The following is a 121,896-nucleotide window of genomic DNA, read 5'->3' on the forward strand; positions in this document are numbered from 1 at the left end:
GGCAGGAACCCAGGCTGCCGTGTAAGGACAGCTGTGTGTCTTCTCTCACAGACACACATTTGTGGGAGCAAACGAGGGCCTGCAGCTCCGAAGGACCCAGAGCTGCCACCTCAGCCTCACATCTTAATCACAAGATCATTCTATTTCCATGGAAACGGCAGAATTAGAGACTTCAACGGAACGACAATTACCAACATCGGGAATTTAAGTATTAAACCTGCCACACTCCCATCCCCAGTGCCAGGAGAGGAGACAGCACTTGCTCACACACTGCCTGCACCTGGGCCCAGCACCACGGCCAGCCACACTCAGGTGTTTGCTTCTGCTTCCTTCAGGAGCCAGCTGGGTTTCCAGAGAGCCTCCCGTGTCAGCACACCAGGGCATGGAGGCTCACGACTCACGGGAGCTCAGCCCAGTACCAACCTGTCCGTCAGCAGCTGATCCTGGAGCACGCACAGCAATCCTGCTGACCAAGGCTTCCCCAGTGCCTCAGCAGCAGGAAAGGCTTTACGTGCTCTGAGTCACTCGGGAATTGGGGGATGGCTGCAGGCACTACAGGCAGCGCTGCCCAGTGCCTTACCCCAGGCTGGGTGAGCCCTTTCCCTGACACAGCGATGAGCCACAGCGGCTCTGGTCAGCCGAGGACAGTGTGGAGCCGAGGTGCTAATCCCATCCCTGTCCCACCCCACTCCCATCGCTCCACCGTGCAGCCCAATCCTCCCCTGAAAGCAACGCTGGGAAGACCTGGCAGCACCATGGAACTCTCCGGACCCGTATCTTGGGTGTGCACACAATGGGTTTTACCAGACTGTAAACTGCGACCCTGGGAGCAGCAGCAAAGCTGTTGAGGAAGATCAGGGGAGCTCCCTGTGCCCAGGAAGCCCTCAGCTAACATGGACACATCTCCCAGAAGGGGAGAGAAGAGCTGCCGCTCTGCCTTCTGTCCAGAAACGAGTCCACTTTGACAGGTCACTGCCCAAAATCCCCTCCACGTGCTCCATGCCTTGGCCCTGCTGTGGTCAGCAGGACCATCAGCTGAAGGGTCCAGGCCTCCCCTGGCTGTTACACCCAATCCAAGGACTGAAATTGCTCAGCCCAGCTCTGGTCATGTACCACCACACAGACCAACAGTCAGACAGTGGGCAACGTGCTGAAGGAGAGGAGTTTTCCGTGGCACGTGCATTCCACTGCCCTGTCTGTGCAACAATGGACACTGAGTCATGAGCCACACTCCTGCTATCATTGCAGACACTCTCCTAAAGCCCTTCCTGCAGGTCTGGATACTGATGTCCAACCTCAAGGAAAGCAACTTCCGACCCACAGAAAATTCCAACCTGGCTCCCAGAGCCCAGACCTAGGGCAGCTGGAAGGATGTCATCTTCCACACTGGAGTCTGGGGACACAGCAAGTGCCTGCTCCAGCAAGAGCTCACAGGGAACCATCCCCACCCTCGGACTGGAAAGGCTCCAGGGCTGAAACTGCTTCTACAGCTGATCTCCCATGAAAGCAGGGTGTGCTGCAGGCCAGACTCTCCTCCAGCCTCTGGAGAGAACTCCCTGGGGCACAGCTGCACACAGTTGCACACAGCTGCCTGTACAGACAGCAGGGGAGAGCCACTGTCACCTCTGATCCATCCTGAGCCCGTGAGCACCCCGAACCCTGCAGTCACTCACTCGAGCTCCCCGTGCCACACAGGTGGCCTGGCTGCTGCTCCATGTCACACAGGGCATGGGGAGCTGCTGTGGAGGGGACACTGCAGGACACCCAGCAAGATCACAGCGACCTGGGCTCGCGCTGGGACCCCCACGGCACAGCTGCACTGCCCAGTCTGTCCTTGCCCAGGCAGGGCTGGGGCTGCCATGCCAGCACAGTGACTCAGGTGCGGGGCCAGCAGCACAGCGAGGCTGTGGCTGAGTCACAGTGTGGCCGTGACTCACCCTGGACACGGCTGCGGCCAGCACACGCAGCCACAGCAGCTCCAGCTGCAGCTCTGCTCACACTGCTGCTGCCAGCAGCTCCCCAGGTCCCTGGCACCGGCTGAGCACAGACCTGGCCTGGCACGGGCAGGGGTGCCCAGTGCTGCAGTGTGCTCCAAGGACACTGAGCAGGTGTGCCTGTCCCCAGACACACGGTGGCCCTGTCCCCAGACACACGGTGGCCCTGTCCCCAGACACGGTGGCCCTGCTGCAAACCAGGTGAGCCCCAGCCTGCCCACAGTGCCACTGCCCTCTGCTCTGACGCCTGTGCCCCACACACCCACCCACTCATCAGCCCCAGCATCCCCAGCCCAAAGGCCAGGCTGTGCCAAGCACAGCTTCTTTGGAATCACACCATCATTAAGGCTGGAAAACCCCAGAGACCATCAAGGCCAAGCGTCCCCCAGCACTGCCAGGCCACCCCCATGTTCCCAAGAGCCACATCCCCATGGCCAGGGCACAGGGACACTCATTCAGTCAGGGGGACTGAGGGGACCAGAGCTGCCCCATCCCTCTGAACACTGACCCTTCCCACCTGGAGAAAGCCGCTTAGCACCTACTTCAGTAACAACATAACCCAAATTCTCAGTAACTGCACTTATTTTACTGTGCCACCTAAATCTGGCAGCTGCCACACTCTGGGACCAGCAGAACTAGCTCAAGGAGAGGAAGGGACACTGCACTAGGGCAGTGCTGTGAGGATCCCACAGACACAGCCATGGCACACTGGGAGCCAGGGACAAGGGGGGAGCAGCAGCAGGACCCACCACCTGGAGGGGAAAGCAGGGCAACCTGGGTTTTTCCAGAGCAGCTGTGGCTGAACCATCCCTGGAAGGGTCCAAGACCAGGCTGGACACAGCTTGGAGCACCTGGTGTAGTGGAAAGTGTCCCTGACCATGGCAAGGGGGTAGAATGGAAGGGGATGTAAGCTCCTTCCAACCCAAACCATTCCAGGATTCTAAGCCCCAGTTCAGGGTTTTTGCTGTGGTTTGGTTTTTACACTTCCATAATAATTGATCACACAGCCCAAACACCAACACTTATAAAAACACCAGGACAACAATTTGGCTAAAACTCCTGAACCTGGCCGGAGGCAAGTGACATCCAAACTGCCCAAAAAAGGGTAAGAAGTAGGAAGAAAGAGGAGGAAACAGATGTCAATAAGATCTCGAACACAGGAAGCATCAAAAATGGTGTAGGAAGCTGAAGCCTTCAGGAAAAGGAGTCAGTAACAATGCTGAGAGCAGCAGGAAGCGGCTGTGAGGAGCACAGACCTGCACAGGAGGCACAGCTCGCCCCGAGCAGGTCCAGGGCAGGCTCTGCTGAGCCTCACAACAGCACCAGGCACTGACACAAACACTCAGGAAAGCAAACACAGGAAAATGCAGAATGGCAAAACATTAGCAGAAATAATTTTCAAAATGTCATTAAAAAAACCTAACTTTCATTTAAAGGCACAAACAACCTGAATACAATGGTGTGAGGAAGAGTGAGCTCACACTCCTGCTGATGTAATTTTTAATAAATATGAAATAACAGAGACATTCAGGAATGGCAGGAACAGAGCAAAGTGACCTCACACCCCATCAGCTCTTGCTGACACCAGTCCTGTGAAGAACCCCCCAACACAGTCTCAGGGAAGGGATGGAGCCAATGGAACTGGATGTTTCCAAACAACAATCCATGTTACAACTGACTGCACTCCTCCAGTGGTTCTGCTGCTGACACAGGGTTTGACTGGACAACCTTGAAGATCCTTGCAGCCCAAAGCGATCCATGGTTCCATGACACCAACAACTCTTGCCATGTTTCCATGATCGTAACCCATTTCCATACACCATCCCTCTATAAACCATCACTTTGCCAAGACATTTACAGCAAACACAGCAGGACAGGCTCAGAAGAGCCAGAGATCCCACCAACACGTAAGAGGGTTCCAGTGACACCTGGAGCCTTGTCATGCTGTTGGGAAAACCTTTAACCATGCCAGCTCTAAGAGAGGTGAAATGGCAAATGCCAGGAATGCCAGGACAGTCGGATCCCCCAGCCCCAAAGCACAGCAGGTCCTTTGGGGCTGTTTCCAACACAGAGAAATGACTGGTGACAGAACCATCAGTGTGGATTCACATCACCCACCGGATGGATACGCTGAACACCAGAGCTCCCATGCACACAGACCACAGATGACCTTAAGGCTCCTCCCAACCCAAACCACTCTGGGACTTCATAAAAAAGAGCAGCCAGCAGAGAAAGGAACTGGATTTACAGTTCATGGAACTGTGGCTGGGCCAAGTGGGAGCACACTGCCTATAATCCAATGATTTTCATTTTAAGAACACTGGATAAGGAAGAGCCATAAAAATTATTTGAAGACCACAAAAAATGACCTCATGAAGAGACATTTAAATGAGCATTATGCTATTTACTTCCCAAAGAGAACATCAAGAGATAATTGATGATAAAGTAACAGTAAACTTCTCAGGGAATAACATTCAGGTAACAAAGTTTTATTTAGTCCAATCTAAAGAAACAAGTGAGAAAATGAGCTTTAAAACAGATGAAGTAAATTGGGAATTAAATGAGAACTATCAGCAGCTAGAGGAATTAATGACTGGAACAACCAACTCAGGAAGAAGCAGTTGGGCTCCTTCAACTGCTGCCCCAGGAGGGTGGAAAACCTCCAGGAACGGGGGATCCAAGACTTTCCAGCTGGACAAAGCAATCCCAGCCTGCCTGGATGGCAGTGCTGTTACACTGAACAGGGGATCACAGAACTGTTGGTAAGTTCATAGATAGGATAGATGCCAGTATCAAAGTTGTGCTTGAAACCAAACCCCACAAACCCCACAGAGCCTGCACACCAGCTGACTAAGCACAAGACACATTTGTGATCAGGCATTTTCTCCTCCAGAAAATGTCTTGGTCTCCCCCCACCACCAAAGCTCCCCAAGCACCCTGTGCAACCCCTCCCCAAAATTCCACTCCCAGCCCTGCGAAGGGGCTGGGCACCTCCTCCTGTGCCCATTTCTCACTTGGGCCAGGCCACACGTCATTTGTGCTTGATTTTCTCTTAGAGTCTCTCCAGCTCAGTTTGCAGGTCTTGCACTCCTCTGAGGGAAGAGATGGGAGGAAGCAGAGCAGCACAGACTGTCCACAAGCTCTCAGCCTGTGGGGAAGGAAGAGGCTGCAGCAGCAGGCACTGCCCAGAGGGCTGGGGCTCCCCACCTCTGCAAGTGCTCCAGGCCAGGCTGAACAGGACTGGAGCAACCTGGTCTAGGGCACGCTGCCCTTGCCCAGGGAACTGGATAAGCTTTAAGGTCCCCTTAAACCCAAACCATTCTGGAATTCCATGATTACCAGAATCCATAGGCAAGATCTTATTGGAAGCAAATCCATAAGGAAAATACAAAAAGAGAAAACAAAAAAGATTACAAAAAGCTGTTGTGCCCCTGAAGCAGCAGTGATGGTGCAGACAGAAATCATCCCAGAGGAAACCAGCGTGGTAGGAGACCAGTGGGCCACCCAAGCTCCATACCGGGCTTGGCACGAGAAGGCATGCACAGGGAAACTGAAATGAGGTCAGATTAATAAGGATAAACATGAAGGAGTGGCAGCAGCACCCCAGTCTGAGCCCAGAGTAGCTGCACACTGAGCGAGAGGTGACCAGCGACAAACAGCAAACATCAGAGACAAACCCCAAGCACATCAGGGACCAACACAAGGACACAGGAAAGCCTGGCTGTTCCACTGGAGACAGAGAAAACACAGGAATGATGCTGAGGACAGGGGAGTTTTAACCCTTTGTGTAAGTTTCCACAACTAAGAGCAAAGTGGAGGCCAGCACAGGCAGAATCCAAAGAACTCACCACTTCCAGTAAAAAATACAATTTCAGATGTTTTACATGGGCAGACGGTGACAGACCAAGGGGTGATAGTTTTAAACTGAAAGAGGAGATTTGGATTAGATATTGGGGTTAAATTCTCCCCTGTGAGGGTGGCGAGGCCCTGGCAGGGGTGCCTGTGGCTGCTGCTCCATCCCTGGCAGTGCCCACGGCCAGGCTGGATGGGGCTGGGAGCAGCTGGGACAGTGCAGGTGCCCCAGCCTGTACTGGTACAGCTGACTGGCCAGAGCCAGGTGCACAGCCCTGCACTTGGCCTTGCTGCACTTGATGAGGATCCCGTGGGCACTCTCTGTCAGGGTCCCTCTCGATGCCATCCCTGTCCCCAGCCTCTCACCTGCACCCCTCGGCTTGGTGTCACCTGCAAACACACCAAGGGCACTCGGTGCCACTGTCTGTGTCATTAATAAAGATATCAACCAGTACTGGTCTCAGTAGGGGACAGCACTCATTACTGGTTTCCATTTGGCCACTGACCATGACCCTTTGGATGTGGCCATCTGTGCAATTCCTCACCCATCCAACAGTCCAAGCCCAGCTCTCTGGACTCTCTCGTGTCTCCTGGGGAGGTGTCTGATGCCACTGACATGCCTTAGTTTCCCAGGAGGACAGACATGCCCACCTCAGGATCTCCCACTGCTCTTTTCTGTCTCACCAGGGGACTGCACAAGGTCTTTCCTGCCTCACCTGCACATTCTGGGCTCTCTGGACCCTGCAGCTCCTCTCTCAGGAACCAAACTGGCACAACACCTTGTCCTCATTGATCCCAGCAACTCTTTTATCCTCTTTGTTCCCCTCTGGTTCTCTACAGCTTCTTTCAGCAGCCTCAGACAGACTGTCCTCACTCTCCACCTCCAGTGTTGCTGTTTTTCGGGTGTCTCACATGGCTCTGCCCATAGCACCTTCTCCTCTCCTTCCACGCTTCCTCCAGCCAGCCTTTAATTTAACGCCATCCCTCAGCTCTGTGTGATGATTCATAGTTCTGCTTTTCTATTCCTGGACTGTCTCCTGTCCAAAATGAAGTCTCAGCTTCTTTTCCCCTCCAGCATTTCAAGTGTGCACCCACAAGCCCGAGGTCCACATGATTAAAGAGAGCTGCTGCTAATCCCAGCTTTGTGCCATCTCCCCCAAGCCCTTGCTGCACAGGGACGTCACTCAGACCCTGTCTGGGACTCGAGGACATGACTCAGACTGTAAGAGTTCATGGATTCTCCTTTCCCTCTCCTCACTTCCTATCCTGCCTGTCCCTAAAGCCCTGCACAGCTGCACAAGCTCCAGTCCCTGAGACCTCCTTGTCCTCTGGCCATGCAGCAAAGGCCCACGGTGTCCACTCTGCACTGACCACTATGCTCCTTTTCCCCAAAAGTGCCTATAACCCATAAACCTGCCTCATCCCTATTCAGCTACAACACTGCTGCTGCTGGAATTATTTCCCCAACCCTCTCTTCAGCAGAACGCTCCCTCTGAATCCCCCTCCGGGCCCTCCTCTTCTGTCACATCAACTGCGAGCTGCGTGCCTTCCCCCTCCCCAATGCCTCATTCCATAACAACCATCCTTCCTGCACTGCCTCCCTCCCAAACCCTGGCACAAGCTCCACTTCCCAGATGCTGAATTACAGCAAACACCTCCCTGCTTCCTTCTGTTTGTGCTTCATGTTGGAAAAGCTCTAGTAACCACCTGAAATCACTTTATTCTCCTTTCCAAAGAGCCCTCAAAGCTCCCCCAAGCCCACCAGCAACACCCAAATTACCCCAGGTGAGGTGGCTGACCCTAAATACCCAAAGCAGGAGCAGGAGCAGCAAGCCCCACTGCGAGCCAGGGCCAGCAGCCCCTGGCCACCACAGCCCCCGGAGTTCCAATACCAGCAGGATCCCGCCGGGATTCCAGATGCAGCAGCTGGGAGCGTGGCACAGAGCCCCGAGGCTGGAGTGGATTTCATCACACAGATCACATGGCCAGAACCAGATCTCACACATGACCCCGGGCAGGAATTCCCCAGTGAGTCACAGCCAGGGCTTACAGAGTGGAGATGCAGCCCCACTGCAGCCAGACACCCTGGACAGATGCAAGCTTCCCTTTCCCTCTGCATGCCACCAGCTGGGTGCTCTGCTCTCTCTGGAAATCTATTTCCTTAAGATTTGTGTGAATTCAGAAGCAGCAGGGTTTGGTTGTAATTGGACAGCAGGTCTGAAAGTCACTGAGGCAGGAGAGGTGAGCAGGCATGCAACAGGTCTTAATCACACAAACCTCTTCCAGTAGGGAAGCAGCTAAAATTATCTTAATTTTTACCTTTCCTGCCCCAGAAGATTTCTGCACTCACTACATCACTTCAGGAAATCCACCTGAATAGGCACCCAGGGGATCCGTGCTCCCAGTGCTGCCCAGAGCTCAGGAGGCAGCAGGAACGAGATGCCAGGCGTCTCTTCCATGAAGGGCAGGAACACAATGGACATGGATTCCCAATCCCTGTAGTGCTTCATGGTGAGAATGACTTGCAGGAAGTCTTAGAGAACCATTTTAAAAAAGAATCCGATGCCAAAGCAGGAAGGTGGGATCACATGGAGAAAAGGCCTCCTCCTGACAGGGAAGGATGTGATAAGAGCATCACGGCACTGCTGAGGTGCCCACCAAGTTGCAGAGCTCTGATCACAGGCTGGGGCAGCTCTTGCATCCCTCAACTCCCAGCAGCCAGGTTCTGTTCCAGCCCTTCAGCCCACAGCTGCTCCTCCAGATCATGTGGCCGCTGCCTGCTCCCTCCACATCCATGCCAGCTACAGGGGATTTTAGCCCCAAGGCTGTACCCAGTGCCCCAGGCACCAGAGCACCCAGTATTCCCCAGTGTAGGACCCTCCCATGTCAGCCAGCCCAGCTGCAAACACAGTTTGGGATCAGATCAGACACATTTAGATCTAAACTGGCCACCCAAATTAAGCAAAGGTCCCATCACTAGCTTAGAACAAGCAGCCTGGATGCACCCAGGCCTTACATTCCCATTTCAGTGGACTCCAGAGGAGGCGAGAGCCCAGCAGTGCCCAGCACTGGAAGGTGTCTATGCAGAAAGTGGACCTGCTGTGTCAGGAGCTTTGGGAAAGCTCCTGGAAGCGAAGAGCAGATGAATGATTCACAGTGACCTGTGCAGAGCTGGCCCCACTCGCTCTGCTCCCACCGGGTGCTCCCCGGCACAGCCCCAGCCCAGCAGGAACGCACCAGGGCTCAGCCAGAGCCAAGGCACAGGGCTGGGGACAGGGCCACTGCTGTCCCCGTCCTGACAGAGATCTGGGTCAGCAGGACATCGCTGCTCGGAGCAACCGTCAGTGCAGAGCACCCCTAAGCTGGGGAAGGCTCTGTGAAACTCCTGAGGAATCTGGAGTTTATTATAGGTTTCTGTCTTTTTCGGTCCCTGGTGGATTTCAACGGGACTGGAGAGTGCTAACATGTAGCTATCTCTCAGAAACCCACATTTCATCAGCCGAGAAAGACTGGAGGCCACGCTTGACAAGTTTATTTCATGCGAAAGGGGGTCAGGCAGGATTCTCTTAGAACAAAGGGCAGACACCTATATTTATAGGTTCAGGAAGGATCCAACTACAACCAATAAAAGTTTATACAAAGAACAGAAACTGACCAATTGAACATCCTAATTTCTAACCAATTATCTTCCTAAGTGTTAGGAGAGTGACCAAATTCCTAAGGCATCTGGCTCAGCCTTGGTATCTAGGATATCTTGTCTATTACAGCAAATTCCAAGGGCCAGGGGAAGATGGCTTTGGAGAAATTGTATCATCCACAGTTTATGTTGGGACAACGAGTTACATTGGGACTTCCCACAGCAGTTGTGTTGGGAAGGCAGAGAGCCCCAAGGACTGACATCACAGACCCAGAGCGAGCACAGGGAGCCCAGCCAGCGTCTGGCCAAACACCCAGAGCGTGTCCCTGGCACGGGCACCAGCCAGCCCCTCCCAGGCACTGCTGGTGCTGCTGTCATGGTCAGGAGACGGGCACAGGGAGCTCTGCCATCAGCTGTCACACAGCTCACATCAGCACACCCAGGTCTTCTCTGCTTCCCCCAGACCTGGCCACGCTGCCCCCTCCTCACCACCCACACGTGGTCACACCACAGCAGCTGAGAACTGACTGAACCAAGCCCAGCACATGCCTGGCTCCTGCCAGAGTAGCTCCTGCTCACAGGGAGGGGTAGGTGCAGCTGCCAAGTGGGAAGAGCTGCACTGTCCCTGCCCGCAGCAACCATGCTTGGATTGGATCAAGGGAACTGAAACTACAGCCACAGAGACTCACAATTCTCTCCCAAGCCCAATTCCAAATCCTGTTCTTCCCCCTTGTACATTCACATCCCCAGATTTTCCTCTTTAGCCACAGCACTGAGTTCCTGCCCCCAGAGCACCAGAAACCTTCACATCCCCCAGCACAGCACCTACAACTCCATCCTGCTCAGCTCCATCAGGACCACCTCCACCCTTCCTTTCACCATCTCTCCCAACTCTATCCATCAGGCTATCACGTAATGGCCTTTTCTAATTCTTCCCCAAGACTGGATTCTGTCTGTAAGCTTGGCAAAGTGAGAACTGCACCTCCAGATCACTTGGAGTCCAGATGACTTGGGCCACAACATCAAACAAGGTAAAAGCATGTGTATTTGCTCACACCTGCTAAAGGTTCCCTCAGCTGTGCTTTGGCTCTTGCCATCACCCCTGGGGGTTCAGTGTCTCCTGTCACACCAGAATCTGCCCCAGGACTCTTCCCAGGCAGATCCTTTTGCTTGTGCTGCTCGTGCCAGGCAGGGGTGGAGGACCCAGGGCTCCTTTGCCAGAGGCAAGGCAGCCCAGGAACCACTTCCCAGGCCCTTGGGAGCCTCTCCTGGGAGTCAGCCCTGAGACCACAGCATCCCCACCCAAACACAGAGAGCATGACCAGCAGGAGCTGCCCCAGAGCAGGAGCCCCTCTGCTCTGCAGCCAGGCTGGGGTGCTCACCTGGAGAAGAGAAGGCTCCACAGAGACCTCAGAGCTCCTTCCAGGGCTACAGAGGCTCCAGGAGAGCCAGAGACGACTTAGGATGAGGGACTGGAGTGACAGGACAAGGGGGAATGGCTTCCCACAGACAAGAAGGTAGGGTTAGATATTGGTTAGATGGGATATTGGGAGGACATTTTTCTTTGTGAGGGTGGTGAGCCCTGGCTCAAGCTGCCCAGAGAAGCAGTGGCTGCCCCATTCCTGGAAGGCTCAAGGCCATATTGATGGAGCTTAGGGCAACCTGGTCTAGTGGAAGGTGTCCCTGCCCATGGCAGGATGGAAAAGATGGTCTGTAACCCAAACCATTGTCTGGTTCTGTGATTTGCCCAACTTCTCATTTTGTGCTCTTTTAACCACCTTTGCACTTAATTCCAGCAAATGGGAGACCACAATGCCAGAGGAACCTTGCCCTGAATGCAGGGTAACACAGCAGGAGCCACTCAGCTGCCCAGGACGGCAGCTCCGGCCCTGGAGCAGGGATGTGCCGAGGCTCTGGAGTTTGCAGCTCCCCCTACGGCACCCCAGCACCACGGCCTGTGGTTTCCCAGCTCTGGGGATCTCACAGGCACATACAAACAGGGCAGTTTTCTGCAGAGGTCATGGAATTAGCAGGAAAAAGCTGGCTAAGCAGAACGCTCTCCTTCCCAAAGGGTGTAATTTACTCGGGGCTGATTCAGCAGAGCCCTGCGTGCAGCCTGGCAGTGCGGGACTCCCCCAGCCTGGCAGCCCTGCAAGGCTCCAGCCAGGAGGGTCCTCACCTTCCTCCACAAGATCCTGCAGCAGTGGCAGCTCCTGCCTCAGTTTGCTTTGTGAATCAGCACAGGAAGCAGGAGTCAGCTTCAGAAGACATTGGGAAAGGATGGAGCATGGAGCTGGAAGACTTGTGCTGGAACTGAACAGAATGATGAAGTTCAGCCAATTTAGCTCATCAGAAAGAAAGACAGCAAAGTGGCCTCAGTGACTGGTACAAGCAGCTTTAAACATGAAAATGCCCAGTATCAAAGCAGTCCTTCCTAAGAGAGAAATGCAGAAAATACACAGGATGTTGGAGATGCGGCTGGAAAAGTCACAGCAATTACAGACAGTTTATGATGGAGTAAGCTCCTGAGGCCGAGGCCCAGGTCTGCACCTCCAGCAGGGCTTAACTAGGGGCTTATTTTTTAAGGCTGAAATCCTGGGACGGGCTATTTACACGAAGTAACCCAATGGTCCGTGCTGGCCTCACACCCAGCCAACAGCCAGGCCCTGGAGTGATGCAGAGCCCGCAGCGGGGCAGCCCCTGCCCAGAAGAGCAGATGTGGAGGTCACGGACATCCAGGCTGCTCCCAGCCACCACAGACATTCTGCAGGGCTTCCCTCATCCCAAGCCTCTGCCAGAGCAGCAACAGCTGGAAATTGTAGAGGAAAGCTTTCCCAAACTAACCCTGCTTCTCAAACTGCAGAGAGGAACCCACATGGGTTGAGGCAGGTGGGAGAGGTGAGGAAGGACAATGAAGGGAAAACACATGTGCTCCAGGTAAAGCTGAGTACAGAGAGATTCCTGGTCCTGCTCCCTGGACACCAAGCCCTCACCATGGCTCAGATCCTCTCCAAGCTCTCCCAGAGAGCTGAGCTTTAGGTGGGCTGCAAGGCATGTGCACAACCAGAAACGTTAGAAGAAAATTCTCTAGCTCTGTTGAGGGAATCTCACCTACTTCTTATCTCCCTTCTACCTCTCCCTCCCTCACTTTACACAGACAGAAAACCTCTGTGTAATCATCTCTTCAGTCCCACATCATGACCCACCATTCCATCTTGCTGTGCTGTCTCTCCCACCTGCCAATGGATCCATGCTGGTTCCTGCAGCCCCATGCTGCTCACAGCCCATCCCACATGTCCCTCAGGTAACCCCCTGCACCAGAGACACCTCCTCAAACCCACATTCTGGTCACTGCTCAAAGCTCATTTCTAGGAAAGAAAGCACTGTGCAATTACTGCTCTAATTATAAACTCCATTAATATGGCTCTGCTGTAGCCCGTCCCAGAGTCACGACGATGGAGGTCACATTCACTGTGAGCAGGGCTGCACCAGCCCCAGGTTGGTATCATTTTGCTTTATGCAGATATGAAATCTTTTATAGAACTCAGCAGCTTGCAGCAGTCTCCTCAACTTGGCAAGGAAAGCAGCCTGGGATGAGGGAATCGCTTTTTGCAAGCCCCCTGAAAATCTGTCCAAATTTGGTGGTTACAAACTACCAAAAAACTCCAGGTCCTGCCTGTGATGCAGCTGATGCTGGCAACCAGCCCAAGCTATCATATCCCCCAGCCCCAGCGCCCCTCTGCCCCCATCACCTCCAAATAAAGCTCCAGCTCAAGGAGGAGGCCAAACCAGAGCAGATTTCCCTTTCCCACAGTGGCACCACCACGCCGACCATGAGCTGGCTCTCACCCCACTGGGCTCCAAACTTCCCAGGAAAGGTTTGCTTCCCCAAGCCTGGGGGCTGGCAGGGCTCTGGCTGCAGCAGCCCCCCAGCATCCCCTCCCCTCCCTGGCAGAGCCACACTCTCACAGACACTCCCACCCCCGGTTCTGCACAGCTCTGCCAACGCCCCCGACTCCACCGCTGGCACAGCTGCAGCAGTGACACCCTTGTGGTGACACCCCTGCAGGGACACTGGCAGCCCTGGCCCTGGCAGGGTGGGCACTGGACCCCCTGCCTGCTGCAGCACAGTACTGCCTTCGACTTCTTCCTTCAGAAATGAAGGAATTGCCTACAGGAAAGGAATCTGGCAGGAGGATGTGAGCAAGTCTTGCAAGACCCAGTGCTTTTTGGGGTTTCACTGGCAATTCCATCATGGATTTTCACACCATGAACCATCATTCCAGTCACCAACTCTGACCTTCAGATCAGCAACATCAATAAACAAAACCCTCTTCCAGACATTTCTGTATCAAGCCAGACCTGCAGTTTAAAAGGAAATTCCCTTCCAGACCAAGGCACTCCATGGAATGATAACATCTCCAGCAAGGCTCTCCAGCCGTTAATTAGCCCCTGTTAATTCACTCACACACACCTGGTAACGGATCACAGGTAACTGTGTAATCACAGCGCACGTTTCCTCAGGATTGGGATCCATCCCAGGGCCTCGTATAAGGGAATGCAGCCCAGACAAGGAAATCTGTGGGATTCCTGCTACAAATCCACAGGGAAGCTCAGAGGAGACAGGATGGGGCTATGGCTTGAACGGGCAAAGCCCCAAGGACCTGCAGCCCCGTGGCCACAGGTGAGCCACGCCACGGCCAGGGCAGCCCTGAGCCCTCACTGGGGTGACACAGGGTGGGTGCCATGGGGAGCCCCAGCAGCAGCTGAGGCCGGTGTGTGTGTTCACACCTTCGCCAGCACCAGGAGGAACCACGCAGCAGAGGAGTTGCTAAGAGACGCGCGCCTCCCACCACCGTGCCCAGCTCCCGCTCCCAGCGCTGGGGGGGCACAGCCAGCGCCCCGAGCACCCAGGGCCCTGCACAGGGACAGGGACAGGTGCCCGGCATGGCTCTGCCCACAGGGCTGACCCTGCAGCACCTCAGGCACGGCCCCGCCGTGTCTCGGCTGGCAGCTCCTCTGTCCCACAGCGCAGGAACCACACACCAGATCAGATCGTGGCACCAGTGACCTCGGGGCTCCCACCACTGCTGTCATCAGGGGCACAAACGAGGAGAAGGAGAACTGCAGGAGCCCTGTGGCAATGGGCACAGCATAGTCCTCAGCCACCAGCCCACTGTGGTCCCCAGCTGGGCGGGACCCAACTGAGCCACTGCCATGGCCTGTGCCAGCCTTGCGCTCTCACCCATCTCCATCCAGCCTGAGTCCCTTCCCTCTTCTTCTTGAATTCCATCACCCAAGAGCTTTCTGTGGCTGAGACCTCCACAGATGCACAAAGGCCCCTCCAGCACCAGCCCAGTTTTACATCCTCCCCGTCTTAACCCCACTGAGTGTCCTTTATCCTTGCACCATGAGGCCAATAAAACAAATTCCATGATTTACATTCCCCCAGCCCAGGCAACCTTTTAGTCCACCCTCCTTTCCTTCTTTTCACAGAAACCAGAAGGACCAAAGTGGGATCCAGGCCTCCGGAAAAGCACCCCAGCTGGAGCAGCATCACCATGGTGGCCAGCACCCCTACAGCAGGGCCACCACTCCCGAAACCATCCCGTGTGCCCCTGTGGTGACATTCCTGGCCATGAGGCAGCAGGAACAGAGCTGAGCACACTGCCACCAAGCTGGGACAACAAAACCCAGGGCAGGTAAACGCAGTGCCTGGCAGGCACCGCACTGCACCGGGGCTCCCGACATCGACCAAAGGCACCCGCGACCCTGCCGCCTTCCCTGCTGTGGCCAGCTGCAGGAACTGGAGCTTTGGGCTCACCGAGGGCAGAGGGGTCCTAGCTGGGGGACTGCCAGCCCCCAGTGAGCCTCAGCACCGCACCACCGACCTTCCCTGCGCTCAGCCGCACCGCAGCCTGCCGGCTCCCCGCAGCCCCCCGCCCGTGCTGGCCTCCAGCTCCATCCCAGGGCCCCGCTCCATCCCAGCCCCGAGGCTGCCCGCGCCCACCCACGGCCGTGCCCAGCTCCATTGCAGCCCCCGCTCCATCCCAGTCCCCTATTCCACTCCGCCCCGCTCCACCGCAGCCCCTCGGCTCCATTGCATTTCCTCAGCTCCACTGCAGTTCCTCGCTCCATCCCTCCCCTCGCTGCCGGCTCCCGGGACGCGGGCTGCAGTTTCCTGCATTTCTAATGTTAACGGGCTCCGGCGGATCCCGTTCCCCGTCGAGGCCGAGTACAAACCCCCCCGCCCCGCTGCCGGACCAGCGCCCGCCCCCGCCCGCCGCTCCCGGCAGAGGCCGCGGGCGGAGTCCCCGGCCCTGCGCAGGCCCGGCCGCGACCACCATCGCTGCGGGCCGGGCCGGGCCGGGCCGGGCCGGGGGCGGCTGGCGAGCGAGCGGGTCCCCTTCGCTCCCTGCTGCCGGCCCGCCCGGCCCCCGCAGCCCCGCCGTGCCGGGCCCCGCTGCCGGCGGCGGGGGCGCAGTGCCCGCAGCCCCGGCCCCGCGCAGGCCGCGCCCGCTCCCCCGCGCCCCCGGCCCCGCCGCCGCAGGGCCCGGCGCGATCCCGGTGCCGTGGGCAGGGCCGGGCCGGGCCGGGCCCCGCGGGCGGCAGCGGGCGCAGGTGCAGCGGCGGCGGGGACAAAGGCGGCGGCGCGGGCGGGCCGGCTCGGTGCCCCGCTGCCGGCGGCCCGCTCGGTGCCCGGTTGCCGGTGCTCACCCTCGATGGAGATGACGTGCTCGCGGATCTGGCTCTGCAGCGCCAGGTCCTCCACGCGCTCGATGAGGTCGTAGATCGCGTAGATATTGGGGTGCACGGACTCGAAGCGCCCGATTTCGGCGCGGATCGCGGCCGAGTTGGAGAGCCCGAACTGAGGCGGGGGCGGCCCCCCGGGCTGCGGCCCCGAGGGCCCGGGCACGGGCACCGGCACCGGCCCGCCCGGCGCCGCCAGGCTCTGCTGCTGCCCGGGGCTCTGCCCGGCGCCGCCCGGGAAGTTCATCGCGGCGGCGGCAGGGCCGGTCAGCGGCGCGGGGCTCCGGGCAGCCGCTGCATGGCCGCAGCCGCGTCCGTCCGCGGGTCCCCCGGGCTCCGCCGCCGCCCCCGACCGCCTCCGAGCGCTCCGCCCCGCCCCGCCCGCGTCAGCGGGACCGGCCCCGCGGCGGGCGGGGAGCGCGGGCAGCGGGCCGGGCAGAGCGGGGAGCGGAGCCGCGGCTGGGGAGGGGGACCGGGGGGCCTGGCATCCGCAGGGGGAGCGGCACCGAGAGCGGGGGAGCCGGGACCGGGAGGGGCAGCGCAGGACTGTCGGTGCCCGGTCCTGCCCCGCTCCGCCGCGGCCACTGCCCGCCCGGCACCGCGGTGATGGGCACTCGGCCCCTTCCCGGGCTGGAGACCCCTGTGCCAGCCTGGATATCCCCTGTGCCAGCCTGGAAACCCCCCGTGCCAGCCCTGCCTCCGGGTGCGCTTCGGAGGTAATTTCGTCGTTAATCACCCCAAGGTCATTAATGAAGCTGTGGAACATGACCGGTCCCAACAAGTTCCTGGGTGATGGAACTGCCCTGGGAGCACCATGGTGACAGTCCAGCCATCTCGGGGGGTGCCTGTCGGACAGGGACTGATCACATGCCTCCAGTTGTGCCCATCCCTAACACAGCTGGCATGGGGTCACCTGGGGCTCAGGAAGGCTCTAGCTGGACACAGGGCTGGCAGCACCGTAGGAGCCAGTGGAGCTCGCTGGGGCATCACTGGGAATTAGCTGTGATCTTCCAAATGGCTGGAAAACAAAAAAAAAACAGGATCATGGGCCCTGGCACATTAAATGAGAAAGTGGAATTTGGGAGAGGAGAAGGAACAGAAAGGTGAGCAGCTGAGAGAACCAAGGTTGCAATGGATTTCTCCCCTCAGTGCCACTGGGACCAGAGTCATAGTGGGCAGCAGTGCCCCAGTGCCGGGGGGCTCAGGGGGCAGCTGGGGGCTGGTTCCCACCCCCTGCCCTTCTCTGGGTGATGGTGGGAAGGGTTGGAGGAGGAGGAAGAGGACAGCAAGGAGGGGAAGGAGAGATCTCTGGAAAGTTTCTAAATGCCTCCCGGCTCCGGAATCCTCTGTGACTCGGCAGTGGGTGCTGGGTGTGTGGGTGGGAGAAGCACCTCCCTGCCCTCTCCCCTCCCTCTTGTGCCATTCTGGGATTCCTTGAGTGCATCCCAGCCGCCTCTGCCACGAGAAAGGGTTTATGAGAAAACAACTTTTATGAGGGTTTTTTGAAAGCTTTAGAAAATCCGTATCTGTTACAGCACCAGGCTCCCCTCGCCCTGCATGCTCCCCTCACCTACTCACCCACCTGCATGTGCCCCAGGGCTTCCGGAGGTCTTTGAAAGATCTGTGAGTGGCATTTCTGCTCAGCAGGAGCTTGGAGCTTCCCTGAGTGTCCGAGGGGATTATGTACATCCACATGGGCTGTGCAGGGCCACCCGAACACAACAGTGCCTGGCTGTGCAATGGCCTTTCTCCAGCCTTCTTTGTTTGGGTCTCCTGGTCCTCGCTCATGGCCTTTTTCTCCAGCTTCTGACACCATCATCATCATCATCATCATCATCATAATCATCCCAGGATGGTTTGGGTGGGAAGGGACATTAAAGCCCATCCAGTTCCACCCCCTGCTGCAGACAGGGACACCTTCTACCAGACCAGGTTGCCCCACAGCCCCTCCAAGCCAACCCTGAGCTCTTCCAGGAAAAGAGCAGCCACAGCTTCTCTGGGCAACCTGTGCCAAGGCCTCACCACCCTCACAGGGAAGAATTTCTCCCCAGTATCCCACTAACCCCTGCCCTCAGTCAGTTATCACATAAACCTTTATAAAGTGTCTCCATTTCAGCACCTTTGAATATCCAAAAAGCCCACGTTCAGCTACCTCAACCACGTCACCCTCTCAGTCAGGACACTGGGATGGAGTGTCACCCAGCACAGATGGGAGCCTGGCCCTGCCAGCCCAGTCAGCACTGCAGAACTGGAACCTGGAGTGCTGCAGAGGTGCAGAGGGACCAGAGCAAACAGATGGAGCTGGGGCTTGGCAAAGGGGTGGGAAAACCCAGGAGAGAAGTTCAATATGTTGAAAAGGCAGGAGCGGGTGGGGACAAGCCGAGGCTTTCAGGAGCAAACATTCCCTCAGGGATGGCCAACCAGCTGCCCTCTGCAGACACAGGCCTCTTGAAGATGGAAACTGCTTTTCAGGATGGATTTCACTCTCATCGTGAACGTTCTCTGCTCCATCTGCAGCACTTCCATCTGATGCTGCAGTTCATGAGTGCCTCAAACCAGTGCTGCTGCCACCTCCTCCAGTACTTCCTCTTCCTCCTCCTCTTCCTCCCCTTTTCCTGCCACTGCTCCTACCCCAGACCAGCCACCCCGGCAGCTGTGGTGCCCATGGCAGTGGGGTGGAGCCGGATGGGTGTCAGGTCCCTTCCCACCCAAACCATTCCATGACACCGGGCAGTGCCAGAGCCTGTCTGGGGCAGCAGGAGGGTCCCCACAGCAGACTGCCCATGTCCACCCAGGATACAGGGCTGGGGAGCAGCACCCCAGAACAGAGCTGAGCTGCAGTCAGTGTCCGAGCAAAATGGGCAGAGAGGGGGTCCCGGGGGCTCTCCAGGGCTTTATGGCTTCTATGGGACACTCTGAGGGGTTTGGTTGCTCTTGCAATAAAAACTGGGGCTTGCTTTCTGTGGGGAGAGCTGGGGACAGTGCTGGGGACAGTGCTGGGGACACTGCTGGGCACACTGCTAGAGACACTGCTGGGGACACTGCTGGGGACACTGCTCTCTTTCCCAGACTCGGACGAACAGGGAACTCTATCTGTCTTTGGGAGGCTCGGGCTGCCCGTCCTCCTGTGCACCATACATGGTTGTGGTTCCTGCTCCCAAATGCATGGGGGGCTCCTTGCTGCATGGCAGCATGGGTTCAGGGGAGGGAGGTGTTCAGTGTCACCCTCCAGTGACAGGGACTGTTCTCTCTGGGCTGGGGATCAGCCAGCAGCTTTCCCCGGAATAGCTGCAGCTCTTTAATCTCGCTCTGGAGCATGGAGGTACCGGCATTAATCCCTCCAGATCCGCACCATGCGGCTGTCAAGTGGCAAATCCAAAATCCACTGCTCAGCAGCTGAAGCACCCCTCTGTGTCCCTGCCACGAGGCTCTGGGCAGCTCTGGGTGAGGAGCAGAGTGTCCCACCCTGAGGCCATGTCCCCTCGCTGCACCAAGGACACAACAGGGCTGCTGGCCTCATAGAGTGACACAGCTCACAGGACACGGCTGTCTGTGCCTTGTTGTGACCCACCAAATGCCATGGGCCACCTCACAGGACACAGCTGTCTGTGCCTTGTTGTGACCCACCAAATACCATGGTCACCTCACAGGACACGGCTGTCTGTGCCTTGTTGTGACCCACCAAACGCCATCAGTCACCTCACAGGACACGGCTGTCTGTGCCTTGTTGTGACCCACCAAATGCCATCGGTCACCTCACAGGACACGGCTGTCTGTGCCTTGCTGTGACCCACCAAACGCCATCGGTCACCTCACAGGACACGGCTGTCTGTGCCTTGTTGTGACCCACCAAATGCCATCAGTCACCTCACAGGACCACGGCTGTCTGTGCCTTGTTGTGACCCACCAAATGCCATCAGTCACCTCACAGGACATGGCTGTCTGTGCCTTGTTGTGACCCACCAAATGCCACTGGTCACCTCACACCACCTCATGCATTTTGGTGACATGTTCCACTCCAGGTGTCCACCTGCACGTTGAGAGGTCTCAGGATCCTCTTCTGGGCTGGGGGAGTCCCGTCAGTGCTGCCTCTGCATGAACCAGGGACACCACAGGGTGCACATCCATGTCTGGGGTGGTGTCCCAGTGTCCCCAGTGGGGCAGAAAACCTCTGCGACCCCTCTCTCGTCACAGCCCGGAGGAGCTGGATTCTCTGGCTATGCGGGCTTTGGGAAAAGAGGCTGAAAATGGAACAAGGTGGATTAAACCCCACTGGGCACTGTGCAGGTCCTGACCAGAGCTCAGGGTCAACAATTCCAGCAAGGCCTGTGGGACAGGAGGGGGCTCAGCCCAGTCATGGGGAGAGACCAGGGACAATCACTGAGGAAAGGTGGAATGGTGAGTAAAGAGGAAACAGAAGGAGTGGACCATGAACCCTGGCAGAAACACAATGGGGCAGCCCTTCCCATGAAAATGTTTTCCTCAATATCCAACCTAAGCCTCCTCTGGCACAGTTTGAGGCTGTTTCCACTTGTCCTGTCCCTTGTTCCCGAGAGCAGAGCTCAGCTCCCACCTATCCTGTCAGGGAGTTGTGCAGAGACACAAGTTCCCCCTGAGCCTCCTTTTCTCCAGGCTGAGCCCCTTCCCAGCTCCCTCAGCCCCTCCTGGGGCTCCAGCCCCTTCCCAGCTCTGTTCCCTTCCCTGGACACCCCAGCCCCAGCCCCAGCCGGACTGGGACACCCTTGGGTGTCACTATCAGGGGCCCCCACCCTGCTGACCCCGGATCCCCTCACTGCTGCTTGCAGACCCCGGCAGGGCAGGGGGCTCCCTCCTCCAGAACTGGCCATCACTCAGAGATCACCAGCCTTTCAGGAGAACATGGAAAAATCCAAGGGATTCAGAGCAGCCCTGGGCAGGGCAACACGGATGCAGCAGATTTAAGGAGCACAATCTGCTCAGCTTTCCTGGGAAACTGAAGGTGACTGGATGACACTGGGGAATATTAAACAGCTTCTTAATCGAGGCAGGGAGGATGGAAAAGTCTCACTCTCTGCAAGCTGAAGCCAGACAAATCCACAGTGACAACCAGACACCGGAATTATCAGGGAGGGGATGAACCGCTGGATAAACCCTCAAATCTGAGCAGACACAACCCCTCCAGCCGTGGATTCGGGCTCATCCCAACATCGGGAAGGGATAAATCCCGGTTCTCTGCCTGCACGGATCAGTCATGGTTTAAATCTGCTGCTGCTGTCACATCCCTCGCTCTGACAGCCCCGGGAGCTGCTGGGCACCTCGGCAGCTCCAGGCTGGAGGCAGGTTCTGCCTTACTTGGAGTGGGGATCCCTCACCTGCAGCCCTTCCTTCCCACCCAGAGGCAGATCCCACACAGAATCCCAGAACAGAAATCATTAATTCCTTCCTGGGAGGCCCCAACCCCAACCCCTGAGATACCTCAGCAGGAAGGGGCTGCCTCACATGCTGATGCCTCCTGGTTTCATCCTGATTTTTTTCCCAGGAAAAATAACATGGAGAATAAAATCCTCCTGATCTTATCCCAGGAAATGTCAGTGCCACACCAGAGAGGGACCCACGGAGGGAACGCCTTGGGGACAGGGGACATTGTTGCCCAGAATTTCCCTTCCACCCAAAATTGTCCTTTATGGGAGTCAGTTTGTTGCCATCTCCCCATGCATGTTGCTGTGGTTGGACCTCTTCACCCAAAAGTAAGAATTTTTTACACAAAACTAAGACTTTTCACTTAAAATTAAGATTTTTTTTTTTTGCAAAAATGAACCATTTCTAGCCTAAAATTAAGATCTTTTCACCTAAAATTAAGAAATTTTCACCTAATATAAAAGATTTTAATCAGAGCCTGCAGGTGGCTTTGGGCATTCCTGGGAATTCACAGCTCCAGAATCACTCAGGGTAGAAAACTCTGAGAGACGCCCAAGCCCACCCGCCCTCAGTGTGGCCGTGGCCACCACTGCCCATGTCCCCAGTGACACATCCACAGGAATTAAAACCCGGGAGTATCTAGAGAATCTGGGAGTGACTGGAGCCATACTGGGGGTGACTGGTAGCAACTGGAACTACACTGGGGACAAATGGCATCATACTGGGGTTAACTGGGTTCGTACTGGGGATTACACTAGGAGCAACTGAAACCATACCGGCAGCAGCTGGGATCGTACTGGGAGCAGCTGGGCCCGTGCTGGGGTGACACTGTGAGCACACTGGAACATACTGCCAGTTACTGGAGTAGTGTCGGGAGTGTCCAGGGCGGGCTGGGATCACAGGAGCAGCGACTGGAAGGAACCGGGATCACACCGGGAGCGCCTGGCGCCGGGCCGGGACTACAACTCCCGGCGTGCTCCGCGCGGAGACCACACCCCCGCCATGGCTCTTTCGGCCAGGACTACATGTCCCATCGCCCCCCGCGCCCGGCCGGAAGCGGCGCGATGGCGGCCCGAGCCCGGTCCGGTGCGGCCGTGGCCCCGGCCCCGGTTCCCCGCGGCCCCGCGGGCTGAGGCCGCGCCCGCCCCGTACCCTCTCCCGGTGCGCCCTCCGGTCCTGCCGCCGCCATGGCGCTTATCGAGGGCGTCGGCGATGAGGTGACGGTGCTGTTCGCGCTGCTGCTGGCGGCCGCCGTGCTGGGGCTCGCCTGGGCCTCCACGCGCGCCCCCGAGCCCGCGGCGCCGCCGACTGAGGCGGCCCCGAGCACGGCCCCTGCCGAGCGCAAAGCTCCGAGCCCAGCCCCGGCCCCGGCCGAGGAAGCGGCGGCCTCCGATGAGGCGGTGGGGCTGCGGCACCGGAACCCTCCCGCGGCCACGGCCGAGGGCCCCGCCGAGCCCACGCTGGTGCTGCGGCTCAAGTTCCTGAACGACACGGAGCGCCTGGCGCGGGTGCGCCCCGGGGACACCGTCGGTGCGCTCAAGAGGTGAGGGGGTGCGGGCAGGGGCGACTTGTCCCGGCTGTGCGGTCCCCAGACCCCGCCGGGCGTCCCTCCCCTCCCCGCAGCACCTGGCAGGGGACAGCGGTGTCCTGGGCGGGTGGCTCTGCCCGGGGAGCCGTGCCTGTCCCTGCTGAGGCCGAGCGACAGCCCAGGCTGGCAGGTGACACCGAGGTCACTGATGGGATGGGCACAGCACGCTGGGGTGTGTGGGCAGGGCAGGGCGGGAGGGTGATGATGGGTGAGCAAGGAGGGGGTGAACAGAGGGGACTGTGCTGGCAGGTGACAGCTGGGTCAGGCACAAGAATGTGGGGTCCAGTGTGCAGGGCAGGGTGCGGGGGGCAGGGTGGGCACACTGATGGGATGTGGATGAAGGAGCTGACCTGGCAAGTGGCGCTGGGGGTGGCTGATGGGGACACGCAGGCTCAGCTGCACGGGTGGGCACAGTCACGGGAGGTGGGACAGAGGGGCCTGTCCTGTCCTGTCAGCGTGTGACCCTGTCCCTGTCTCCTCCAGGACCTACTTCCCCGGGCAGGAGCAGCAGGTGCGGTTGATCTACCAGGGGCAGCTGCTGCGTGACGATTCGCAGAGCCTGGCAGGGCTGCACCTGGGCCACCTGAGCGTCCTGCACTGCCACCTGTCCCCGCCCAGCGCGGCCCCCGCAGCCCCCAGCACCCCCGGTCCCCGCAGCCCCGCACCCGCCGCGCTGGGCGTGGGCAGCCTGGCACTGCCTCTCTTCGTGCTGTTGCTGGCCCTGCTCTGGTACCTGCAGCTGCAGCACCGTCACGTCTTCACCGCCACCGCCACCACCTGCCTGGCTGGCCTCACCTTGCTCGTCACCTTCGTGGCCTTCGCCATGTACCGCAGATAGCGCGGCCTAGACCAGCGCCTGGCACACGGGGACCTAGAGCCACGCCTGGGACACTCAGAGCCTGCCCAACCCACCTGGGACACAGGGCTCTGCGTTCAGCCCAATCGACATATCGGGGACATGTGGGGGCTGCCCACTGCACCTCAAGTGGGGGGCTGGGCCCTGGGCTGTGTCCCCCACAGGCCCAGGAGCCTCCAGCAGGCGCCCACCCACACCCTGTCTGCACACAGGGGCTGTTGCGGGAGTGGTGGCTCAGCTACCTCGGGGGGGTCCCAGTGCCCCCGTCCCTGCACGGAGCATCCCCCAGGCACTCTGCCTGCGGAGCTCCTCAGGTGCGGTCCTGCTCGGGGGGATGTCCGTGCCCGCGGAGCTGCTCCTCCTGGGAATGCAGTTTGGCTGCTCCTGGTGCACGGGGAAGGACACGAGCCCAGGGATGCCGAGGGTCCTGGTGCCGGCGGGATGTGCTCCTGAGGTCCCGGTGCTGGGGGTGGCCGCACTCCCCACTGTCCCGGGGGTTCCGAAGCTGTGTTGGGGGTCGCACCCCCCAGCGCCGTTCCGATTAAAGCGGAAGGACTGTGACTGGCCGTGGCGTCCCGGCTGTGCTGCGCCGTGGGTCGGGGAGGGTGACCGGGACACCGGGGGGCGGGGCTCCGGAGGGGGGGGCTCCTGGGGGCGGGGCCTGGCGCCTCCCGCCACGCGCTCCGCAGGGCCGCAGTGCGCCTGCGCCGCCGGCACCGCCCCGCTCCGCACGGAGCTCTCGCTCATTGGCGGAGGCGCCGCGCTCACTCGCGCGCCGGCACCGCCCCGGAAGTGCCGCGCGTGGGGCGGGGCCGCGGAAGATGGCGGCGGGGCTGCGTTCCCGGGCCGTGTCCGTGTCCCGGCGGCGCTGAGTGGCGGCGGTGGCGGCGGGACCGAGCGGCCGCCAGCGCCATGTACGGCTGGGCCGGGCCGGATGGGGAGGAGGGAATTCCGCGGGGGGGGCCTGGTGCCGGTGGATGTCGGAGTATACCCGGGAGAGGGGCGGGCGCTGTGGGGCGGGGGACACCGGGCGGGCCGGAGGGTCCCGGCACCATGGAGCTGGCCGGGACGTGGGCGGGGCAGGGCGGCGGGCCCGGTGCCGGCGAGTTGTGCGGGCGGGGGCGCGGATCCCGGTGGGTGGGGGCAGTGCCTGCCCGGTCGGGGAGTGTCCGCGGCCGCCCGTGCCCCCGCCGGCTCCGTGGGTCCCGCCGGTCACGCCCCCACCGGTCCGTCCCGCAGGGTCCTCCAGGAGCCGCGGAGGCCCCCGCGCCGTGCCGCCCCCGCCATGCTGTGCCCGCTGCTGTGCCCATGGCTCCGCGCTCTGACCCGGGCGGGCCCGCGGGGCCCGGCTGCCCGTGAGCGCCGCGGTGCCGCGATGTTCCCCGCCTGCTGCTGCGCCGGCAAGGCCAGGCCGCGGGCTGCTGCTGCCCCTGGACCCCTACGGCCATTGGCTGCTGCCCACCGTGCACCCGGACGGCGGCCGGGGCCGGGCCCATGGCAAGAGGAAGAGCTGGAACTTCATCCACGAGAAGATGAGCTACGACACCTTCTTCACCATGAAGCGGCTGATCGAGCGCTCACGCAGCGTGGGCGAGGTGCTCCGCTGGGTCACGCAGAACCGGGCAAGGTGTCGGCTAGTCACTACCCCATAGCGCTTCACAAGCTGGGCCAGCTCCTGCAGCAGCAGCCAGGGCCACCCATGGGGGCTGGGGACAGCCGTGGGCCCGCAGGGCAGGTGCTGGAGCAGCCCGAGTTCCACGTGCTCTGCCAGGCCATCGTCAGCGGCTGCGCCAAGTTCGACAACTTCAGCATCGTCAACTGCCTGTATGCAGCGGCTGCGCTGGGTGAGCCACCCCGGGGTCCTGAGGCAGGGCGGGGAGCACAGCGCTGCAAGCAGCGGCCAGGGCCTGGTTCTGGGGAGTTATGTAGTGCTGGATTTGTGGCGGACGGGGCTGTGACCATGGTGGGCAGGAGGGCTTGGGGGGCTCAGCTCAGCAGGGATGCTCTGCTCCTCCAGGGCAGGAGCACTTAGTGTCTCCAGCTGAGCAGGAGGTCGATGCTGGGCAGCCCTGCTTGGCAGGATGTGTATCAGCCACTCCTGGGCCGTGTCTAGGTCCAGCTTGAGTTCCAAGCCCTGAGAACCCAGCAACACCTGAGCATCGATGGGGGAGACCATGGGTTTGGCTGAACTCTTGGAGGGGACAAGCCCCATGTCAGCAGGTGTTTGTCTCCCACTGTGTGGGAGAGAGGGTTTGAGGTTTTTGGGTTCCTGTGCAGCTTCCTTGGGGTGCTGAGCTGGGCAGGCTGCATCCTGAGGGGCTGTGTCCCAGGGAAGGCTCCATCCCTGAGCCTTCTGTGGGCTTGGATGACCTTGCAGGTTCTGCTGCGAGGAAGGGGATGGGGTCTACATCCAAGGAGGAGTGGATAACGGGGCAGTAGGGGGAATCTTCCCCTCTGCCCCACTCAGTGAGGCCTTACCTGCAGTGCTGCTTCCAGCTCTGAAGCCCAACAGCAGAAAGACTTGGAGCTAGCCCAGAGGAGATGCTCCAAGAGCTGGAGAGGGACTTTGAACAAGGGCCTGGAGGGACACAGGACAAGGGAGAATGGTTTTGCCACTGACAGAGGGCAGGGTTATATGGGATATTGGGAAGGAATTCTTCCTGAGTGGGTGGAGAGGCCCTGGCACAGGGTGCCCAGGCGAGATGTGGCTTCCCTATCCCTAGAAGTGTTCATGGCCAGGCTGGACGGGGCTTGGAGTAACCTGGCCTAGTGGAAGGTGTCCCTGGCCATGGCAGGGGATGGGACTGGATGATCTTTAAGGTTCATTCCAACCCAAACAATTCCAGGATTCCACGATCTGGTGGGTGCCTGCCCTCCAGCGCACGGCTCCCCTCCCGATCCTGCTCTCCTTCCCGTTCCCCGCAGCCTCCCGGGCCAGGGCTCGGTGGAGCCGCCCGGCCGTGGTTGACGCAGTAACTCGAGCCCCTGCCGGGGTGGGGGGGCCGGCTCTGCCCGGCGCCGGGTGTTTGTTGACACTGAGCCGGAGCTGCCGGCGCCGCTGCCCTCGCCAGGCTCCCCGTGCTGGGCCCCCCACTGCGCTGCTGTGCCCCCCACTTTGTTTTGTCCCCTTGTCCCTCATTAGCACAAACTCCAGCTTTCTTTTGAGGCCTTTTTACGGAACAAAGTGGCTGCTCAGACCAATTCTGCACGTTCCCCTCCTGAGTTCTGATTAACAATAACCCGCAGTGACTGGCCCTGCGCTGCCCTGCGGCCTGTGCCCGCCCAAATCCCGGGATGATGGGGAGCTCTGGGCCCCCCAGTGCTCTCTGCCTTTGCTGAGGAGATCCCTCCTGACAGCCAGGGCACTGAGCCTGTGTGCAGGCTGGGTAACACGTCCCTGAGCTGCAGGGAAGTGTTTCCCTGGGAGCCAGGTTGCAGCAGCTAAAGCTGAGCTGAGAAACAGGAGAAGGTCAAAAAAGCCAAAGGATTAGTCCCTGGTGGAACAAACAGGGTTTAGTTTGGTCACGTGGGATGTCATAGTTGTTTTCCAACCACAACTTCTTTTTGTTAACTTTTTGAGATGAGTTTTTTTGAGTTCCCAGAGGTCCTGGAAGTCTTCCAGGCCAGGTTGGATAAGGCTTGGAGCAGCAACCTGGTCTAGTGAAAATATTCTTGCCCATGGCAGAGTGCTGGAACCAGATGGGGATTTAAGGTTCCTTCCAAGCCAAAACAGTGTGAGATTTTGGGATTCTATGAATTATTTGTCTTTGAGATGTTTGAGACCTAAGAAATGAACCTTGCTACTGCGGGTGAGCTGCAGGGCTCCCATTGCAGTGGGATGGATGGGAATGCCCCCACAGCTCCAGGCAGTGTTTTCCACGGTGTGGATGCTCTGATGTTCTACCAGTGCTTTGCCTTCCCCCCCCATTCCCCTTCTGGGTTTGGTCACTGACCCAGCACATCCATCCAGTCACGGCAGTGGTGTCCAGCCCGAGCTCCAGCGGTGGTTGTGCCACGGAGCTGAGGTGTGCCCTGTGGGGCTGAGCCATGCCCAGGCTCTGAGCTGGCCTGTGCCCGTTCCCCCGCAGGGCTGCCGGGGGAGTCGCCGCTCGTGCGGGTGCTGGAGGACGAGTCCCGCAGGCCGCCTGGGCCGCTTCAACCAGAAGGACGTGTCGATGGTGTTCAGCAGCGTGATGCGGCTGCACCCCTCCAGCCCCCACCCGCTGGTGGAGTCCTGCCTCAGCAGCCTGGAGCGGCACCTGGAGAAGGAGCGGCACCCCCAGACCCTCTTCCTGCTGCTCTCCTACTACCGGCTGCGGGCGCAGGCGCTGCAGGGCCACGCGGCCTCCGACCAGCAGCTCATCAACAACCGCAAGATCCTGCGCCTGGTGCGGCACACGCTGGGCCAGGTGAGCGCCATGAGGGAGCACGAGCTGGCGCTGCTGGACGAGATGCTGGCCCTGTGTGCCCAGGAGGCCAACAACAAGGCCCTGGAGGCCATCTTCAGCTCGCAGCTCTTCTACGAGAACCGGCAGGAGCGCTTCATTCGCAGCATGGCAGGTGAGGGGTGCCCAGATGGGGTCCAGCGGTTGCCTTCCACACGGGGGGTGCAGGGCTCTGGTCAGGCACAGGACATGGGGGCCTGTGGCTGGGTGGGGGCAGCCCTGCAGATGCCTTCCCTGGCCTTGGGGATGTTTGGGTGGTGGCGGCCTCAGCTGGGCCCCTGCTGAGCCCCAGAACTGGAGCAGAAGGAGCCCTGTGTCATGGCCATCCTGTCATTCGACAGCCCAGCTCTTTGACAGGCTGGGAGCCCCCTGTTACTCTAGTGACTGGCAGGGACCAGGAGCCCCCCATTCCTTCAGAGACTGTTTTCCCACAGTGCCTCCAGGCTGGACACTGTAGATGTTTGGTGGGATTTTGCAGAAGGCCCCACCTGTGCATATTCCAGCAGCGCTCCATCTGTGCCTTCTGGCTGTGCATGACAGGACTCTGCCTCAGCCTCTCACCCTGACCCAGACCTGAGGGTTTTTAGAAGCTGCCTGGCTTTTGTGTTTTTTGGGACTGGCGTTACTGTCCAGCCCTGTCCTGGGCTGTGGTGGCTGTAGAGGACGTGGGGTGGGGACGGAGCTGCCTCTGTGACGGTGTCCCTGCTGTGTTGGCTCGGCAGAGTGGCTGCCCCGGAAGGCAGAGAACCTCACCCCCTACACCATGGCCCTCATTGCCAAGTACGTGGCGCGGCACCGGCTGCGCGAGCCGCGGCTGCTGGACACCATCGCCAACTTCCTGCTGAAGCGCGGGGAGCAGCTCGACAGCAAGGTGAGCGCTCGCCTCACCTGTGGGGTCACCTCTGTCTGTGGGCACACCTGGGCAGAGGAGCCTTTTCCATCCTGGGGGGGCATTCCAGGGGCCATGCCCCAGTCCTGGTGGGTTCTGAGCTCCTGTCCCTTCATGGCACTGGATAGGTGGCCCCAGCCTGTCCTTTGTCCCACTCCTGGCCCCACACTCTTCTCTTGCCACAGGTGATCCAGAAGTTGGTGTTCCCCTTCAGCCGGATGAACTACCGCCCCTCCAATCCACGGCGAGCTCTTCCCCAAACTGGAGGCCATCTTGGAGCAGAAGGCTGGCAGCTCACCACTGGCCACCGTCAACATCCTCATGTCCATGTTCCAGCTCAGCCACTTCCCGCAGACTGTCCTGCACCAGGTCTTCTCCCCCGGCTTCATCAGCAATGTCATGAGTACGTTGGGCCGTGGCCGGGGCGCTCCCAGCCGGGGTAGGGGTGGTCCCAGCAGCGTGGCTGGTGCGGGGTGCCCGTCCCGCCAGCTCCATGTGCGCTGCCCCGCAGGCAGCCCCTACGCGCTGATCGTGCGCCGGTACCTGTCGCTGCTGGACGCGGCTGTGGAGCTGGAGTTCCGCGAGTACAGCGGGCCCCGCCTCGACCCGCGCTACCGCGTCCTCATGTTCGAGCACGCCCTGACCGCCGACGAGGCCAACAGGAAGTACAGGTGAGGGGGCGAGGGGGAAGGAGCACATCCTGCTGTCCCTCGCAGCAGGGGACAAGGTCTGTGCCCTACTGTGGCAGGATCCCACGTGGTGCCGGGATGAAGGCCCCCATGGCAGCTCCAGAACCTGCAAGGTGCCACTCTAGAATCACAGAATCATTTAGAATTGCAGAATTGATTGGGTTGGGAAAGCCTCAGAGACCTCAGTGGAGAAGAGGTGATATTCACACAGGGAGAACTGGTTTGGAAACGCCTCCAAGACCAGCCAGAGTTACCAGCAGCGAGGGGCAGAGCTGGGGGCAGGAGCTGCCTTGCCAAGGCATTCTCACAGCCAGTGCACTCTGCCACTCCAGCCTCACCACACCCCAAGCATTTCAGGGGGTACCAGGAGGTCAGGAGACTGGCGTACAGGCGAAGGCTTTCAGACTGAAAATGAGGAGAGCAAAAGCAGATGATGAAAATGCATCCTGCACATCCCATTTCCCCAGCAGGACCTGGGCAGAGGAGGAGGAGGAGGAAGGGTGCATGCATGAAGGGACTGCACATCTGGATGAAGATGTCATAACAATGCTGGGTGACCTAGCCCCTGAGTCCACCTGTCCCCCAGCACTGCTAAGGTCACCACTGCCCATGTCCCCAAGTGCCACATCCACATGGCTGTTAAATTCCCTCAGGGATGGGGACTCCCCGTTGCCCTGGGCAGTAGTGCCAGAGCTGAGCAGCCCTTTTGGGGGGCATTTGGTGTCCCAGTTCTGCAAGGAGCTTTTCTGCAAAAGGATGTGGGGCCAAGCCCTTCTTGACTCACAACAGCAGAGCCCAAAGCTCCATCCCGGTGCCTCTCAGTCCTGGGGGTTCCCATCTCTGTGTTGATGTACTCAGCACCAGCAGTGCTGGGGGGACATGCCAGCCCCTTCAGTGCCCCCATGGTTGTCCCCTCCTTGCAGCTACAAGGGGCTGGTGGCTGAGGCGCTGCGGCAGCTGGTGGGGGAGGAATGTTACCGGCAGGACGAGGTGCTGCCCCCCGGGTACTGCACAGGTAACCCCCTGGGCTGGCGGGGGAGAGGGCTGCCCCATGGGGTCTGGGGGCGGAGGGTGGGAGGTTATTGGGGGCAGAATGAGCTCTGGTTGCTTTGTCACTGCCTTCCATGTGACACTGCCTTTGGGACAAAGCTTCCTGAGCCCTCCCACTGCTGAACGGGGAGGTTCCCCTGTGCCTGTTGGCTGATTCTGAGTCCCAGATGGGGCACAGAGTTCTGGAGCCCATGTGCCACGAGTTGTTGATCTCTGTTCTCTCTCCTGCAGACTTCCTGCTGTGGATCAACCGCTCAGGCACGGTGCTGCCTCTCTCACGCGTTCCAGCAGCTTCCAGGGCACCCCCAGCCACATCCCCCGTCACCATGTCCCTGCAGTCCAGCGTCCTCGCCCTCACCTCAGATTTGCAGGACTTTGCCCCGTTTGCTGCAGAGACGCCCAGCAGCCCCCCAGGCCCCCGGGAGAGCGGCCGGGCCAGGCGGTTCCTGCCGGCGCTCTGCCCGGCCCCGGGGGGGCCCTGCTTCCAGCCCCCCTCGGACTATTTCTGCGGGCTGAGCAAGGAGCCGTCCCTGGCCAGCCCGGGCAGCTCCACGCTCAGCAGCCCCTCCGAGTGCCTCTCGGCGCCGCCACCCAGCACCCCCGACTGCTCCCCCCGCACCTCCACCGCCTCCCTCTTCCAGTTCCCCATCGGCAAAATCCTGGAGGAGGAGGAGGAGGCTGCCGGCTGCCCTGGCCAGGAACATGGCTGCTTCCAGGGGGAGCAGGCGCAGGAGCAGCCCGAGGAGCGGAGCCCCCCAGGCAGCGAGGACGCCGGCCCCCCGGGCTCGCCGTGCCGGCCCAGCCCCAAGCGGGGCCCGGGTGAAGGGCCACAGGGTGCCGAGGACATCCAGAGGTAGGGAGCAGGGCCACATCCCCGGGTATGGCCTGGGCCCTTCCAGCAGGACAGCCACCCTGGCACTGCCTCGGGCCCCTGCTCGCTGAGACACAGCCCTGGCCCCTTCCTGCCCGTGTCCCCATTGTCCTGGGGTGCTGGATCCAGCTGTCCCTGCCACCAGCAGGGTGTGGGGTCACTTGGGGTGCTCCTGTGCAGCTGCCACGGTGCTGGAGAGCAGGGTCCATGGGGTGGGTGATACTGTGGCACGGGGTGACCCTGTGTTCCTGCTGTTCCCTGGCCAGGGTGGTGCTGTCGGTCAATGACAAGTGGCACTACTGCCAGAACTCCGACATCCTGGTGGGCTCCCGGGCCATGAGGGACCGGCACCTGCGGCTGCTGGGATACTGTCTGGTGCAGGTAAGTGGGGGCTGCCCCACCTCCTCAGGGCCAGGGGACTCAGTGGGTGAGGGGCTGTGAGCTGGCATCCCCATGGATGGATGGGCCCGGACCTGGCATCCCCAGTGTAAACACTCCTGTCCCTGTGAGAGGAAGCAGGGATGACTCATCCTCATGTCTCCTTGCCCTCCCCCACCCCATGCAGGACTTTTTCCATGCAGCTGATGGGTGACACCAGCCCTGATGGAAAGCAGAGACAAGGGACAGTTTGTCCTGTGAGCTGAGACCCAGTCTGAGCAAGGGGAAGGGGAGGGTGGTCAGCCGAGGCTGGCAGACACAGCCACAGTGGTGGCATCAATTGTGGGGCCTCAGGGTGAAATCAGGTGGGGGGGACACATGTGCCGAGGGGGCAGGAGGGAGGTTGGTTCACCTTCCTGTGCCAGAGCCCTGCCTGCCCTGGTTCCAACCCCAGCAGTTCCCTTCTGAGTGCTGGGTCTGCAAGAGCCCTCAGGTCTGCAGCTCCTTTGGCAAAGTCCAGGTGTTGGTTTAGGACGTGCAGTTCCCACGTGTTTGTGGGTGGTTTTAGCCTGAGGATGAGTTTTTTCTGAGGAAAATGGCTCTGGAAATGAGCCCTCAGTCCTGTTCACTCTTGCACATGCAGAGAGGACCAGGATTACAGCTTCCACCGTGCCATCCCACAGCCATTCCCAAACTGTCTCACCCCCTGCTGCTGCCAGGCCGTGCCAGCCACAGCTCATTCTGGAGCTCAGCAGCCCAGAGCCCCGTGTTTGTGCAGAGCTCCAGAGTCCTGTGACTGCTGAGAAATCACCTGGGAGCTGGGCCGGGAGCAGGGCCAGCTCTCCCTTGAGCTGGTGTTGGGGCTGGACTGGGCTGGGCAGGGCTGTCTGTGTCCCTCCTGCAGAAGGCACAGCAGGGACCCCCCTAAAGTGACCTTAAACCCATCCAGTGCCAGTCCCTGCTCCCACTGTCCCAGGCTGCTCCGAGCCCCATCCAACCTGGGCTTGAACACAGCCAGGGATCCGGGGGCAGCCACAGCTGCTGTGGGCTCCCTGTGCCAGCCCTGCCCACCCTCACAGAGAACAATTCCTGCCCCAGATCCCATCCAGCCCTGCCCACCCTCACAGAGAACAATTCCTGCCCCAGATCCCATCCACCTTGCCCTCTGGCACTGGGAAACACTGTTTTGTCCCTCCAGGCTCTTGACCTAAGTCCCTCTCCGTCTCTCTTGGAGATCATTTAGGCACTAAAAGGTCTCCCCAGAGCTTCTCTTTGCAGCTGAACACCCCCAGCTCTCACCTGTGGGTTGAGGGGCTCCAGCCCTCAGAACCCCTCGGAACCTTTATCCCTCTGCACTGCCAGTGCCTGGAGCACTGGTCAGTGACCCTCAGTGCTGCTTTGTGAGTGCTGGTGCTGCCCTCAGGGCTGTTGGACCCACAGTTTTCAGTCTCCCCAGAACCCTGCCACCTTTCCTGGAGGGTGCTGACAGGTGCACAATGGTGGGGTGAGGCTGGAGACTCCTCTGTCTGTGTGCCTGCACCACCTGTCCAGGGCTGAGCTCAGGCTGGACGAGCCTGGAGCTGGGCATTGTCTACACTTCCCATGCCACTGTCCACACTTCCATCCATCCCCTCGGCTGGAACCTCCTTCTCCAGGGAGGGATCTGCGACCTGGTTCTTCCTCCCACCCCCACAGAAGGCTGGAGGGGGTTGGGGGCTGGAGGTACTGGGGATGCAGCGGGGCCAAACATGCTGTCATGGCTATGACATCCTCCCTCTCCCCTCACAGCTGCCCTACACGGAGCTGGAGAAGGTGAGTGGCATCGAGGAGGCCAAGCACTACCTGAGGCAGAAGCTGAGGGAGCTGCGCTTCTGAGGGACGGATCCGGGGGGTGTGGGGGGCCAGGTGGGTGCTGCCAGCCCCTTCCCCTGCGCAGGGGGATACGGAGCTGCCCCCCATCCCGGGGGCTCAGGGGGATATGGAGAAGCTCCCCATCTTGGGGGGCCAGGCTGTGGGGCCAGGCTGTGGGCACCTGCTCCTGCTGTGGGGCTGGGGGAGTGTGAGATTATTTATTGCCGTTATGGGGGGCTGGGGTGTGACTTGAGGGGTGCTGGGGAACGATGGGGGGAGGTACTGGGGAAGGTCCTTCATGGCCCCCCTGCCCCGGCTCTGCTACTTCAGCCCAGTTTGTCGCTGCAGGGGCTGTGCCTGGCCTGGGCCTGGCACGGGCTGTCCCTGTGTCCCCAGCACTGGGGACAGGGCAGGGGGCCCGGGGGGCTGCAGGGGATCATACGCAGGGCCAGGAGCGGGTGTGCACATGGGGCTGTTCCCAGGGCCTGGGCCCGCAGGAGGGGGGTGTTAGGGAAGGGGGAACTTTCCAATAAAACTGGTGAAAAGTGTGCAAAGTCCGGTCTCTTTATTAGTTGAAGGCAGCGGGGTGGGCCCCAGCCCCCGCCAGCCCCCGCCCCGATAGCCCCTCAGGCGCTGCTCGGAGCAGGCCTCCCTTGGCAGGGGGGTCCCCAGCACCTCTGCCCTGAGCCGTGCGCCCGGAATAAAGCTGTTTATTGCCTTTGAATTGCCTGTTCCACAACCCCGCGGGCTCGGCTGGCGCCTGAGTGTGGGGCGGGAGCCGAGGGGCTGCTGAGGGCCCGGGGCTCTGTCCCGGGGTGCGGGCACCAGGAGCCCGAGGGGCTGGGCCTGGCCCGGGGCTCCTGGGCAGGGCCCGGGGCGGTGCAGGGCCCAGGGCAGGCAGGGCCCCGGGACTGCGCAGGGCCCCAGGGCAGGCAGAGCCCCGGGACTGCGCAGGGCCCCAGGGCAGGCAGGGCCCCGGGACAGTCCAGGGCCCCGGGACAGCGCCGGGCCCCGGGACAGCGCAGGGCCCAGGGCAGGCAGGGCCCGGGACAGTCCAGGGCCCGGCCCCGCCGTGCGAGGATCCCGCCGCGCCCGCTGCCCACCGCGAGCCGTGAGCGCTGCCGCCCTCACACCGGCATCGGCATCTCGTTGTACTCGTCCACACCTTCCCGCTCGTCCAGGATGGGCTCGGCCTCGGCTGCGTCCAGCTGCAGGACAGGGCGCTGAGGGGCAGCCAGGGCCCCCCGGCCCTGCCGGGCCCCCGAGCCCACCGCCCCCACCGCCCCCGGCACAGGGGCCACAGCCACTTACACACTTCATCTCCCGGTCGGTGAAGATGCGGCTGAGCAGGCACATGCGGAGCGGCACCGTGAGGATGAGGATGAAGGGGAAGGCGAGGGAGGCCACAGTGGACATGACGGCCCAGAGCACGGCCAGGCAGGCCAGCTGCAGCCCGGTGAACAGGTGCATGCGCAGGGTGCGCACCTGGGCACAGAGCGGGGTCGGTGCCGGCCGGGGCCGGTGTCCCCCGAGCACCCCGGGCGCGGCCCCACAGCCCCCAGGGTCCCTGCTCTGTCCTGCTCTGCCCCAATAAACACGGCTCTGCCACAGCCAGCCCTGCAGACACCGCAGCACTCCCACACAAGGATAACCCCAGCCCGGCTGCTGTCACAGATGGGGGTCCTGCCCCTCAGCATCCTCCCCAAGCCCCCTCCCCACCTTTTTGACGTAGCTGACATCAGGGTGGTGCTTGGGGGGCATCAGCAGCAGCTGCAGGCGCTCGTAGAACTGGATGCCGTTGAGGGAGGTGACGCCCATGTAGAGGAAGATGCCGAAGAGCACGGCCAGCGGGATCTGCCGCAGCAGGTCCCCGATGACGATGGACAGCCCTGGGCCAGAGCAGTGTCAGCCTGGGCAGGGGGCTCAGCACAGCCCTCCAGCCCCCCTTCCCCCTGCCCACTTAACCCGCTCACATGGGGAGGGTGCCACATCCGTGTGTCCACTGAGGACAGGACATCCACACCAATTTGGCCAGGGCTAAGGGTGCCCAAGCTCCATTCCCCACACTCCCCACCACTGTCCCCCATGGCTCCCCAGCCCCCTGCCCACGCTGCCCCCTCCCCACGCTGCCCCTTCTCGCTGCAGCCCCCCGAGCCATGCCCCCAGCGCAGCCACACCTACCGACAAGCACGGCCACCAGCAGCCCGGTGACCCGCTGCTCCTTCACCTCCTGGATCTTGGGCTTGTCCCCGGGTGCCACAGCCTTGCTCATGACGGTGAGGGCGTTGGCATGGGTGACCGAGCGCACGGTGGCTGCGGCGAGCCAGGGCAACCCAAAGAGCGCGAAGAAGCCGCCCATGGCCACGATGAGCAGGAGGTCGAGGTGGAACCCGGAGCCCTTCTGCAGCATCCGCTCCTTCTTGCTGATGATCAGCCTGGGCACCAGGGCAGAGGGTTGGCACAGCGCAGGCTCCCCCTTGCCCCACCAATGCCCCCTGCCCAGCCCCACTGCACTCACGTGGTGATCTGGGTCTCCATGAAGATGAGGATGAAGACAAGGATGGCGGGGAGGCCGCTGGCCACCATCATCCACACAGGGGAAGGCACTCTGCACACCCAGGGGGTTGATCACCCAACCCCGCTTGTCTGGGGCTGTCACGGAGAACCCACTGGGCACACTCAGCTTCTGCAGGGCGTGGGGGAGAACAAATGCTGAGAGGGCAGTGGCTGTGCCCCATCGACTGAGTGGCCCATGGAGGCACTAGGACCCACAGAAGCCAGACTGCAGAAGGGAGAGGCAAGGTCAGATGCTGGGAGCCAGAGGAGGCTGAGCAGGTGCAGGTATGCTAGGGACAGATGAAGCTGCTGACCCGCAGCCAGGAGAGTGGGACAGGGCACAGGGATCCCTCGGAGGGTGTGGGGTCAGGCATCCTGCCCAGGCAGTGGATGGGCGGCTGCTCACCTGTGTGTAGGTGTCCTGGATGCTGTAGTCCACCAGCACCATCACCAGGATGGCGATGGGCACCCCAAAGTCCCCGATGAGCCTCCGGATCTGGGGGAACACCAGCACCAGCCTGGCCACAGCCCTCCTGGCTCACCCCAGCCCCCTGGGCTCGTCCCAGGCCCATGGCCCCCAGCCCCATGCCCCACGGCCGGCCCCACGCACCCGTCCGGGGAAGAAGCGGCTGTTCTTGAACTTGCGCAGGAAGAAGGCGATGAAGAACGTGCCAGGCCATGAGCACGAGTGAGAGCAGCGCCGTGTTGGGCTGCCCCGTGACCTTGGCGGCACTGCGGGCAGCTGGGCTGGTGGCCAGGGCTGTGGTGTTGGCCACGGTCACGCTGCCATTGCCCCAGGCCTCGGCCGAGCTGTTGGCACTCAGGCAGCCGTGCAGGGGGTGCTCCTGGAAGATCTGGAGCAGGAGGATGGGATGTTCAGCCCCACCCTGCCCAGCCCTGCCTGCAGCCTCCCGGCTCATCCCCCACGGCTCACCTTGGCCAGCTTGGAAAAGGTCTCATAGATGAAGATGAGGGAGATGAGGAAGGCAAAGATCTCCTGGGTGAAGCGGGAGACAAAACGCACCAGGAAGCTGCCCTCGAAGGCCACCATGACCAGCACGATGAGGATGAGCCAAAAGCCGATCCAGACACGCCCCACCAGGTACTCCAGCTCGTTGGACTGTGCAGAACTGCCCAGCCGTGCAGACAGACGGATGGACAGACAGGGGTCAGGATGGTCGCAGGGCTGGACAGAGCCCTGGGCAGTGGGGCCGGAGCGGGGGTGTCTCCCCCAGCACCTCACCGTGAAGAAGGCTTCCTCAAAGACAAGCAGTGGCCCCGAGAAGCCGATGATGAGCAGGGGCTGAGCACCCAGCAGGCAGAAGAGGACGCCCTGCAGCGACGTGGAGATGATCAGCTCCGACACCCCGATCAGGTCCTGCGTCTTCTCCCCTGTGGCAGCACAGGCTCAGGCACAGCATCAGGAGGGGCCCTTTGGTCACAGCCCTGCCCTGCAGCACACATGGGGCAGCCCCAGCCTGCACCCCCCTGCAGGCCCGCACGCCCCCACTCACCCAGCAGCCCCCCAAAGGTGATGGCAGGCGACAGTGCAGCGAAGTAGATGAAGATGACGGCGGCGATGCACTGGGGGTCCAGCGCGTCACGGAAGTCGCTCAGGTACTGGGGGTACCTGCGCCGCACGTCCCGGATCAGCCCCCCAAAGGGGCGGCCCGTGCGCCTCAGGGGGTCGTCGTCCTCCTCAGCCTCATCCTCCACCACCTTCAGCTTCAGCAGTGCTGGGGGCGGGCAGACGCACGGACAGACAGACAGTGAGACCCCAACAGCTGGGACACCCCCCAAACCCTTCCCCAGCCCCAGCCCTGCCCCTGGCACCTTTCTCCTCAGGGGACTTGGGCTCCAGCAGCAGCCTCCGCTCCTGCTCCATCCTCTTCTTCAGCATCTCGCGCTGGAAGTGGGCGACGCTGCGCAGCAGCTCCTCACCCTGCACCTCGGACGGCGGCAGCACCACGCTGCAGTCCAGGAACTCAGTTGATGGCATTCAGAAGGTCGTGGCGGTCATCAGCCAGGTACGCAGCCTCGTGGAATTGCTGGGGGCAGTGGCAGGGTCAGTGCCCACACCACGGCTCTGTGGCGTTCTCAGAGCCCGGTATTGCACAGCCCCAAGCCCACGGCCTCAGGATGGCCCCGGTCCTGGCACGGCCCTGAGCCCCCAGCCCTGGCCCCCATCCCAGTATGGCCATGAGGCCCCAACAGGGCAAGGCCCAACGGGCATCCTGGCATGGCCCCAAGCTCCCCAGCCCCAACAGGAACTCCAAGCTCTCATCCTGGCATTTCTCTGAGACCCCAGCACTGGCATAATCTGAGCCCTTCAGCCCAGTCTCATCTGAGTCCTGAGCTCCCAGCCCCATCACAGCCCCAAACCCCCAACCCAGTGGTGAATAAGACCATACTCCCAGCACGACCCTGAACCCCAGCCTTGGCACTACCCTGAGCTCCCTGCCCATCACAGCCCCAAGGCCCTGTCCCAGCAGAGCCCTGAACCCCCATCCTAGTACAGGCCCCAAACCCCCAACCTGGCACAGCCTGAGCCCCCCAGTGCCCTGGGGCACAGACCTTGTCGGACATGAGGGTGGAGATGGAGCGCCCAATCTCGTGGATAGTCCATGTGGGTGCTGCTGGGGCCCAGCAGCACGAAGAGGAATCGCACAGGCACAGGCACCTCCAGCACCGCATCCAGCTCCACGGCCTCCTGCAGCCGCACAAAGGCCATGGTGGGCTGGTCCAGGAACTCCACACAGCCTGGGGGACACAGGGGGCACAGGGGTCACTGAGGTGCCTGCTATGCGGCCCCCACACCCCCGGCCTGCCCACCCCTCCATACCCACGAGCACCACGGTGGCCTCAGCGTTGTCCGGGATCTTCTCCAGCAGCTTCAGCTCGTGCTTGGACTTGGAGCGAGTGATGCCGGCCGGGGGCGTGGGAGTGAGGACCTCCCTCTGTGGGGTCAGAAGAGGGGACAGGGGGTCAGGGCCCTTCCCCAGGACACAGGCGGGGCTGGGGGGCCGTGGCACCCACCTCCCGCTCCACGTCCACGCGCGTCTCATGCTCGCCGGCGTGGCCGGCTATGAGGGGCTCGGTGACGGCCGGCTCGCTGCCCTCAGCCACGTGGTTGGTGCTGTGGTGGTGCACGAGCAGGGAGCCCAGGCTGCCCGCAGAGATGTTCCGCGGAAAGGAGAACTCCTTCTCGTCGCTCGGGTGGCTGCGGGGCAGGGCCAGGGCTGTCCGTGGTGGCCCAATGGCACAGCCATTGCCAGGATCCCAGGGACAGCATCAGCCCCACAGCTCAGGGAGCGGAGCCTGGGGGAAAGGGGCTGTGCTCGTGCCCCCCACGCCCACCTGTGCTTGAGCAGCAGTGCCCGCAGCACATTGGCACGGTCCTCGGCCCGGATCTGGTCCGTGATGACCATCTGCTCCACCACCTGGTGAGCCACCCCTGGCAGCGTCTTCTGGTCCAGGTCCAGGAGCACGGCCCCTGGACAATGGAGGAGGGGCTGAGGCCAGCAGGAACAGGACCCCACCTCACCACAGGACCCACAGGTTGGTCTCCACCTCCCTACCATGGGCCAGGGTCTTGCGGAGCTCCAGGAGGCTGCGGAAGGAGAGGGAGGCCACATGGGGCTTGCCCCAGCGGTCTGTCTCCTCCTCCACATCCTCCTCAAACTTGATCCAACGTGCCGTCTCCTTCCACTGCAGCTCCTGGTTCTTGTCCACCACCAGCTCGTTCAGCTCCACAAACACCTGCAGGGCAGCCAGGTCAGTGCTGGGACCCCAGGACCCCCCATCCCTGCCCATGGCCCACCCCAGGACCCCGCACCTCGTGGGGCTGCCGGTCCTGCTTGCGCTGCCGCGTGCTGGGCTCCTTGTGGTCCTTGCTGACGTGAACCATCTGTGCCTTGGCGCTCTTCCGCACCAGGTGCCGGCGCACGCCCGGCACATCCTCGAAGCGGTGACCTGAGGGGGGTCAGCAATGGTGGGGATGGCCAATCTGCACCTCAAACCCCAGCCCTGCACTCAGCTCCAGGACACACCCCAGAGGGACTCTGTGGGGCATCAGCACTGGCACCAGGGACCAACCAGGGATGGGTCCCCCGTGCTGTGCCTAGCACTGGGAGCACAGTCAGCTTGGTTGCAGCCACAAGGCAATCCGGCAATGCCAGCCCCACTGTCCTAAACTCACCAACCCCAGAAATGCCAGCCCCACTGTCCCAGCCCCACCAACCCCAGAAATGCCAGCCCCACCATCCCCAGCCCCACTCCACTGGCACTGCCTGACCCACTGCTCCAGCCCACTCTCCCGACACAGACTGGCCACCAGTGCAGCCCCAGGTGCACAGCCCCAGGTGTGCAGTCCCAGGTGCGCAGCCCCCACTCACTCTTCATGTAGTCCAGGTCAGCCGAGACCAGTGTCTGTGCCTCCGACTCGTCTGTGGGCATCTTCTGGTAGCGGTCCTGCTCTGCTGCTGTCATGCTGCCGATGCAGCGCCGCTCGTGCAGGTTGTAGCTCCGGTGTCCCGGCTGTGACTTCGGCGCGGGGGCGCCCCGGGGACCCAGCCTCAGCGGCTGCCCCCTCCCCCGGAGCCCCCTGCTCTGCATCGGGGCTGCAAGGCAGGAGCCACCTCAGTGCCGAGCTCCCCTCTGCTCCCCAACCCTGCCATGGGGTACTGGAAGGGGCTGGCAGTCCCCAACCCCGCCATGGGGTACTGGAAGGGGCTGGCAGTCCCAGCCCTGCCACGGGGCAGCCAGAGGATGCTGCCCACTACCCAAGAGCCCCAGCATCGCCCAAGCCCAGCTCACCTGCTGGCCTGGGCCTCCTTCGGGGTCATGCCCCCTCGGGGCTCAGGGGGGGAGCCGGGCAGTGCCGCGGGGGCTGCTGGCTCCTCTGCCTGGCGCTCGGTCACCTCATCCTCGTGCAGGAAGAACTGGGGGGACAGGGGCTAGGCCATGTCTCCCTGGCCATGGGCAGCAGGACCCCAGCTCCTCTGGTGCCCAGGCTGTGCACGGGCACGCTGAGCCGGGGGGCGCAGCGCTGCCCCCACCCCAGCCCTGCCCTCACCTGCACTGCCTCGGCTGGCCCGGGATGTCGCAGGCTCCTCCGCCGACCGCTCCGTCTCCGTGTCCGCACGCGTCATCCTCATCCTCTTCAGCTTCCTCGATGGTGGGGGTCTCTCCTGGGACAGAGGCACGCCGGGCCTTCTTTTTGCCCTTTTTCGAGATCCCCTTCTTGCGGCGGGCGTCAGGGGGCAGGTGCGTGGAGAGCGGGTGGTGGATGTGGTGGGACGACTGCCGGTGGTCTGGGGAGACTGGGAGTTGGTGCTAGCGTTCCCTGCCCATTTCCCTGCCAGTTCCCCACTGCCTGCTCGACCCCTGTCCGCTCCCTGCCCGTGCCCTGCTCCGTGCCCGCCCTTGGCCCCGCTCACACTCGAAGTCCTCCTCGCCGTAGCTGCGCCCGGCCTCCTCCGCGTTGCGGGGGTGAGCGTCGTTCAGGATCTCCTCGAAAGCGCTCCACACCCAGGGCCTTGTTCAGGTCCTTCTCCTCCTCCTCCTCCCGAAGGCAGGTGAGCCGGCGCCCAGCGCCTCCCTGCTCGGGCTGTGGGATGAGCAGGGATGAGTGGGCGGCACACGGCAGCGCCGGGCACAGGACAGGGTCAGGCACAGGACAGGGCCAGGCACAGGACAGTGCAGGCACAGGACAGCGCCGGGCACAGGACAGCGCCAGGCACAGGACAGCGCTGGGCACAGGACAGCGCTGGGCACAGGACAGGGCCAGGCACAGGACAGCGCAGGGCACAGGACAGCGCCGGGCACAGGATAGTGCAGGGCACAGGACAATGCAGGGCACAGGACAGGGCCGGGCACAGGACAGGGCCGGGCACAGGACAGGGCCGGGCACTCGGCAGCACCGGGCACAGGACAGCGCCGGGAACAGGACAGGGCCGGGCACTCGGCAGCACCGGGCCATCGGCAGCGTTGGGCACAGGACAAGCGCTGGGCACAGGACAATGTAGGGCACAGGACAGCGCCGGGCACAGGACAGCGCTGGCCCTGCCGCCCCACCGAGCCCCGGCGCGCCGGGGTCACGCAGCCCCGCCAGGTGGGTGCCCCGTTCAGCGGCTCTCCGAGCCTCCTAAGGCACTCAAGGGGCTGTGTCCCTCTGCGCCCCGGGCTGGGCACCCACGGCATCATTCGCACCACCACACAACCCCCAGCCCCAGCGCTGTGGCCCAGTGTCACCTCCACCCCATGTGCCAGCGCAGCTCCAGGCCCTGGGGCTGTGCCCTGGCTGTCCCAGCGCCCCGCTCTCCTGCGAACCCATCACCACCCACGCTGTGCCCCTGTCCCACCTCAGCACCCCGTGTCGTGCCCCCCGCCCAGTCCCAAGCGCTGTCTCGCCCCATTCTCCAGCCCCTGCCCCCGCAGAGCCCCCAGCTCTGTGTCCCCATGGCTCTGTGCCCCCCACGGCTCTGTGTCCCCATGGCTCTGTGTCCCCCGGCTCTGTGTCCCCCCAGCTCTGTGTCCCCCCAGCCCGTGGGTGCTGGGGGACAAGGGTGGGCTCGGGCAGGGGCGGGGGCTGGGGTCGGGAGGGGATGCAGGGCTGGGGGTGTAAAGGGATGTGGAGGAGTGGAGGGTGGGGGGGAGGTTGTGGGGTAATGCGGGACCGGGGGTTGAGGGGGGTGCGGGCACCGCGGGGGATGAGGAGTTGGGCTGGATACGGAGGATGCGGGGCTGGGCAGCTGCAGGGCCCTTGCCGGGGGAGTGCGGGAGGGGCTGCGGGGGCTGCGGGGGCGCGTCCCCGGCCGGTCCTACCTGAGTCATGGCGGAGCCGCTCCCTCCGCAGCTCCCGCAGCGCTTTATCGGAGCGGCGGGACCGGCCGGGATGGGGCCGGGGGGGGGGCGGGAAGAGCGAGGGGGGGGCCGGGGAGGGAACCGGGGGGCGGCGGCTCCGTCCCGGCCTCGCCAAATATTGACGGAGCCGCCTCGCGCCCGTCTCAAGGTGACGGCGAACGCAGAGGGCACCGGCGGCACCGCGGCACTGGCGGCGGCCCCGGCGCGACCGGCCCCCGCCCCCGCGGGCCGCGCAGGACGCACCGGGCCCGCTCGGGATGCGCCGAGCTCCCCGCCAGCCCCGGCCCCTCGGAACGCACCAACACCCCGGGACGCATCAGCCCCTCCCGCCGAGCCCCGGCCCCCCCCAGCTACCGGCTCGGCTCCCCTCGACGAGCTCAGGATGCCCCGATCCCCGGTGCTGCACGGCCCCCCGGCAAATCCCCCCCGGTGCTGCACCCCTCAGCCCCTGCGGGGGCTGCACGGCCGAGCCCCCCCGCTATGGCCCCCCCCCCAGTGACCCGGGGTAGGGGGCACAGGGGCGCCCCAGGCCCCGGGATCTGCCTGCAGGGACACCCCCGGACAGTGGGGGAGGAGCTCCCAGCACCCCAAATGAGCACCCCACAAGCAACTGCAGGTCCAGGGCTGCGCTATGGCCGCCCCACGTGAACCCCAGCCCAGGTATCAGTTTGGGGCACAGGTGCCCCATACCTGTCCCCACTGCACGGTGACCAGAGGGTCCCCGGTGGGGAACCCAGAGGGTGACACAGGGAGTGACCCAGGTGACGACCCAGGTGACGACCCACGCCCCCCCATGACACCCACTGCCCTGGCACACAGAGGCCGCCACGTGATGGCAGCGGTGGCATCAGGCCCCGTCCTGCACCTGCATCCCACACTCCTGACACATCCCTTCCACCATCCCCATGACCCCTTTGATCCCTCAGACCCTCCAAGCCCCTTTGGCCATGACCCCGTGGCCCCAAACCTGCCGGGCTCCATCCTGCACCCCAGCAGCACCCAACATGCTCCTTTGTCCACACCTGGCGTCACCGTGGCGCAGGTGGCACGGTGCCCTGGGCTGGCACGGCAGAGAGAGCCCAAACAGCCCCCCTAGGCCGCAACTTACCTGGGAGCCCCGAGGAACTCCATTAGGATGGGGCCAGTCCCATCCCCGGTCACGTGCGTGCGACGGGGACTTGCCAGCAGCACCGGGCGGCCGCGGCGTGACACGGGGGTCAATCATTAACTCGGCGCAGGACCCGTCGCCAGGGCAGTGCTGGCACTGCCAGCACCACCACGGCCGTGCCACCAACGCCACTGGCACCGTGCCAGCCGCAAGGACACCTGCCACCCTGGCACAGCTGGCCTGCCCGGGGGAGCTGCTGTGGGGCACAGCTGAGCGATGGGGCAGGTGCCACACAGCCCTGCCAGCACCCCACAGCCCTGCCAGCGCCCCACAGCCCTGCCAGCGCCCCACAGCCCTGCCAGCACCCCACAGCCCAGCCATCGGGCATCCCCCCGGCACACCCAGGCAGCAGGGGCTGTGCCATGACACCCATCACCCCTCCCAGCATCATCCAGGGGTGCAGCTCTCATCCCCCCAGGCACAGGGCCCGTCCCCGCGGTGGCACTTACGCTCTGGAAGGCTGAGGAGACGATGTGGTGAAGCTCGGAAGACACCTGGGAGTGGGTCATGGTGCCGGCACAGCCGGCTTAGCCCTTTTCCTTCTCGCGGGGGCTCAGGGGTCGCTGTCGGGGCAGCATAACCTGGGGGCACAGAGGGGGATCAGGGGGTCTCCCAGAGCCGTGCCGCAGGCGGGGCCGGGGCTGCCCCTCCTTGGCTTGGGCTGGCTCCGGGCTGGTTTGTCTTGGCCACCGGCTGGAATGGGAGAGCTGCGGCCAAGACAAACGCCGGGAGGGGAGCGGAGTCGGGGCAGCAGGACCCCGGGCAAGCACCCAACCCCGCGGGGTGCAGGCAGGGTGCCAGGCTCGGGGGGCCACTGCAGCACCCGACCCTCCCAAAACCCCACAGCCACCCCCGGTTTCCCCAGCCCAACCCAGCTCCCACCCACGTTTGCCCCTTGGCAGCTCCGCGGAGCCCTGCGCTGACCCCTCTGGCACCAGCGTGCCGAGTTTATTGCCACGGGAGGTGGCCCCACGTGACGGGGGGACCGAGGAGGGTGGTGACGGATGACTGCCTCTCACATGGGTGGCATCACCGGCCTCGTCACCACCACTGCTGCGGGGCCAGCACGGTGGCCGTGGTGAGGCGTGAGGAGTTGTGGTTTCAGTGAATGCCAGGCTGAGGCTCCTCGAGCCTCACCACAGCCCCGAGTCCCACCTTTTCCCAAAATTCGGTGCTACCCTGCTCCAGCTTCTCCCTAATCCCCACTCCCGTCCGGGGCCGGAGCCAGCACATCCACATTCCAGCAGGCAGATTATCCGCCCTGCCACGCCGCTCTCCTGGGGCGCCCGCCAAGCCGCCGCCAGCATTCAACCCCCCCCAAATTCAGGATGGGACCCTCCCACGGGGGGGATGTGGTGCTGGGCCACCCCCTCGGTGGGTGCCGGGGCGCCGGCGCGGGACAGCATCGCTGCTGTGGGCGCTAAGCAGCTTTTTGGGTTTAATCTCGTGGGCAGCTCGGGATTAGTTTGGGAACACACTGAGATTGTTCTCGGGAACGTCTTGCTCTCACCAAAACACCCAAAACCGGGGTCCTGGCCCCAGGTGCCACAGCGGGGACCCAGCACGATGGTGACACTGGGGACATGTGGCGCCCGGGAGCCAGGGGCATGACCCCGCTGGAAAGGCTGACGGGCAGCTGGCGGGGCACGGGGGGACACTTCTGCTTTCCATTGCAGCCGCTGAGTCACGGACGAGCAGTGGCCGGGAACGGCTCAGGGCTCGAGCCAGCCGCGTGGAAAGGGGCCAGAACAAGCCTAGATTGGTGCCCTGTGGCCAACCCCGCTCCCAGGACATTCTGACACCCTGGGACGGGGGATCAGGTCCAGAGCAGACACCCCAGGACAGTCCTACCGCCACCACATGGCTGCGGTGCCACCACCTTGCCCTCCTCCGGGCAGGAGGGTCAGGACACGCACCCGCGGCCACGGCAGCGACAGGACCGTGATGGTGTCGGTGCTGGCACTGCCACCAGCCGCGCCCCGCGCGCGGCCCCACGGCACAATGGCCCCTTGTGCGAGGCCGGGCCGCCCCGATAAGCGGGGCAGGACCGCGGTCCCGGGCGCCTGCCAGCGCTGGCCACGCTGGGAATGACCTGTCGCTGCCACGGGCGCTCAGCGCCGCTGCCACGGCCACTCCCGCGCCGCCGGAGTCACATTCCTGGGACCGGCCCTGGCCTGCCTGAGCGGCTGAGGCGATTAGAGGGCTCGGCCCTGGCCCCACACAGCCTCGGGGCTGCCCCAGAGGGCCCATCAGCTCCTGGACCCACCGGCTCCGCAGCGAGCTGAGCGCGGTGGGGACAGTGATGCTGGTACCTGCACTGCAGGCAGCACATTCACAGCGGGATACACGTGTCCTCGCCAGGACAGTTATGTCCTGGACAGCCTGTCCACACTGGGACAACCACATCTGTGCTGGGACAATCACACCTGGGCAGCCTGTCCACACCAGGACAACCACGTCCACACTGGGACACCCATGTCTGGGAAGCCAGCTCACAATCCACACCAGGACAAACCGTGTCCGCAGCACAGACCCAAAACCCCATGAGAAGGGACAAGACAGGGAGTGGGGGGGGTCCCAGGGCGGCGTGTGTCCTCCTGCCACTCTCCCATGGCAGTGCCCCCACTGGCAGTAGCACCACGAGTGCTGCCACTACATCTGCTGTCACCACCGTGTCACCCGGCAGATCCCTGACGTGGGCTCAGTGCATACACACGTGCCAGCCGTGCATCAAGGCTGATGGTGACCCCCATAGCACGTTCCCCAGCCTTGGTGGTGACACCAGCTGCCCCCTTGGTGACAAGGAACACACCGTGTCTGTTGTGGCCTCCCTGCTGGCAGCAGCCCCAGCACAGCGTGTGCCAGGCAGGAGGAATGGCCGGGGCGAGGCCAGAGCAGCTCGGGCAGTGCCCACAGCCCGGGCAGACACGGCCATGGAAGAGGGAAGTCAGGAGAGGCCCAGTTCCCTGCACCCCGAATCGGAGGAGGCCCAGTGGGTGCCCCAGCACTCTGCCCACCCCCAAAGATGGGAGGACCCCAGCTCCCTGTGGCCCCTTGCTCCCTGCCCCATCTCACCTGGCTGCTCCAGGAAAGCCCTGGGTGTTCCTGGCACCCTTTGTGCCCCCAGATCCCACCCAGCAGAAGCAGGTGGGATCCTGCACCCTCTCACCACCACGGGATGGAGCTGGGCCAGACACCACTGGCTTCCGCCCGGCAGAGCTTCACTCAACTGAAACTTCAGAAACCAGCACCAAAAATATTCACCTCCCCCCAGACCACGACCTCAAAACCACCGGATCTGGAGATGAATCACTGCTCTGCACCCACACGGTGCCACTACCACTGTCATTTGCACTGTCACCGCTGTGCCAGGGCACCCTCCACCTCCTCACCGCCACCTCAGAGAGGCCAGGACCCCCCATGCAGCCCCAGACCCCCAAGAGCCTCCTGCCATTGCCGTCGGTGGTCCCCACCATTGTCCCCACCCCAGCCGCAGGAGGAGACAGGCACAGTTGCCCTCCACAATCCTGCGGGGACACGCACCAGCATTGACAGCCTGGTCCCTGCAGGATGGGATGGCGTTGAGAGGGGTGGTCTGGCCACAAGGACAGCCACCTTGTCACCTGCGGCAGGGCTGGACGACGCCCACACACCCGGGGCTGTGGGAACCCAGCGGGGAGGTGTCGCTCCCGCTGTGCCACCCCCGGTCCCGGCACAGGCTCGGCCCCACTCACCCCATCCCCGCCGGCCCGGTGAGCCCGGGGCTCCAGCCGCTCCAGCCGCTCCTGCCGCTCCCGCGGCCCCGGGCGGGTCCTGCCCCGCGGGAAGGACGGGGCACCCCGGCACGGCAGCGGCGAGCCCGGAGCAGGAGCGAGCCCGGAGCAGGAGCGAGCCCGGAGCAGGAGCGAGCCCGGAGCAGGAGTGCTGTGCCCGGAGCTGCGAGCGCTGCCAGGAGCTTTATACCGGCTCAGGAGGAAAACAACCCGCGGGAGCGGCGGCGGCAGCGAGAGGCTTTGTTCCGTGGAGCAGCCCCGGATCCAAACAGGGAAGCTCTGCCAAGTCCTTCGCCGTGGCTCCCGTGGTGACTCCACTCCCGCCCCAGGCGTCTTTGGGAACACAGGGGACATGACCCCCTCCGTAAGCGCAGGGTCCCACCTCGGGCGAGGGCTGTGCCCACCCCCTTGGCCTCACGCCCCTGGAATGCCCCAGTGCGGCGTCCTCGGGCAGCCAGCCCGGCCCCTGCGGCCACCACGTCCCGCCTAATGACAGGCTGTGACTGTGGGGGCTGAAACGGGGACAGCACGGGGACACGGCTCCCACGGTCCCCTCCCTTCCGCCGGCTGGGATGGCACGGTCAGGCAGGATGGCACCCGGGTCACCCCCTGCCCTGCCCAGGGCACAGGAGGTGCCAGGAGGGTGCCCCAGCCGGTCCTTTGGACCCCTGTGGCAGCCCCATCCCCTGCAGGGTGGCTGCCCGCCCGGGACAGGTGACAGAGCAGGTACAGACCGGCCCGAGTCCCCGGGAGCGCGGGCGGAAGGGCTGCCGGCGGGGGGGCGCAGCCGCCGGTGCCAGCGGATCGTTAGAACGATCAAATCCCGGTTTTTATGGCAACCGCTTGAAGTGGTGCAGCGACCCCGAAGGGCTCGACAGCAGGTTCCCAACTGGAGCCCCCCTCCGTGGGGGGACGGGGCAGGCGCGGAGCCCTTCCCGCAGCACTGGGAGCTACCAACACAATTCCAGCACGGAGCAATCCCAAATCCCGACATCGTATCAAAGACCAAAAGGGTTTCTGGAGCTGGGGAAAGGCAGCCACAGGCAACGCAGCCCCCAAAACCTGTTCGCACCCCAAACCTGCTGCCCCCCTCTCCGGGGACGCGCCCCGGGGCCACGGGAGCCCACGCTCCGTGGGAGAGCCCCGGGCTGGAGCCGTGCCCGGCGTTGCTCAACCCCAGATGGTTTCGCAAGGGGCAGTGCCCCGGCACCCGGCGGCTCTCAGTGGGCACCGTGCGGCTCGGAGCCTCCGTTCCCGGGAGCAGGACGATGGAGGGTGGCTGGATGACCCCAGTCCCTTTCCCGGTCCTGTGGACCGCTCGGACCCCTCCGCTCGCGGGGAGCGGGTGTGTGCGGGACTGCCCCAGGCGTGTGACAGGGACACACACCCGGTCCCCTCCCCAGCCCCGCGGCACTCACCTGCCGAGGGCTGCCGGGCTCAGGCGCCGCGGGGGAAGCGCATGGAGCGGCCCCGCTGCAAGAGAGAGAGATGATGATGATGATGATGATGATGATGGATGAAAGGTCCCGGCTCCCCCCTGCCCCTGGGATCCACCGTCACCTCGAGAGCAGGGTCTGGGGTCACCTGGGACTGCCCTGCACGGAGCTCCAGTGGCGGCGGGGGGGCCGAGGTTCACCGGGCAGCACCGCCGGGAGGTGCCCGGGTGGTGCCGGGGTGTCCGGGAGGGGTCGGGGGGCCCCTCGGGGGTGTCGGGGTGGTCCTGGGGGATGCCCGGGGCTGGGTATTGCTCCACCTGCAGCCGAAGGAGCCGAGGCACCCGGAGCATGGAGTCCCGGAGTGCCGGGACACGGCGCAGCCCCCCTGAACCCCCCACCGCGGCAGGGACCCCGGGCAGCCGGCGGGGGGAGGCAGAGCCGCGGCCGAGCCGGACCTGGGGCTGCCAGGGCGGAGCGGGGTGGGACGGGACCGGCACCGGGACCGGCACCGGGACCGGGACCGGAGGTGCTGCGGGCGGGGCGGGAGAGGAGGGAGCGGAATGGAGGGGGCTCGGTGAGAGCAGCTTGCGGGGAGCGGGGACAGCGCGGGGGAGCGGGAACAGCACCGACGGGGACGTGCGGCACCGGGAGGGTAGGGGCACCGGGAGGGTCGGGCACCGGGACGGGACCGGGACCGGACCAGCCGTGCTGCGCCCCGCCAGCCCCATCACCTCCGCTCACGATCCCGATGCCGGTGCCGCTGCTTACCGGACAGTCCGGCTGCGCCGGGCGGGTCTGCGCGTCCCGCGGGGCGGAATGGCGGGAGCGCGCCGGGGCGGGGCGGCACCGGGCGGGGATCCTGCTCCGCTTCCGGCACCGACCCAGCGGGTGCGGACACCGTCCCCGCAAGGGATCCCCGCAGGGCGCCCACTCAGTGGCGCTGTCCCTGGGCGAGGGGACCCAGAGGGTCCGGCGGGGACTCGGGCGGGCGGAGCCGGGGATCGAACCCGGAACCACGGGGCGGGGGTGGGGCGGGGTGGGCGGGGCCATCGCGGGAGGTGTGGCGGGGTGGGGCCGCGCGGGGGCTGCCGGGAGGTGTGGCGGGGAGGGCGGGGCCGCGCGGGGGCTGCCGGGAGGTGTGGCGGGGAGGGCGGGGCCGCGCGGGGGCTGCCGGGAGGTGTGGCGGGGCGGGCGGGGGCCGGGACCGGGGCCGGGCCGGGCCGGGCCGGGACCGATCGCGGCGCGATGCAGAAATACGAGAAGCTGGAGAAGATCGGCGAAGGTGCTGCAGGGCCGGGGCTGTACGGAGGGAGCCGGGTGCTGTGGGGCCCGGCGGCGGTGTCGGTGCAGGTACCGGGGTCTCGGCCGTGACCCTTCCTCCCCCCGCAGGCACCTACGGGACCGTGTTCAAGGCCAAGAACCGGGAGACACACGAGATCGTGGCGCTGAAGCGGGTGCGGCTGGACGACGATGATGAGGTGAGGGGGGGCCGGGGCTGGGACCCCTCGGGCACCCCCCGGGACCCCCCGGGCACCCCCCGGCTCCCCCCGGCTCCCACCGCCCGGTGTGTCCCGCAGGGGGTGCCCAGCTCGGCGCTGCGGGAGATCTGCCTGCTCAAGGAGCTCAAGCACAAGAACATTGTCAGGTACCGGGGGCTCCGGGAGGTGCCGGGGGCTGGGGGGTCGTGGCTCGGGGGCCGCTCCTGCCGGGTGCCCCGGGCCCGGCCGGCGCTGGGGGCTCAGGGCCCCCTCCCCCGCAGGCTCCACGACGTTCTGCACAGCGACAAGAAGCTGACCCTGGTCTTTGAGTTTTGTGACCAGGTGAGCACCGCAGGCACGGGGGTCCCGGGGGGGCACGGGGGTCTCTGGGGGTCTCTGAGGGTCACCGCTCCCGGCCCCCCTTCGCTTCCTCCCAGGACCTGAAGAAATACTTCGACAGCTGCAACGGGGATCTGGACCCTGAGATTGTCAAGGTGGGTCTGGGGGTCCTGGGGAGCCCTCGGGTCCGGGCTGTGCCCTGCGGGGGTGCTGGGGCTGACGGAGCCCGCCTGTGCTGTCCCGCAGTCCTTCATGTACCAGCTGCTGAAGGGCCTCGCCTTCTGCCACAGCCGCAACGTCCTGCACCGCGACCTGAAACCCCAGAACCTGCTCATCAACCGGGTGGGCACGGGGCAGCACAGGGGCTCAGGGGAAGGGATCGGGACAAGGGGTGACGGAGCAGGGCTGGCTGTCGGGGCAGGCACACCTGGAGCAGGGCTGTGCTCGGGGCTCACTTGGAAATGGGGGCTGTCTGTCTGTCTGTCTGTCTGTCTTGGGGAGTCACACCTGGTGTCTGTCCAGCCATAGTTGCAGCTCCATCTCTTCCATGTTCCCAATGGTGGGAAAGGTGACAGGGCTGCTGTCCCTGGAGTGCAGGGACACAGGTGTGGCCCCCCACGCTGACCCTGTCTGTCCCCCCAGAACGGGGAGCTCAAGCTGGCAGATTTTGGGTTGGCCCGGGCCTTCGGCATCCCTGTGCGCTGCTACTCAGCCGAGGTGAGCGGGGCTCATGGGGCTCATGGGGCTCATGGGGCTCCTGGGGCTCGGGGTGCTGGCCCCACCTGCCTGGCTGGGGTGCCCCCTGTCCCTGTCCAAGTGTCCCTGTCCCTCCCCAGGTGGTCACTCTGTGGTACCGGCCCCCTGATGTTCTCTTCGGTGCCAAGCTCTACTCCACCTCCATTGACATGTGGTCAGCTGGGTGCATCTTTGCGGGTACACTGGGGGGGCAGAGGAGTGTGGGGGGAACCTGGGGGGCCGTGGGGGCCTGTGGGAACCACCCCCTGTCCCCCCAGAGCTGGCCAATGCGGGGCGGCCCCTCTTCCCAGGCAACGACGTGGACGACCAGCTGAAGAGGATCTTCCGATATCCTTGGGAATGGGGACCCCCAGAATGGACTGCCTGGGAGTGGGGAGCTCAGGGAGCGGGGAACCCCGAGGAATGAGGAAACCCTTGAATGGGAATGTGGAATCCAGGAATGTGGAATCCCCTGGGAATGGGGAGCCCTGTGGGCACGGTGATCCCTCAGGAATGGGGACCCCAGAATGGGGGATTGGGGAAATCCTGGAATGGGGAGCCCTTAGGAATGGGGATCTCCCCTGGGAATGGGGAGCCCTGTGGGAATGGTGTTCCCTAAGGAATGGGGACCCCAGAATGGGGGAGAGCCCTTGGGAATGGGGATCTCCCCTGGAAATGGGGATCTCCCTTGGGAATGGGGAGCCCTGCAGAACAGCAACCCCCTGGGGAATGGGGATCTCTGAGAATGAGGATCCCCTGGAATGAGACCCGCCCCCCCAGGCTGGGCAGGGGGACAGGGGCTGGGTGCCCTCGACTGCCATGGTGGCCCTTGACTGTCCCCACTCTGCTGGGGACCCCTACAGAGGAGCAGTGGCCAGCCATGGCCAAGCTGCCGGACTACAAGGTGAGGGCAGGGGTCCTGGGGGGTCAGAGGGCATAAGGGGGGTCTGGGGGAGCTGGGGGTCACCTGTGTGTCCCCAGCCCTACCCCATGTACCCAGCTACCACCTCCCTGGTCAACGTGGTGCCCAAGCTGAATGCGACCGGCCGGGACCTGCTGCAGGTGAGACCCCATCTCTGTGCCCCTGCCTGTGTCCCCCAGCCCGTGCCCCCCAGCTCCGCTGTGTCCCAGCCTGCACTGCCCCTGCTCGTGTCCCGTCGCTGTGTCCCCCACACTTGTCACCCCTGCCCACCCCATGGCGGCTCTGGCCCCTGGGGGTGGGTGCCCTCCCCCTCGCAGCCCCCTGCCCAGCTGGGGGGGCTGTGGGATGGGGAGGGTCCATGCTCTCCCCCCTCAGCCCCCCGTGCCCCCCAGAACCTGCTCAAGTGCAATCCGGTGCAGAGGATCTCAGCGGAGGAGGCCCTGCAGCACCCCTACTTCACCGACTTCTGCCCCCCCTAGGGCCCCCCGATTCCCCAGCCCCCCTGAGGGGGGGCAGCCCCCCGCCCCCCGCAGCCGGGTGCCAGCCCATGCCGGCCCCCCTGAACCGCAGCCCCCCCCCAGTATTTATTAGGTTCTGCCCTGGCTGCGGGGGGCTGGTGCAACCCCCCCGGACCCCCAGCCCCGGGGGGTGGATGAGAGGGCTTGGCCTCCCCCCAGGGACACGGGATTCACCTGGGGGCAGGGGGCTTCCCAAGGACATGGGAACCCCCAGGACACGGGGCCACAGGGCTGGTGGAGGGGCAGGACCCTCCGGGACCATGCACAGGGACCCAGGGGGGAAAACACCCCCCACTCTCCTCTCCCTGCTCCCCCCGACCTCTCCTGTGCTGGGGGGTCGCGGGTGTGCCCCGTGCTGGGCACTGCTGTAATGGGTGATGTGCGTTCGGTATCCCATAAAGAGCTTCCCCCCAGTGCCGCCTCCTCCTTCCTGGGCTGTCGGGGACCCCTCTGCCAGCCCTGTGACCCCCCCCCCGTGTTGCCTTCTCTTTCCTGGATTGCCCAGGCCCTCCGTCCCCGCCAGCAGCCCGGAGCCAGGGCCTGGGGCACCTCTTTATTTGGGGGGCTGTGGGGAGGGGGTGCATGTCCAGCGCAGGGGGCACAGGCAGCGCATGCAGGGACGGGGGAGCAGGGCCGGGGGAGCCCCTCACCCCCAGCCCCCCGACGCCCCCTCAGGGGGTGTGGGAGGCCTGGAGGCCGCCCCGCGGCCCGGGGGTGTCCCCCCAGCCCCCCGGCCGGCGGGGGGGCGGGCTGGGCTCCGCGGGGGGGTCCGGAGGGGACCCTAGAGCCGGGTGACGAGGTAGCAGGTTCGGGGTGACGCCGAGACGGGGCGTGGGGCCGGGCAGGGGGGGCCAGGCGCTCTGCAGGGGGGTCGGGGTCAGCTCCCACTGCCACCCCCTGCCTGCTGGGGGCTCTGCCCCTTGCCCCCTCCCCTTGTGCCCCCCAGTGCGGCCCAGGAGCCCTTCCCATGCCCCCCACCCGGACCCCCTCTCCTGCCCCGCTGTGTCCCAGAGGGGAGGTTGGGGGACCCCAGCCCGGCTGAGGGGTGTCAGGGCAGGGATACCCCGGAACAGGGTGCTGTGGGGGATGATGAGGATGGGGGATGTCTGCAGGGAATGGGGCGAGTCACCAGGGAATGAGAGCTCTGCGGAGAATGCCGGGGGTTCGCAGGGAATGCAGGAGATCTGCAGGGAATGGCCCTGGGGAGCCCCCCACGGACCCCCACCTTCCCCCGGGGAGTGACAGCCCCGGGGGGCTCTGGTCGTCCCCCCACATGTACCTGGGTGGGCGCGGGGCCGTGGGGCTGCCCGGGACCGCCGGGTGCTCCTGGACGGGCGGTGAGAGAGCGGTGAGCGGGGGGATGAGGAGGTGCGAGCCCTGGGCTGGGGGCTGGGGAGGGGGGGGCGCGGGGGGGTTACCAGGGTGCCGCCGTCGCTCCGGGGGCTCCGCTTCTTCTCCTTGTACAGGCTGAGCAGTTTGTCCCGGAACACCTGGGGGGGGCAGGTCAGGGTCCCCAGCCCTGAGACCCCCGCGCAGGGGGAGGCCAGGGTGGGCTCACCTCGTACAGGTAATCAAAGATCTCCAGGATGGTGAGGAGGCTGGCGCCGATGAAGAGCCCCATCTGCCCCCCGATGTCACCTGAGTGGGAGGTGACAGGTGTCAGTGCGGGCAGAGCCGTGGTCCCCCGGCACCCGCAGAGCCCCGTCCCTCACCCAGCAGCCCCGCCACCTCGTACGCCTTCTTCTGCTCGATCATCTCGTAGTTCAGTGCCTCGAAGAAGATGTCCAGGACCAGCACATTGTCCCTGGGGGGACACGGGACACAGGGACGAGCGGGCCGTGTCAGGCTGTGCCGTGTCAGGCTGTGCCGTGTCAGCCTGGGGGTGCTGGGCTGTGCCATGGGGTGCTGTGGGCCAGCGCAGAGGGGTGCCCAGCGCCAGGCCATGCTGTGCCATGCTGGGCTGGGCTGTGCCATGCCAAGCTGAGCCGTGCCGTGCTGTGCCATGCGGGTTTCCCGTTCCTGGGGCACAGGGGAGGCAGCGCCATGCTGTGCCATGTCATGCTGTGACACCGTGCCATGCTGTGTCACACCGTCACTTTGGGCTGTGTCGGTCGGTGTGTGGTGGGGGTGCCACACACGGCTGTGTGTCACACTGCCATGCTGTCCTAGGTCACGTCTGCTGGGGCATGCTGTGTGGGTGTCACAGTGTCACTCTGGGCTGTGCCAGTTCAGAGATGCTGGGGAGGCCGTGTCACACGGTGCTGATTGGTGTCGTGGGGCCGTGCTGTGCCGTGTCACACTGTCACACTGTCACACTGTGCTGTGTGACGCCCCTTCTCATGCCGGGCTGTGGGGCTGTCACGCCGTGCGCTGGTGAGGCAGCGGGTGACACCGCAGTGTGGCAGCAGGGGTGGCAGTGTCACTCACGCAATGTACTGCTCCGTCTTGTTGAACTTCTTGGCCAGGTACTTGGCCGAGGCCTTGCTGGGGATCTTGACCATGGAGAGCTCTTTGCCGTAGCGCACCATGGCGCAGGGCGTGCGGCACGCGCAGTACTCGCTGTCCTTCGTCACCAGGAAGTCTGGGGGGGCGTGGGTGGGACCGGGACCCCCAGGACCCCTGCCCACGGGGGGAGCCGGGATGCCCCGGGGACAGAGCGGGGTGGGGCTGGGTGCCACCCGGAGGAGTGTGCCACAGGGAGGGAGCCCGGCCCTGCGACGGGGACAGCAGTGACCCCCACCCCAGCGAGGGCACAGGGACACCAGAGCCACGCTCACAGTGCTGGGGACACAGGGAACTACCCTCACAGAAATGGGGACACGGGGAGGCTGAGGGGTTCCCGGGACAGGCCAGGGGGGTCCGGGGGTTTGGGGGGCACGGGGTACGTACCCAGCGCGGGGTCGGCGCACTCCTTGTACTGCTCGGGGGTGCAGACGTTGGCATTGCCTGCGGGGGAGCGGCGGTCGCAGGGGCGGGGATGGCCCCGGCAGCCCCCCGGCCCCCCGGCCGGCCCCCCGCTCACCCGGCATGTGCACCATGCGGCAGTTGCAGTTCTCGGCCAGGTAGCGCGTCTCGCAGTCCAGGCGGCACGCCGTCAGGCTGTAGTTGGTGAAGAAGTCGGACTCGATGGGGGTGGCCTTGCAGTCCCCCCACGGTGGGGGCAGGTACACCAGCTGCCGGACACCCGCTAAGGAAAACACGGCGTCCTGGGGCCCCGTGGCAATCCCAATGTCCCGGTGTCACCCCCCCACCTCCTGGCAGTGCCGTCCCTCGGGCAGAGCTCACCCCTCACAGCCAGTGCTGGGGGCCCTGCCCCGCTGACGCCCCCGTCCCACCCTGTCCCCTCCTTTCGGGGGGGCCGGCTGTTGCGGCAGTTGTCACCTGTACTGGGTGCCACAGCAAAGTCTGGCAGGTGGCACGGTGTGGGAGCATGCAGGAACAGGACGTGCCCGGTGCGGGGGTCAGCACGGACCCCCACCCTCCCCCAGGATCATGCCTGGTGAAGACCCAGCACCCCCCACCCGTGGGTGCCAGGGCCACATTCCTGCTGCCGCTGTGCTCCTGCCGCCCATGTGCCGGCACACGTGGTGACACCCACCCGAGGCACCTAAATTTAGGTGTCTGGCTGCGGGGGCCGGGAGCCGCCACCCCCCGGCGGCTGTTCTGCAGGAGCCGGGGGTCGCTGCCGGAGCCCTGCCTGCGCAGGGGCTGCCTCACACCCTGGGCTGCTCCTGGCCGGTGCAGTGCACGGTACCCATGGCCTGGCTGGGCAGGGCGTGTCCCCGTGGAGATGGCTGCGGTGCCCGTGGGGATGGCTGCGGTGCCCGTGGGGATGGCTGTGGCAGCACTGAGCCATCCCAGCCCTTTGAGGGTCCATTCTGATCCCTTTGGGTCACCATCCCGAGCCCCTTGGGGGTCAATCCCAATCCCCCCAGGGGCCCATCCCGATCCCTCGGGGGTCTGTGCCCAGCCCCGGGCGCCGTGCCCGGATACCCGCTGTTGCTGGCAAGACACGAAGGTCTGGAAGCCAGGGGCGACGCCGAAGCCCAGCTGGTCAATGAAGGGCGGCTCGTCCTGGCTGTGGATCTGCACCTTCACCCCCACCTCAAACGAGGTCTCATCTGCAGAGCAGGGGAGGGGGGTCAGGTGCAGGGCAGGGGGTGTCACCCCTGTGCCCCCAGACGGGCAGGGTCTCACCTGTGTCCCCCCAGACGGGCAGGTACTCCTCCTGCTGCACATTGAGCATCAGCTCGAGGCCGTTGCCGGAGCCGCCCTGCAGCGTGGTCAGCACCTCGCGCCCCGGACCCCCGGGGTTGAACGTGTAGCACTTGCCCAGGCGTGTGAAGATCTGCAGGGACACGGGGCACACATGGGGACAGGGCTCTCGGTGCAACTGCAGGGACTCCACGTGGACATGGGGATGGTGCATTCAGTGCCACCGTGGAGACACGGGCACACACATGGGGACATGGCAGTGGGGATTGCAGTGCCCCACTGAGCCAGGGCAGGATCCCAGTGCCCCAGGAGGGTGTCCCCATGCCCCACAGGACCCAGGACGGGGTCCCAGTGTGCCCTGAGCAGGATGCCAGCACCTCCAGGAGAAGGGAGGACGTTGATGGTGCCCGTGCCTGTGCTGCCGCGGCTCTGCAGAGATATTGGGTTTCGTCGCGGTTCCAGGGAACATATGGGGACACTTGAGATGGGAGGGCACAAGCCAGAACAGTGATGGGAACCAGGACTCTTTTGTCACAGCGGCAGAGGCCACCATGTCCCACCCCAGGACCTGAGAGCCCGTCCTGGGCCAGCCACTCTGGGGACCTGCACCCCCAACCAGGAACCCTGGGGTGACCTTGAGTTCCCAGGGCTCAGTTCCCACAGCCAGGGACCCCGGGGTGACCCTGAGCCCCCAGACCGGTCCCGTGGGTCCCCAGCTCCTGCCACACAGTCCCGTGACGTCATGGCCGTGTCTGCTGTGGGTGCCCCCACCCGGGGGTTATGTCCCACGGGGGGAGGGAGGGGGCGTTGCTGTGGCAACCAGCTGCTCCCAAAGTGGGGACCCGTTGCCATGGCAATGTGGTGCCCAAGGAGGAAAGGGGGGGGCGGGTGTCATGGCAACGGCTGCCCGGCTTGGGGATGCTGGGGGGGCATGGGTGGGGACAGCGATGGGGACATGGCCCCGGCACTGCCAGCCCTGCACTCCACACTCAGGGTCACACAGGGACCCTCGGCCCTGCACCACGGGGACCCCCTGCCCTGCTCCCTCAAGGTCCCCTGTCCCCACAGCCCCATCCTGCCCCATCCAACTGGCTTGGGGAGGCGAGAGGAGACACAGCTCACCCCAATGGCCCTTGGGCCCTCAGCACACGTCCAGGAACCTCAGAGACACCGGGGCCAGGCTGGGATGAGGTGCAGGGACACAGTCCCAGAGCTCAGCACCGTGGCAGAGGATCCCAAGCCAGGACTAAGACTGGCCGAGCCTGGGGATTTTGGGGGTGGAGCCAGGACCCTGCTGCTTAACCAGGCACATGCCACCCACCCCAAGTTGTGCCCTGGACCCTCAGCCCTCCTGCCACATGTCCTGGCACTCAGGGGCCATCACCACTGCCTGGCCATGCTATGGGGACACTGGCAGGGCAGCTCTGGCCACGGGCACTGGGACACAGGGGGAACAGAGGGAGCACAGGGGGGCACAGGGAGCACGGGGGCACAGACCTCTCAAAGGGCAGCTCGTCCTTCAGCTGAGTGGAGAATTAATTGGTGCTCTAAGAGCATTAAGGTGACAGTAATTGCTGGGGACAATGATGTGGACTGGGCAGAGCTGGCACGGCAGACGTGAGGTGCCCAGCGCCCACACTGCTGCCTGGTGCTGCTGTGGCAGGAGGGAAGGGTTTGTGCTGCCCGTGCCGCCATCACCGCCTGTGCCAACGTCCCTGCCCGTCCTGCCCATGCCACCGCCCTGTCCACTCTGCCTGTGACACTGTCCCGTGCCATCCTGTCTGTGCCACCATCCCTGCCTGTCACACCAGTGTCAACATCCCTGCCTGTGCCGCTGTCCCTGCCCTGTTCTGGGGGTGCAGTGGGGGGTACTGGGGGTCACAGCAGGGCTGGCACAGGAGCCTCCACCCATCCCAGGCATGGGAGAACTGCCCATGGGAGCCTCTGTGCCAGCTGTCCGGGCAGCGGCCGCTGCTGGCGGTGCCCAGTGGCACCTGAGGCTGGCTCAGGTGGTGGGGGCTGTGCCTGTGAGCACCCTGTACAAATGACACCCCGTGCACGAGAGCACCCTGGACCTGAGAGCATCCCGTACCTGTGAGCACCCCATAATCCTGAGCATCCTGTACCCGTGAGCTCCTGTGCCCACCACCGCCCCTGCCCAGTGCTTGCAAGCCAGCAGAGACCCCCAGTGAGCACGGAGTCCCCAGCACAGCCCCGCTCCATCCAGGCAGCCGCCTGGCACCCCTGCAGCTCCCAGGGCAGGGGCATCCCTGTCTGGCAGCTGCTGTGCCCAGCGGGGTGGGCGGTGGGATGAGAGAGGGGCACCACCTGCGGGTGCCTGACCTCAGCAGGACTCCCGAGTCCCTCCGCAGCCCCGGGGTCCCCTCCCCACCCTCCTGGCACTCACCACGGTGAAGTTGCGGGCAGTGCAGCCGGTGCCACGGAAGGAGCACTGCAGCAGCATGTCAGCCAGGTCGTGGCCCGTGCGGTTGTAGAACTCGGCCATGCTGAAGGGCTTCGCCTTGAAGTTCTTGAAGTTGGCCTTGTCGCGCAGCGCGGCCAGGACGTGGGGCTCGGCCAGCTGCGGGTTGCTGATCTCGTAGCGCTCGTTGAGCAGCGCCAGCAGCTCGCCCACGTGGTACATGTCGTTGCGGGTGATTTTGGAGAAGCGGAACTCGTTGAGGTTGCAGATGGTGATGGCCGGGAAGGTGAGGTTGCGGGCGGCCACCTCGTCCAGCTTGGTGACGTGGGGGTAGGTGAGGAAGTAGGCGACGCGCTCGGCGCACACGAGCAGCAGCAGCCCCAGCGAGCCCAGGAAAAAGCCGCCCCAGAGCACGCGGCGCAGGGACACGGCCCCGTAGGCGAAGACGTGGCTGATGCCGTGCAGCGAGGAGCTGTGGGCGAAGGCCCGCAGGCTGGAGAGCCCCTCGCCCTCCCCGCTGCCCTCCGAGCCCCTCCTCATCCTGTTGCGGCCGGGGCCCCGCGGTGCCCCGCAGCCTCAGCCCATCGCCGCGCCGGGCTCAGGGCGCAGCTGGCGGGGAGGGGAGGGGAGGGGGGTGGGCAGGGGAGAGGAAGGCAGGAGATGGGGAGGCAGGACCGGCCGCTCCGCTCGCCCAGGTCCTTCACGCTGCCGGTGCCGATGCTGCCCGGCCGGTGCCGCGGAGCCGCGGGCAGCGCAGCGCAGCCCCCGTCCCTGTTCCAGCCCCAGCCTCAGCCCCGGTCGCGGTCTCCGTTCCGATCCCGGTCCCGGTTCGAGCCCTGGTCCCGGATCCGGTCCCGATTCCAGCCTCGGTCCCCCTCCTGATCCCGGTCCCGGATCTGGTCCCAGCCCCGATCCCAGTTCCAGCTCCAGTTCCAACCCCAGCCCCGGTCCCGCTCTCGGCTCCCGGCTCCGCTCCCGCCGCAGCGCAGCCGCCGCCGGTCCCCGCCGCCCCCCGCCGCCGCCGCCCCCGCCCCTCCCGCTCGGCTCCACCCGCCGCCCCCGCCGGCGGCCGCAGCCTTGGGGTACGGGGGGGCCGAGACCCTCGGGAAAGGGGGGGCAGCAGACAGCGCCCCTCCCTCGGGCAGCCCTGGGGAACCCACCTCGGGGGTCACACGGCGGTGCCCCCATCCCGGGGTCACACGGGGGTCCCTGCACCCCGCCAAGTGATGCATGGAGCCTTCACCCCAGAAAGATGTCACAGCGTCCCCCCACTCCGGGGGTGACACAGGGGTCTCCCATGCAAGGCTGACCCATGGGATCCCCCACCCCGGGAGGATCATGCAGGGCTAATCCTGCCCCGGGGGTCACACAGGGGGTCCCCCTGCCTGGGGGGTTGGCACAAGGGTCAGCACAGGGGCAGCCCCTGAGGGGCAGCACAGGGGACAGTCCATCCCGAGGAGTTAGGAAGAGATAACCCCCATTCCAAGGGTCCATCCCGGGGTCATGCAGAGTGTCCCTACGCCAGAAAGGTGACACAGGGTCCCTCCACTCCAGGGGTGAAGGAGGGGCCGCCACCCTGGAGGGTGGCACAGGCGACCCCCCTCACTCCAGCGGGGGTCACACGGGGGTCTCCCCATCCCAGAGCTCACACAGGAGTGACACATGAGCCACCTGCCCCGGCGGTAATATCGGGCTCCCCCATCACAGAAGTCACGCAAAGGCTCCTCCATGCCGGGGTGGAATGCAGGGGCTCCCCATCCCGAGGTCACGGAGGGGTTCACCCCCCAGTCCCGCGGGGGTGCTGCAGCGGTTCCGCACTCGGGAGTGACAGGGGTGCCACACTCCACGGGTGACACAGGGGACACCCTGCCCCGGGGGTCACACAGGGAGCGCTCACCCCATCAGGGCCGCACAGGGGTCCCGCACCAAGCAGGGGTGACACTGGGGACACGGGGGACGCCCCGCCCCGCGGGCAGCGCGGCCAGCGGAGGAGGCGGGGCCAGACCGACAGTCACGCCCACAAGCGCTACGTCACTCACACGCGGCCCCGCCCCTCCCCGGTGCCACGGGCGCCCCCGAGCGGCCCGGAGGACCCTTCGCAACGTCCCAGTACAACGGGAGCCCCCCGGGTCCGCCTTCCAGCCCTGGTTTATTGGGGAGCAGCGGGGGGACCCCTCAGGACCCCTCCTTGGTCTGCTGTCGGATGAGCTCGGCGTAGAGCCCCCCTCGCCGCACCAGCTCCTCGTGGGTCCCTTCCTGTGGAGACAGCGGGGACAGCCGGGTGGTGTCACCTCCCTCCCGCTGCCCGCGCCCGCCCGTCCCCGCCCTGCCCCGCGTCTCACCTCGGCCACGCGGCCCTGGACCAGCACGGCGATGCGGTGCGCGCCGCGGATGGTGCTGAGGCGGTGGGCGATGAGCAGCACGGTGCGGCCGGTGCTCGCCCGGTCCAGCGCCTCCTGCACCGCCCGCTCCGCCTGCGCGTCCAGCGCGCTCGTGGCCTCGTCCAGGATGAGCACGGCCGGGTCCTTGAGCAGCGCTCGGGCGATGGCGATGCGCTGCTTCTGCCCGCCGGACAGCGCCGTGCCACGCTCGCCTGCAGGACACGGCGGGGACACCATTCCAGGGGACACCCAGCCCACAACCCCCCAGAACGGCCGTGCCACACAGGACCTCTCACACGCGAACCCCATCCCACCCTCCTGCTCAGAGCCCAGCGTGGCCACAGCTTCCTCTGGCACAGCTGGACATCAGCAGTGACCAGCAGCAGGTGTCCCTGCAGGACCGGGGTCCCACGGGGGTCCCACGCTTGCCCGGCCCCCTCCCGCCCCGGCCGTACCCACGATGGTGTCGTAGCCCTCAGGGAAGCTGCGGATGAAGCCGTCAGCGTTGGCGAGCCGGGCGGCCTCGTACACCTCGGCATCAGAGGCTCCGGGCTTCCCAAAGCGGATGTTCTCCATGATGGTTGTGCCGAACAGCACTGGCTCCTGCAGCCAAACCCCGGCCCTCAGCAGAGCCCCAGCCAGGACACGTCCCTCCCCTTCCCCAGGACAGCCAGGGGTCCTGGCCAGCGCCACTCCTGTCCCCACCTGGCTGATGAAGCCAATGACCTGCCCCCGCAGCCAGGAGGGGTCCAGGCCGGCGATGTCTTGCCCGTCCAGGGTGATGGTTCCTGCCGTGGGCTCGTAGAACCGCTCCAGCAGCGCTGCCACCGTTGACTTCCCTGGGGAGGGGACCCTGAGCCCCCCTGCTCCGGAGCCCTGGCTCCAGCAACACTGGGGGGGTCCCAGTACCTGGCATGCACTGGGCACACTGGGCAGAGGACTGGGGTGCAGGAGGATGCACCCAGGGAGAGGATGGGGGTACTGGTACCTCCTCCAGAGGGGCCCACGATGGCCACGGTCTGGCAGGGGGGCAGGGTGAGGCTGAAGTCCTGCAGGACAGGGTAGCCAGGCCGGGTGGGATAACTGCAGGGAGAGGAGCAGGGGCTGCAGGGCTGTGGGGACATGGTGCCAATCCCCCCTTCCATGGGGTGGCTCAGGGAGCCATGAGGGCCAGGCAGGGGCCGGTGGGACTCACCTGAAGGAGATGTGGTTGAAGCAGATGCGTCCCCGCAGGGAGTGGGCAGGGATGGAGGCTCCCCCCTCCAGCGGCACGAGGGGCTCCAGCCTCAGCAGCTCGAAGACGCGGGCGCCAGCGCTCAGACCCCGCACCACCTGTGGGGGGACAGCAGGAGCACCTCGTGGTCCCCCAGACCCCACCTCACTGGCACTCAGATCCCCCACCACCTGAGGGAGGGTGGCAAATGCACCCCCAGAGCCCCAAACCTGAATCCCCAGCCTCAGGGGTGCCAGGACCCCCCACCCCACCTACCTGGCCCATCAGGATGGAGATGCTGGCCAAGGACCTGGGATGCACAAGGGCAGAGATTGAGCTCAGGCAGGCTGCAGGGTACAGGGGGTGCCATGGCTACTGGGGGTACCATTGGGCCCTGCCCTGACCTTTGCACCGTCTGCGAGGCCACCAGGAAGGACATGAGGTCACCAGGTGAGAGCTGGTCTCCAGCCATCAGGGAGCCGCCAACAAAGATGGTTCCCAAGACGATGCCTGTGGGGTGGGGACAGAGCTGGGATTCGAAGGGGACATGCAGAAGGGGACATGCAGACATGGAGAGGTCCTGCCCAAGGGAGTCCCACCCCATAGCCCCCCAGGTCCCACGTGGTGACCCCCACTGACCATTGAGCGCCAGGTTGGAGAGCCCCTGGAAGGCGGCGATGCCCAGTCCCAGCTGCTCGTTCAGACGTCCGGCATGGTCCACCTCGGCACAGAACAGCCTGGGGCAGGCATGGGCTGGGGTCCCCACTGCCACAGCCCCCAAGCCCCCAAGCCCCCCACCCCTCCCCTCCCCTTCCCCTTACCGTGCCTGCTGCTCCTCCATGGCAAAGGCGCGCACAGTCCGCACGTTGCCCAGCGCCTCGTCGGCCACCACAGTGGCCTTGGCCACCTGCAGGGACAGGGGGGACAGTTGGCACACCCCACACTGCGGCCTCGGGGGTGGCAGGACAGGGGGTCCCAGGTGAGGGTTACCTGCTCCTGTGCCTGGCGGGAGAGGCTGCGGAGGAAGGCGCCGATGAAGGCGCCGGCGCCCACCAGCACCGGCAGCGCCACGAGCAGGAGCCCGGTGAGCTTGGGCGAGAGCAGGTACAGCGACACGAAGCAGCCCACGGTCTGGGTGCCGCTGCGCAGGCCCTGGGGACGGGGGCACAGTGGGTGGGGGGGCAGGGGCACGGGGGACCACCAGGACTGCCCAGGAGATCGCTGGGCTCACCTGGGAGATGGCCAGCTTGAAGGAAGACTTGAAGTCCTGGATGTCGGCCGTCAGCCGCGCCACCAGCTGTCCCGTGCGCGTGGCATCGAAGAAGGCCACCTCCTGCCTGCCAAGGAGCAGTGGGTGGTGGTCCCTGTGCCCCCATCTCTCCCGGCCCCCCTCCCTGCTGGGGTTACCTGAGCAGGGTGCTGAAGAGCGCCTTGCGCATGTTGCCGGCCACCTGCTCGCCGACGCGGGCCAGCAGCGCGATGTACCCGAAGGTCAGCAGGCCCTGCAGGACGGGCTGTCAGGAGGGTGGGGGGCACCCCCGGGACCCCCCACCCACTCTTTCGGGGGTCAGCACTCACCTGCAGGCAGTAGACGGCGAGGAGGCGCAGGGCCGGGCGCCGCACCTCCCGCAGGTAGGTGGGAACGTGGCCGCGGGCACATCGGGCCACCACGTTCACCAGCTGGCCCAGCAGCACCGGGATGTGCACGTTGAGCAGGGCTGCGCCCAGCGCCAGCTGCGGGATGCAGACAGGGACAGCGGTGTCACAGCACCAGGACAGCACCACGGAGGGTGTCATGCCACTGCACCAGGTGGCCTGGCACAGCACGGGGACAGGGAGTGCCACACCAGGGCCCTGGGACAGTGGCTGCCACACCATGGCATGGGGACAGGGTGTGTCACACCCCTGCACAGGGACAGTGGCCATCACGCTGTGGCACCGTGACAGTGTGCTACTCCACAGCATAGGTGTGACACAGGGACAGTGGGGACAAGGGCGACCATGGCCACCCTGCTCACCACAACAGCAGCCGAGAGCGCCAGGAGCTGCGGGCGCAGGAAAGTCCAGAACAGCGGCCAGTCGAAGGGAGGCTCCAAGGGGGGCTCAGGAGGCTCGGGAACCGCGGAGGGGACCGTGGGGACAGTGGCCTCCTGGCAGCGTGCAGCCGTGCGCAGCAGCCCCAGCACCACGCAGCCGGTGGCCGAGCCGGCCAGGAGCAGGCGGCGGGGCGCCGGGAGCGCTGCGGGCAGCCGGGGGGGCCCGGCCAGCCCCAGGCGCACCCCATACCTGAAACTGGGGAGAGGGCTGAGTGAAGGGGTCACCCCACGGACCTCAGGATCCCATCTCCCTCCACCGAGAGTTGTGTTCCTGCCTCCGAGGGACCCAGGAGTGCAGGAGCCCCCAGGATTCCCGGAATCCCGGAGTCCTGGTTCCCCCACCAAGAGCTGGGGTGCCCCCAGCATCCAAGGGGCTCTGGGAACCTCCCGGACACCCCAGGACTGCAGAGTCCGAGCTCCCCACACCGCACCCACAGTCGGGGTCGTGCTCTCAAGGTACCCCGGGGCTCCCCAGTACGTGCCCAGCGCTGTCCCCGCCCTGACCCCGTCCCGCAGCTCCGGGAAGCCCAGGTCCCCTTTAACCTCCCGGGAGCCCCGGCCTCCCCCTGGTCCCCCCGCAGGGATCCAGGCGTCTGGGAGCCCCCGCGAGCTCCCGGGACCCCTGACTCCCCCGCAGCCCCACTCGCACCCCCGAGACCCCCGCGACCTCCGAGTCTGGGCTCCTCCCAGCGAGATCTGGGGCTCCCCCGCACCAAGGGCCCCCCGAGCCCGGGATGCTCCCGGGATGCCCTGCCCTGCCCCGGTACCTGCGCCCCGGGACGGAGGGCGGCCGGAGCCGGGCCCAAGCGCCCGCTGCCCGCAGCAAGAGCACCGGGAGCGGCATGGCGGCACCGGGCGGGCGGGAGGGCCGGGGCGGGCCGGGGGCGGGCAGGGGCGGTCCCGGGCGGGCGGAGCCCCAGCACCGCGGCCCGGGCCCTGCGCCGGCCCCGACCCGCACCGGCCCCGCTCCTCGGGCCCTTCCTCGGGCTCCGCGCCCTGACCCCGGTACCGGCACACCCGCTCCTCCCCGGGGCCGCCTCCGGAGCCCCGGAGCTGCAGCGGAGCTCAGAGCGCAGAGCGGCACCCCCGACCCCCGGGGCTGCCGTCGGTGCGGCCATGGCCGGTGGCGGGACCCGGGGCCAGCCTGGGGCCCCGTGAGCGTCCGGGACAGCGGGGACAGCGGGGAGCAGCCAGCACCGAGCGGCCAGGTGAGCGGGGACGGGGAGCGGGTCCCGGCTGGCACAGCCCCGCTGTCCCCGTGCGGGTCACCCCGCTGCTTTCCGGGGTCCCTGAGCCCGGGACCCCCGGGCGGGCAGTGCGGGGTCAGGCGCGGATTGTCCCCCGCACCGCGGGGTGCCCGTGTCCCCACGCGTGGTCCCGGGCCACTCGCGGGAGTCTCTGACGAGCCCCGTCCGTGTCCTTACGGCGCAGCCATGTGTCACCGCTGGGCTGGTGTCACCACGGGGCAGTCACCCCGCCGTGTCCCCGCGGGCAGGTGTCTGTGTCCCCCTGCGGAGTCGCGGGGGTCCCCGTGACACAGGTGGCGCTGCGGGAACACACGCGTGTCCCGGCAGGGTCACCGTGGCCATCGCCGTGTTCCCCGGTGCCACGTCCCCTGGGCTCTGTCCCTGCCCCCGGGGGTGTCCCGGCTGCCCGCCCCCGGCCCGGGGATCCCCAGAGCCCCCCCGCCGTTTACACTCTCGGGCTATTTTCGGGCTCCGCGGGTATTTTTGGCTTCCCGATGCGGAGCTGGGGACGGGCCGTGCCGGTGTCACCCGCCGGGACACCCGATCCCGGGGGACGCTGTCCCCAAGGGGGTGTTGCACAAGAGGGGGTCGGGTCCCTCCTGCTGCACCAGCCCCGCGCCGTGAGTCAGCCCCGGACAGGAGGGGCCGGACAGTGTCACCTGCGGTCACCGGCCTGGCCGGACACCGGCTGTGGCCACCGCGGGGGACACTGGCGACGCGCGGCGCTGCAGTAAGGGGGCCCTGGGGGGATGGACGGTGGGTCCCGTCCTGCTCCAGGGGTGAGGGTCCCATCCTTCCCCAGGGGCTAGTGGTCCCATCCAAGGGCTTGTGGTCCCTTCCGAGAGTTTTGGGTCCCGTCCTCCCCTGTGGGGGTTGTCCCGCTGCCCCAAGGCCCAGGGTCCTGCCCGGCCCCAGAGGGGTGGGGGGTCCGGTCTTTCCCCGGGCTGGGAGTCCGCAAGGCACTGAGAGACCACCAGGGCTCAGGACTGGTCCTGAGCTGGCCCCGCTCTGGGCTGCTGCCCCAGCTGAGGAGGAGGGGGGTGTCTGTGGGGAGGGGGTCTGTGGGGAGGAGGGGTGTGGGAGCTGTGGACACGGGGGCCGTGGGGAGAGACGTCCCCCACTCGGACTGGGCACAGCGTGGTCCGGGGGACAGCTGGGGGAAGTGTTGGGGTCCCTCAGACCATGCAGGGGGTCCCTCCTGGGGAGCCCCGGGAATCCCTGCAGGGTCACGGCAGGCTCTGGCACCGGCCTGGCCGGTGGGACAGGACGGGCCGGTGGCACCTGCGGTGTCACCTGCCCGCGGCTGGAGCCAGCTCAGGCCACCCGAATTCGGGGCACGCGGGCGGCGCTGCAGCGGCATTTCCGGTGCCCCACACCTGCCCCATCGCGGCCGCAGGTGCTCACGTTCCCCGGCAGGTGATGGAGCAGGGGGAGGAGGACCGGGAGTACCGGGAGTACCGGCGGCTGGAGGAGTGTGAGGAGGACTCGCCCCCCGGCGAGGAGGAGGAGGAGCAGCTGCTGCTGCATGTCACTGAGGGACCGACAGGTACTGGGGTCCCATCCGGGGGGCATGCAGGGTTCCCGTGGGCTGTTTGGGGACCCCAGGTGGGTGTTCCTGGGTCCTTGGTGGGGGTGCCAGGTGGAGGGGGAGGGTGGTGCCACGTTCCCACCTGACTCCCCTGTGTTGTTTTTCTCCCCAGACTCGTGGCACCACATCAAGGACCTGGACAGTTTCTTCACCAAGATATCCTGGCACAGCCCCCGGTGGCACTGTGGGGGATATGGGGGAGCGTGAGGTGACTCTGGGGGGACATGGGGGGGTCCATCACCCCTTCACAGTCTCCTTAACCCCCCCCACATCTACCAGTTCCACCAGAGGAATGGCTTTGCCTGCGTTCTGCTCTCAGATATCCTTGAGCTGGTGTAAGTGACCCCACGCTGTCACCGTGCAGTGCCACACGGCTGTGACACAGGGGTCCCACTGACCCCCCGTGCCCCCAGGCAGTTCCTGTTCGTCGTCACCTTCAGCACGTTCCTGCTGTGCTGTGTGGACTACGACGTCCTGTTCGCCACGCGCCCCCTCAACCACAGCCACGTCCCCGAGCGCGCCAAGGTGACGCTGCCCGACGCCGTGCTGCCCGCCCCGCAGTGCGCCCGCAGGTGGGTGGGACTCTGGGGGACACTGGGGGAGCTGTGCAGGCTCCCGGTGCTCTGGGTGACGCGCGTGTCCCCAAGGGGTCAGTGGTGTGGGTGGTTCCTGCTCCTGCTGCACGGCCACGCAGAGGTTCCAGTGTGGGGGTCAGGGTGCCGCTGGTGCCGGTGCTGTGGGTGATGTGTGTCCCCAGCAGTCTCTGAGACAGCAGATGGCCATGAGGCAGCTGGTGGCACTGGCGACACCTGTGTTTCTGCATGCTTCAGGGCAGTGGGTGGCTGCTGTCACCTCTGTGAAGAGTTTGTTGGCACTGCTGACACTTGTGTCCCCACAGGCTTCATGTCAGCAGGTGGCTTCTGATTCTGCTGGCACTGGTGTGGCTGTGGGGGGGTCCCAGTGGCACTGGGGACACCTGTGTCTTCTTGGCGGTGTCTGGCAGGTGGCCACGGGGGGGTTGGTGGCGCCGGTGACACCCGTGTCCCCGCAGGCTCCGTGGCAGCGGGTGGCTGCTGTTCCTGCTGGTGCTGGCGGGCGCAGTGTGGCTGTGCCGCCTGGTCACGGCGCTCCGGCGCCTCGTGGGCTACTGGGAGATCCGGAGCTTCTACATCCGTGCGCTCGGCATCCCGGCGGTGAGGGGCTGGGCTGGGCAGGGGCCGAGGGGGTGCTGGGGCCACGGGGTGCCGCGTGGCGCTGGGCCATGCCGAGCCACAGCAGTGCCACACGGCGCTGAGCTGTGCCACGGCGTGCCCAGCGCCAACCCCTGTGCCGCTGCCGCAGGAGGAGCTGTGCAACCACAGCTGGCAGTCGGTGCAGGCCCGGCTGCTGGCGCTGCAGCGGCGCCAGCCCCTGTGCGTGCCGCGCCGCGAGCTGACGGAGCTCGACATCCACCACCGCATCCTGCGCTTCCGCAACTACACCGTGGCCATGGTCAACAAATCCCTGCTGCCCGTGCGCTTCCGCCTGCCGCTGCTCGGCCCCGTGGTCTTCCTCACGCGGGGCCTGCAGTTCAACCTGGAGCTGCTGCTGTTCCGCGGCCCGGCCGCGCTCTTCCAGAACACCTGGAGCCTGCGGCCGCAGGTGAAGCGGGCGGGCGCGCGGCGGGCGCTGGCGCGGGGGCTGGCGCGGGCGGCCGTGCTGCTCGGGGTGGCCAACCTGGCGCTGTGCCCCTGCGTGCTGGGCTGGCGCCTGCTCCTGGCCTTCTTCAGCTACGCCGAGGGGCTGAAGCGGGCGCCGGGCAGCCTGGGCGCACGCCGCTGGTCGCTCTACGCCCGCCACTACCTGCGCCACTTCAACGAGCTGGGCCACGAGCTGCAGGCGCGGCTGGGCCGCGGCCACGCGCCGGCCACCAAGTACATGGACTCGTTCAGCAGCCCGCTGCTGGCCGTGCTGGCTCGCCACGTGGGCTTCTTCGCCGGCTCCGTGCTGGCCGTGCTCATCGTGCTCACCGTGTACGACGAGGACGTGCTGACGGTGCAGCACATCCTGACCGCCATCACGCTGCTGGGGCTCGTGGTCACCGTGGCCAGGTGGGTGGGCCAGGCTCTGTGCTGTGCCGTGCTGGGCCGAGTGGCAGCGGGGGGCTGAGGTGGGACCCTGCCTGTGCCCCTCCAGGTCCTTCATCCCGGACGAGCACGCGGTGTGGTGCCCGGAGCAGCTGCTGCAGCGGGTCCTGGCGCACGTCCATTACCTGCCCGAGCACTGGCAGGGCCGCGCCGGCCGCGCCGAGACACGCGCAGAGATGGCACAGCTCTTTCAGTACAAGGCGGTGGGTGCATCCCCCGCTCCCAGAGACCCTCCTTCCCAGGACCCCCTCCCCTGGGACCATCCTCTCCCCACTTCCAGGAGCCCACAGACTGGGAGCCCCCCATCCTGGGACTCCCCACATCAGGATCCCCAGCCTGGATCTCTCAACACGGGGACTCCCTGCTCCAGGAATCCATTGCCCTGTCCCAATCCCCTGCCCTGGGACCCCCACCCCCAGGACCCCACGGACTTCCTGTGCCAGGATCCCACACCCTGGGATCCTCCTGCACCGAGTCCCCACTCCTGAGGCACCGCCATCCCAGGGGGGCTCCTGCTTTGGAATCCCCCACCCTGAGCTCCCCGAGCCCCGGGGCAGCGCTGCCCCTCCTCAGGACCTACTGCCCTGTTACCCCTACCCTGGACATCCCACCCCACCCCTTCCGAATCTGGGACCCCCGCCCCGGGGCACTCCCAGATCCCACTGCCCCCCTGCAGGTTTTCATCCTGGAGGAGCTGCTGAGCCCCCTCGTGACCCCTCTGATCCTCATCTTCGCGTTTCCCCCCCGCGCCCTCGACATCGTGGACTTCTTCCGCAACTTCACGGTGGAGGTGGCGGGGGTGGGCGACATCTGCTCCTTCGCGCAGCTGGACGTGCGGCACCACGGCAACCCGCAGGTGGGGACGGGGGCCCGGGGAGGCGCTGGGGGGCTGTGTGAGCCCTGCGGGGGTGTGCCATGTCCCTGTCCCCGCAGTGGCTGTCGGAGGGGCACACGGAGGCACCCCCGGAGCGCCAGGCGGAGCACGGCAAGACGGAGCTGTCGCTGATGCGCTTCGCCCTGAGCAACCCCCGGTGGCGGCCGCCGCCGCCCGCCCGCCGCTTCCTCGGCCACCTCCAGGCGCAGGTGACACGCGACGCGGCCACCGCGCCCCCCCCGCGGCACCTGCTGGCCGAGGGGCCTCTGGCCGCGTCCCTGCTGTCCGAGGACTCGGCCCTGGCGGTGAGTGGGGGCGCTTCGAGGGGGCTGCGGGATGTTTTGGGTCTGCCTCTGACGAATGTCCCCGCAGCCCGAGGGGCTCATGGCCAGTGTCCTGGCAGCCAGCGGGCTGGTGGCCCGGGACCCGCGCTTTGGGCAGCCCTGCAGCACGGCCAGCGCCACCGCCAGCCTGCTGGCATCCCTGCGGAACCCGCTGGGCACCTGCGGGGCCCCGGACAGCCCGGGCGAGCAGCCGAGCCCCGAGGACAGGTGGGGACAAGGACAGGGGCCGGGAGGCGTGCTGGGGACAGGGGGGGCGTGGGGAGGGGAGACGTGGCTGGGACGGGTGTCAGGGCAGGGAAGGGTGGTACTGAGGGGGCTCTCATGGTGCGGGGCAGTGTTGTGGTGGGGAGGGGGTGGCAGGGAGGGATGTCGTGGCGGGGAAGGGGGGTCACAGCCAGGAGGGGCGTTGCGGCGGGGGTGTCACCCCGTGCCGCCCCTCCCGTGCCCCAAGGCCGGCGCTGAGTGAGTCGCGGCTGCGCAGCCTGAGCCGCTCGGCGCTGCTGGCCGAGGTGGCCTCGGCCGAGATGAGCCTTCACGCCATCTACCTGCACCAGGTGTGTCACCTGCGGCTCCCGGGGTCCCCCTGCCCACCGCACCGCGGGACAGGTCCCTTGGGGTTCCCTGGTGTCCCCAGAGTGTCACTGTCTGGGTGCTCTGCCTCACCCCCGGGAGTCCTGCCTAGTCCTGGTCCCTTGTCCCCTGTCCCTTGCCCCCAGCGCCGTTCCAGGCTGCCCCCACCCTCCCTGACCCGCTGGGTGACACCCACCCGCCGTTCTTGGCCCCCGCCAGCTGGGGATGGGGCACCGCGGCTGCCCCCACCCATGTCACCCCTTCTGCCACCCCTTTGGGGCTGGGGAGTGTCCCGGGCTGGGGAACCCTGCCCTGCTGCCCCGTGGGGGGCTCCGAGTGCCGGTACGGGGGGCTCTGCTGGGGTGGGGGGCTCTAGCAGCAGTGGGGGGCTCTGGGGTGATCTGAGCCCTGACCTGGGCTCCCGGCTGTTCCTGCCCCTTCTCCCCCCCAGCTCCACCAGCAGCAGCAGCAGCCGCAGGGTCCCCAGCCCGCGGGGGCACCCAAACACCCCTTCGTGACCACAGGTGAGCACGGCCCGGGGGTGTCCGGGGGCGGGGGGCACACTGCTGACAGCCCCCCGCCTCAGGGCGAGCCTGGAGCGGGGCAGGGGCGGGTCTGGGGGTCCTGACCCTCCTGTGCCCCCCAGGCTCGGCTGCCCGGGCCTCGCAGCTGCGGGAGATGCCGCTGGGCGGGTGGGCCGAGGAGGAAGAGGAGGAGGAAGAGGAGACGATGACGTAGCTGGACCCGGCTCCGGTGGGTGGGGACACGGGGGAGCGGGGACCCCCGGGCCTGGGACAGGTGACCGCCAGGGCTGAGGGTGCGGGGACTGGAACACGGTCACGGCGGGGCTGGGGCACGGAGACCCCCGGGGCTGGGGTCAGTGGGCTCTGGCTGCCACCTGTGCCGGGGTCCCCAGTGTTGGGGGGCCCAGTGCTGGGCTCTCCAAGTGCCAGGGCCCCACTCTGGGACCCCCACTCCGGGGTCTCCACTCTGGGGTCCCTGCTGACGCCCCGTTCCCTCCGCAGGGTCCTGGTTGTGCCGAGACCCCTCGGAGATGCCGGGGGAGCCACCAGGGGCACAGTGGGGGGCTCGCCGTGCCCACTATGCTGCCAGGGGGGCCCTGTCCGTGGGAGCCCCCTGTTCGGGGCATCCCTGGTGCCCCCATTACGGTGCAGAGCCGGGGGTGCTGCCAGGGGCCCCCCAGGTGCTGTTTTTGGGGAAGCACAGGGCTGGTGCCCCCCGTGGTGCCCTGAGCACCAGGTGAAATAAAGGTTTACAGAGGGGCTGTGCCCACTGGCTGCGCTGGGGTGATCTGGGGGTCCTGGCGGGGCGGATGGGGCCATGGCAGGTTGGGGTGACACGGGGGGCTGTGGGCAGGTGGCACCGGTGGTGGTGACAGGGGGGAGCCCCAGGCCCATGGCCACAGCCCTCCCACCATTGCCACCCCCCAGAGCCGCAGGACCGTGGCTGTGTCCTTTTGCCCCCCATTTCCCACCCCTCGTGGCTGGAGCATGGCCAGGTGACCTCAGAGGTGCCACAAAGCCCGTCTGTCCCTGTGCCACCTCCCATGCCCCCAGTGCCACCTCCCATGCCCCCAGTGCCACCTCCCATGCCCCCAGCGCCACCGCGGGAGCCGAAGTGTCAGACCGGGGGTATCAAAACTAAACCTTTACTGGGGGTGGCGGGCCGGGGGCGCAGCCGCAGGGACCCCCGCGTCCCCGTGTCCCCGCGCTCAGGGCGGGCCCGGCGGGCGCCGCTCCTGCAGGGAGAAGGACTGGCTGCGGATGCGCAGGGCCACCTCCTGCGTGCGGAACGTCAGCCCGAAGATGTCCTCGTGGTAGCGGTTCTTGTCCTGCGGGGCGGCTGTCAGGGCCGGGTGTCCACGGGCGTGTCCCCCGTGGTGTTCCCGTGCCCAGCCCTTACCCTCAGCTCGCTGATGAAGTCCCCCGCCTGTCCCAGGGTCATGTCGCCTTCCTGGGCCAGGATGTGCTGCACGGTCTGCAGCACCTCGGTGGCCATGGTGACGTCCCCGCACACGTACATGTGGCCCCCGTGCTGGCAGAGCACCTGGTGCACCTCGGCTGCCAGCTGTGCCCGCAGCACGTCCTGCACGTACGTCTGGGGACACACAGGGACCGTGGCATCCCGCACCCACCCGACCCGTCCCCAGGCCCCCATCCCCGCCCTGGCCCTCTGTGTGCTGGCCCTGTCCTTGTCTGTGTCTCAGTGTCCCCCACCAATCCGTGTCCCCCCCATTTCCACCCTCACCTTGTCCTTGTCCCCACACACCTCCCTGCCCAGCCCCACGCCTGTCCCCACCCCATCCCCACCCCATCCCGCCCCTGCCCCGTTTCACCTTGGGGGTCCCGGGCTCACGGGAGAAGGCCGTGAGCACCTGGCTGAGGGCGCCCTGCTCCCGCGCCTGCTCCATCTCCTCACGGTAAATGTGGTCCAGGGCGGACGAGCGGCACCCGAACACCAGCACCATGGGGCCCAGGGGGCCACCTGCAGGGGGACAGTGTCCTCGTGTCCCCACACCCCGTGTCCCTACAGCCCCGCTCACCCCTGTCCCCATGTCCCCACATCCCCACATCCCCAGCCCTTTGCTCACTGTCACCGTGTCTCTTGTCCTGCATCCCAGTGCCACCATGTTCTTGTGTCCCTCTGCCCGTGTCCCCATGCATCCCTCCCGTCCCCACGTCCCCTCATCCCCCTGTCCCCACATCCCCTTCTCCCTGTCCCCTGTAGCCCTGTCCCCAGCCCCGTGTCCCCTGTCCCCTGTGGCCCTGTCCCCAGCCCCGTGTCTGCATGTCCCCTGTCCCCTGTAGCCCTGTCTCCAGCCCCCTGTCCCCTGCAGCCCTGTCCCCAGCCCCGTGTCCCCTGTAGCCCTGTCCCCAGCCCCGTGTCCCCAGCCCCGTGTCCCCTGTCCCCTGTCCCCTGTAGCCCTGTCCCCAGCCCCGTGTCCCCTGTCCCCAGCCCCCTGTCCCCTGTCCCCTGTAGCCGTGTCCCCTGTCCTCTGTCCCCTGTAGCCCTGTCCCCAGCCCCGTGTCCCCTGTAGCCCTGTCCCCAGCCCCGTGTCCCCTGTCCCCTGTCCCACCTCCGGCGCGCAGCAGCTGCAGCCGGTGCTGCCAGAAGCTGCGGAAGGGCGCGACTCCGGTGCCGGGGCCCACGAGGATGCAGGGGGTGTCGGGGGTGGGCGGCAGCCGGAACGAGGGGGCCCTGCAGCAGTCGGGGGTCACTTGGGGGGGCCTTGAGCCCAGCCCCGGGTGGGGATGTCGGGAGATGGGGCGGGGGTAGGCAGGGGACATGGAGGGGGGCAGGCAGAGGCGGCAGGCAGGGGGACAGGGGGCAGGGGACACACGCAGCAGGACAGCCATCCCTTACCCCCGGATGAAGGCTGGCACTGTGTCCCCCGGCTGCAGCCGCGCCAGCCACGTGGAGCAGACGCCGTAGTGGAGGGGACCCTGCCCGTCTGTGGGGACCAGAGGGGGCTGGTGGGGCTGCGGCGGGGGGCACTCCCAGAGGCGGCCCCTCACAGAGCCCCCGCACGGGCTGGGGACTCCTCTGTGCCCGGGCAGAGCTGGGGCACCTGAAGATGCTCTGGGCACACTGGAGATTTTCGGGAAACCCTGGAGATGCCCTGGCGGTGCCCTGGAGCCCCCGAAGATGCCCTGGGCACACTGGAGATTTTCGGGAAACCCTGAGGCTGCCCTGGAGATGCCCTGGAGCCCCCGAAGATGCCCTGGAGGTGCCCTGGAGCCCCCGAAGATGCCCCGGCGGTGCCCCACCGCGCCCGGCCCCGTCCCCACGCCCGTGCCCGCTCACTCTCGCTGTGGTAGGTCACGACGGCCACGGTGAGGTGGATCTCGCCCGGGTGGGCGCCGGGCGCGGAGCTGATGGAGTAGTATCGGGGCTGGAGCAGCGGGAGCTGGGAGAGCAGCAGCGCGGCCGGCAGAGCCACGGACGGGAACTCGGCCAGCACCTCCGGCAGCGTCGGGCACCGGAACCACTTCCACTCCTCGTACAGCCGCGCGTCCTGCGGCCACAGGGCTGGGACACCGGGGACCCCGCACCCGGGGACCCCCAGAGCCGAGCACCGGACCGAGGGGGCAGCACCACCCGGGGTGGGGGGCAGCATCCCAGTGTCCAGGCTGCGAGGTGACCGGCACCCCAGCAGCCCAGAACCCCGGGCAGGGAGGGGGAGGCAGCACCCACTGTCCCAGCCCCAGCCCCTCTCCGGGTGCTGACCCCCTCACCCCCTCACCCCCTCACCCCTCACCCCCTCAGCCCCTCAGCCCCTCAGCCCCTCAGCCCCTCAGCCCCTCACCCCCTCACCCCCTCACCCCTCAGCCCCTCAGCCCCTCACCCCTCACCCCCTCACCCCTCAGCCCCTCAGCACCTCACCCCCTCACCCCTCACCCCTCACCCCTCACCTGCGCCAGGCGCTGCAGCCGCTCCCGCTCCGCGGGGTCCTGCGCCAGCGAGCCCAGGAGCTGCAGGAACTGGGGGGTCGGGGGGGTCGCCACGTCCAGGTAGAAGGTGAGAGCCTGGGCCAGGGTGCAGGGGGGCAGCCGGGGCTGCAGCACCCAGCGGGGCCCGGGGCTGGACCCGCCTGCGGTGAGGGCGATTGTGGCGCTCAGTTCTGTCCTGTGTCCTTCCCAAGGCCCTTCCTCTTTTCCTTCTTCCTCTTCCTCAGTCCCTTCCCATTCCTTTCCCCAGCCCCAATTTCTTCTCTTTCCCTTCCTCTTTCTCTTCCCAAGCCTCAACCCCTCCCCATCTTCTCCCGATCCGTAGCGGCAGAACCTCCTCCAGTCCCCCTCCGGAACCGGTGGAGTCTCCCCAATCCTCCCGTGTCCCCCCGTACCGGCGGGGTCCCCGGTTCCCCCCAATCCTCCCGTGTCCCCCCGTACCGGCGGGGTTCCCCGGTTCCCCCCAGTTCCCCGTGTCCCCCCAGACCGGTGGGTTCCCCGGTTCCCCCCAGTTCCCCGTGTCCCCCCGTACCGGCGGGGTCCCCGTCGCGGCTCTCCATGGCCAGGGGCTGCTCGGGGGGCGGCGGGTCCTCCACGCGCTCCAGCACCTCCCGCACCAGCTCCTCGCGGTTGGCGGGGAACACGCCCAGGTGGTCCCCGGGCAGGTGCCGCAGCCCGGCCTGCTCCGCACAGCTCACCCGCACCAGCAGCGTCTGCCGGCTGGGGCAGGGGTCAGGGGGGCACTGGGGGGTCAGGGGGGGCATTGGGGGAGCGGGAGGGTCTGGGGGTGCAAGGAGCACAGCGGGCCTGGAGGGTCCCGGGGAGCAGGGAGGGGGGCCTGGAATGACCGGAGCGGCGAGGGGTCAGCGGGGTGAGGGAGGGGTCAGCGGGGTGAGGGAGGGGTCAGTGGGTGAAGAAGAGGTCAGTGGGGTGAGGGAGGGGTCAGTGGGGTGAAGGAGGGGTCAGTGGGTGAGGGAGGGGTCAGTGGGTGAGGGAGGGGTCAGTGGGGTGAGGGAGGGGTCAGTGGGGTGAAGGAGGGGTCAGTGGGGTTAGGGAGGGGTCAGTGGGTGAGGGAGGGGTCAGTGGGTGAGGGAGGGGTCAGTGGGTGAGGGAGGGGTCAGTGGGTGAAGGGAGGGGTCAGTGGGGTGAGGGAGGGGTCAGCGGGGTGAGGGAGGGGTCAGTGGGTGAAGGAGGGGTCAGTGGGTGAGGGAGGGGTCAGTGGGGTGAAGGAGGGGTCAGCGGGGTGAAGGGAGGGGTCAGTGGGGTGAAGGAGGGGTCAGTGGGTGAAGGAGGGGTCAGTGGGTGAGGGAGGGGTCAGTGGGTGAGGGAGGGGTCAGTGGGATAAGGGAGGGGTCAGCGGGGTGAAGGAGGGGTCAGCGGGGTGAAGGAGGGGTCAGTGGGGTGAAGGAGGGGTCAGTGGGGTTAGGGAGGGGTCAGTGGGTGAGGGAGGGGTCAGTGGGTGAGGGAGGGGTCAGTGGGTGAGGGAGGGGTCAGTGGGTGAAGGGAGGGGTCAGTGGGGTGAGGGAGGGGTCAGCGGGGTGAGGGAGGGGTCAGTGGGTGAAGGAGGGGTCAGTGGGTGAGGGAGGGGTCAGTGGGGTGAGGGAGGGGTCAGCGGGGTGAAGGGAGGGGTCAGTGGGGTGAAGGAGGGGTCAGTGGGTGAAGGAGGGGTCAGTGGGTGAGGGAGGGGTCAGTGGGGTGAAGGAGGGGTCAGCGGGGTGAAGGGAGGGGTCAGTGGGGTGAAGGAGGGGTCAGTGGGTGAAGAAGAGGTCAGTGGGTGAAGGGAGGGGTCAGCGGGGTGAAGGAGGGGTCAGTGGGGTGAGGGAGGGGTCAGTGGGTGAGGGAGGGGTCAGTGGGTGAGGGAGGGGTCAGTGGGGTGAAGGAGGGGTCAGTGGGTGAAGGAGGGGTCAGTGGGTGAGGGAGGGGTCGGGACGGGCGAGGCGGGGCAGATGGGATGGGAGCAGCAGGGTCAAAGCGGTCCCGGGGTCCCGGCTGTGGGGATGTTCTGGGGTTGTGGGGACCCCCGGGTGCCGGAGTGGACGGGTCAGGACATCCCGAGGTGAGGATTCCTGTGCGGGGGGGTCTCACCTGGACTCCTCACTCTGCAGGTTCTCCACAGACAGCACCGAGCAGGGGAACACCTGGCGCTTGTGCAGCTGGGACAGTCCTGGGGGGCGCGGGGGGTCAGGGGGGAGCTGGGGGCGTGGAACGCGTGGGGAGCTCTGGGGGACACGGGGGCTGGGGACACGCGGGGGGACACGAGGGGACACAGTGATACATGTAGGGCTGGGGACATGGGGGCTCAGGGGGGACTGGAGGGACTGGTGGACATCAGGGGCTGGGGAGGAACAGGGATTTGGGGGGGACACAGAGGGGCGCGGGGGTGGGGAGTTGTGGGGGGACAGGAAGGCTGGGGAGACCCAAAGAGTCTTGGGGAGATCATGGGGGGCTGGGGGAGTCCCGGGGGGGCTGTGGGGTGTCAGGGGATCCCACAGGATGCTCGGGGTGTCCCGGGGGGCCCAAGGGGCAGGTGGCGGTGACAGGTGGGGGGTGACCCGGGGACTTGGGGGGTCCCGCAGGGTTCGGCGGGGTCCCGGAGGAGTCGGTACCGGCCAGAGTCTCGATGGCCTGGGGCTGTGGCACCAGCCGGTGCCTCTGGCGCTTCCAGCCCTGGGGCGGGGCGAACAGCTCCTCGGCGCCCCCCGCCCCGTCCCCCACGCAGAACGTCTCGCAGGCAGCCTGGGGGTACCGGGGGGTCGGTGGGTACCAAGCGGGGGGGCTCGGGGTGCCCCCCAACCCTGGTACCTGGAAGAGCGGGTGTGCCCAGGGCTGCTGAGGACCCCCAGCCCCCGTACCTGGAACACCTGGCGCGCCCAGGTGCGGAACGACTCCTCCTGGGCGCACAGCTCATCGCCCTCGCCCAGGGGCAGCACCCGCTCGCCCCCCAGCTCCTCCAGCCGCGTGTCCACGGCCCGCGCAAAGGCACAGAAGTGGGGGTACGCCCGGGACCCCAGTCCGAACACTGCGAACCTGGAGGGAGAGAGGGGGGGTGAGGGTCCCCAGGGATGTGGGGGGAACACCGTCAGCCTGGGTGGGAGTGCACTGGGGGGATCCGCGGGGCAGGCGGGGCCGGAGCTGCCAGTGTGGCTGAGCCCCCGTACCAGGCACCCCCAGCCCCAGCAGGAAAGGACCCCGTCCCAGTTCCCGTGGCAGTGGTCATGCCCGTCCCTGTGCCCTGAGCGCTGCAGCACTCCCGACGTGCCCAGGCTGAGGATCCCATCCCGTGCCCATCCCCTCGGTACCGCAGGGCTCCCAAGGTTCCTGCGCTGTCTGTGTTGCTCAGCTGCCGCCGCTTCTTCTTCCAGGAGGACACGAGCTGGTCGGACTGGGAGACGCTGTTGAACCGCAGCTTGTAGCTCCTGGAGGCATGAGGGGGGTCAGGGGGATCCTGCCCGGCCCCAGCGGGGACCCCCCAGGACCCCCGGGGTGCTCACATGGGTGGCTCCGCCTGGGAGGTGCCAGTGTACGGCGATGTCATCTCCATCAGTGCCTTGGAGAAGCTCTGTGGGGGCAGAGTGTCACCCCCATCCCCATCCCATTATCCCATCCCCATCCCCATCCCCATCCCATTATCCCATCCCCATCCAATCCCCATCCCATCCCATCCCATCCCATCCCATCCCATCCCCATCCCCATTCCATCCCCATCCCCATTCCATCCCCATCCCCATTCCATCCCCATCCCCATCCCATCCCCATCCCCATCCCCATCCCCATCCCCATCCCCATCCCATCCCATCCCACCCCCATCCCACCCCCATCCCCATCCCATCCCCATCCCATCCCATCCCCATCCCATCCCATCCCATCCCATCCCATCCCATCCCATCCCATTATCCCATCCCATCCCATCCCATCCCTACCTCAGCACATTCTGGAGGGTCCCCATTCCCAAATGTGCTGGTGACCACCAAGACCAGGGTCTCGTGCTCCAGGGCCACCACATCATACTCATCCATGCACAGCACCTTCATGGAATTCCAGGATCAGGATCCCTCCTTGGAACCACACCAGGCGTCTCCCCTCACCCAAACCCCACCTTGGGCACCCAGGGGGGGTGGATGAGGGGAGCTGCCCCAGGTCTCCCCCTTTTTCCTCCAAACCTTGGGGTCAAAGGCCCTGCGGAAGAGCTGGCACAGGTTCCAGGCGTACGTCCGTGACTTCCCGGTCTCCGTGGCGTAGAGGATGGTGGCCTTGACCCGTCGCGCCATCACGTGTCCCATCAGCTTGGCTGAGATCTTGACAGCGCTGTGGGATCCCCAGGGCACCGTGGGATCAGCACGGGATTCCCAGGGGACCCCAGAACTGCCGTGGGACCCCGGGATCACGGGGTTCACCTACTTGGCCACCTCCTTGAAGGTCTTTCTCCGGGTGACCGTGGTGCCTTTGGACACGTAAACCTTCCAGGCGTCCGGCTGGGGGGAAGGGGGTGGGGCAGAGGGGACATGGGGGGGTCGTTGTGAGGCAGAGGGATTTGGGGATCGGTGGGATTTTGGGGCAGAGGGGTTGGGAGCAGGGGGGGCTGGCTGTGGGGAACAGGGGCTGGACCCCCCTGGTGCCAGAGTGTGAACGGGGGGTCATGGGGAGCACTGGGGGCCGTGTGGGCTCGTGGGGGGCTGGAAGGCTCCTGAAGGGGCTGGGGCAGAGCCTCAGCTGGGTCTGGAGGTGTCCCAGGGGCTGCTGTGGGGTGTCCCAGGGGCTGCTGTGGGGTGTCCTGGGGGCTGCTGTGGGGTGGATGCCGGTGGGGGTTGGGGGTCCCACAGGGATCAGCAGTGCCCAGGGCAGTCCCAGAAAGTCCTGGGGGTGTCCGGGGGTCAGTGCCAGCTGAGCGAGGGTCTCAGTGACCTGGGGCTGCAGCCTGGGGCCAGCACAGACCCACCTCCAGCCTGGGATGGGGGGCAGAGGGGCCGGGAAGCCGTGGGGCAGGATCTGTGGGTCCAACCCCACACCTGGGGGGCTGTGGGGCAGGGGCTGTGGGGCAGGGGTCCCACCTGGTAGCGGAAGGTGGGGCTCAGGTGGTAGTTGACCATCTCCTGGTGGAACACGGGTGTGAGGCTGCCCGAGAGGGGGGGCACGATCCAGGCCCAGTCCGCGGGACAGCCGCCCCGCGCCCGCCCCTCTGCCGCCAGGTGCTTCATGAAGGACTCGGTGGCGGCGTGGTGATCCACGATGGTCACCTGGGCCACCTGCGGGGACAGGGGGCAATGGAAATGGGCTGCCTGTGGGGATGGGGGCTCAGGGATGTGGGGGTTCCCGTGGCCCGGCAGTGTGGGGGTCCCGTTATGGGGGTCCCACCTGGAAGCTGTGCAGCACGGCCACGTTCACCTCCACGGCAGCCCGGTCCTTCCAGAGGGATGAGCTGGTTCCTGTGTCCAGCCCCATGCGCTGGGCCACCTCCTGCGGGGGTCAGCAGGGCAGGGTTGGCTGGGGGAATCAGCCAGGGGGTCCCCGAGGGGTCCCGGGTGGGGTCCTAGTGGTGTCCTGCTCGGGGTACCAGAGGGGTCCCTTGGGGATTCTGGGGGAGGTCCCAGGAGAGATCCAAGGATGGTCCTGGTAGGGCTCTGATGAGGGTCCCTGGATGGGCCAGAGTGCTCCCAGGGGGGATCCGTGGGGGTTTCCAGGGGGGCCCACAGTGTGGGTTCAAAGGGAAATCTTGGGGAGTACCAGGGGGGTCTCAGGAGGGGTCCTGGGGGGACCCCAGTGGAGTCCCGGGGCTGTCCCTGTGGGATCCTAGTGCAGTCTGGGCTGTCCCGGTGCAGTCCCGGGGGTCCCCGCGCAGTCCCGGGGGTCCCGGTGCAGTCTGGGGGGCATCCCAGTGCAATCCAGGGGGTCCCGGTGCAGTCCCGGGGGTCCTCCTGTAATCCCGGGGGTCCCCGCGCAGTCCCGGGGGTCCCCGCGCAGTCCCGGGGCTCACGGGCAGCACGTCGTAGCGGTGGCGGTCGCAGAGGTTGCGGGAGCCGATCTCGGTGCCCATGTACCACCCGTTGAAGGGCGCCGCGGGGAACTCCAGCCCCCCGATCTCCAGCAGCAGGTTGGCCACGGCGGGCAGAGCGTGCCAGCGCAGCCCCAGCTCCGAGAACCACTCCAGCCTGGGGGGCACAGGGGGGCTGTGGCCCTGCTCCATGCACCCAGCTCCATCCCAGCCGCACCCCAGCATCCCAGCCAGGGAGGGCCAGCGCACCAGGGAGAGGATCAGCACCCCGTGCTCCAGAACCCAGCCCAGGAGGGGTCTGTAACCCGCGATCCCGGCCCGGGAAGGAGCCAGCGTTCCAGTGTCCCTCAGGGATGGGATCAGACCCACGTCTGCTCCGTGGGTTCCCCAACCTCCACCCCTCCCTGCATCCCCTCTCCGAGCCCTCCCCTGGCAGAGCCCCGCGGCCGGAGAGGTTCCCGGGGCCAGAGCCCCACTCACGTCGGGTGGTGCAGCGGCACCTCGAGGACCAGCTCCGGGGGCAGCGGGAACAGCTCGGGGGACTCGTCGGGGCTCTGCAGCAGCAGCGGCAGCACATCGAACCGCCCCCCGCCCGGGGTCCATCCGTGCTGGATGCAGAGCTGGGGGAACAGTGTCAGGGGGGGCTCCAGGAGGTGTTTGGGGGGCAGGGATTGAGGGGAGATGAAGGGGATGGAGAGGGGATGGAGGGGGGAAGGAGTGGTGTGAGGAGGGAGAGACAACGTGGGAATGGAGGGCGGCGCGGAGGGACGATTGAGGGGGGATGGAGAGGGAATAGGGGAGGGATGGGGACGCAGGGTCCCCCCACCTCGGTGATGTCCACATTGGCAGGGTCGCCCCGCACGGAACCGTCGGGCTGGCGGTACCCCGCGTAGCGGATCAGCTGCGGGTTCCAGATGCGGAAATCGCCGCGCCCCGGAGCCCGCGGGGGGAAGATGGTGATGGCAGACCTGGGGGGCGGGCAGGGCCGTCAGGACACGCTGCGGCCCCGGGGTCGGGGGAGCCGGGGAGATTCTCACCGGATATTGCCGCGGTTGGTGGCGAACTGGATGTGGGAGCAGAGCAGGCTGAACATTTCCCCCAGCCCCGCGCAGTCCCGGGCATCAAACACCTGCGGGGGGACAGGGGTGGGTGTGAGGACCCCTGCGGGGCAGGTGAGGGGGGAGTCCCGGGGGGAATTGCAGGCCAGAAGGTCCTGTGGGACAGGGGACCCCATGGGGTGGGGGCGATGTGGGGTCCTTGTTGGGGCGGGGGTCCCCGTGCAACAGGCGCACGGCAGGGTCTGTGGGGTGGGGGTCACCACAGGACACGGTTTGAGGGTGCCCGTGGTGTGGGGTGACCGTGGGGCGTTGGTCCCTGTGGTACCCGTGAGATGGGGGGTGGGTCGGGGTGCCTTTGTTTGGCGTCCCCAGGAGCTGGAGGTCACCACGCGCTGGTGTCCCCGTGGGCTGTGCTGGGTGAGGGTCCCACGGGTGGGGCCGCACCTGCAGCTTGTTCCACTGGATGCGGCCGACGCAGCGCGCCGCGTTCCGCCACGCCTGCTTGGCACCGAAGGTCAGCTCGGGCTCCCGGAGCCGGTACGAGCCCGAGGCCGCGATGTCCGCGGCCACCTCCCGCAGCCGCTGCGTGTGTGCCGGCGAGTTCTCCCTGCGGGGGCACCCTCAGCACCCACAGACCCCGGCCCCGACCCCAGCACCCCCCGGCACCCGCACCTTCGGGGGTAGGGGGCCCAAAGAGCCACAGGGGTGGGGATATGTGATGTGGGATGTCCCAGGGCAGGGATGAGGGTATGGGATGTTCCAGGGATGAGATGAGGATATGGGATGTCCTAGGGATGGGATGGGGATACGGGATGTCCCAGGGCATGGATGGGGATATGGGATGTCCCAGGAAGGGATGGGGATATGGGATGTCCTAGGGATGGGGATATGGGATGTCCCAGGGAAGGAATGGGGATATGGGATGTCCCAGGGCTGGGATGAGGATATGGGATGTTCCAGGGATGGGATGGGGATATGGGATGTCCCAGGGCAGGGATGGGGATGTGGGATGTCCCAGGGCTGGGATGGGGATATGGGATGTCCCGGGGCTGGGATGAGGATATGGGATGGACCAGGGCTGGGATGAGGATATGGGATGTCTCAGGGTAGGGATAGAGATGTGGGATGTACCAGGGCTGGGATGGGGATATGGGATGTCCCAGGGCTGGGATGGGGATATGGGATGTCCTAGGGCTGGGATGGGGATATGGGATGTCCCAGGGCAGGGATGGGGCTATGGGATGTCCCAGGGCAGGGATGGGGATGTGGGATGTCCCAGGGCAGGGATGGGGATATGGGATGTCCCAGGGAAGGGATGGGGATATGGGATGTCCCAGGGCAGGGATGGGGCTATGGGATGTCCCAGGGCAGGGATGGGGATGTGGGATGTCCCAGGGCTGGGATGAGGATATGGGATGTCCCAGGGTTGGGATGAGGGTATGGATGTACTTTGGGGCAGAAGTGGGGATATGGGGCACCCCAGGGCATGTCTGGAGCTACGGGGGTACCCTGGCGTGAAGATGGGGATGTGGGGTGCTCTGGGCAGGGTTGTGCTGGGGGTGTGTGGAGATGGGGCCATGGGGTGCCCGGGGCAGGGCTGTGGGTGCCCCGGGGCCGCGGGGTGCCCGTGCCCGCTGTGGGGGTGCCCGTGCCCGCTGTGGGGGTGCCCGTGCCCGCTGTGGGGGTGCTGTCCGCGCTCACCGCCGCAGGGACACGTAGTACTGGGTGATGAAGTCCCGGGCCATCTCCAGCAGCTCCTCGGGAGGTCGCGTCCCCTCGGGGGTCGGGGCGGGCAGCGGCCGCGGCAGCACCAGCGAGCCCAGGCAGCGCTGCCCCGAGCAGGGCACCTCCTGGGGGGCACCAGGTGAGCTGCCCGCACCCCCGGGACCGACATCCCCGTCCCTGTATCCCCCTCCACACTCTGGCACCCTGGCACGCCACAAACCTGCACCCCCAGCCCTGCCCCCTGACTCTGCCTCTCCATCCTGCAGCCCCCCGATCCACACCTCCAACCCGCCCCTCCATTCCTCAGCCGCTCTCCCTGCCGTCCCCCCGCCTTTCCAGCCCTTCAGCCCCACACCCCCCCTCCCGTGCCCCCTCCCGTGCCCCCAGCCGCCCCCCCGCACCTGCCCCGCGGTGGCGCAGAGCGTGTCGTAGCTGATGCTCCCCGTCTCCCAGTTCTTCAGGCGGGCGAAGCGGGGCGGCTCCGCCGGGGAAGAGGGCACCGGGCTGGGGGAGACACGGGGCACCCCTGAGACCTGCCCGGGCACGGGGGGACCCAGCCCGGGGTCTCGGGGGCTTGGGGAGAAACGCGGGGTCTGACACCGGGACCCCTCGGGTGCGGGGCCCGGTCCGAGGGGATGCGACAGGAGGGCGCTGGGTGCAGGGGAGCCCTGGGCGGCTGTGGCGGGGTCACTGGGGGGGGGTCGGAGGATTTCCCCGACATCTGGTGCTGCTGGGGGGGCGGGGGTGGAAACCGAGCCCTCGGATCAGCTTGGTGGGACGGGAGCTGGCAGGAAAGAGACCGGGCCAGGGGATGGGGAGGCTCAGGGGATGGGGAGGCTCAGAGGATGGGGGGGCTCAGAGGATGGGGGCGCCTGGGGGATGGGGGGGCTCAGGGGATGGGGAGGCTCAGAGGATGGGGAGGCTCAGGGGATGGGGAGGCTCAGAGGATGGGGAGGCTCAGAGGATGGGGGTGCCTGGGGGATGGGGGGAGGAAGAGGTTGGGGGACTGAGCTGGGGGGGGATCAGGGGGCAGGGGAACAGGGGATGGAGGGGCTGAGCTGGGAAGTCAGGGAATGGGAGATCAAGCTGTGGGGGGCTGAGTTGGAGGGGTCAGGAGTTGAGGGGTCAGAGGATGGACGGGGCGCGGGGCGTTCCTGGCCCTCTTGTGAGTGTGAACAATGGCCATGAGTCAGACCGGGCTCCGGGCCACCGCGGGGGGAGGACACGCCCCCCCCATCCCCTGCCCGTCCCCTCCGAGCCCCCATCCGACCCCGAGTGTGGGGTCCCCTCCATCCCCACCGGACTCCGCACACCCCTGCCCATATGTCCCCCCATGTACCCCCAGACCCCGCTCGGCCCAGCGCACCCCAGTGTGGCTGCTGGGGTCACACCGTGGGACAGGAGACACTGTCCCGACTCCGCGGGCAGTGCGCACACGGCTCTGCTGCCGGCGGGCTCCGTGCTCTGCCCCCGTGCCCCACGCGAGCCACCCCGTCACCCGCGGGGACACCTGCGCGGCGGGGACACCGGCGGGGACACCACGGCGGGGACACCACGGCGGGGACACCACGGTGGGGACACCACGGCGGGGACACCGGCGGGGACAAGTCTCCGGTGGACTCGGGCCATGTGCGAGCGTCCCCGCGAGGGAGGAGGGGTCCCCGACGAGGCTCGGAGCTGTGCCAGGTGAGTGCCGGTGCCCCGGTGCCCCGTCCGTCCTTTCCACCCCATTGCTCCCCATCCCACCCCGTCCGTCCCACCCGGGCACCCACCTGGGGGGCTCGGTGACAGCGGCGGAGGCGGCGGTGACAGGCGGGTCCTCGGGCGCGGGGCCGCGCGGGCGCGAGCAGAGGCCGAGGCCGGGGCAGGCGCGGGGGGCTCCGGGCAGGACCCCCGGCAGGTTCCCCATCGCGGCCCCACTGAGCCGGGAGCGGCCGCTTCCCGCTTCCTACAGCCCGGGGAAGTGGTGACGAGGCCGCGACGCCCCCGCCCCGCTCACAATGGGCACCGCCACCTCCGCTGTCACCGCCACGGGAGGGGGCGATGGCACCCGGAGAGGGGGACAGGCACTCGTGGCCCGTGTGGGGACTTGGGAACGCACATGACACCCGGGTGGGACACAGCTCTGGGGGAAACGTGGCGCTGGGGGGGATCTGTGACACTGGGGGGGCATGTGCGGCACCCAGAGGGGGACACATGGCACGCGGGGTGGGTGGCACAGCACTGAAGAGGACACGGCACCCCGGGGGACACGGAACTGGGGGGACACGCCGGAGGAACGTGCCCATGGCACTGGGGTGGACATGGCACCCTGGGGACACAGCGATGGCACCCAGACCGAGGACACAGCACTCGTGGGGGACACACAGCACTTGGGGTGGCAGCAGGGACCCCATACCGGCCACAGGACACTGTGGCCCCCCCCAGCTCTGCAGCGGCCGATTGGGTGGCCCGGGGGGTTCCCAGGCCGCCCCCAGCCCCTCGGCCGTGGGGCGGATGTCCGGGCGGGACCCCCCCCATTTCCCGCTGCTTCCACCCAGTTCCGGCCATTGACGCGCTGGGCGCTCCCGGGGACCCCCAGGTCAGCACCCCCGGGGGGAGCCAAGCACGGGGGAACGCACCCCGCCACCCTCCCGGGGGGCACCCTGCGGGGGGGCTCACCCCAGCTGTGGGCGGGGAGGGTCCTACAGTGACCCCCGAGTGGGGCGGGGGTCGCGGGGCTGGGGGTGCTGTTGGGGTGCGGGGGAGCGGCTGGGGGTGCGGGGTCCTTCCCGGCGGGTGAGTCCCTCCGGAGGTTCGAGGGGGGGCTCAGCCCGCGGCTCACGCAGCGACGGGAAACCGCGCCCGGTGCCGGCCCGGCGGTTCCTTCCTGCGGGGGGAGCGGGGCGGGGGGAACCGGGAGGCGCGGGGCACGACCGGGGCATCGCACGGCGGCACAGCCGGGGGGGGAAACCCGCAGGAACCCCCGGGGAGACACGGACTGGGGATCGATCCCCCCGTCCCGGGGGGTGCCGGGTTGCCGCCCCCATTCCCGGGGTATTCCCCGCCCCCACGCACCGTGGGGCGGGACTGGCCTGTCTGTCACGACAAAGCGCCCACCCGATTGTCTGCCCTGCCCGGGGGGCGGGACTGGGGCCTTGACCCCTCTCTCAGCTCCCCCCGCCCCACAGCCCCTCCAAATCCACAGCCTCCCGTGTCCCACGGCCTCCTGCAGCCCCATAGCCCCCCGCCCCACGACCCCCGTACCCAACAACCCCCTGCCCCACGGCCCCCGTACCCCACAGCCCCCCGCCCCATATCCCGTACCCCACAGCCCCCGTACCCCACAGCCCCCCGCCCCACGACCCCCGTACCCCACAGCCCCCCTCCCCACGGCCCCCGTACCCCACAGCTCCCCTCCCCACAGCCCCCATACCCCACAGCCCCCCGCCCCACAGCCCCCGTACCCCACAGCCCCCCTCCCCACGGCCCCCGTACCCCACAGCTCCCCTCCCCACAGCCCCCATACCCCACAGCCCCCCGCCCCACAGCCCCCGTACCCCACAGCCCCCCGCCCCATACCCCGTACCACACAGCCCCCTCCCCATAGCCCCCGTATCCCTCAGCCCCCCTCCCCACAGCCCCCCGCCGGCTCGGCTGAGCTCTGCTCGCTCTCCTCTCTGTTCACTTTTGGTCGGATCTGGGCGATCTGGTCAGCCCAGTCCATCCGTTTGTGTCCGGTCGGTCCAGTTGTGTCCGGTCCGTCCATTTGTGTCCGGTCGAGCCTAGTCGATCCGTTCAGGTCCGTTCGCGCCCGTTTGGGTCCGTCCGGGCTCCTCCGTACCCGTTCAAAGCTGCTCGGAGCGGGTCGGTCCAGTCGGTCTGGTCGGGACTGAGCTGATCTGCTCGGGTCCAGCTGGCAGAGCCGGTCCGGTCAGACCGGCTGGTTCACCCGGTCCGTTCGGGGCCGTTCGGGCCCTCTTGGTCCGTTCGGGTCCGGTCACCGGTCGGTCCCTGCGGTCGCGGTCCCGCAGCGGGGCCGGGCCGGGGCCGGCGCCATTTTCAGCACCTGGGACAGAGACCGGGATCAGCCAGGCTCGGGACTGGGACTGGGACTGGGCTGGAGCCGTGCTGGGCTGGCACTGGGACTTGGGCTCTGAGCAGGACTGGCACCAGGACTGGAAGAGAACTGGGAGCGGATTGGGCTGAAGTGGGAGCAGAACCACGGCTGGGACTGGGGTTGGTCTGGACTGGGACAGCGCTGTGACCCTGACTGGACTGGGACTGATTTTTGATTGCGGCTGAAACCAGGACTGGACCAGATATGGACTTGGAGTGGATTGGGATTGCACTGGACTGTGAAGGAACTGGACTGGTCTGGAAGTGGACTAGCACTGGAATTTGAACTGGATTTGGACTGGATTGGACTGGACTGGAACTGGGATTTAGACTGGATGGAGACTGGTACTGGGACCAGACTGGACTGGAACTGGAGCGGAAGGAGGACTGGGATTAGGGTTTAACTGGGACTGTGACTAGACTGAGATTGGGACTGAGACCACAACTGGACAGGACAGGGACGAGATGAGGGCTGGTCTGAGATTGGGACTGGACAGGACTAGGAGTGGGACGGGAACTTGAACTACGACAGAGACTAGAATTAGGACTGGACGGAGATTAGAATTAGGCTGGGATCGGGCCTAGGACAAGGGCTGGTCTTGGACTGGCACTGGGGCTGATACTGGGACTAGACTGGGAAGAGGATTAGGCTGGGCCAGGATGGTAGGACCGGGGCTGGGAGGCTCCCAGCTGGGGCTGTGCTGGAAGCTCTGCTACTGCCCCCATGGCCCCCTGTCCCTGTGTCCAAGCGTCCCACTGTCCTGTGTCCGTGTCCTGGTGTGCCAGGGTCTCCATATCCCCATGTCCCAGTGTCCCTATGTCCCAGTGTCCTGGTAACCAAGCGTCCTCATGTCCAGGTGTCCTCGTGTCCCGGTGTCCCCATGTTCCTGTGTTGCCGCCTCCTGGTGTCCTCATGTCCCAGTGTCCCCGTGTCCCCTTGTCCTGTTGTCCTGGTAACCCAGTGTCCCCATGTCCCCATGTCCCCATGTCCTCATGTCCAGGTGTCCTCATGTCCCAGTGTCCCCATGTCCTCATGTCCAGGTGTCCTCGTGTCCCGGTGTCGCCATGTTCCTGTGTTCCTGCCTCCTGGTGTCCTCGTGTCCTAGTGTCCCCGCGTCCCCTTGTCCTGTTGTCCTGGTAACCCAGTGTCCCCATGTCCCCATGTCCCCATGTCCCGGTGGCCTCATGTCGCGGTGTCCCCGTGTCGCACCTGTTCGGGTGTGTGTCCTCGCAGCAGAGGAGGGCAGGGCCCGGGGTGTCCCCGGGGGTCGGGGGGGCCCGGGGTCGGCGGGGATCCGGGGGGAGGGGGCGCGGCCCTGCCGCTGTGGGCGGGGCCGGGGCGGGGCCGAGGGGCGGGGCCAAGGGGCGCGCTGGGCGCCCCCGGGCGGGGCGGGGCGGGGGTCCCGGGCCCCCCCGCGGCCATTGGCTGCGCCCGCGCTGGCCCCGCCCCCGCCCCGCTGTCAACACGCAGGGCCCGCCGGGCCGGGCCGGGCCGAGCGCAGGGACCCGCCCGAGCCCAGCCCAGCCCAGCCCAGCCGAGCCGAACCGAGCTCAACCCAGCTCGGCCCGCCTCAGCCGGGCCGCGCCCGCCCCAGCCTAGCCGAACGTGGGCCGGGCTGAGCCGAGCTCAGTGCAGCCGAGCACAGCCGAACCCAGCCCAGCCGAACCGCGCCGAACCCGGCCGAGCCCGCCCGAGCTCAGCCGGGCCGGGCCAGGCCGGGCCGAGCCGACCCAGCTGAACCGAGCCGAACCGAACGGAAGCGGGCCGACCCCCGCCGAACCGAACCGGCCGAGCCCAGCCGAGCCCAGCTCAGCGCAGCCGCTCCGAACGGAGCCGAAGCGTTCCGACCCGCTCCGAGCGGCGCGGAGCGCGCGGGGCGGGGGCTCGCTCCCCCCCGGCCGCTCCGTGACTAAATAAGGCCGATGGCGCGGCGCGCACCGGGCGGGTAGAGCGGGGGGGCTCCCCCGCCGCCCCCCTCCGGCTCCCCGGCCCGGACCCCCCCGGCCCCGCAGCACCGCGCCGCGCCGGGGCGGGCGGGGTCCGGCCCCGGGCGGGGGGGCCCCCCCGTTGCCCGGGCCCCCCCGGAGCGGCGCCGTCCTTGGCTCAAGGGCAGCGGGACCCCCCGCGGCGCGGGGCCCCCCCGCCCCCGGCCCCCCCGCCCCGCCGGCGCTGCCCATGGGCCCGGCACGATGCCGGTGCGGCGGGGGCACGTCGCCCCCCAGAACACCTTCCTGGACACCATCATCCGCAAGTTCGAGGGGCAGAGTGAGTGGGGGGCGCTGGCGGCGGGGGGGAGCCGGGGCGGGACCTGGGGGCCCCGAGGGGGAACCGCGCGGGGGGAGCGCCCGGGGAGGGGGCTGGGAGACACCGGGGAGCACCAGGTGGGGAAGGGAGTGAGGGGACTGTGTTCCCGGCTGAGTTTGAGGCGATGGGGACAAGCCCAGCTGGGGAGGGGCTGCGCCTGCCCCAGCCCCGGGCGAGTTTGGGGTGACAGGGACAAGCCCAGCCAGGAGGGACTGCTCGCCCTGGCGTCCGGGACTCCCCAGCTCCAGATGGGGTTGGGGTGATGGGGATTGGTGGGGTATTGCTGCCCACCCTGTCCTCCAGCAGCCCCTGGCTCTGGGGTGCCGGAACAGGGGCTTGCCCACGGTCCCCGAGGGGTGGAGCCCCCACCACCGGCTCAGGCTGCTGGAGTCTGGGGGTCCCACCTGGCCGATGCCCCTCACCGCAGTGCCCAGCAGCTGGTGCAGGGAGACCTGCGGGGACTGAAAATCTGGAGGTTCCCAGCCCCCCTCTGGGGTCAGGCCCTCAGCACCCCCCAGGCTGGGGACAGGGCAGTGATGGGGGGGGAGTGCTGCCCCATGGGTCGGGCTGGGGGTGTCACCCTGCTGGGGGACAGGCTGTGGTCGGGGGGTCTGGCCTGGCTGAGCCTCAGCCCTCAGGGAGTGGTGGGGGGGGTCCCAGGGTCCCCATGGTGTGTGTGTCCCTAAGGGGTCTCTGCAATGGTGGGGGTCCCCATGGTGGGGGGTCCCTGCTGCTGTGGGGTCCCTGCTGCTGTGGGGTCCCTGTGATGATGGGGTCCCTGCAGTTGTGGGGTCCCTGTGATGACGGGGTCCCCGCAGTTCTGGGAGCCCCTGGGCCCCCGTGGTTATGGGGTCCCTGTGACGGTGGGATCCCCACAGTTCTGGGGTCCCCACGGCGGTGACACCACCAGCTTAGGGGGTCCCTGGGGAGCGAGCGGGATGAGTCATGAAATGCTTGTCCCTGGGAAACCCGGAGCCGGGGATGGGTGGGGAGGACCCTCCCTGTGGGCTGCTGGGCCGGGGGAGCTCTGCCTGACCCCCATCCCCTCTCCCGGCAGGCCGCAAGTTCATCATCGGGAACGCGCGCGTGGAGAACTGCGCCGTGATCTACTGCAACGAGGGGTTCTGCCGGCTCTGCGGGTACTCGCGGGCCGAGGTGATGCAGCAGCCCAGCACCTGCGACTTCCTGCACGGGCCCCGCACCCAGCGCCGCGCCGCCGCCCAGATCGCACAGGCGCTGCTGGGCGCTGAGGAGCGCAAGGTGGAGATCTGCTTCTACCGCAAGGATGGTACGGACCCCCCTGTGGGCGCGGGGGACAGCGGGGGACAGCAGGGACACGCAGGGACACACAGGGACAGGAGGGGCGCACTGGGGAGAGCGGGTGTGGGAGCACAAGGAGATCTGCTTCGACCACAAGGATGTACGGACCCCCCTGGGGACGCTGGGCTGGGGACAGGGGGACAGCAGGCGAGGGGACACGCCTGGGTGGCAGGAGTTGTTGGCACAGGTGGGAGCCCAAGGGGCCCTGCCACCCCCGGGGGCTCGCAGTGCTCTCCAGCACCGTGATGGCTCCCGGCACGGTGGGAGCCTGGCACCCAGGTGGGCACCGGCGCCCTGCGAGTCCTCAGCCCCTCCTGGCCGTGGTGGCCCCCGGGTGGGGCCGCAGGAAGCCACGCGTTGTGGGTCCGGGGCTGTGGGGTGCAGAGATCCCCAAAGAGGGGCTGGGGGATGCAGGAAGGCCGTGTCACCCACAGCAAGGACAAGGGAGGAGTGGGACATCACAGTGCCACCATCCCCGCTGGGGGTCTGGAATAACCAGGTGACATGCCGGGGGTCCCCGTGCCAGGAGCTGGGAGCTGCGCCCCACAGGCCCGGGGAGTGGCGGTGCTTCCCCTCACCGTGGCCTCGTGCCAGTGCCAGGTGTCCCGGCTGTCACCACAGCTGTCCCAGCTCCGGGCACACGGCCCCGGTTCCGGTGCTGGAGTAAACAAAGCTGGTGCCAGCTGCCAGCACGGCCACAGCGCCGTGCAGAGCCGGCGCGGCCCCAGGAGCCCTGGGAGGTGGGCTGGGGCCAGAGGCTCCAGTCCCGGCCCTGGGACTCTCCTCCTGCTGCGGGGGCTCTGCCTGGCGTGCCCCAGTGCCCTTTGGGTGTGGACATGGGTGCCCCCCGTGGTGTCCCCTCGATACGGTGACACTGATCATCTGCTGGCTGTGCCAGAGGGGTGGGGGAAATGGGGCTCCTGCTTGGGGCCTTCCTTGGGTCCCCAGAGACCTTGACACCCCCAGCTGTGTCCCCTGAGGGTGTGGGGGTCTCACCCCTTACCAGCCCTTGAGTGCTGCAGGGAGAGGTGGCACAGGGGCTTCCCAGACGGGATGAGGGGTCCCAGCCCCTGCCAGCCCTTGGGAGCCTCTGTGGGGCCCATGGAGGGGAGTGATGAGGGCTCTGGGGACAGTCCATGGGGACTGGCTGTCCCTTGGGATCGGGGGTGGGACCCCTGGCAGTGGGTCCGCCCTGGATTTGGGGTGTCCTGCTCGCCCTGCTGGGCCCCGTGGCCGGAGGCTGCTGGGTGGGCGCTGGCCCTGGGGGCTGCAGGGATGCCACCACGGCTGTCTCCTCCTGTACCGCCGTGCTGGTGCTACCAGCCACCGTGGGGCTGGCACGGAGGGTGTTTTGGGGGGTGCCACTCACTGCCCTGGGCCCCCCCAGGCACTGTTGCGGGTGGCTCTGGCATCCCCGGCGCTCCTGGCATCGCTGCCATCCCTCGGGTACCCTCGGGGTCGTGTCGTGGTGCCCACCGCCCCCCTGCAGCCCCCAGCCCGAGCCCCTGGCGTGTGCCAGTCCCCGGCGCGGTGTCCCGGTCCCTGGAGCCGCCGCGGAGCCGCCGCGGAGCCGCCGCTGCTGCAGCCATTTGTCTTCGCGACGTGTTGTTTGTGGAGCCGGGGACGCGGGGAGGTCACGGGGCCCGCGGGGCACCTGTGCCCGCAGGGACACCTCGGGGACCCCACGGGGGACAGGGAGCGGGCACAGACACCCCCAGGTGCTGCTGTGGCCCTTGGGGACCCCCGTGCGTGGCCCCCGGGGTTGGTGCAGGGCGGGATCGGGGCTTTGTCGCTGTGACACCGCGGGGTGTGGCGGTCCCCTGTGCCACAGGGGTGTCCCCAGCCTGGCTGCGAGCCTGGGGGTGCAGGCGGGTCCTCGCTGCAGGGGTGCGGGCATGGGGGGGCCGGGGGGGTCTCCTCGCTTTGGGGGTCCCTGGCAGTGTTGGGGTGCGGGGAGGTGGGAGGTGCGCTTGGGGTGAGGGAGCCAAGGGGGGTGTATCCCCTCTGCCACCATGGTCCCCCCACTGTCCCCACCCCAGGGGTGCCCCCGTGGCCCCCGCCCCGGGCAGCTGGACACCGGGGGCCTCTCGGTTCCGCGGGGGTGGCTGGAGCGGTGGCCGCATGCCGGTGGCACTAATCCCCTCGCGGCGGTGGCTCGCCGAGGACACCGCGGTAGCCCGGGGCCACCCTGTGCCGCACGGTGCTGGCTCCGGGCCCGCGGCCCCACGCGTGCCAGGGAATCCCCCCGCCGCGGGCACGGGCGCAGGGACAGTGCCAGCTGGCACTCGCCTGCCAGGCTGCCGGGCCCGGCGCCAGCCGGGGGGACACCGCCACGGGGGGGGTCAGCGCTTCGGCGTCACCCACGTGTGTCCCCCTGGCGTCACCCACGTGTGTCCCCCGGGGGTCCCCTGAGGGTGAGGGGTTCCGGGGGTGAGCAGGATGCCCCCCCATCCCCCAGAGGTTGCCCCGGGCTGTCCTGATCACCCCCAGTTCCCCCCACCCCCAGCTGTGGCACCGGATTAACGCCACAGCTGTTAACGAGTTCTGAGCGGCTTAGCCCTGCCCGGCACCCCCAGAGCCCCCCGAGGCCCCCCCGGCCGCGCTGCCCACGCACAGTCACGGCCACCACATCTGGGGGGGAAGGGGACACCGCCACCCTTCCGTGCCTCAGTTTCCCCCGTGGTGCAGCTGCAGTGGGGCTGTGTGGTGCAGTCAGTGTTGGGGGACACGAGTGGGAGCTCCCCAGGAGTGGGTGCCCAGCAGGGACAGGGGCCGTGTCTCCCAGGATATTTGGGGCCATCCCCCCATGTCACTGACCCCTCTCCCCACAGGCAGCTCCTTCCCGTGCCTGGTGGACGTGGTGCCGGTGAAGAACGAGGATGGCACCGTCATCATGTTCATCCTCAACTTCGAGGCCGTGAGGGAGCCCGAGCCCGGGGAGGCCCCGGCCCCCAGCACCAACCACTGGGTCACCCCGGCCCCCTGGGGCCCCGCAGGTATGGGGGGACAGGGACATCCCCAGGTGTGGGGGGACAGGGACACCGGGTCACCCCAGGTGTGGGGGACAGGGACACCGGGCCATCCCCAGGTGTGGGGGGACAGGGACATCCCCAGGTGTGGGGGGACAGGGACACCGGGTCACCCCGAGGTGTGGGGGACAGGGACACCGGGTCACCCCAGGTGTGGGGGACAGGGACACCGGGTCACCCCCTCCTGCTGGGCTCCTGCAGGGGCAATGGGGGCAATGCCACCGGGCTGCTGTCAGCCCATGTCCTGCTGCCCCCGTGTCCCAGGTGTCTCTGTAGGGCACATGGGGAGGGTGGGCAGCACCATGGGGAGGGGGTCACACCCTGCCCCGACCCCAGCCCCAAATCCCAGGGCACAGCTGACCCCTGTGGCTGAAGCAGCACCGTGGCGGGGATTTGGAGCTGGATCCGGACCCCGACCCCAGGCCCAGCCCTGACCCCGGGCCTGTCCTTGCCCCAGGACGCAGCCGGTCCCTGCGGCTGAAGCTGCTGGCGCTCACGGGCAGCCGCCAATCGCTGCCCCCCGGGCCCCCGGAGCCGCCGGACGTGGTGGTCGTGGACCCGGGGGTCATGGACCCGCTGGCCGTGGAGCCGGCCCTGCCTGCCAGCGACTCGGGCCCTGAGGACGCCTCGTCCTCGCTGGAGCCCGGTGCCGGGGACCGTCCCGAGGATGAGGCGGCGCTGATGGGGGACCCTGAGCCGCCGGTGACACAGTCGTCCCCGCGGGCGGAGCGCCTGGCGCTGGCCTTCGCCAACCACAGCCTGGCCAGGAGCCGGTCCCGGGAGCGCCGGTCCCGGGAGAGCCTCCGCAGCCTGCGCCGGGCCTCGTCCGTCGATGACATCGAGGCCATGAAGGGGGACGGGGACAAGCGCTGCCACAGCCGCCACGCCAGCGCCAGCACCGGCCTGCAGCGCGGCTCCAGCACCGGTACGGCCACACCGGCACGGGGACAGCCACCAGTGCTGGGGACATCGGGGCAGCCAGGGATGCTGGTGACCCTGCGTACCACTACCCCACAGCAGGGGCTGGGCCCCCTCCGCCACCCCCACGGCCACCAGGGGCCACCACGGGCCACCATCCCGCAGCCCCCTGAGCCACAGCGTGCAATCCCCCCGGGAATCGCCTCATTGCCCCCAGAGCTCGTTAAGCTGTTAAGATAAGGGACAATTGTTACAATGGCATTACAGGCAACTGAGAGCAGCTCCGCAGGTCCCTCGGGGACCGTGGCCGGGGGTCTCCCCTGCCCTGGGGCCCTGCAGTCCCTTCACCTGCTGTGGGACCCCAACCCTGGGAGCTGCGGGATCCCCCCAGGGACCAAGGGCCCTGCCCCAGGAGCCGTGGGAAGCTGTGGGACCTGCCCTGGAGACGCAGGGTCGGTGACAGCCGCCCGTGCCGTGGGACAGGGACAGTGACAGTGTGTCCCCGCAGGCGCGGTGGCCGCTGTGCGCAGCGCGCTGCTCAACTCCACGTCGGACTCGGACCTGGCGCGGTTCCGGGCCATCGGCCGCATCCCCCAGATCACCCTCAACTTCATGGACCTGCAGCCGGGGGGGCGCCTGGCCCCGGCCCCGGCCCCCCGCCCCATCATCGCCCCCACCAAACTGCGCGACCGCACCCACAACGTCACCGAGAAGGTCACACAGGTGAGACCTGCCGGGGGGGCGGGGGGACACGGGTGAGGCCCTGGGGGCTGTGGAGGGCCCCGAGGTTGGAGTGCTGAGCTGGCTGGGTGATGCTGGAGGTGACTGGAGATGCCAGAGATGGCCAAGTGGTGACAAGGGTTACCAGGAAATGCCATGGTGGCCAGGTGCTGCTGGGGGTGGCCAGGTGATGCCAGGTGCCAAACTGGTGCCAGAGGTGGCATGTGGTGCAGGGATGGCCGGGATGTACCGAGGCACCCGGGAAATTTCAGTGATGATGTGGCCAGGCTGTGCCAAGATGGCCAAACAGTGACAAAGTGTCCGAGCAGTGACAAGATGTCCAGGCAGTGCTGGAGGTGGCTGAGTGGTGCCAAAGTGTCCAGGTGATGCCAAAAGTGTCCCCGTGGTGTCAGAGTGACCAGGTGGCGCTGAGGGGACTGTCCGAGGGTTTGTGACTGCGGTGTTGTGGTGCAGTGGGTGCCGTGGCTGGGGGCAGTCGGGTCCGGGACAGTCCCCAGGGGGCTCCCAGCGAGATTCAGGGGGCTGCCACGACCCGGTGCCGTGGTGCCCCCTCCCCCGGTGCCGTCCCTGCCGGGTGCCAGGCGCTGGCAGGGGCCGCTAATCCGCGGCCCGTTGTGTAACCGCCATCTGCCGCGGGAGCAGGAGGCGCCGCTTAATTGCACCCTGACTTCCCCCCGCTAATGATCCGGGGGGGTCGGCGGCTCCGGGCATCCCCGGAGGGCTGTGCGGGATGGGGACCCGCTGCCTGTCCCGCCCCGCGGTGTCCCCAAGCCCCCCCCGGCCGGGCTGTCCCCGGGGTCCCCGGCAGCTGGCGGGGGACGGAGCGGCCCCGGCGCATCTGCCCGGGCCCCTCGGGTGCCCCCGGCCCCGCAGCTGCCCGCACACGTGAGGGGCCCCGTGGGGAGCCCCGCTCCCACCTGGAGCTCCAGGCCCTGCTGCCGGGGCTCGGGGCGCTCCCCGCGCTGGTGCTGGAGCAGCCGCAGTGCCCTCGGTGGGTGGGGGGACCCTCTGTGGGGTGACACCCCCCTCACTCCGCATCCCCGGCCCCCACAGCTCCTCACGCAATCTCTTGATTGCCTCGGCCGTGATTAATTGAGGTGATTAATTGTGCCGCCAGGGTGACGCTGCACTCTCTCCCGACCCCGCCGTGTGCACGGGGGCCATGAGGGGACACGGTGGAGCGCGGCTGCGGTCACCGGGGCGGGCACTGGCCGGGGAGTCTCGGGGTGCCCCGGCTCTGCAGTCGGACAGAACCGGGGACACGGACACAGGGGATGTGGGGACTGGGGCGTGGGGGTGTCCTCGGTTCTGGCACGACGCAGCCCACTCGGGTCGGTGGCACTGGGGGACAGGGTGTCCCTGGTGTCCCTGCAGCGACACCGTGATTCACCCGCGGGGCCGGAGCCAAGCGTCCGTCAAGGTCACCGCGTGCTGGGTGACAGTGACAGGGGCCTGGCGTGGCTGGGGTGGCCGTGGCATCCCCGCGGCTCATGAGACCCCCGGGGACCCCTGGTCTGTTCTGGGGGGGATCCCTGCGTGGGGCAGGATAGGGCTGGGGGACCCCAGACCCACTCGGGATGTTGGGACCTGGAGGGGGCACAGCCAGAATGTGTCACTGGTGCATCGCTGTTGGGGACACCAGGGACCCCCCACTGCCGGGACGAGTCCTGCCGCCCCCGGCCCCGCTGGCACCGGCTGGGTTGGAGGGCGCTGCCCCCCAGGTCCCGCCCGGGGAGGGGACGGGCGCAGTGCCAGGGCTGGGCAGTGGCCAGGGACACGGGGACACCGGGTGCCGTGAATCAGCCGGGGCTGCCAGGGCCAGCTCACCGCTACCGTCACTGTCCCTGTCCCCGTCACTGTCCCTGTCCCCACCATCAGTGTCCTTGTCCCCCATGTCTGTCCCCATCCCCGTCATCACCCCCGTCCCTGTCCCGCTGCGGGCGGGGCTGTGCGAGTCACACTTTGGGGATCCCTCGTGAGGGGTGGGGGGCTGCGGGTGGCAGCTGCCGGCGGGGCCGGGGGTGGCGGTGCAGAACACCCCGGTTCCGCGTCCCCCCGTGCCCCCCCTCGCCCCGGTGTCCCCGCGGGGCCGTTCCGGGCGCTCCCGGTCCCTCCTCCGGGGAGTGGCGACGGCTGGAGCCGGGGGGGGCCCGGCGGGGGCGGGCGGCGGGGGGGGCTCGGGGGGTCCCGCCCCGCTCCATCTGCCGCGCGCGGGGCCGGGGGGACGCGGGGACCCCCGGAGCGCGGCCATGGCCCCCGCGCGGCGCGACAGCGGCGACCGCGGCGACCGCCCCGACGGGGAGCGGCGGGACCGGGTCCGCCGGGCCGTCCGGGTGTCCAGCCTGGTGGCACAGGAGGTACGGGGGGGCGGGGGTCCTCACCGAGAGGGAAAATGGGACCCACGGTTCGTTCCGCCGCGCACGGGCTCGGGGTCCCGGGGGCGTCCCCACGCCGGCACGGGGGAAACGGAGCGGGGTGGGGGACACCGGGGGTCGCGCCGGGGGGCTCTGGGGGCACCGGGGGGACCTGGGGGCACCGGGGGATCTGGGGGCTCTGGGGAGGGTCCCCCCCGCTGGGGGAACGGGGTCCCGTTGTCCCCTCACCGTGTGCGGCGTCCCAGGGGTGTCCTCATGGCGGGGGGGGGGGATGGAGCATGGGGACAGCGAGGGTCGAGCCGGGGGGTCTGGGGGCACCAAGGGGTTCTGAGGGGCACTGGGGGGCTCTGAGGGTCCCCCCGAGGAGGAAACGGGGTCCCGCTGCTGTCCCACAGCGCAGGGCACGGGGGTGCCGGGATGGGGGGGAGGGGACGGAGTGTTCGTGTGGGTTTGGTGGCCCTGGGATTGTCGGGGGGTCTCCCCCCAAGGCGGGAACAGGGACCTGCAGTTCATCCTGCTGTGCGTGGATGTGGGGTCCCGCTGGGGCCCCGCGCCGGGATGGCACACCCTGGGCAGGGGGATGGCACTGGGGGTCGCAGCAGGCGGTTCTGGGGGGCTGCGGGGGGGGCTGGGGGGTCCGAGGAGCCCCCGAGTGTCCCCCACTTCGGGAGGGAGGTGCTGTGGCTCGTCCTACCGTGAGGGGTGTGGGGTCCTGGGGGTGCCCCCGCGCTTGGAGTGGGGAGGCACCGGTGGTTGTGGTGGGCGACTCCGGGGGTTCAGGGGGATCTGGGACTCCCCGATGTCCTCCGCGGGGTGGGGGAGCCGTCGTGGTTCCTCACTGCCCACCCTGTGCCATGGTCGTGGTTCCTCACTGCCCTCCCGGTGCCATGGCCGGGCCCAGTGCTGTGTCCAGCTGAGCTGTGGTGGCTTGTGGCGTGGCGAGGGGTGATGGCTCGCGGCTGGCCTGGCCTCTGCTTTGTCCCAGTGTGTCCCAGGTGGTCCCCTGCGTGTCCCAGCCGGTCCTCGTGGCTGTTCCCGTGCCGGTGGCCCCTGGCTTTGGGGCGGGTGTGGGTCAGTGCCAACGTCACCGGGCAGGGGTCGGAGCTGGGGCGGGCGCACCGCCCCCCGGGGACGTCACCCCATCCCACAGGGACGTCACCCCGTCACGGGGCTTGTCCCCCACCCTGCCACGGGTGCCACAGGCAGCGGGTGCCACGGTCGCTGCCTGCCCGGGGCGGCCCTGTGTCCCCTGTGCCCATGTCGGGGGGTCCCGAGGGGGCTGCGACGCCGCAGCTCAGCGCCGTGAGTACCCAATGCCACCCTGGGGGGACAGCAGTGCGGGCAGGGGGACAGCGGGGCTTCCCCAGCACCGGGGTGTCTGTGCTGTCGGGGTGTCGCCTGTGTCGGGGTGTCCTCACAGTGGTCTGGTGTCACCTGGCTGGTAGCCAGCGCTGCCCTGGTGGTGGCCACGTTGGGTGACACCCGCGAGGTGACAGGGATGTCATGGGGGGTCAGTGTCCGTCTGGTGAAGGTGTCCCCGGGGGTCCCAGCACCTCAGGGGCGGTGACGAGGTGGGTGTCAGTGTTCAGGTTTGTGAGATCTGGGGGTCTCACACCCTGCTGGGGCACTGGGGGGTGCCAGGGCCTGTGTTAGGGCAGGTGTGGGGGACCCGGGCAGGTGTGGGGACCCGGGCAGGTGTGAGGGACCCGGGCAGGTGTGGGGGACCTGCCGGTGCTGGTGTTGGGTGCCTGTGGGTGCTGGGTACGTGCTGGGGCACGATTTGGGGTCCTGTGGCTGTTGGAGGATCAGTGACTGTGCCAGAGCAGGGATGGGGGTCCCTGCTGGGGGTCCCTATCGGGTGCTGGGCAGGAGCAGGGACAGGGCAGTGGCGGAGGGGGTCTCAGTGCACAGGGCGTGCGGGGGGGTCAGTCAGGGTGCGGGGGGGTCAGTCAGGGTGTCGGGGGGCTCTCGGGGGGCTCTCGGGGGGCTCTCGGGGCCCCGGGGGGTGCCGGGCCCGGGTATTTGGGGTGCGCCGTGGGCGCAGGTGTCTGGGTCGCGGCAGGTGCGGCGCCGGGTGTCCCGGGGGGGCGGGGGGTGTCGGTGTCACCGCAGGTGTCGGGGACGCGTCACCAGGGCGGGACGTGTCGCCGCGTGTTGCCGAACGTGTCACCGGCACCGCCGCCATCTGTGTCACCGTGACTGACGGGTGTCGGGGCGGGGAGGGGGGGTGGCACCGGCACCGGGGGTCTTCGGGATGTCACCGCATATCGGCCCCGTCCTGACATGCGACAGGGGTGGCGTTCCCACCGGTGTGGGGGGGTCGGGGTGTCCCCAACCCCTCTTCATGGCACCCCCGAGTCCTGCTGGCACGGGGACGGGGTGGGACTGTCCCCATGGCTGGGGGACATTCTGGGCTGGGGGAAAGGGGTGACTGCGTGTCCCCTCGTGTGCGGGGGGCTGGCACAGGGACGGGCACCCCAGGACAGTCCCTCACCCCCGGTGGGGCACGCCGGGGGCTGGCCAGGGCTGCACGGGGGCTGCTGGCCAGGTGTGGGGCAGGGGATGCATTCTGGGGGATTGCCAGGTGTGGTTGTGGGGCTGTGGCTATGTGGGGGTCCTGGTCACTGTCCCCTGCCCCCCGTCCCTCCCCAGCTCCTGCAGGGTCGGGGGGTCCCCAGTTAGGGGGGGGCGAGTTCGGGGGGGCGTGGGTGCACCCCCAGCCCGTGAGGGGTTCGGGAAGGAGCGGGTGGTGTCCGGGGGGCCCCGGGACCCCCAGTGCCCCCGGGGTGTTCTGCAGGCCCTGGCCCCCGCCCCCCACGCCGCCGGCCGGGATTTGTCCCACTTTGCCGTGGCAGCTGCGATAAATTTAGCGGCAGGAGCGGCTGGTGGCTGGAGCCGCCCCCCGGCCCCCTCCCCCCTCCCCTGCTGTCCCCCCCGGCCCCTCCCCCTCAGCCAGAGGGGCCCCGCGCGCTCTGGGGTCGGGGTCCCCCCCAGGACCCCCTGGAACACCCCCAGGCGGGGGGAGCTCTGTGCCACGGCACCTGTCACCCCCCGTGTCCCCAGGGCCCCCCGAGACCCCCTGGGGAGCTGGGACCCCCGGCACGCAGCCCGGGCGTGTCACCCTCCGTCACACGGGGCGTGGGGACACGGCGGCTCGGGAATCCCCCGCGAGGGGGTGGCGGCTGTGACGCAGGAGCTGCTGTGTCCCAGTGCTGTCATCGCGTGTCACCGCGTGTCCCGGCTCTGTCACCGCGTGTCCCGGCTCTGTCACCGTGTGTCCCAGTGCCATCACTGCGTGTCCCAGTGCCATCACTCTGTGTCCCGGCAGTGTCACCGCGTGTCCCAGCACTGTGTGCCCGTGCCACCGTGTGTCCCAGTGCCATCACTCTGTGTCCCAGCGCCACCACCGCGTGTCCTGGCACTGTGTGCCTGTGTCACTGTGTGTCACTGTGTGTCCCACTGCCACCACCGTGTGTCCCAGCACTGTGTGCCCGTGCCACCGTGTGTCCCAGCGCCACCACCGTGTGTCCTGGCACTGTGTGCCTGTGTCACTGTGTGTCACTGTGTGTCCCAGTGCCATCACCGTGTGTCCCAGTGCCATCACTGTGTGTCCCAGCACTGTGTGCCCATGTCACCGTGTGTCCCAGTGCCATCACTCTGTGTCCCAGTGCCATCACCGTGTGTCCCAGCACTGTGTGCCCATGTCACCATGTGTCCCAGTGCCATCACCGTGTGTCTCTGGCACTGTGTGCCCGTGTCACCGCGTGTCATCGTGTGTCCCAGCAGTGTCACCGTGTGTCCCAGCCCCACATATCCCACCCCCACGTGGCTGTTCCTGCTGCCCCACGTGGCCACCGGGGCTGGTGGCCCCTGGGGACAGAGGTGACGTGTCCTGTGGCCCTGGGGGCCGTGTTTTGGCTGCGCTGGCAGGGTGGGGGCCGCATCCCAGCCCGCGGGCAGCGCACGGGTGGGGGACATCCCCGGCGTGTGTGTGACCCTGACTCCCTGCTCGTTGCCCTGGCCAGCTGCTCCCCCCGCCACACCTGGAGCAGGTGTTGGTGCCCTGTGGCATGTGCCACCTCGTGCCGCATGGCCCGTGGGCACCCAGGGCCACCCCAGTGTCCCCCCGGGGTGATGGGGGGGCCGGGGGGGCTCCCTGGCCGTGGCCGTGGCAGCAGCAGCGGAGCAGCCTGGGAAAAATTTCCGCCCCAATAATTCCTGTCGGCTCCGGCGGAGCGCGGCTGGCGCGCACCGCGCCGGGGGTCCCCGCTGCCGCCGGGGGTCCCCGCTGCCGCCGGGGGTCCCGGGGCGCACCATGGGCGCGGGGCCGGGGTGCGGGGGTCCCTGGCACCCACGGGCCGGCGGGGGCTGAGCCCTGCTGCCCCTCCCCGAGGATGCTGCCCGCGCTCCTGCAGCTGCTGCAGGAGTTCCCGGGTGCATCCCCCGCGCCCCCCCCAGCCCGGGCGCCCCCCCGGGCCCTGCCCCATGCCCGGGGTCCCCCTCTGCAGCGCCTGCCTGGGGCTCGGCCGCGATGGCAGCGGGCACGGCCAGGAGGAGAAGGTACCGGTACGGCCCCCCCTGCACCCCGGGGCCCGGCGGGGGTGGGGGGTGCCCCATGGGGGGGCACTGTGCCCACCCGTGCCCCATGGGGGGGCACTGTGCCCACCCGTGACCCGGCGGTGCCTGGGGGGGCTCAGGCTGCGTCCTCGGCACAGTTTGGGGGGGTTTGGGGGGTTACATAAAGCTCTGGCTCTGCATGACGGGGTCACCCCGGCCCCCCCAGTGGTGCCCTCGGGGTTGGGGGGGCCGATGGGGCGGTGGGGGGACAGCAGCCATCCCCTCCCTGTGCTGCAGCAGCAGAACAGCCCCACGAGGGGCATGCAGGGACCCCCGGGGGGGCAGGGGGGCTGTGACCCCCGTGGGGCACAGGACGGGGGGCCGTGGGTCAGCCCCTGCCACCTCAGGGTCATGGACCCCAGGCACCCCCAGGATGACCAAGACTTGTGTCCCCAGGATGCCCAGGTGTCCTGCAGAGGGACTGGGACGTGTGGAGGGATCTGTGCCACGGGGAGGCCGTGCCCCCTGAGGGGGTGCCAGGGCCGGGGGGCACAGCTGGGGCATCGTGTCTGTGGGGTGGGAACTGCCCTGGTGGTGTTTGTGGGGCAGGAGGGGGTTGTGGTGGGGGGGGCCCTGTCCCCCTGTCCCCTCCAGCAGCCCTGGTCACTCGTGGTGGTGCCCCTGCACCCCTCCCCGCCCGTGCTGGGGTCCCTCTGCACCCCCAGAGTCACGGAACTGTTGGTTTTGGGAAGGACCTTTAGGACCATCAGGACCAGTGTTGAGCAATGCCCTGACCCACATCTCCCCCTCTGCCCAGGGTGGGGTCTGAGCCCTGCAGCTGCACTGCTCCCCCTGCAGCCCCCAGACCCCTCCCTGCCCTTGTTGGGGTCCCCCCTCACCCCAGAGAGTGAGGTTGTAAAGGACCCCAAAAACCATTGGGTCCAGCGCTGACCCACGTCCCAGGCTCCCCGTTGGCTGGGGTTTGGGGTCACAGGGGTGAATCCTGCGGGGTGTTGGGGTGCAGGCCTGAGCCCCGGTGTCCCCTGGCCAGGTGCTGTCCCTGGGTGCCGATGTGCTCCCCGAGTACAAGCTGCAGGCGCCGCGCATCCACCGCTGGACCATCCTGCACTACAGCCCCTTCAAGGCCGTGTGGGACTGGCTCATCCTGCTGCTGGTCATCTACACGGCCATCTTCACGCCCTACTCGGCCGCCTTCCTGCTGAGCGACTCGGAGGAGGCGCAGCGGCACCACTGCGGCTACTCGTGCAGCCCGCTCAACGTGGTGGACCTCATCGTGGACATCATGTTCATCATCGACATCCTCATCAACTTCCGCACCACCTACGTCAACTCCAACGAGGAGGTGGTCAGCCACCCCGCCAAGATCGCCATCCACTACTTCAAGGGCTGGTTCCTCATCGACATGGTGGCCGCCATCCCCTTCGACCTGCTCATCTTCGGCTCCGGCTCCGAGGAGGTGACACGGGGACGCGGGGACACGGGGACATGGGGACGCGGGATGTGTCGGTGCTGCTTTGGGGCTGGGGTTGTGTTTGGGGGTCCCACCTGTGCCCCCAGTGCTGGGGTGGGTGTTGGGGTGCGGGGTGCTGTCCCCTGGGTGCTGGGTAACCCCCCTGGATGTCCTTCCCAGCCCACCTGTGCACCTGGGGCTGATCTGGGGAGGGGGCTCATGGCACCTTCTGTGGGAACTCTGGGAATTCCCTCCCCTGCTGCCCTGGGGACCCCCTTTCCTTCACCCTGGGGGCACCTGGGGCAGGGGGAGACCCCCAGAACAGAGGTACCTGCTGCCAGACAGGGAGCCCCCACCCTTTTGGGGTTCACTGCTGACCCCCCCACCCCCAAACAATGACATTGGTGGGGCTGCCGATGTGGAGAGTGAGGCTGGATCCCCCCTGACCCCCGCGGTACCTCCACCCCCCGTAACCCTTTCCCTGCCGCTCCCCAGACCACGACGCTGATCGGGCTGCTGAAGACGGCGCGGCTGCTGCGCCTGGTGCGCGTGGCGCGCAAGCTGGACCGCTACTCCGAGTACGGCGCGGCCGTGCTCTTCCTGCTCATGTGCACCTTCGCCCTGATCGCCCACTGGCTGGCCTGCATCTGGTACGCCATCGGCAACGTGGAGGGGCAGCGCACGGGCTGGCTGCACGCGCTGGGACAGCAGATCGGCAAACCGCTCAACGGCAGCTTCGGGCCCTCCATCAAGGACAAGTACGTCACCGCGCTCTACTTCACCTTCAGCAGCCTCACCAGCGTGGGCTTCGGCAACGTGTCCCCCAACACCAACTCCGAGAAGATCTTCTCCATCTGCGTCATGCTCATCGGATGTGAGTGCGCCCGGGGAGGGGGAGCCCTGGGCGCGTGTCAGGGGTGTGTGAGGGTGTATCTTACACCTCTGTGTGTGTGTGAGGGTGTGACTGCACACCTGTGAGTGTGAGAGTGTGTGTGTGTGTGTGAGTGTGAGAGCATGTGCCTGCACACCTGTGTGTGTGTGAGTATGAGAGTATGTGCCTGCACACCTGTGTGTGTGTGTGTGTGTGTGAGGGTGTACCTGCACACCTGTGTGTGTGTGTGAGGGTGTGCCTGCACACCTCTGTGTGTGTGTGTGTGTGTGAGAGAGAGCATGTACCTGCACACCTGTGTGTGTTAGAGTGTGTGAGGGTGTGCCTGCACACCTGTGTGTGTGTGTGTGTGTGTGAGGGTGTGTGCCTGCACACCTGTGTGTGTGTGTGTGTGTGTGTGTGTGTGTGTGTGTGAGAGCATGTACCTGCACACCTGTGAGTGTGAGGGTGTGTGAGGCTGTACCTGCACACCTGTGTGTGTGAGGGTGTACCTGCACAGCTCTGTGTGTGTGTATGTGAGGTTGTGTGTGTGTGCCTGCACACCTGTGTGTGTGAGGGTGTGTACCTGCACACCTCTGTGTGTGTGTGAGGTTGTGTGTGTGTGCCTGCACACCTGTGTGTGTGAGGCTGTGTGTGAGGGTGTACCTGCACACCTGTGAGTGTGAGAGTGTGTGTGTGTGTGTGTGTGAGGGTGTACCTGCACACCTGTGTGTGAGGGTGTGTGTGTGTGTGAGAGCATGTACCTGCACACCTGTGTGTGTGAGAGTGTGTGTCTGTGTGTGTGTGAGGGTGTACCTGCACACCTGTGTGTGTGTGTGTGTGTCTGTGTGTGTGTGAGGGTGTACCTGCACACCTGTGTGTGTGTGAGAGTGTGTGTGAGGGTGTGTACCTGCACACCTGTGTGTGTGAGGGGGTGTGTGAGGGTGTATCTGTACACCTGTGAGTGTGAGAGTGTGTGTGAGGGTGTGCCTGCACACCTGTGTGTGTGTGTACCTGCACAGCTCTGTGTGTGTGTGTGTGTGAGAGCATGTACCTGCACACCTGTGTGTGTGAGAGTGTGTGTGTGTGTGTGTGTGAGGGTGTACCTGTACACCTGTGGGTGTGTGAGAGTGTGTGTGAGGGTGTATCTGTATACCTGTGTGTGTGTGAGGGTGTGTGTGAGAGAGAGCATGTGCCTGCACACCTGTGTGTATGTGAGGGGGTGTGTGTGTGCCTGCACACCTGTGTGTGAGAGCACCTGTGTGTGTGTAGACCTGTGTGCACATCCACGCGGGTGTGTGTGACACCTCCACCTGCACCCACACACACGGAGGGGGTGGGAGCACCCCCAGGCTCAGTTTTGGGGTCAGCCCTGTTTGACACCTTCACTGGTGCTCCGGGGATCAGGGGCACCTCAGGTGACACAGGTGGGTGGGATGTGGCTCTGCTGGGGACAGGAGGCTCTGCAGAGGGATCTGGGGACACCTGTGGGTCACACCAGGCCCATGGAACGCTCCAGGCTGGGCAGAGGGGCTGGAAACCTGGGAGAGGGCCTGGGGGTGCAGTGACAGTGGCTGGACACGAGCCCAGGTGTGCCCAGGGGGGCCCAGGTGTGCCCAGGGGTGCCCAGGGGTGCCCAGGGGGGCAGGAGCCGATGGCCCCTGGGCTGTGCCAGCCCCAGAGTGGGCAGGGATTGTCCCCCTGTGCTGGCCCTGCTGAGGGACCCCCTGGAATCCTGGGGACAGCTCCAGCCCCTCCCAACAGGAGAGCCCTGGAGGGGCTGGAGCTGTCCAGGGAATGGAGCTGGGAAGGGGCTGGAGCCCCAGGAGGGGCTGAGGGAGCTGGGAAGGGGCTCAGAAGGAGAAAAGGAGGCTCAGGGGGAACTTGTGGCTCTGCACAACTGACAGGAGGGGACAGGGAGGGTTGGGTTCTGCTCCAGGAACAGGGACAGGAGGAGAGGGAGGTTCAGGTGGGATATTGGGAAAATTCCTTCCTGGAAAGGGCTCTCCAGCCCTGGCACAGCTGCCCTGGGGGGATTTAAAAACCCTGTGGATGTGACACCTGGGGACAGGGTCAGCGGTGGCCTTGGAAGTGCTGGAGGACAAGTGGGCTTCAGCATGTGAGAATTCCTTTGATGACAGGGATCCTGGTGGCTCTTGGCACCACCGTGACAATGACAGCCCTCCATGACAATGGGGACCTCCACGACAGTGGGAACCCTCACAGTTACGGGGATCAGTGACAGTGGGGACCCGTGCGGTGATGGGGACCGCTGTGACAATGGGCACTGGGGTCCGTGCTGGTGGGGACACTCCTGTGACAAAGGGCACAGTGACGGACACCCCTGTGGTGGCGGGTTCCCCCAGTGACAGCGGGGACCTCCATGATGATGCATACCACACCCTACAGCCTTGTGGGGGGGGTTTGGGGAGGTTTGGGGGGGTCTGGGGGTTCAGAGCCCCCTGACCCTGCCCCCCGCAGCGCTGATGTACGCCAGCATCTTCGGGAACGTGTCTGCCATCATCCAGCGGCTGTACTCGGGCACGGCGCGCTACCACACGCAGATGCTGCGGGTGCGCGAGTTCATCCGCTTCCACCAGATCCCCAACCCGCTGCGCCAGCGCCTCGAGGAGTACTTCCAGCACGCCTGGTCCTACACCAACGGCATCGACATGAACGCGGTGAGACCCCGCGGCACGCCCAGGCCTCCCAAAAACCCCCCAGACCCCGCTCCTGCTCTTCGGGGAGCGATCCCAGCACGCCCGGTCCCGCACCAGCGCCATCGGCACCAACGCGGCGAGACCCTGCGGGACCCCTCAAACTGCCCCTTGTGACCCTCCCCGTCCCCCCCAGGTGCTGAAGGGGTTCCCCGAGTGCCTGCAGGCCGACATCTGCCTGCACCTGAACCGCAGCCTGCTGCAGAACTGCGCCCCGTTCCGCGGGGCCACCAAGGGCTGCCTGCGGGCGCTGGCCATGAAGTTCAAGACCACCCACGCGCCCCCCGGGGACACGCTGGTGCACGCCGGGGACGTGCTCACCGCGCTCTACTTCATCTCCCGCGGCTCCATCGAGATCCTGCGCGGCGACGTGGTGGTCGCGATCCTGGGTGAGCCCCCGGCAGCGCCCCGCGGGTGACACCCCCTGTCCCGGTGCTCCTCGGGTGACACCCCCTGTCCCGGAGCGCCCCGGTGCTCCTCGGGTGACACCCCGTGTCCCGGTGCTCCTCGGGTGACACCCCCTGTCCCGGTGCTCCTCGGGTGACACCCCCTGTCCCGGTGCTCCTCGGGTGACACCCCACTGCCTCCCAAGGGATCCCTCCCTCCCTTCGGGGGATCCCCCGCAGTGTCCCCCCTCAGAGGGACAGCTCGGGGTGGCCGGGGCGGTGCAGAGCCCCCCGGTGACCCCCCCGCCCCCGGCAGGTAAGAACGACACCTTCGGGGAGCCGCTGCACCTGCACGCCCGGCCCGGCAAGTCGCGGGCGGACGTTCGGGCTCTCACCTACTGCGACCTGCACAAGATCCTGCGGGAGGACCTGCTCGAGGTGCTCGACATGTACCCCGAGTTCTCCGACCGCTTCTGGGGCACCCTGGAGATCACCTTCAACCTGCGCGACGTGAGGGGGGCCCGGGGACGGGGGTGGGAATGGGGGGTCCTGAGCAAACGAGGGGGTTCAGAGCCAGCTGGGGGGTCCTGAGCAAACTGGGGGGGTCCTGAGCAAACTGGGAGGCTTGAGGGAATGGAGAGAGTTCGGGGCAGGTTGAGGGGATTCGGGCAGTGCTGAGGGGTCCTGAGCGAGCCGGGAGGGTCCTGAGAAAGGGCGGGGTCTGAGCAGGTTCGGGGATTCTGTGCAATTTTGAGTCGGGGGTCTGAGCAGGTTCGGGGATTCTGTGCAATTTTGGGTGGGGGGTCTGAGCAAGGGAGGGGATTCTGTGCAATTTTGGGTGGGGGGTCCTGAGCAGGTTCGGGGATTCTGTGCAATTTTGGGTCGGTGGTCCTGAGCAGGTTCGGGGATTCTGTGCAATTTTTTTTGGGTCGTGGGTCCTGAGCAGGTTCGGGGATTCTGTGCAATTTTGGGTGGGGGGTCTGAGCAGGTTCGGGGATTCTGTGCAATTTTGAGTGGGAGTTCCTGAGCAGGTTCGAGGATTCTGTGCAATTTTGAGTGGGGGTCCTGAGCAGGTTTGGGGATTCTGTGCAATTTTGGGTGGGGGTCCTGAGCAGGGGAGGGGGCGCTGAACGAATTGTGAAGGGCTGAGAGATCAGGGGGGTCCTGAAGAAGCTGGGGGGGGCCCGCAGCCCCCCAACCGTGCCCGCCGTGTCCCCGCAGACCAACATGATCCCCGGCTCCCCGGGCAGTGACGAGCTGGACGGAGGCTTCTCCCGGCTCCGGCGCCGCAAGCTCTCCTTCCGCCGGCGCCCCGAGAAAGGTGGGGGTCGGGGGGGGGCCGGGACCCCCGGGGTGACCCCAGGGTCTCGGTGACCCCGCCCTGACCCCGGCCTGTCCCCTGCAGATGCCCCCAGCCCCGGGGAGTCCCGGGCGCTGCGGGGGGACGGCGGAGGGGGCCAAGCCCCCGGAGCCCCCCGAGGCCCGGCCGAGTGGGACCCCCCCAGCCCGTCCAGCTGCGGCTCCAGTGACGAGGAGGAGCCCCCCGCGCCCCCCGCGGGGGCCACCGCGCTGTCCCCGTTCCGCAGCGCCCCCCCGGCTCCCCCCGAGCCCGAGGAGCGGGGGGGCAGCGATGTCTGCAACCCCCTCTCAGGTGCGTGGGGGGCTCGGGCGGGGGGCGGCCCCTTCCTCCCCTCCTCCCTCGGGGCTCAGAAAAGCCCCAAACCTCCCCCGGTCCCTTGGATCCCCCAAACCTCCCCCCCTATTTACCCTCCCCCCAAACCCATTCGCCCCTCTCCTCTCCCAGGCGCCTTCTCGGGAGTCTCCAACATCTTCAGTTTTTGGGGTGACACCCGGGGCCGCCAGTACCAGGAGCTGCCCCGTTGTTCCCACGGGGCCCCCCCAAATCCGACCCCGACCCTGACCCGCCGCCAGCGCTCCGACCTGGAATCCCGCTTGGATCTGCTCCAAAAACAGCTCAACAGGTAAAGCTGGGGGGCTCCGGTGGGCCCTGAGGGGGGCGGAGGGCAGTGGGACCCCATGGGAGCCCCCCCATTGCCAAGGGGGCCTGGAGACCCCCGAGCAGGAGGAGGAGGAGGAAGGGGAGATCCCGCACCCCAAGCTGAGCCCCCCGTCCCACCTGAGAGATGGGGGGGACAGGAGCAGGGGATGGGGGTCCTGGGGGGAGGGATGGGGCTGGGGGTCCGGGATTTTGGGGGTCTGTGGCTGGGGAGGGGAATGGGGCACCCCTCACCCCAACCTGGATCCTCCCCATCCCCACTGAGGTGGGTGCGGGGCAGGTGCGGGGGGTCCGGGGGGGTCAGGGATGGGGGTCCCACGTCTCATCCCCGCTCCCCCCGGTTGCTCCAGGCTGGAATCCCGGCTGAGCTCGGACATCTCCTCCATCGTGCACCTGCTGCAGCGCCAGGTGCTGGTTCCCCCCGCCTACAGCGCCGTGACCTCCCCGCACCAGCCTCCCCCGGGGCCGCTGCCCCCCACCCTGCCCATCACCCCCATCCGCCCGCTCGCTCAGGTGAGGGGACACCTGGTTCGGGGCTGTGCCGCTGTGGGTGGGGGTCACCCCGAGCCCCCCAGACTCGGGGTGTGGCTGGTTTGGGGGGACATCGCTTCATCTTCCTGTCCATCGTGGGTGGGGGTCACCCCTGAGCCCCCCAGACTCGGGGTGTGGCCGGTTTGGGGGGCATCGCTTCATCTTCCTGTCCATCGTGGGTACCCCCAGACTCGGGGTTCCGCCCTCCCGTGCCCGTGGCCGTGTCCTCCAGCCCTTCTGTGCCGGGGGTCACCCACGGGGGGCACCCCGAGTCCCCGGTGCCGGTGTCCCCCCGCCCCTGACCCCGCTGTCCCGCAGGTCCCGCGCGCCCCGGACCCCCCGGACGTGGTGCTGCTGCTGGAGCCGCCCCCGCCGCGGCGCCGCTCCCTGCCCGGGGCGCTGCCCCCGCCCGCGGGGACCCCCCCGGGGACCCCCCCGCTCCAGAGACACTGCTCCGACCCCGGCAGCTAATGGGAGCGCCGGGGCGCGGCGGGACCCCCGGAGCCCCGGGACCCCCGACCCCGGAATGCGGGACCCGCGGCGCCCTCGGAGCCCGGGACATGGGACCCCCAAAGTCCAGGACACGGGACCCCTGACCCCGGAGCGTGGGACCCCTGACCCCGGCGTGTGGGACCCCTGACCCCGGAGTGTGGGACCCCTGACCTGGCAGTCCCGGACGCCACGAGCTGGGACCCCCGGAGCCACAGGATCCCAGGCTCTGGACCATGGGACCCCTGGAGCCCTGGGACCCCCAACCCCGGAATGTGGGACCCCCCGGAGCCACAGGACCCCTGTCCCCAGCATGTGGGACCCCCAAAGCCCAGGCCGTGGGAGCCCTGATCCGGAAGGTGGGGACACAGAACCCCCAGCCCTGGGGTCCCCAGAGCCCTCCCCGGGCCTGGCCTGCGGGGGGTTCCGGCCACTGTCCCATGGCCACTGCCCCACGGCCACTGCCCCACGGCCACTGCCCCACGGACACTGCCCTTGGTGCCAGCGGCCAGCGGGGACCTTGGGGGCCCCTGGGATCCCCCGTTATCCCATCCTGGGGCCCTGCCCTGGACTGTCAGACTGTGCTGCTCTTCCTCCTCCTCCTCCTCCTCCTCCTGCTGCTGCTACTCCCGAGCCCCGGGGCGCTGGGGGGTGCACAGGTGTGTGTGTGCACAGGTGTGCACAGGTGTGTCCCCACTCCTGTCCCCAGGACGTCACGTGTGTGTCGGGGGGGTCCCGCTGCGCTGGGACACACGTGTTGCCCCCCCCACCGTGTGTGTGTGTGTGTGTGTGTCCCTGCCGTGTCCCCGCCGTGTCCCCCCGCCTGTCCCCACTCGGGTGTGACCCCCCCGCGGGGCCTGGCGGGTCCGTGTGTGCCCCTCCGTGTCCCGGCCGAGGGAGGGGCCGGGGTCCCCCGCGTGTCCCCTCAGCCCCCGGCGCTCCCCCCGCACAGCCGGGTGTCACACGGCGGTGACACCCCACGCACAGGAGGGGGACGCGGGGGGCGAGGGCTGGCACTGCCCGGCCGCCCCGATGCGTGTGCTGTGTTTGTCCCTTGTCACCCTTGCATGTCCCCCCCGCGTAGGTGCCCCAATAAACCAGACAGAGACCCCCGGCTCTGTGTGTCCCCACCTGGGGGAGGGAAAGTCACCTCGGGTGTCACCGTGACTCATCCTTGTGTCACCTGGGGACTGCTTGGGGCATCCTGGTGGCCACAGCATTGGCACAGACGGGGACAGAGGAGGTGGCATCACCTTTACTGAGCCCAACACATGGCACCATGTGACATGTCCCCACCGTGGTGTCCCTGTGTGTGACACTGGGGTCCCTGTGGTGGCGGAAGGGGTGGCATCACCTTTCCTGAGCCTGGCAGGTGGCACCGTGTGTCACAGTGTGACACGAGCCACGCCGTGGTGTCCTGGTGGCACCAGTGACCCCGTGGTGGTGGAAGGGGTGACATCGCCTTTCCAGAGCCTGGCAGGGGGCACGTGGTACCATGTGGCACAGTGTGACACATCCCACGCCGCAGTGTCACCGCTGTCCCACATGGTGCCGGTGCCGGGCTCGGAGGAGGTGACACCGCCTTTGGCAGCACGTGACATGGTGTGACACGTCACACGCCCCGGTGGCAGCAGCAGCGTCCCCGCGGTGCCGTGGCCGGCGCGGTGTCCCCGTGTCCCCGGTCACAGCTGGCGGTAGGTGCCGTTGTAGGTGAAGGGCTCGGGGCTCACGCAGGGCCCGGGGCTGGCGGGGGTCCAGCGCTGGACGTGCAGGCGGGTGCAGGCCGGGGGGTCCAGGGGCCGCACGATGACCGCGGCGCGCGACGCCACCGACGGGTCCTCGTCGAAGAAGTTGAAGGGACGCAGGAAGAACCCGACGGCGTTGCCGGGGGTGGCCGTGTTGGGGATGTCCTCGGCGTGGGGCACGTGCAGGAAGCCCACGGTCACCCAGGCCACCAGGTCCTGGGGGACACAGCACGGGGTCAGGGGGCACAGCAGGGGGAGGGGGAGCTCTGTGGAAGCTGGGGAGCCCCTGGGAGCTGGGGAACCCCCAGAGCCGGGACCCCTCTGGGGATGGAACCCCCAGGCCCCACCAGCCCGGTGTCCCTCCCGCCGTGTGCCCGGTGTCACCTGGTCCTCGATGGTCTCGTTGTCGCGGATGAAGCTCTCGAAGGTGACCGGGGGGTCCCAGGGGTCGTTCTGGCTGTACATGCTGCTGCTGCTCGGCTCGTTCTCGTGGCGCCGCGTCACGGCCAGGTGGTACCTGGGGCAGGTGAGGGGTGGGCTCAGCTTGGGGCGGGAGTCCCACCCCTGCTCTGGTCCCCTGACTGTGCCACCCACGGCCGTGTCATGTCAGGGGGACACAGGACTGGCGAGGGGCGCGGGGGTCCCCAGATTTGTGCACTGCTCAGCTCCTGAGAGGTTCCCCAAGTCCAGAGCGATTCTCCAGATCCCCTGAGCGACTCCCCAGATCCCGAGGGGTTTCCCAGCGCTGGAGGGTCCCCAGACCATGAGGGGGTCCCCATTTCCAGGGCTTCCTCATCTCCCAAGCTCCCGGAGTCTCTTCAGCTTCCAGGGGTTACCCAGCTCCACTAGCCCCCTCAGCACTGGCGTGTCCCGAACTCCCACGGGCTGTCCCGAACTCCCACGGGGTGTTCCAAACCCCCACGGGGTGTCCCAAACTCCCACGGGCTGTCCCAAACTCCCAGTGGTGTCCCAAAACCCCACGGGGTGTCCCAAACTCCCACGGGGTGTCCCAAACTCCCACGGGGTGTCCCAAATCCCCACGGGGTGTCCCAGACTCCCACGGGATGTCCCAAACTCCCACGAGGTGTCCCAAATCCCCACGGGGTGTCCCAAACCCCCACGAGGTGTTCCAAACCCCCATGGGGTGTCCCAAACCCCCACGGGGTGTCCCAAACCCCCACGGGATGTCCCAAACTCCCACGAGGTGTCCCCGCCCCAGGTGAGTTCCCATTTCTGGAGGTTCTCGGGTCCCAGCTCCAGCTCCAGGGCGGGATGGGGAGGTGCCAGCAGGAAGGTGTGACCAGGGAAGGACCCCCAGGGGTGACACCTCCGGAACCCGGTCCCCGCGGAGCCCCCGGTGCCCCACCTGGCCCAGGTGACGCCGCGCTCCTCCCGCCAGCCGCGGGGCAGCACGGGCCCGGCGTGCGAGCTGAGCTGCAGGCGGAAGGTGCGGCGGTGGCCCCAGCGGTTCCGGCGGCGCGGGTTGGAGAAGAGCAGGTACCGGGGCGCGGGCCGGGCCAGCGGCAGCGCGGCATCGCGCTCCCGGCGCCGCGGCTCCCGCTGCAGGCGCGGCTGCACCACGCGCGCCCCCGCGCTCCAGGGGTTGGAGATGTTCTCGAAGCCGATGTCCATCGTCTCGAAGCTGTTCCCGGAGCCTGCGGGACGGGGGGACGGTGGGTGGGGGGACGCGGTGGCGCGGCATCCCCCGGTGTGGGGATGGGACACTGCAGGGGTGTCACCGTGGAGGTGGCACTGCAGGGGTGTCACCATGGATGTGGCACTGCAGGGGTGTCACTATGGAGGTGGCACTGCAGGGGTGTCACCGTGGAAGTGACACTGCAGGGGTGTCACTATGGGGGTGACACTGCAGGGGTGTCACCGTGGAGGTGGCACTGCAGGGGTGTCACCGTGGAGGTGACACTGCAGGGGTGTCACTATGGAGGTGGCACTGCAGGGGTGTCACCATGAAGGTGGCACTGCAGGGGTGTCGCTGTGGGTGTGCACTGGGGCCTCACGGAGACGCCAGCAGGGAGGGCTGAGATGCCACCACCGTGGCAGACTGTGACCCCACGATGAAGCCACCACGGGGGGCTGAGATGCCACCACCCTGGCAGACTGTGACCCCACGATGAAGCCACCACGGAGGGCTGGGATCCAGCTGGATACCCCAGCGGGGAGAGGAGGGCCTTGGAGGGCTGGGACACCTTGGAGATGCCACCACCAGCACGGGGTGAGACACCAGGAGGTGCTACCATGGATGTGGCCTGGGAAGTGTCACCCTGAGGGGCTGGGACTCCACAGAGGTGCCACCATGAGCGGCTGCAGCCCCAGGTGTCACCAGGGCTGGCACATTCCACCACTGTGGAGGGATGTGACCCTGCAGAGACGCCACCAGGGAGGGGGATCATCACCTGTGGGTGCAGGTGATGCCCAGGTGATCCCGCCCTGCCAGGAACGGGGCACCTCAGCCCCTGGAACCCCCGTGGGTCCAGCCTGCACCCTCCCCACGGCCAGGGGCTGTCGGGAGCTGCCATGGCCCTTCACCTGCGACATCCAGGTCCACCTTGTAGTGCACCAGGTGGGTGTGGATGTTGCCCAGGAGGTGGCTGTGCACGCGGCTGCCGTAGCGCCGGCCCTCGGGCGTGTAGAAGGTGGCGTGGATGTAGCCGGTGGCGTGGACCTTGGCCTCCAGGACGCCGTTGGGGTAGAGCAGGAAGTCCCAGATGTAGTCGTAGTTGTAGACGGTGGAGGTGGTCCTGAGCACCAGCGCCCGGCCCTCCAGCCCCGCGTAGAAGTTGAAGCCGCCCTGGAAGTCGCTGTCGAAGTGGCGGCGCAGGGGAACGCCCGTGGGCAGCTCGAAGACGCACAGGGCGTTGGGGAAGCGCACGGGGCCGTCGGCGTCCAGCAGGTGGTGGGCGTCCAGGAAGGCGGCGGTCTCGGGGCAGTCCACGCCGCGGGCCAGCTCGTAGCTGGAGGCGCCCATGGCCCAGCCCGCGTCCATGTACTTGGTCTGCATGGCGGCGGGCGAGTGGCCGCCGTAGAAGGCGATGGCCTCCTGCACGCTGAGCTCGTAGGCCACGCGCTCGCCGCCGAAGCGCACGTCGAAGAGCTGCAGGCCGGCGGAGGAGCGCAGGCGGAAGGCCAGGCTCCAGCCGCCGTACTCCAGCCGGTTGCCGCGCAGGCGGTAGCGCCGGCCCTGCGGCTCGCACACCTTGGCTCCGTGCACGTCGGTGGGCGTCCCGCTGGAGAAGCGGCCCCGGGGCTCGTAGCTGGAGAAGAGCTGGCGGGCGGGGGGCTCGGGCAGGCGGACCAGGGCCAGCTCCCCCCGCGCGTGGCTCTCGGCCAGCTCCCGCACGCTGCCGAAGTAGCGCCCGTTGTACCAGAGGCGCTGCACGGCCCAGCGCCGCGGCTCGGGGTCGCGGTGCTCCAGCAGCACCTCCAGCCCCACGGGGTGCAGGAAGAAGCCCTCCACGAAGCGCTGGATCACCAGCCACGTGCGGCGCTCGCCGGGGCCCAGCCCGCGCGGGGCGATGTCCGAGAAGGTGAGGCAGCGCTCCGAGCAGTTCTGGAAGCCGAACCCGGTGGCCTCGAGCAGCAGCGGCTCCAGCGGGGCCAGCGCGGCCACCAGCGCCCCGTGCAGCAGCTCGTACTCCAGGCGGGTCATGGGCCGAGCCGAGAAGGGCACGGCGCGGCGGCCCTTGAAGGGCAGGGCCCGGTAGGAGCTGGGGCGCGGCAGGGGCCCCACGGCCAGCTCGGTGACATTGGGCTCCGCCTGCGCCCCGAAGAACACGACGGCCCGAGCTTCCCTCGGGGGCCGCGCCCCGCCGTGCTCCAGGAACCGCAGCGCCCGGCGCTTGGGCGGCGGCAGCAGCTCCACCAGGAACAGCGAGTTCTTGGCCAGCGGGCCCCCCTGGCTCGGGGACAGCCCCAGCTCCGGCCGCTCCATCAGGAAGGTCCGCACGGCCCGCAGCTCCGCGGGGGACAGGTCAGCGAAGATGGACGCGGGGTCCGGGGGCTCCGCCGAGGGGCCGGGGGAGGCCGCGGTGACCAGCAGGGCCAGCGCCCAGGGGAGCCCCAGCAGCCACATCCTGGGGGACACGGGGACACGGGGACACGGGGTCAGTGCTGCGGGGGGAATGGGGCACGGCCGAGCACCCCCCGCTCCGGCAGTGCCGCGATCCCAGCAAAGCTGTGGCGGCCACGGGGTGACCTCAAAGAAAAGTGGGGGCACCAAGAGGGGACCCCCAGCAAAACTGGAACCACCGTGATGGGGACAGAGAACCCAGAAAAAACGGGAGGGTTATGGGGTGGTCCCCGGTGAAACCAGGGACACCAAGGATCACCCCAGGGAAACTGAGTGAGCCCCGAAAAACTGGGGACACCATGAGGTGACACCCAAAAAAACTGGGGACACTGTGGGGTGACACCCAAAAAACTGGGGACACCATGAGGTGACACCCAAAAAACTGGGGACACTGTGGGGAGAGTCCTGAAAAACTGGAGACACCACGAGGTGACATCCCAAAACCTCCCCCCCAGCCCGGAGCCCCTAAGCACCCCCAAACCCCTCTCTCAGGGCGGCTGTTGGACCCCAGCCCACCCCTGGGACCCCCTGGGGACACCCCCAATGTCGGCCCCCCCCCCCAGTCGCCCCCTCCCACCGCAGGGAGCGCCCCCAGCCCCGCACTCACCTGCCCGGGCTCTGCCGCCCCATCCCAGCAGCGCTGCGGTCTCTGCCCGGCCTGGGGCACTGACCCCCCCTCGGGGACACTGACCCCCCCGCGGGGACACTGACCCCCCGCGGGGACACTGACCCCCCCTCCCCGCCCCCGGGCACCGCCCCCTCCCCGGGGCCGCCCCTCCCGAGCCGCTCGGGGGTCAAGGACGGCGTTCTCCGCCCCCCCAAATCCGCCCCCCAAAATTTGCCCCCCCAAATCTGTCCCCCCAAACCCACCCCCCCAGATCCGCACCTCCACTGTCTCCGCCGCATCGCGCACGGGGGGGCGCGGGGAAGGATCCCCGGTCCCGATCCGGGTCCCGGTCCCGGTCCCGGTGCCGGTCCCGGCCGCCCCCCCGGGTTAATGATCACCGGCCCCGCCCGCTCCTTGTCCCCCCCGGATCAAACGGGAGCCGGGAAATCCCCGGGGGGGGTTGGGGGCTCGCTCCGGACCCCCCCGAGCCGCTCCGGCCCCGAACAGCCCCCCCCCAAATCCCCAGGACGGACCCCGGCCCCTCCATCCCCACCGCGGCATCCCGTGCCCATGGCAACAGCCCGGCCTCCGTTACCATGGCAACGGCCCCCAAAATCCGCCTGGGGAGGGGGATCCGACCCCCCCCCCCCAAATCCGGGGGCGGCTTCCCGTTCCCATGGCAACGCGGCCATGGCCCCGCCCCCGCCCCGCCCCCAAACTGGAGAACTGGGGTTAAAAATCCCAAAAACGGAGAATTTGGGTGAAAATCCCCAAAAACGGAGGATTGAGGTTAAAATCCCAAAAACGGAGAATTTGGGTTAAAATCCCAAAAACGGAGAATTTGGGGTTAAAATCCCAAAAACGGAGAATTGGGGTTAAAATCCCAAAAACGGGACAATTGGGGTTAAAAACCTCCAAAACCGGGAGAATTGGGGTTAAAAACCACAAAAGAGAAGCTCGGTGGTTTCAAAAAGCCCAAAAATTGAGGGGAAGTGGTTTTAAAAGGAAAAAAAATATTTAGGATAAGGCGTTTTTAAACAAAAAACAAAAAAAAAAAAAAAGGGGGGGGGTGGTTTGGTGATTTAAAAAAAAAAATCGGGATAAGTGGTTTTAAAAACCAAACAAAACAAAACTTAAAAGGGGTAAGTGGTTTCAAAGGCAGGGCCAGGAAAAGCCCGTGGAAAGCCCCAGAATTCGGTTTCAGGGTTTGGGGATGGGCGCTTGGGGCTTTTGGCGAACAGAAACACTCAGGATTGGTTTTAAAAACAAAAATAAACACTGCAAT

The 121,896-nt window shown here is 66.9% G+C and overlaps 10 protein-coding genes across 14 annotated transcripts; 5 read left to right on the plus strand and 5 right to left on the minus strand.

Moving 5' to 3' along the window:
* Positions 1-22,749: 22,749 nt before the first annotated feature.
* TMUB1 (transmembrane and ubiquitin like domain containing 1) lies at positions 22,750-24,635 on the plus strand. The gene is made up of 2 exons (XM_033065842.2): positions 22,750-23,173; positions 23,702-24,635. Exons 1-2 carry the CDS (start codon positions 22,818-22,820, stop codon positions 24,054-24,056), a joined length of 711 nt encoding a protein of 236 aa, XP_032921733.1. The 5' UTR covers positions 22,750-22,817; the 3' UTR covers positions 24,057-24,635.
* A 773-nt stretch (positions 24,636-25,408) lies between these two features.
* On the plus strand, positions 25,409-34,795 carry FASTK (Fas activated serine/threonine kinase; the record flags this gene model as incomplete). Its single annotated transcript, XM_033067098.2, is given in 12 exon segments — positions 25,409-25,688; positions 25,691-25,918; positions 28,163-28,212; positions 28,214-28,634; positions 29,242-29,390; positions 29,594-29,647; positions 29,649-29,811; positions 29,920-30,079; positions 31,021-31,112; positions 31,379-32,000; positions 32,285-32,399; positions 34,185-34,795. Coding segments are annotated over 12 exon segments (2,421 nt in total), but the record flags the coding sequence as incomplete, so codon positions are not given.
* Positions 34,796-35,291: 496 nt separating this feature from the next.
* On the minus strand, positions 35,292-50,850 carry SLC4A2 (solute carrier family 4 member 2). Its single transcript, XM_033054200.1, is given in 35 exon segments — positions 35,292-35,455; positions 35,559-35,732; positions 35,967-36,136; positions 36,429-36,682; positions 36,766-36,845; positions 36,847-36,933; positions 37,210-37,299; positions 37,414-37,476; positions 37,478-37,657; positions 37,738-37,923; positions 37,925-37,933; positions 38,047-38,195; positions 38,318-38,539; positions 38,637-38,790; positions 38,792-38,851; positions 39,378-39,419; positions 39,421-39,563; positions 39,646-39,760; positions 39,840-40,023; positions 40,161-40,296; positions 40,382-40,562; positions 40,639-40,775; positions 41,198-41,357; positions 41,359-41,422; positions 41,619-41,743; positions 41,878-41,910; positions 41,912-41,941; positions 41,943-42,115; positions 42,242-42,320; positions 42,322-42,368; positions 42,371-42,402; positions 44,022-44,029; positions 45,285-45,416; positions 50,027-50,081; positions 50,813-50,850. Coding segments are annotated over 33 exon segments (3,708 nt in total). The 5' UTR covers positions 45,345-45,416; positions 50,027-50,081; positions 50,813-50,850; the 3' UTR covers positions 35,292-35,374.
* A 392-nt stretch (positions 50,851-51,242) lies between these two features.
* On the plus strand, positions 51,243-54,449 carry CDK5 (cyclin dependent kinase 5). Its single transcript, XM_033054185.1, has 12 exons — positions 51,243-51,326; positions 51,434-51,522; positions 51,622-51,689; positions 51,804-51,864; positions 51,960-52,016; positions 52,108-52,203; positions 52,504-52,578; positions 52,698-52,794; positions 52,875-52,944; positions 53,440-53,500; positions 53,578-53,658; positions 53,911-54,449. The coding sequence occupies exons 1-12, from the start codon at positions 51,290-51,292 to the stop codon at positions 53,995-53,997; spliced, it is 879 nt and encodes a 292-aa protein (XP_032910076.1). The 5' UTR covers positions 51,243-51,289; the 3' UTR covers positions 53,998-54,449.
* A 126-nt stretch (positions 54,450-54,575) lies between these two features.
* On the minus strand, positions 54,576-61,676 carry ASIC3 (acid sensing ion channel subunit 3). 2 transcript variants are annotated; one of them, XM_033054174.2, is made up of 11 exons: positions 60,659-61,676; positions 58,234-58,384; positions 58,030-58,157; positions 57,059-57,209; positions 56,926-56,982; positions 56,464-56,617; positions 55,749-55,840; positions 55,595-55,674; positions 55,455-55,526; positions 55,316-55,362; positions 54,765-54,896 (listed from the first exon to the last, which is right to left on the minus strand). In XM_033054174.2, exons 1-11 carry the CDS (start codon positions 61,211-61,213, stop codon positions 54,818-54,820), a joined length of 1,566 nt encoding a protein of 521 aa, XP_032910065.1. In that variant the 5' UTR covers positions 61,214-61,676; the 3' UTR covers positions 54,765-54,817. The 2 variants fall into 2 exon arrangements, with proteins under 2 accessions (XP_032910057.1, XP_032910065.1); XM_033054166.1 differs by lacking the exon at positions 55,316-55,362 and having other exon boundaries at positions 54,576-54,896.
* A 1,127-nt stretch (positions 61,677-62,803) lies between these two features.
* ABCB8 (ATP binding cassette subfamily B member 8) lies at positions 62,804-67,215 on the minus strand. Of its 2 annotated transcripts, XM_033054151.1 has the most exons (16): positions 67,131-67,214; positions 66,286-66,559; positions 65,846-66,001; positions 65,675-65,769; positions 65,499-65,604; positions 65,258-65,419; positions 65,089-65,174; positions 64,907-65,004; positions 64,672-64,777; positions 64,544-64,577; positions 64,250-64,386; positions 64,043-64,137; positions 63,760-63,893; positions 63,510-63,657; positions 63,016-63,266; positions 62,804-62,929 (listed from the first exon to the last, which is right to left on the minus strand). In XM_033054151.1, the coding sequence occupies exons 1-16, from the start codon at positions 67,205-67,207 to the stop codon at positions 62,849-62,851; spliced, it is 2,040 nt and encodes a 679-aa protein (XP_032910042.1). In that variant the 5' UTR covers positions 67,208-67,214; the 3' UTR covers positions 62,804-62,848. The 2 variants fall into 2 exon arrangements, with proteins under 2 accessions (XP_032910042.1, XP_032910032.1); XM_033054141.1 differs by having other exon boundaries at positions 66,286-67,215.
* Positions 67,216-67,300: 85 nt separating this feature from the next.
* ATG9B (autophagy related 9B) lies at positions 67,301-74,401 on the plus strand. 3 transcript variants are annotated; one of them, XM_033081498.1, is made up of 15 exons: positions 67,301-67,571; positions 69,007-69,156; positions 69,311-69,354; positions 69,469-69,533; positions 69,612-69,770; positions 70,250-70,391; positions 70,540-71,288; positions 71,374-71,527; positions 72,001-72,180; positions 72,258-72,503; positions 72,571-72,749; positions 72,994-73,096; positions 73,564-73,636; positions 73,759-73,865; positions 74,138-74,401. In XM_033081498.1, the coding sequence occupies exons 2-14, from the start codon at positions 69,030-69,032 to the stop codon at positions 73,848-73,850; spliced, it is 2,313 nt and encodes a 770-aa protein (XP_032937389.1). In that variant the 5' UTR covers positions 67,301-67,571; positions 69,007-69,029; the 3' UTR covers positions 73,851-73,865; positions 74,138-74,401. The 3 variants fall into 3 exon arrangements, with proteins under 3 accessions (XP_032937389.1, XP_032937382.1, XP_032937372.1); XM_033081491.1 differs by having other exon boundaries at positions 69,027-69,156; XM_033081481.1 differs by lacking the exon at positions 67,301-67,571 and having other exon boundaries at positions 68,706-69,156.
* Positions 74,402-74,808: 407 nt separating this feature from the next.
* NOS3 (nitric oxide synthase 3) lies at positions 74,809-88,171 on the minus strand. Its single transcript, XM_033081722.1, has 26 exons — positions 88,126-88,171; positions 86,755-86,857; positions 86,330-86,478; positions 85,073-85,235; positions 84,608-84,699; positions 84,397-84,538; positions 84,051-84,190; positions 83,553-83,727; positions 82,934-83,035; positions 82,630-82,824; positions 81,980-82,053; positions 81,742-81,886; positions 81,502-81,606; positions 81,073-81,140; positions 80,881-80,997; positions 80,434-80,608; positions 80,188-80,317; positions 79,667-79,745; positions 78,114-78,301; positions 77,546-77,724; positions 76,938-77,148; positions 76,497-76,584; positions 76,210-76,331; positions 75,469-75,617; positions 75,036-75,230; positions 74,809-74,964 (listed from the first exon to the last, which is right to left on the minus strand). Exons 3-26 carry the CDS (start codon positions 86,371-86,373, stop codon positions 74,845-74,847), a joined length of 3,198 nt encoding a protein of 1,065 aa, XP_032937613.1. The 5' UTR covers positions 86,374-86,478; positions 86,755-86,857; positions 88,126-88,171; the 3' UTR covers positions 74,809-74,844.
* A 4,441-nt stretch (positions 88,172-92,612) lies between these two features.
* On the plus strand, positions 92,613-114,157 carry KCNH2 (potassium voltage-gated channel subfamily H member 2). Its single transcript, XM_033067780.1, has 15 exons — positions 92,613-92,717; positions 93,814-94,044; positions 96,908-97,072; positions 97,563-98,030; positions 98,532-98,746; positions 106,748-107,173; positions 107,663-108,041; positions 110,517-110,716; positions 110,889-111,141; positions 111,455-111,648; positions 112,360-112,459; positions 112,544-112,789; positions 112,943-113,120; positions 113,506-113,668; positions 114,005-114,157. The coding sequence occupies exons 1-15, from the start codon at positions 92,642-92,644 to the stop codon at positions 114,155-114,157; spliced, it is 3,447 nt and encodes a 1,148-aa protein (XP_032923671.1). The 5' UTR covers positions 92,613-92,641.
* A 1,255-nt stretch (positions 114,158-115,412) lies between these two features.
* Positions 115,413-120,690, minus strand: AOC1 (amine oxidase copper containing 1). Its single transcript, XM_033067112.1, has 5 exons — positions 120,612-120,690; positions 118,465-120,008; positions 117,287-117,575; positions 116,305-116,437; positions 115,413-116,136 (listed from the first exon to the last, which is right to left on the minus strand). Exons 1-5 carry the CDS (start codon positions 120,632-120,634, stop codon positions 115,858-115,860), a joined length of 2,268 nt encoding a protein of 755 aa, XP_032923003.1. The 5' UTR covers positions 120,635-120,690; the 3' UTR covers positions 115,413-115,857.
* Positions 120,691-121,896: the final 1,206 nt, after the last annotated feature.

Source organism: Catharus ustulatus, chromosome 1 (assembly GCF_009819885.2).
Source record: "Catharus ustulatus isolate bCatUst1 chromosome 1, bCatUst1.pri.v2, whole genome shotgun sequence".
Classification (NCBI taxonomy): Eukaryota; Metazoa; Chordata; class Aves; order Passeriformes; family Turdidae; genus Catharus; species Catharus ustulatus.

Coding starts and splice junctions, on each gene's coding strand:
- TMUB1 (XM_033065842.2), top strand. CDS start 22,818: ATGGCGCTTATCGAGGGCGTCGGCGATGAGGTGACGGTGCTGTTCGCG. Junction 23,174..23,701: donor ACCGTCGGTGCGCTCAAGAG/GTGAGGGGGTGC, acceptor TGTCTCCTCCAG/GACCTACTTCCCCGGGCAGG.
- CDK5 (XM_033054185.1), top strand. CDS start 51,290: ATGCAGAAATACGAGAAGCTGGAGAAGATCGGCGAAG. Junction 51,327..51,433: donor GCTGGAGAAGATCGGCGAAG/GTGCTGCAGGGC, acceptor CTCCCCCCGCAG/GCACCTACGGGACCGTGTTC. Junction 53,501..53,577: donor CCAAGCTGCCGGACTACAAG/GTGAGGGCAGGG, acceptor GTGTGTCCCCAG/CCCTACCCCATGTACCCAGC.
- ASIC3 (XM_033054166.1), bottom strand. CDS start 61,213: ATGAGGAGGGGCTCGGAGGGCAGCGGGGAGGGCGAGGGGCTCTCCAGC. Junction 58,158..58,233: donor GCCCGTCTGGGGGGACACAG/GTGAGACCCTGC, acceptor CCTGCTCTGCAG/ATGAGACCTCGTTTGAGGTG. Junction 55,527..55,594: donor TCTTTGATTACCTGTACGAG/GTGAGCCCACCC, acceptor TGCCCCCCCCAG/GTGTTCCGGGACAAACTGCT.
- ABCB8 (XM_033054141.1), bottom strand. CDS start 66,729: ATGCTGGGGGCACCCCAGCTCTTGGTGGGGGAACCAGGACTCCGGGAT. Junction 65,770..65,845: donor TCGCCGTCTACTGCCTGCAG/GTGAGTGCTGAC, acceptor CCCGTCCTGCAG/GGCCTGCTGACCTTCGGGTA. Junction 62,930..63,015: donor TCCAGGGCCGCGTGGCCGAG/GTGAGACGCGGG, acceptor CTGTCTCCACAG/GAAGGGACCCACGAGGAGCT.
- ATG9B (XM_033081481.1), top strand. CDS start 68,793: ATGCAGGGGGTCCCTCCTGGGGAGCCCCGGGAATCCCTGCAGGGTCAC. Junction 69,157..69,310: donor TGTCACTGAGGGACCGACAG/GTACTGGGGTCC, acceptor TTTTCTCCCCAG/ACTCGTGGCACCACATCAAG. Junction 73,097..73,563: donor ACGCCATCTACCTGCACCAG/GTGTGTCACCTG, acceptor TCTCCCCCCCAG/CTCCACCAGCAGCAGCAGCA.
- NOS3 (XM_033081722.1), bottom strand. CDS start 86,373: ATGGCCCGGGACTTCATCACCCAGTACTACGTGTCCCTGCGGCG. Junction 80,318..80,433: donor GGGCGCGCCAGGTGTTCCAG/GTACGGGGGCTG, acceptor CGGTACCCCCAG/GCTGCCTGCGAGACGTTCTG. Junction 74,965..75,035: donor ACTTCATCAGCGAGCTGAGG/GTAAGGGCTGGG, acceptor GCCGCCCCGCAG/GACAAGAACCGCTACCACGA.
- KCNH2 (XM_033067780.1), top strand. CDS start 92,642: ATGCCGGTGCGGCGGGGGCACGTCGCCCCCCAGAACACCTTCCTGGAC. Junction 110,717..110,888: donor ACGGCATCGACATGAACGCG/GTGAGACCCCGC, acceptor CGTCCCCCCCAG/GTGCTGAAGGGGTTCCCCGA. Junction 111,649..112,359: donor TCACCTTCAACCTGCGCGAC/GTGAGGGGGGCC, acceptor GTGTCCCCGCAG/ACCAACATGATCCCCGGCTC.
- AOC1 (XM_033067112.1), bottom strand. CDS start 120,634: ATGGGGCGGCAGAGCCCGGGCAG. Junction 116,438..117,286: donor CGCGGCGTCACCTGGGCCAG/GTGGGGCACCGG, acceptor CACCTGCCCCAG/GTACCACCTGGCCGTGACGC. Junction 116,137..116,304: donor ACGAGACCATCGAGGACCAG/GTGACACCGGGC, acceptor TGTGTCCCCCAG/GACCTGGTGGCCTGGGTGAC.